The sequence below is a fragment of the Enhydra lutris genome, unplaced genomic scaffold (assembly GCF_002288905.1).
Source record: "Enhydra lutris kenyoni isolate GAN:26980312 unplaced genomic scaffold, ASM228890v2 scaffoldscaffold17, whole genome shotgun sequence".
NCBI lineage: Eukaryota > Metazoa > Chordata > Mammalia > Carnivora > Mustelidae > Enhydra > Enhydra lutris.
This window is the reverse complement of record NW_019154101.1, coordinates 22,476,992-22,621,170: the sequence shown is the minus strand read 5'-3', so window position 1 is coordinate 22,621,170 and position 144,179 is coordinate 22,476,992. Positions and strand designations below refer to the sequence as shown.

At 36.4% G+C, this 144,179-nt stretch overlaps 2 protein-coding genes across 7 annotated transcripts in view; both read left to right on the top strand.

Annotated features, from left to right (window-relative positions):
- The window catches only part of LOC111147617 (protein tyrosine phosphatase, receptor type K), a 556,451-nt gene extending 538,612 nt beyond the window's left edge, over positions 1 to 17,839 (top strand). For all 6 annotated transcript variants that reach the window (XM_022503780.1, XM_022503779.1, XM_022503782.1 and 3 more), the window contains 9 exons: positions 3,300 to 3,454; positions 5,994 to 6,129; positions 6,353 to 6,502; positions 7,360 to 7,533; positions 10,572 to 10,703; positions 10,844 to 10,969; positions 13,479 to 13,642; positions 14,386 to 14,521; positions 17,297 to 17,839. In XM_022503780.1, coding sequence (XP_022359488.1) covers positions 3,300 to 3,454; positions 5,994 to 6,129; positions 6,353 to 6,502; positions 7,360 to 7,533; positions 10,572 to 10,703; positions 10,844 to 10,969; positions 13,479 to 13,642; positions 14,386 to 14,521; positions 17,297 to 17,350 — 1,227 coding nt within the window. In that variant the 3' untranslated portion in view covers positions 17,351 to 17,839. The remainder of the gene's footprint in view (positions 1 to 3,299; positions 3,455 to 5,993; positions 6,130 to 6,352; positions 6,503 to 7,359; positions 7,534 to 10,571; positions 10,704 to 10,843; positions 10,970 to 13,478; positions 13,643 to 14,385; positions 14,522 to 17,296) is intronic.
- Positions 17,840 to 79,176: 61,337 nt separating this feature from the next.
- Positions 79,177 to 143,636, top strand: LOC111147764 (protein THEMIS-like). The gene is made up of 3 exons (XM_022503992.1): positions 79,177 to 79,271; positions 122,793 to 122,956; positions 143,523 to 143,636. Exons 1-3 carry the CDS (start codon positions 79,181 to 79,183, stop codon positions 143,634 to 143,636), a joined length of 369 nt encoding a protein of 122 aa, XP_022359700.1. The 5' UTR covers positions 79,177 to 79,180.
- The last annotated feature ends 543 nt before the right edge of the window (positions 143,637 to 144,179 follow it).

The following is a 144,179-nucleotide window of genomic DNA, read 5'->3' as shown; positions in this document are numbered from 1 at the left end:
TTCTCTTTCTTTAAAATATGTTTATGGAAATTTTTTTTTTCTCATAAAGTAGCCATCAAGACTTGTTTTGCTGATGCTATAAAATTCATTCATTCATTCATTCATTCCACAAATATTTATTCAAATGCCAGTCATGTTTGTAAACCCGAGGATACTATTTAGAAAGGTGATCTAGAATCATGTGAAAAATCACAAAACTAGAACATCAGAGAAAAATCAATAGCATAAAAGAAAAAAATCAAATATAAACCAAAAACCAACAGAAAAGAATAAATAAGATAAAAGGCTAGTTTCTTGAAAAGAACAGTAACCACTGTCAATTCTAAATGAGGGACAGTCAAAACTATGCAATATTAGAAAACACAAAAAGGATATAACTATAGTTATACTTGTTGTTGGGAAATAGGTAAAAATATTACATGTAAACTTGGAGACAGATTTTAGTCTAAATACCCTTATATTCTAGCAAACACTGATTTCTAAAAATTTGACCCAAGAAGACTTAGAAACCTGAGCAGATGATAGAAGAAAATAGAATCTTAAAATATATCATTGAAATTTCACTATGACTTTATAGTTAAGGTTTCTTTAAGTTTTAAAGAACAGTTAATGCCTATGTTAATAAAACTATTTAGACCATAGACCGTTAAAACCAAATAAATATATTTTAAAACCTAACATAGCTGTGATAACAGAAACAGGTAAAGATGGCACTCTCTCAAGCTCTTCTCTCCTCTCTGTCTTTTTTTAAATCTCTTTCTCTCCCCCCACCACCCTCCTCCTCTTCTCTCTCTGAGTGCACAAGAGCTTTGTAGACCAATTTCATTCAAGAACATGCTTGAAAAAAACTTCAAAATAAAATATTGAAAATTTGGAACCCAGCTGTGAATTAAGAAAATGTCACAACATGATCTATAATGACCATTTTCTATGCAAGGATATTACACCTGTGGTAGGAAATCTAGCCAAACATTTCATCACATCTTTGTCAAAGGACCAAAAACATATGGTTTTATTAATAGATACTGTAATATACTTATTTTTGCTTAAAAGACATTTATAGAAATAATCTATAATAGGAAAATAAGGAGGCTAGTTAAGCATGATAAAGGTGATTCAACAGTAACTAATAGCATGCATATAAAGGAGTGAAAACCCAAAAGGTATCGCTATGTAATCAGGAGTGTGATGTGGGTAATCGATCTCACTAGTATTCAAAATTGGGGGAAGTTCTAGTAAATGAAATGAGACAACTAAAGGAATAAATTGCTTAACTATTAGAAAAGATAAGATTATTTTAACAAGAAGTGATTTTATACCAAGAAAACTAGAAATATTTTAAAATGGAACTACTAATCATTGAAGTGGCTAATTCAAGATAAATATTCATAAATGATAGCTTTTCTGTATATTAGCAGTAAGCAGTAGTAGACGTTAAGAAATCTCTTTCACAGTAATAAAAAAAATTCTAAAGTATCTAGGAATAGATTCAACAAAGATAGAAGTCCTAAGTGACTAAATCTTCAAAAGTATATTAAAGAATGTAAAATCTGATGTGAATCAGTAAGTAGAGACACGCACTATGGCCCAGAATGGGAATGTTTTATGTTAATACCACTTTCTGTAGTTAATGTCTTACTAATTAGAACATCACTGGATTTTTATTTTTAATCTGTCTTACTATTTAAAACTGTAACAGAGTAGTTTAGGGTTTTTTGTGTTTTTTTTAATCAAATATTTGAAAATCATGCAGGAAGATTTAAATAGAAAGAGCAGTAAAGGAACGTGCCTCACCAGATATTAAAAAGAACTTTTAACTGGAGTTTACTAAAAAGAACAAGGCCCTTATGGCAAGCACCTCCAGTAATGGATTAATATGGAGGAGGTAAGGTAATTGTCTGAAATCAGGTCTTGGAAAAATTTATGATCTTACTCACTGGAGTTGGCTTGAAAAGTAGTAAAGAAAGTGATTTTTCAGGGCATCTGGGTGGCTCAGTGGGTTAGGCCTATGCCTTCAGCTCAGGTCATGGTCTCGGGGTCCTGGGATTGAAACCCACATCGGGCTCTCCTCTCGGCAGGGAGTCTGCTTCCACCTCTCTCTCTGCCTGCCTCTCTGCCTACTTGTGATCTATCTGTCAAATAAATAAATAAAATCTTTAAAAGAAAAAAAAGTGATTTTTCTATGCATGATTCCATGAGAGTGTTTATCACTGTCATTATTATAATTATCTTGAGTGCCACTTTGAGTGCCACTCTGTATAGGGTATTGTGTAGGAACTGGAACTAGAAAGAATAATAAGACCTGATCACTGGCTTCCAAGTTTTTGGTGCTATTTGTTGTCTATCCATATAGGACAGAATCTAACCTTTCTCAATTTGGTTCATTTATTTCCTGACATGTTTCTCACTGTTCTGACTGAACAAGTGAGATGGAGATATCACAGATAGCTCACAGAGCCATTGGCATTATATAGATTATTGTGGGGTTTGAGGGGTTACAAATGTGGATTCTTAAAAATAACTCCGTAGCATTCTATCTATGCTCTCTGAGCTGCGCTAACACAATCTACAGGCTGCTTTAACCAAAGGGTAAAAGCTTTGAAGTGTTCATTTAAAAGTTCTATCAAATTAACCCAATAGGAAAGAGGCATAACAATGATGGTTCCCTTTTATTTTGTATTTTTGTTACTATAAATAATATTTGGTGCTGCATTATTTCACAGAATTAGGAAAAATCATTTGCCCAAAGAAGTTTAGCCAGCTCTTTTTACAAAAGAATCTAAAGTAGTTCTGTCCTGGAAAATCCCTGCATGCTGGGCTTCAAAACCATTTTCAACATGGATAAGCAAGGCATTAAAATCTTTTTGAGGTGAGAAACTAGAAAGTTGCTTTTATGCACCACTCGAAAACTCAGTGCCTTGGGTCCAGAGGACAGCATTTTAGCTTTCCCATTTTTTTTCTCCTTTTCTCCTAATAATCTTATGTGTTGTCATTCCAAGTAAGGAACAAACTGTCAAGGTAAATAAAAATTTACACAGAGTTACAGAACTGAGCAAGACTTCTAATTTTCTTTCTTTGGCAGGTGTCTGACAATAAGGTAAGCTCCCCAACCATGCCAGGCCAGCATCCTCTTTCAGAAAAATCCTGATCTTTGATAGATTCTTTGTTTTTTTGTTGTTTTGTTTTTGGTTTTTTTCATTTTTTTTTTTCCCATTGGGAGCCAGGTCTAGTGCCTGTGGTTGGTGTTGAATGGCTTTCTTTGGGCACTTTTGAACACACTTGTTTACATGTTTGCACAGAGGGGCTACAATGAGATCCGCGAAGTGAAACAGTTCCATTTCACTGGCTGGCCTGACCACGGAGTACCTTACCATGCCACAGGGCTCCTTTCCTTCATCCGGCGAGTGAAGTTCTCCAACCCTCCCAGTGCCGGCCCCATCGTTGTGCACTGCAGGTGAGTACTGGACCAGACACACTGGACTGTATATGGCCAGCTTCTTTAAAGTGGGAAGACAAGGCCTTCAAGCATAGAACTAGTGCATGCTTACAAGGTTCCGGTTTATCATATTACAGGTAAGGTTTAAAAAAAGAAAAGTTAGCTCAAATGAGGATATAAAATAGAAACTTAAAAAATAAATACATTCATCCTAATATGTGTAGTGTTGTTCACAAATGGGAGTGTGGAATCTCTGTCTTTTAGTGGCAACATCTGTGTCTGGGTTTTTTGTGTTTTTTTTTTATCACTTTTGCAAATCCCATATTGTATGGAATAGGAGGTTAAAATACAGATTTCTTGCCAATCTAGTAAATTCCCCATAGAAGCCCAGCTTTTAAAACTAAATTTGAGACATACAGAGTTACTAAATGGCCTAAATTGCAAGAATTTGTGCTATAAAACAGCTATTTAAGAATTTAAAAAAAAAAAAAAAGCCATCCATCAGAGGACCTTGAAAACTACATCAGTGAGAGCCAGCAAATATATGCCAGAAAAATGTGAACATTATATCCAGCCTTCCTTCTGATTAGAAACTTCTCTTAAAACAAGCATTCAGAGACACTAAAAGCAAATTACATGGCCTCATTTGGAGATGTGAACAGAAAAATATGTACTGAATCTGAAAAGCTTTTCCTAAGTGCTGCACACCATTCTCAAATACTGTCCCCTCCAAGCTACATAATAGGTTGTACTTAAGCTTTTTTTTTTTTTTTCCCCCTGAAAATCTGACCTATTCAGAATTTAAATGACCATGTATGGAAGAGGGAAAACAGCCCAGAGAATGACATAAAAATAAGGGATCCCATAAGGATCAGATACTGTGTACCCTGAAAAAAAAATCGTCAATTCAATCATCTTCAGGAAATCTGATGTACTCTTCAATTACCTTCCTGTCTCAAACCCTGGGAACAGTGATTGAGAAGATGGTAGGAAAAAAAAAAAAAAAAAAAAAAAAAAGGAAAAAGAGAGAGATACCCACAATATCTTTTAATTAAATTTCTTAAAGAACAGTGTGTTTGAGAGAAGTGACCAAATCTGGACAACAAAGTATAATGTTAATAGCCCCTCTATGCATTAGAAAATGAGATAAATAGGTTTTCAATTCAGGAGTGTCTTGACTTACCATAGAGGTTTACTCCCCTATGAATTGCCTGCTTCAGAAGTGCTCCAAGATTCTCAGATACTCTCTTGAACAGAAGTGTCATTTTTCTTTTTTTTTTTTAAAAGATTTTATTTATTTATTTGACAGACAGAGATCACAAGTAGGCAGAGAGGCAGGCAGAGAGAGAGAGGGAAGCAGGCTCCCCGCCGAGCAGGGAGCCCGACGTGGGGCTCAATCCCAGGACCCTGGGATCATGACCCGAGCCGAAGGCAGAGGCTTTAACCCACTGAGCCACCCAGGCGCCCCCAGAAGTGTCATTTTTCACTTATACTCAGGTATCCATGAATATACAAAAAAGAGGAAGCTGACTACCAAGTGAAATCCCCTGCCAAATCTCAACGGTATCTTGTTTGCACCACCGATTTTTATGCCTGGTGGCTCAGCCGGTTAAGCATCTGACTCTTGATTTCAGCTCAGGTCGTGATCTCAGGGTCCTGAGATCGAGCCCCACGTTGCGCTCCCTGCTCACCAGGGAGTCTCTGAGATTCTCTCCTCTGCCCTTCCCCATCACACTCTCTCTCTCTCTAAAGTAAATAATCAAATCTTTTTTTAAAAATTGAAGAAACATTTCCAAAGGATAAAATAATCAGTAGTATATTAAGATTCAATGACTGAATTAAATACAGTAAGATAGTGGCTGTCTTTGTGACCTGTTAAGAATTATATTCTGTACCTAACTGTTCATTTTCATTTTTCCTTCAGATCACCATTCAAATATTCTTTCTCCTGTTGGTCTCCTCCCTGCCGATAACCATTTCCCTCCCCACCCTCATAATTAACACTTCCTCTGAATTTTGACTCCTCAGATTTCCCAGTAAATGTTTTGGAATAATTTTTTTTTTTTTTTTTTTTTCTTTGCATGTACAAGAGTCTGTCAGACTGAAACAGTAAGCCAGCATTCTTGCATTTTGCCCGAGGACACACAAGTATATGAGTAAGAGTATTTCTGAGGTGAAATTTTAAAGCCCAAATGCACCCCTTTGTCACTTCTATGAGCTTGAAATCATGTGCCCTAGATTGCCAGAGAATGAAGCCTGTATGAGAGCTATGGAACTTGAACAACATACGTACATTATTTTTAAAACACAATTTGATATACAGAGTCTATCGTTTTCAATTTCAGACTCCTGCTCCCGTCTTCATTTTGCACCAAAACAAATACTCTGCCTGAAGTTATTTGTACATGAAATAAGTGTTTATATAACACATAAAAATTACACCTTGCAGTTTGTCAAATCAATTTGATTCCACCTGACAGCTGAAAAGGATCTTTATTTAATAAGACTGCAAGAACGTAAGTCTTGCACTTCTTTAGATTTGTTTAATTTATTTCAGTGCTGGTGCTGGACGAACTGGCTGTTACATTGTGATCGACATCATGCTGGACATGGCTGAAAGAGAGGGTGTTGTCGACATCTACAACTGTGTCAAAGCCTTAAGATCTCGTCGTATCAATATGGTCCAGACAGAGGCATGTTGCTTGTTATCTCTAATGACCTCTTTTTTGTTGTTGTTGGTTTCCAACATTTATCAAAAATGGTAAATGTTTTTCACATAGAATCAATATTACCTCATCAAGTCATATAGGAAAATATTGATAGCATTATTAATGTTTCTATATAGAGAAAATTCTCTGTATTCTCTACCTTTGATGACAAGGATTTTTATTAAAATAGTTTTTTTTTCTTTCTTAGGAACAGTACATTTTTATTCATGATGCCATTCTAGAAGCCTGTTTATGTGGAGAAACTGCCATACCTGTTTGCGAATTTAAAGCTGCATATTTTGATATGATTAGAATAGACTCTCAGACTAACTCTTCACATCTCAAAGATGAATTCCAGGTATTTACTTATTTCTAGAGTTTCTTTTATGAGGAACTTATTACAGTGTGTTCTGGGCATTATTAATTCCTCTAAGGAAGGTCTTTCAAGTCAAATTGATAATTTTTGACCCTATTTTAAGTATAATACCTATCGCTTTCATTTTACATATTATGGAGTCATTTTTGTTGTAATGAGCTCATATCTGCTGTATCTGAAATGAGTTCAGACTCAGGGAGGGGTATGGACAAAGGTATCATAAAGTCAAACTTGGTGATTTGTGTGTATTTATATGCAGTCATATGGATTTTAACCTGTGTCACTCCAATGTGAAATCAAGCATATTAATAGTAATAGCTGAAGTTTGTACTAAACATTGTCCCTATATAACCCCAAATGTTTCCACGGCCCTTAAGACATCCCTGAAGATATGTGAATATGAAGTCAAGAGTAGCTCTGGACACCTCATATTTTGATCCTTTGTGCAGTGCTCTTTCTAGCATGTTACAGCCTGTCTTCAAATACGGCACGGCAAAACATTACTACAAATGATAGTTTCCAACTTTGACGTTGGGTCATCGTTATGGGCCACTCTAACTCTGTTTTCTTTGGTTAGACACTGCATTTTGCAGGTAGCAATGGTTTTCAGCTTCCCTTTTCCTTTTAGGAAACAGTGAACAATGTGTGTATTGTTTCTTTGTCACTTCTCAGGCTTCATTAGCTTTAACTACAAAGTCTATTAGCCTGTCATCATGGCAAATGCCGTTGCCTTGTACAGATCCTTCACTTTGTACTTGGCCTCCCAGATCCTAGATGGATCTGCCTTATGCTATTAAATGGGTCACTTGCTTTTAACCTACGTTCCCTTTTCTTTTTAGACTTTAAATTCAGTCACCCCTCGACTACAAGCCGAAGACTGCAGTATAGCTTGCCTGCCAAGGAATCATGACAAGAATCGTTTTATGGACATGCTGCCACCTGACAGATGTCTGCCTTTTTTAATTACAATTGATGGGGAGAGTAGTAACTACATCAATGCTGCTCTTATGGACGTAAGAGACTGCTGTCTTTGTTAGTCTAAAGTGTCGTGAAAAGCTACGTAATGTGACGAACACTGGCTTGTTTTCTTTTCAAGAAAATTAAAAGGGCCTAGGAAGGAAAATTGGAAATTTTTATTGAAATACAAGTTTTTCTCGGAGAATGATTTTGAATTTTCCCTTCAGGGATTCTTAGGAACTATAAATTTTAGGCCCCATTGTAAATTTGGAGCTTGATTGTCAATTATGATATTCTGTACAGGAAATACCTACAGGTCATATTTTTCATCTCAATTATTTTCAGAAAAGAAGATCATGCTTGTGTATTTTGAATGTTAAGTGAGGAATGAATTTTTTAAAACCACATAATGCCTTATCTTATAGAAGTTGTGTTAATTTGGGAAATCTTTATCTCTGACATTTAAAGTTCCAGTAATTTATGGCTAACTTGTTTTTATCAGCCAGTAATTAATAGAGATCCTTTATAAACAGCTAGGAGAAAGCATCAAAGATACCTATTAATACATCCATCATTAGTGAAAGAACTGTCTTGCCCCATTCCAGCTATCAAAAATTATAAAAGGTAGAGTACTTCCTTAGGAGATTAGCTTCCCATAGACAGAACAACACAGAGAGAGACTTTTAAGTCAGTCCTTGGCTACCTTGCTGGGTTACCTTGGAAAGAAGCAAAAGGCTCTCCTGGTTCAGAATCCTTTTAAACAGCTCATCATCTTCATTTATAAACTTTTCTAGGTTTTGCCTTTTCATTTGTGGAACCATAGCCAGGGGAAATTAGAAGTCAGGGTCCATTCCTGTGTGACTAGTAATGAAACTTTCTGCAATATTGCTCCTATTGCGTTTTCCAAAATTAGCTTCTGATGCTAAAGACTTAGAAAGCCTACTTTCTACTTCTGATACCAGTCTTTTAGTCAGTTACTTTGCTCCTTTTATGCTGCAGAGCAGAATAGTCTAAAGACAAGCTCAAGTGAAAAGTTCCCTTTCTTGCCTGACCATTAATCATATCCACTGAAATCACACTGGATCCTCACTGTATCTTTTCTTCCCATTTTAATTGTCTGGAAAGACAAATATACTAAATACAGAGAAAACACACAAGACCTTTTTGTTTCTGAGTCTAGATTTGGAATTTTAAAAGACTGTGTGGAAAAGGGAAGGAGAAAATACCATTAGGAAAGAGATTGATGAGGTGTATGTCTGAGGCATTTTTTGTCTTTGGCATCGATCGCTGTTAAATATTTCTTCATTTCCAGGTTGTTTTCTATTCAATATGAAGACTGAAACTTGTTCTCTACCTCTTTCTACTCTCTGCTTAATTCCTTATGATTTAACATAGATATATTTCATAATTGAGACCATCCACTAGATTCAATAGTATAGTTGGGGGCCTCAGAAAAGTTAAGTTTGGCTTGTCTTATAAGAACAAGGTTCACTGGTCAGCACTCCCTGCTCCCCTTATCCTCTAGCAACATCCTCAGTGTTATACACCCTTGTGCCATGATTGTGAAGAGTTCAGAAGTAAGGCTGAGGATTCTGTGATTTCAAAGCCTCTGATGTGCTCCTGTCCTTATAGAGGAAGGATCTAGGAAAACAGCTCTGTCCTCTCATATCATCTTATCCATCTCCCCTCCCCTGTGACTCAAAACCTGAGTAAAGAGCTCACCTTCCCATGGAACAGACACGTGATTAGAAGGAAATTTTACTTATTTCTTCTGAACCTTTTTGATGAGCCTTCATACCTTTCTTAGGAGACACTCACCTCAGATGCAGGTGTAACTCTGTGAGGCCTGAGGTCACTCAGAAGCAGCCATTTGAACTGTCAGCACTCAGATTTATCCCACGGTCTTCCATGGAGTTAAATGCCATGGTTAGCGGTATTTCCCAAATGGCGATAAGATCAATGTTCTGGAATCTGGTTCTACACTAACATTTAAGACACTTGAAAGATTTTAAGGAGTTGTGTGATAAAAATGAGTTAGGGGATCACTGACAGTTTTTATCCACATGAAGGAAATCTATCTCAGGCAGCTGTCTTCTTTTCGTTGTTGTTTTTTTATAAACTATTTAATACATAGAAATACAGATCATTCGTCTGCAGAATGACAGATTGCCCAGGTCAGATGAGCATACCCTCTACTTCTGGGTAGAGATAATGTGTCATGTCCCAGTCAAGGGGCACTTGGTAAAAAAGGAGCCATTCCCTTATTGGTGGAGGGAATACACTTCACCAAGAAGTGCATTTTAGTTTAAGAAAAATCTTAAGTGATTGAAACTGTGATTCTGACCATTAATATGCATTAGAAATGTCCAGGAAACTGGGATGGGCCTGCAAGATGAGCAGAATGTGCTGATAATATCCATATAATATAAAAGCACACAAGTTTGAGGCATATGTGGTTTTTCTTATTTGAAATGGAAGAGAATCCAGCAGTTTTATATATATATATATATATATATATATATATATATATACACACACACACACACATATATGAAATATATAAGTATATAGTACATATAAAATATACAATATATGAAATATATAAAAATATATAGATAAATATATATAATATATGTATATGTTGATAGATTTTGATGGGTGGATAGATAGATACATACAGATGGATGTACACATACACTGGGGAATTTTGTGCCTTCAGCCTCTCTGATTAGCTTTGAAAATCTGAAAGAGCCCATGGGCACCTCATGGAGGATCTTACCCTTGAGAAGTTCTTGAGTTTCTTCTTTTGTTTTTGTCCTAAGTTTATTTTTCTCAACAAAATGAAACTTAAAGCCTTGACTTGAACTGCTGCTGAGACTTTGAAGTCCTGCCATCGGATCGACACATTACTAGCTCCAGTACATTCCAGCAGCCCACATCTGTTATTCCGTGGCTTACGGAGCATCTGCCTCCCTCTCCACGTAGAGCTGCTTCACCTCACCTGGCCCTACACGGAAATGTTTTGAATTGGCTTGTACAACTGATCATTCGGTTTAAGTTCTCATGTTTTCCCACTTCCCTTGTTTCTTCACAGAGTTACAGGCAGCCGGCTGCTTTCATCGTCACACAATACCCTCTGCCGAACACTGTGAAGGACTTCTGGAGATTAGTGTATGATTATGGCTGTACCTCCATCGTGATGTTGAATGAAGTCGACTTATCCCAGGTCAGTGGCTATGAGTTGCTTTTGTGTACTCATGGACAACTTAATAAAGTAGTAATAAAAGTTAAAGTCCACTTCATACTACCCTCAATAGAGAAAAATAATGCTCTTTTTTTTTCCCCTCCCAAACATTCATCATCTAGGGCTGCCCTCAGTACTGGCCAGAGGAAGGGATGTTAAGATATGGCCCTATCCAAGTGGAATGTATGTCTTGTTCAATGGATTGTGATGTGATAAACCGGATTTTTAGGATATGCAATCTAACAAGAGTAAGTCATTGATATTTTACCTGAGCTGATCAAGAGCAACTGATCATAACCATGCTGGGGCACAATTCCAATCAGACAACAGGAAGAGTGGAACTAAGGTGTTGCATAATCAGTTCCAAAGCTAGTAATCATCTTATATCTTAGTATTAGAAGAAAAATACATTCTAAAAATAGGAAAGCAGAAATGCAGGAAGCTGGGTGTCCTGGTCAGTTACTAAATTCAGATGCACTGACTCAACTGAGTTCAATGGTCTGAGCCTGGTCTCTGCGTATATGTAGACTTTGGTCGAGGTCAACTACATGTGATATTAGTATTGATACCCAGCCCAGAAAAGGCATATAATTGAAAAATAAAGATATAATAATAATGATGATGATGAATAAAAAGCTTTACCTCAGGAGGAAGGGATATGTCAGATCAGCCATTATAGATAGGTTCCATGTCACTGTTAGATATAAGGGAGAACCTCACACATGAGGAGAAAAGGTAAATCACAGCCATCTTTGATTCCCCTTCTACCTATAATTTCATCTCCCTACACATTTCAGTATCTGGCTCTGCCCAGATTTGTAGAACCAGCACTGATACCACTTTTCCCAGGAGCAAAGCAGCAGCTGTGTTTCTCAGAAATCTTTCTTTCCTTGAGTCTTCATATATTTTACACTAAATGACAAATTAAGTCTGGGGTCTCTCCTCCAAAAAAGCAAAAAAAAAAAAAAATGCTAATAAAAACTGTTTAGATTGCATAACCAAATAGCAAGCAGAATTTGAAAAGAAATCGTTAGTAACTTCCATGAGATTACTCTCTTTTTAAAGAGAGTTACTCTGTTTTTAGCTCAGCAGCTTTACGTATGTGTATTATTTTAAGTGTGTAATTCAGATTGTCATGTTTCGGTGTTTTCATATCAAAATAGCTATATGTGTTTCTGGTTAATAAGTCTATATGTATAACTATAAGCAGAGGATGTAGTCATCGCCAATTCTGTCGCTCATTTCAGTGGGAAAAAAAGATAACTTCAAATCATGTCATAATATTCATGCATATCTTAGATGTTAATTTAAATGGAATCTCATTATGTCTGCACATCTGTTCCATTATGGTTCTAGTAATATTTTAGCTGAGAAACCATAGCTGCTAAACTAAGAAAGTAAGACTTGTCTTTTTATTGAGCTGTTTGTATGAAGAATATTCTAAGGATGGAAACTGAAATCTGTTTTTTTGTCAGCATATTTGTTTATTTATCTTCCTCTATATTTGGTGTTCTGGTTCTTATTAGTGCTTGATTTTTTTTTTTCTATTCCCAATCTTACTTAATATCTTGTACTTCATGAGATATTTAAAATGCACCAATGAGAAGTTGGGGTATTGTACCAGTAGGTCCTTGTGATGTGTGAGCCCTTGCCATATGGAAATTCAGATCTGATGCCTTATGATACAGTTTGCTCATGTATTGCAAATTCTTTCTTACATTTTCATATGGGGCTTAATGTTTTGCTTCATTCACTCAACAGTACTATTCTTTGGACACAGTATTTTGCTAGGTTCTAGCAATATAGAGTTTAGGGGAGAAAGAAAGAGATTTCCTCATCCTTAAAGAATTTATATTTTACCAGGGAAGACAAACACTGAACAACTCATTCTATAATCATTTATTTACAAATATAAGAAATTTAGACAAAAGACAAAATCCAGAATGTTTGGGTTATCTGACATAGCTAAGTGACTAGAGAATTCATTGGGGTAGTGATCTTTCAGGCAAAATTTGAAAACCATAGGAGCTTTTGGGCAGTGGGAGAACCAACTATCTTGGTATTCACAGAACAGAGAGGTTTCCTTGGACACACAAATTTCAGTTCAAAGACCAGAAGAGCCCCAGGCAAACCCAAGACAAATTGGTCACTGTATTTGAGATTAAGAGGCACAAACAAGAAGGAGATCTTCGAGGCCAAATGGAGAGTTTGTGCAAAGTTCCCAGGCAAGAAATGACTTGATAAATGGGAAGGAAGCGGAGCCATATCATGTAGGAATTTTTAAGCCACTGCAGCAATTTGGATTTTATGTAAGATCATTTGGAAGCCATTAAAGCAGGGGAAGATCATATTTGCATTTCAAAATAATCATGATGCTGCAGTAAGAAAGATTTGGAAGGAGATCAAAGTTTATTCAAGGAGATCAACTAGGAAGCAATTATCATAACTGGTGATTGGGCCAACGCAATGATGTCAGCAGTGATAAAGAGTAGAAAGGATTTGAAAGTTATTTAAGAAGTGTGATTGATTATTGGATATGGGGTGCAAGGGAAGCTTATGTAAAGGTAATTCTCATGTTTCTTGGTTCTGTAACTTAGAATGTTTCTGTACTAGCATGTATGTATTTTGGACTTACCACGTAGACTCAATCCGGTATAAATGGCATTTATGTCATGGTATAAATTTTTATGCACCTTTACTTTTTAGTAAAAATTCTAGTCCCGACTTATTTACAGAAAAATGCTTTTCCCTCTACAGCCACAAGAAGGTTATCTGATGGTACAGCAGTTTCAGTATCTAGGGTGGGCCTCTCACCGAGAAGTGCCAGGCTCCAAACGGTCATTTTTGAAACTGATACTGCAGGTGGAAAAATGGCAGGAGGAGTGCGAGGAAGGGGAGGGACGAACCATCATCCACTGCCTGTGAGTATGGTGCCTCAGCTTGGCCGTGCTGGGGCTTTGGTGCTCATTTCCTCACTAGACTTCATGTTTTCCACTTTAAAGATCTTATGGATCTCCATCGATAGCATTTTAAATAATCTTCCTGTCTCGTGATTCTATAATTAACTACCAATTTTCATTTTCATATTTTTTCAAAATTGATTATTATATAGTTGTCACATGATTTAAACTCTTTCAAACACTACTCAGAACCACTTTCCTAACGTACACAGTGTACAAATATACCACAATTTCAGGGGATCAAAGTTGCAGCAGCTGGTGGCTCCAGAATGTTCCTAAGCATAAGCTACAGAGCTGACATCATCCTCATGTGTCCTTGCACTCTGCCCTCTACACATACATGCACACAAATGAAGCAAAATTAATACAAAATGGAAAAAAAATAAAGATCATGTTTTCCTTTCCTCAGTTTATAAGATTGTGTGACCTCTGGTGACCAAAAGCTGCCATTCTAAATGCCCTGGCTAGGACACCTGGGTAGCTCAGTCAGTTAAGCCACTGCCTTCAGCTCAGGTCATGATCCCAGGTGCTGGCATCGAGTCCCGCATCGGGATCCTTGCTCAGCGGGGAGCCTGCTTCTCTCTCTGCTTCTGCCTGCTACTTTGCCTGCTTGTGCTCTCTCTCTCTCTCTGACTAAATAAATAAATAAAATCTTTTAAAAAAATTCTCTAAAAAAAAAATGCCCTGGCTTTCTTTGCTTCCAGAAATGGCGGTGGGCGAAGTGGTATGTTCTGTGCTATAGGCATTGTTGTTGAAATGGTGAAGCGGCAAAATGTGGTGGACGTGTTCCATGCAGTCAAGACTCTGAGGAACAGCAAGCCCAACATGGTGGAAGCCCCGGTGAGTCAGAGTCTCAGGCATGAAGGGAGCAGAGACATTAGACAATCCTAACCTACTCACTGGGTTGACTTCATACACCCAAGGGAATAAAATGTGTGAGTCTTTGTGGGGACTTTCCTGCCGAACTGATGAATTCCTCAGTATCTGTCTCTACCCACAGAATCCTAATCACATATCACAAATGTTCGTGATGAAAACTATTTTCACTTGATTTGGGAAATGTATAGAATTGTGGGTTTTTTCCTGTGATAGACCATAAATATCTGCTGTAATAAGCTTCACTAAATAGATCTATAATAAGAATAAATTCTACTCTCTAGTCTTTATTCTTGTCTATTTTTAATTTCTTAAAGCATCTAGGTTAACTGGTAAAGCAGTCATCCAACGGATATATTCCTAAGTTATATCAGCACTTAGGCACCTAATATCTGTCCTTAACTGGCAAATGAAATTTATTTTAGTCATTTCCTATAATTCTTCACTTCTGGTCAAATCATAAATTTTAAGCTGTCATCATTGACAGTTTTCAGCTTTTACAAATTAGAGTGAGTGGTTCAGATGGTGCCACCTGAATTTTCAGGGCTCATAAAATCAGACCACAGCTCGCAAAATAAGAGCTGATAGGAATGGGTATGTGGGAGCTCATCTGGGTGGAGATGTGTGAACAGTAAGAAAGAAAAGTTAAACTCCTCGAGCACATTTTACTTCTAAAGAGAGATGTCTGTGGGTTACACATATGTACATGGTGGGATAAGGTCAGGAGCAGCTGTGTAGTTAATGTTCACACAAAAGTAAACCAGAAAAACCAAGGCAAAATTGTTGCTTGCCCTACATTATCAAGATGATCAGATAACTAGAATGAGCAATTCAATAAACCTTTAAAGTATTCTTACCACTTCCTGCTCATGGATTGTTCACACAAAAAGTGCATTGCTTCCTGAGACAAAAATCTGAAGTTACATTTATACCGTTTCACTTTTACAAGTGGTAACAGGCGTTTTCCCCTTCTACAGACCCCCTCAAATCGTCCCTTCTTCAGCTTATCCCTTAGGTTTTATTGCTGTTGTCTGGACAAGGTGATGTTGGTTTTGACTGGAGTACTGGCAGTGGAGATAGAGAAAGGGGGGTGGATCTGAAGGATTTTTTATGTAGAACTCTCAAGTCTTCCTACAGAATGTAGTGTTTATGTCTTTTGATTCTTGGCTGTCTGAAGGTTTCTTAACGTAAACTCTGCCTCGGTGTCTAAGATCGTGTCTTCTTAAATTCTTCAATGGGCTCACTTCTCCATCAGAATTCAAATTTTACCTCCAAATTTAACTCTGATTTCCTACAATAACTTCGGGGGGAAAAAAAATCTCTGGTCTAATTCAGCCATTCTAGAACCTTCCAAAAAGTTTCTGTGTACGTTTACATTCATGTCCCATTAATCCTGACTGAACTCCTACCCTCTGATTTGTGTTTAATCAGTGTTAATGATGAGTTTAGTGTGCTGTTGAATTGAACTGACAAGTTTGGTAAGAAAATTTAGAGTGTAAACAAAATTGCTAATGACAGATTAAAGAGACATAACTGTTTTCAAGCACTTTTTGGCTCTTCAGATGTACTTGCCACAGTGGTAGGCTAATTTAAATCACACCTACTTGATAATTAAATGTAGGATTGATAAAGATCTCTTGGGGAAGTTTTTTATTACCCTGGTTTATTGCTGGAGACACCTGGAAGTTCTCTTTAGAAATAATATGCATTTTAGACTGTTCTTTATTCCAGCCTGAATTTTACCCACTTGGACTGAGTTGAGAAGTTTTTAATGATGTATTATAAGTCACAACTTGTAATACAGTCTGATTTTCTCTAAATTCTTAATAATGGAGACGCATAGATAGACTTAGAGGAAAGGAAGTTTTAGCTGAACTTGTCAACCAAGTTGTCTTAAATATATAAAGACAGCAGAAATAAATTTTCAGATATAAATAAGCTCAAAAAATCTTAAGAACCACTAACCATTTTTTAAAAATTTACTTAAGTACTCTGACAAATGAAAAGCTGTATCAAAAATTAAGGACTTGAAATTGTGAATGGCAGCTTAAAATAACTTTTTTCCTCCTAAGAAAAATTATCTGAAGTTTAGAGAACATTTGCACATGTTCACTATAGCATTTATTTCTATCAAAGAAAAAATAAAAACAATCTAATAGTCAAATCTGTATGTTAGACTTCTATGTAGTGTGAAAAGAAATGTTAAATAACATAAGAAAAAGATAACAGTGTTAAAGGAAAATAAAATATAAGCTTGTATTCTCAAATCTGGGAGGGTAATTATATTTGGTCTAAAATAATTATTTCAACCATGCCTTAAAAAGGACTAGAACAAAACTCGGGCAGTATTTTACCAATAATTATTTCTAGTAATAGAATTATGGAACTCTTTTTCTGATAGCTTTTATTTTCCTATGCTGGGCAATTTTTCTGTAGCGATCAGGTTTTTACTATTATAACTGGATAAAAAAAAATACTGGAGATTTTCAAAAAACTAATAGAAAATATGAGGCAAAGATAATATATCTTTTTAGATCGAGTTCCTTTTCCTTAAACAGAAACATTAGATTCAAACATAAAACATGGATGCCCAGAAATTAAGCTTCTGTATATAGGAAAACTAATAGGTAATTCTTGAATAATTTTAAGCGGTGGCTGGGTGTTCATTTGGTGGCGATGGTTCGCGTTAGTCTCCTTTCTCTTAACTTTTCTCAACTCTTACGTTTTCGCCTCTTCCAGGAGCAGTACCGTTTCTGCTATGATGTCGCTTTGGAGTACCTGGAATCTTCTTAGTTGGGTGAGACCTCAGAGTGCATCCACCCAGAAGCCTGTTCGTCTGTTGAGCCAGCAGCCATTGTACCTGTTACAGTTGTGCAGAAAGATTTTAATGTGGGGGGTGGGAGGCTTTTACATTCGAGAAGTGAAAGTATTTTTCTTATGAAGTTGTGTATCTTAATAAAAAGGACTCAATTAGTTTCTATTACTGTATGAAAGCATCAACATTTCGTGCCACATGAATTATATTTAATAAGAACAGATTCCAATGAGAGCTTATCAGTGTTTGTACAGTGAATCCGCAGCTTTTTCTCGCCTGGTTCTCGCCTGGCAACACCACATGTTGCATGAATTAATACTTTCTATGTGGCATTTTTCTCCCTTTTTTTAGATAAAAGATGTTAAACCTTTAAGCAGAAGTATGAAAAGCTGTGCAAATTCATAGTAAAGTTCATTTTTTATATGTTTCCAGTGTAGCAGATCTCTATATAAATATATAAATATATATAAACTGGCTTATTTTCTTTTGATGTGCAATGATGGCTGGATCATTTAAAGTTCTTTTTAGGAAAAGAAAAAAAAACAAAAACATAAGCCAAAGACTCAAGTGTAAATATGTCTATATGGAGAAAGCACATTATATTTATTGGTTACTTACATTCCTTTTTGATGGCTAAAATACTACCACCACACGATCATTTTTTTTCTGAAGAAAGCTTTTTCTTTCACTAAAATCAATTGTAAACGATTTTTGTAGATTATTTTTTGTATGTTTTAGTGTAAGTAGAGGATAAACTTTTTATTCATAAATGAGGAAGCAATGTTCTTTATAGTGATTCTCTTGTGTACATGCTCGTGAATTAAATTTATGTAAAACACCTTGGCAATTGGGTCTTTTAATATAGGACCAAATTCAAACGTTTTGCTGAAAATGTGTAATTTTTCACAATTTCATTAGGTAAATCATGGTTTGGTGATCATACTTGAGAACTGCACACAGTCCAAGGCCTTGCTGATGACTTACGCAATGCTGAACACACCTTTAAGCGTCATTTAAATTTTAAAGGAATTGATTTTGTCAGCCTATGAGCAAGCACTGGTCAAGAAAACGAGATGGCAACATTCACGCTTTCAGAGTCAAGTTTCAGCAAACTGTAAACTGTCAGGATGATAGAGTGTTTCTTTGGATGTTTACATGCACAAGCTCTGGGTTCTGGCCATGGGAAGTGTGAACAGATCGATGCCAGGTTCCTGTTTGTGCATTGTCATGGGATTGGCAAGGGATCTTTCTAAATGTGGTCTTGTTCAGATGCTCCCTGTAGCTGTAACTTCACATCATCAGCTGGCAGTTTGTTACTGACTAAAGCATTCCAGTCCTCTCCTCCTAGATTGCCAGTACATGACATGGTGCTTATAAAGATTTAACTAAAGGAAGCGTGAAATAAAGTTTTTATAATTACAAAAATTGTTTGTACCTATTTTCTCTTAATTTTCATGCCTTCATTCCCAAATAAATAGCCTCTTCTCCTTGATAGTAGTATACCCCAAAAATTCTATTAAAAGTAAAATGAATCTCCAAGCGCTAGTATCTTTTTTTTTTTAATTGAATATCAGCGAGTCCAGATGAATGGAGGGGGAAGAGGCCAGAGGATTGATGTAATTTTTTTTAATTGCTATATATGTACATCGCTATCTTTTTATGTAATATACATTTTCATACTTCTTATAGCAAACGAAAAGTAAGTAGCATTCCTGTTTTATGGATGTTGCAATTGAAGTTAATGAGAAAGTAAATGATTTGTCAACAGATTCATATCTGAGTCTGATTTAGCAGTTCATTCTCTTCCACTAAACACACTGCTTCCCCAATGGCATGACAAAGAAAATTTGGCACTTCATTCTTATTGTTCCTCATTAATTGATTTTCTCATAAAGTCTCATTATGGGTATCTTCAAACTTCTATTTGCTGTGTACATTATTAGAACATTTGTGACTTTCATTAGTAAGAATTTAGACAAAGAAACTTTATCTTTTCCTGGAAAGACTAATTTACATTTAAACATGGATGCATTTAACAAAAAATCCACAAGCTCCTCCCAGACTTCTTTACCCAATAACTTTTAGGATGTTAATTCTACAGAGTATTCTGCTTTGCTGCGTGACCCTGATTTCATTTCCTCTCACCTGATTGTGTCCGCACTTCACCGAAATCACCGTAAATACTGTTTGCAAAGCTCTAGGGTACGTGTGGCCTCCAAAATTTAAGCAAAGAACAAAAACAGTCCACTTTCTCTCTGACAAGAAACAATTCTGTTTGCTTCCTTGGGAGCACCACAGAAGCCATTCCGTCAGGAGACAATGTGGGGAGGTATAAATCTGTTTTCCTCAAAACTCCTATTCAGAAAGTCCTACTTAGTACCCTGTGGCACTCCCTGAGCAGTCTTGTGCTTGATGGCCATGTCCCACTCAGCCGTGTCCCTCTGGGCAGGCGATGTCCTGGCACAACTTTTTAAAGTTGTCATGCTTTTCACAGTGAAAGGCCTCTTATCTCCCTATCAGTTATCCCTTGAATGGCAGTTATGAAGTTAAATTTTATACATCCTCTTCTTAGATACTATCACTAAGGAAATGCTGGAAGAGACACAGAAACACTTGGGAATTTAAAAGTTTTAACAAAATCTTCTTGAAAATAACTGTGAGGCTTCTGATTTGAGCTGTGTAGACTTTTTCTAATATTTGGTCTTTGGAGAAAGGTTTTCATGTGAATGTGTTGCTGTATCACAACTAAATGATCTCATTTTGAGAGAAAGAAAGATCTTTTTGCCTGGACAAAGAGGGAGAAGAAACATATTTATCCCCAGAGTGATGTGCCGATGTGCTCGTTCAATCCTCCCCTTATCGAGATTCTCCTGGGTTCCAGGTACTCGTGTAATAAGCTTGGAAGGCAGACTTCAACAGCTGCTCCCTCTCAAATCCACTCTGTTGCTAGAAAATGGTGGGAAGAGGCTCCTGGCATCTAAAAAACATCGTAGACAACAAGAAATAATAGGATGCAGGAGAGAAGTCACTGTAGCTCAACTAGAAATATGAGATAATCTTTTAGCTTTGGAAGAATGCCTTTGAGATTTGCCTAACTTACATAGGAGAGTGACCATTCTACATTTTTAATTTAATTTCTGTGCACTTCAGCAAGCAGTCCTTTTTCATAACAAAATAGCTAAAGGTCAATATTCTGCCCCCTACCCCAGTGCAATATGTAGAATACTTACAAAATATTTCCACAGGCAGAAACTCCACAGCCTACCTAGACGCATTTCAGTGTTTTAGTAAACACCCCCCTACAACATGCTATTCTACTCAATACTTTCCTTTGTGAAGACAGAAGATAGCCAGCTGTGCCTCCTATAATAATTTCTACTTACATGTTATTTCATAAAGTTTCCCCACAGCTTAGGGAATGGGAATGCTCAGAATGGGAGCAATATTATCTGAATTTGTTCATAACTCTGGTCTATTCAAGTGGTCTGCAGAGTAAGAATATTATCTCTCTGAAACTAAAAGGAAAAGCTCTGTCTTGGGATCTACTTTAAGTAAGCTATAAGTGGCTTCTGGAATATAAATTGTCCAAAAATCAATGATGGTAGATCTATAACACTTCTGAACTTCAGCTTCCTCCAAAGTGAATTGAAATGCTAACCTGAAAGAAAACAAACACCAGAGAGATACTGTTGTTACCAAATCCTGTTAAGAAACCAGTAGAAGGGGTTTCTAAACCATTGAAGCAAACATGAAGTCGCTACTGGGGATCAGAGAGTCCCTTTTTTTTTAATGTCAAAGTCTGCTCTGGGAGGGAGATTTTGTGACAGATACCATCTCTCATGAGGCACGAGGCATTTGTAGAAAAGCTACAATACCTGAAATCTAACACAGAATATTGTGTGCTGATTCTGATGTGTAATTGTCTTATGAGTCTTACAGTCTTATTAGTCTTATAAGCTTTAGTCTTGATGCCCTTAGGAGATACATAGCATGGAAGCCAAAAAACATTTTTTTTTAATGTTTCAGTACTTAAATGCAATCTAAGTAGAAACAGAATATAAAGAACAAGAATATTTAAATTGAGTCACCAAAGAGTTCTTTTCTTAAATAGATGTTAGATGTGCAGACAAGCAAAGGCCATACATTCCCACTATTTGCCTGATCTCAGAAAAAAAAACAAAACGGAAGAGCAGACAAAAATAGGACCAGTATGACATCCACTTGTTATTTGTTGAGAAATAGAAGAGGCAAACTCGAATGCCAACAGGGCCAATAGACGCTATGAGTGGGGAAAACAGGACAGGGATTTTAGAATGGTCATTCTTGTATTATTATAACAGACATCCTTAGCTTGTGTGTTTTCTAATAGAAATCGTTCTCATTTCTACAAAAATAGATCTCCCATTTTTATCAAAACAACATCCCGTGGCACATGGCTGGCTCAGTGGCTGGAGCATACAACTCTTGATCTCGGGGTTGTAAGTTTGAGCCCCACATTGGGTGTAAAGATTACTCACAAAATATTTTTTAAAATATTTCCCCGGGGTGCCTGGATGGCTCAGTGGGTTAAGCCTCTGCCTTCGGCTCAGGTCATGATCTCAGCGTCCTGGGATTGAGCCCCACATCGGGCTCTCTGCTCAGTGGGGAGCCTGCTTCCTTCTCTCTCTGCCTGTCTCTCTGCCTACTTGTGATCTATCTGTCAAATAAATAAATAAAATCTTTAAAAAAAAAATATTTCCCCAAGTTTTCCTATTCCCAATTTTGATTGAAAAATGGATACTAGAGCTACTCTGCCATCTTCAGTTCTTACTATTAAAAAACAAAATAATAAGATTAATGATAAGTGACAACTGCTGTTTGGTATGGGAACCAGAGGAAACAATGTGGTGAGGCCAACCCCAACTTGGACTCGAAAACAGGTGTGATGCCTAAAGAAAATGGCACTTACCTCCCAGCAGTGTTTGCTGCATGAGAATATGGACCCAACAGTGTCTCATCTCTCAAGAATGCAGAACACTGCATTTTTACATAGACTGTTAAAGACCGTTGAATGTTAACAACCAATTAAATTCAAAAGCAAACAAACAAAAAACCTCCAGCCCAACCCTGTGCAAAAAAAAAACAAAAAAACCAAAAAAAAACAAAACAAAAAAAAAAACAAAAAAAAACCCTGTCAGAAAGCTATATCTGATGTGGTCTATAAGAAACACAGTCTCCCAGTTTTGACTTCCATTGTAGAATACCTGTTGTTTTACCATTCAACCTTCTAAAAATACTCTTAAAGAAATAAAAGCTTTAATGCTCTTAAAACAGCTATCATGACTATTTTTTCATATTTATTCTTATCCAATTTACCTTCTCACATACTTTTCTGTTTTAAAAATATGTGTAGAGGGGCGCCCTGGGTGGCTCAGTGGATTAAAGCCTCTGCCTTCGGCTCAGATCATGATCCCAGGGTCCTGGGATCGAGCCCCGCATCGGGCTCTCTGCTCAGCAGGGAGCCTGCTTCCCCCCCCCCTTCTCTCTGCCTGCCTCTCTGCCTACTTGTGATCTCTGTCTGTCAAATAAACAAATAAAATCTTAAAAATAAATAAAAATAAAAATATGTGTAGATGAGTCTTGACTCCTAAGATGAAAAGAAACAAAAAACAAAAAAACAAAAAAACAAAACAAGGTCAATATCTCTTTCTGCTCCCTCCTACCTGGACTAAATGCAAAAGTGTGTATTTCAGAAGGTAAATCACACATTTCACACCTAATAAGCAGCCCCAAAATGATGACTAGAAAATAATTCTTATAGTACTGAGGACGTCAAAAGAAAGTGCTTGTTCTGTGAGCCATGGGATGGCCTGACCCGTTTTAGTCACAAGTGCAGACAAGCATCTGTGGAAACACCACACTTCCAGATTGTAATGGTACAGGCTGATTTCCATGGCAGGTGCAAAACAGTATGGGCTCTTGCCAGCCCACTGTAGGAACTTGAACTCCAGTTCCATAAATCAAGTTACCTGAAGCACAGTCAGCAGACCGAATTTGATTTCTTTACACCTTCGGTTAGTTCTTAGCATGATAAAGTGAGTAAGTGTTCTTACTTTCCAATGTCAACTTCTGTATTCTCTGAGCTCAAATGTGGTCACTGAGGGAAAAAATACTCCCTCACATGGGAAATCATGATTGATTTCTTCATGAAATGAAAGACAGTAGAGGGATATTTAAGATTATCAAATCCAATGCTCTTATTGTTAAGTTTAAGAAATTAGGGGCACCTGGGTGGCTCAGTGGGTTAAGCCGCTGCCTTCGGCTCAGGTCAGGATCTCGGGGTCCTGGGATTGAGTCCTGTGTCGGGCTCTCTGCTCAGCAGGGAGCCTGCTTTCTTCTCTCTCTGCCTGATTCTCTGCTTACTTGTAATCTCTGTCTGCCAAATAAATAAAAATAAAATCTTAAAAAAAAAAGAAAAGAAAAGGAATTAAAGCCAAGTCATCATGTGTCTAACAGAAAAAGTTTTGATAGTAAATATTGTGAGATTTCCAGGCCATTGGCTTCTGTTAACTTCATTGCTAGACCTACTTTTAAAGAATGTTTAAAGCAAGTTCTTCAAACAATCAAAAAGGATGGAAGGAACTTTCAAGCATCAGAAAGGAAGAAAGAACCATAGAAAGAACAGAATTATGGGTACATGCAATAGAAAATCATTTTCCTCATATAACTGTTTTATAAATCATATTTGATGATTGAAACAAAAATTATAACACCATATGATATTTAAGAAAATTCTACTTCAAAATGGGGAAGAAAAGGGGAACTAAATAGAAATAAGGTTTTCATGCTTTACTCAAAGTGATAAAATAATGATACCACTAAATTATAACAATTCCCATGTGTTTATTAAACTGCCTAGAGAAACCACTGAGAATATTATGTCAAGATATATGCTCAAAAACACTATAAATGAATCAAAATGGAATCTTAAAACATGCTAACATAACACAGAAAATTAAGGGAAGAGAAATGGGAGTGAGAACTAGATAAAATAAACAGGAAACAAATAATTGAATGACTTAAATGCTAATGTATTAATAATTATCTTAAATGGTCTAAGTATGCCAATATAAAAGTAGATTGTCATATTGGATTAAGAAAAAGGAAGTTAACTACATACAAGAAACTCACTATATATTCAATGAAATAGGTGGGCTAATAGTAACAGAATTTAAAAAGATATGCTATGCAAGCTTTCAATTTTGAAATTAATTAAGTAACTACTATTGATATCTGATAGACTTCTGACCAAATAAAATCACTACATAAAGAGATGTTACATAATGATAAAAAGATCAATCCACAAAGAAGACATAATGATGTTAAATGCATACACACCAAGCCACAGAGCCTCAAAATGCATGAAACAAAGAGAAATGGACAAATCCATAATTATATGTAGAAACTCCATACCCCACACTCCCTCCTACCAGCAACTTATAGAACTAGTATATAGAAAATCACCAAAGACACAAGATCAGAACAATACGATCAACTGACAGAGTCTAATCGAAACATTTAAAATACGCTACTCAAGAACAGCCGAACACATTTTCTTCAAACAGCCATGGAACACGACCAAGAGAGATTATATCCTGAGCCATAAAACAAACCTCAATGAGGGCACGTGGGTGGCTCAGTTGGTTAAGCAACTGTCTTCTGCTTAGATCAGGATCCCAGTGTCCTAGATAGCCATGCATCTGGCTTCCTGCTCAGCAGAGAGCCTGCTTCTCCCTCTCCCTCTGCTGCTTCCCTGCTTGTGAGCTCCCTCTCTCTGTCAAATAAATAAATAAAATCTTTTTTAAAAAATTCAACAAACTAAAAAGAATTCTATAAACTCTGTTCTTTGACCGGAAAAGTATCAAACTAAAATTCAGTAACAGAAAAACAACAGGAAAATCTCTAAACATATGTAAATTAAGCTACACATTACTAAATATTTCATAGGACAAGGAGAAGTTTACAAAGGAAATTTTTTTTAAGATTTTATTTATTTATTTGACAGAGAGAGATCACAAGTAGGCAGAGAGGCAGACAGAGAGAGAGAGAGAAAGAGAGGGAAGCAGGCTCCCTGCTGAGCAGAGAGTCCGATGTGGGACTCAATCCCAGGACCCTGAGATCATGACCTGAGCCGAAGGCAGCAGCTTAACCCACTGAGCTACCCAGGTGCCCCTTCAAAGGAAATTTTAAGAAACAGATCAGAAAAACAAACAAACAAAAAGGAAGTACAGAGGGAAAAGCAAGATGGCAGAGGAGTATAAGACCTAAATATCATCAGATCCCAGGAGTTCAGCCAGATATCAAACCATTCTGAACATCTACAAACTTGAGATTGAAGAGAAGAAGAGCAACAATTCTATGAACAGAAAAGCGACCACTTTCTGGAAGGTAGGCTGTGCAGAGAAGTGAATCCGAGGCAATATATAGGAAGATAGACCACAGAAGGAGGGGTCGGCTCCTGGCAAGCAGTAGAGCACAAAATCAGAACTTTTAGAAGTCTGCTCCACTAAGGGAGGTCGCTCCAGAGGCTAAGCAGGGGGCTGGGGGTGGGGGGTGGTAGTGAAGCCCGTGTGGGAACAGTGTGGTCTCAGGACCCACAAGGTCACAAAAAGACCAGGGGTGTCTGAGGGTGGCAGAGCTCTCAGGTGTCAGATCTGGGAAGCTGGCTGCAGAAACGGAGCTGAGGAGTGGGCTCTTAGCTCAGTGTTACCTTAATCCGTGATCCAAGGCACAGTCAGACCACTGCTCTTCAAGCAGGGACCCCACAAGTCGCAGACCCAGGGAGATTCCCCTCCTTCCTCCTCTGGGAGGATCGGTGTGGGAGCACGCATCTGCTGGGTTTGGAGACTCCAAATGGGGCCATGCACCTGAGATAGAAATGCTTGGTCACAGGCCAGGTGAACTTGGAGTGTGGCCGGAGACCAGGGAGATGGGAGGGATTGACTGCTTTTCTCTGAGGCCACATTGAGGAGTGGGGCCCTAAGCTTCCAGCTCCTACAGGGCCGGAGATTGGAAGGCCACCATTTTCATTCCTGTCCTCCAAACTGCACGGAAAGCATTCAGGGAGCAAAAGCTACAGAGAGCGAACCCAAGCAGATTATTTAGCCTGGACCCTGGCAAGGGTGGTGCAATTCTGCCTCTGGCAAAGACATTTGAGAATCACTGCAACAGGCCCCTCCCCCAGAAGATCAGCAAGAACATCCAGCCAAGACCAAATTCACCAATCTGCGGAACTCCAGAGCTAGGAGAAGGCAACACATAGAATTTATAGTTTTTTCCCCATGATTCTTTAGTCTTTCAAAGGTAATTTTTTTTATTTTATTTTTTTCTTATTCTATTTTAAAATTTTTTTCCTCTTTCTTATTTCCATGTTTTTAACTATTTTATCTTAACAATACTTTTTAAAAAATCTTTTAAAATTTTCATTGTTATAGTCATATTCTATCCCTTAATCGTATTTAACCTTATTTTTTGTATACATATAGGTTTTTCTTTCTTTAAAATTTTGGGATACAGTTTCTTCTAGTAGATCAAAATAAACCCTAAATCTAGTGCATGGCTTTGTTCTAGTCTCCACCCTGATCACATTCTTTTCACCCCCCCCTTTTTTTTTTCAACCAACTTCTTACCTATCAATTCCTTTTTTAGAATCTTTTTTAACTTTCATCTTTACAGTCATATTTCATCCCTTCATTGTGTTTACCCTTATTTTTGTATATATATAAGGTTTTCTTTCTTTAAAATTTTGGGAGGTAGTTTCTTCTAACAGGCCAAAATACACCCAAAATCAGGTCTGTGGCTCTGTTCTATTCACCAGTCTAATATATATAGATATATAATAAATAGATATAGATATGATAGATATATCTTATATATAGATAGATATATCGATCTATCTATCTATATATTAGATATATAATAATCTATTTATATATTAGATATATAGATAATAGATAGATCGATAAATCTATCTATATATATATATAGGTTTTATTCTTTTTTTCTTTTTCTCCTCCTTTCCTCTCCCCACAGTTTTGGGACTCTTCCGATTTGGTTAGTGTATATTTTTCTGGGGTCGTTGCTCCCTTTTAGTATTTTGTTCTCTCATTAATCTATTCTTATCTGGATAAAATGACAATGCAGAAAAACTCACCATAAAAAAAAAAAAAAGAACAAGAGGCAGTACTGACAGCTAGGGACCAAATCAATACAGACATTAGTAATGTCTCAGAACTAGAGTTAAGAATGACGATTAGCAAGGTATTAGCTGGGCTCGAAAAAAGCATGGAAGATACTAGAGAATGCCTTTCTGGAGAAAGAAAATCCCTTTCTGAATAAATAAAAGAATTAAAACCTAACCAAGTTAAAATAAACAAAGCTACTAATGAGATGTAATTAAAAATGGAGACTCTTACTGCTAGGATAAATGAGGCAGAAGAGAGAATTAGTGATATAGAAGACCAAATGATGGAGAATAAAGAAGCTGAGAAAAAGAAAGACAAACAACTACTGGACAAAAAGGGGAGAATTCAAGACATAAGTGATACCATAAGTCAAAACAATATTAGAATAATTGGGATCCCAGAAGAAGAAGAATGGGGGGGGCAGAAGGTATATTGGAGCAAATTATAGCAGAGAATTTCCCTAATTTGGCAAAGGGAACAAACATCAAAATCCAGGAGGCTCAGAGAATCCCATTCAAAATGAATAAAAATAGGTCCACCCACTATCATCTAATAGTAAAACTTACAAGTCTTGGTAACAAAGAGAAAACCCTGAAAACAGCTAAGGACAAGAGGTCTGTAACATAAAATGATAGAAATATTAGATTGGCAGCAGACCTAGCCACAGAGACCTGGCATGCCAAAAAGGGTCGGTATGATATATTTGGAGCACTAAAAGAGAAAAATATGCAGTCAGGAATATATCCAGCTAAGCTGTCATTGAAAATAGGAGAGATAAAAACCTTCCAGGACAAACAAAAATTGAAAGAATTTGCAAACACCAAACCAACCCTACAGGAAATATTGAAAGGGGTCCTCTAAGCAAAGAGAGAGCCTAAAAGTAACAAACCAGAGAGTAACAGAGACAATATACAGTAACAGTCTCCCTACAGACAATACAATGGCACTAAATTCATCTTTCAAGAGTTACCCTGAATGTAAATGAGCTAAATGCCCAATCAAAAGACACAGGGTATCAGAATGGATGAAAAAAACAACAGAACCCATTGATATGCTCTCTGCAAGACACTCATTTTAGATCCAAAGACATTTCCATATTTAAAATGGAGGGGGTGGAAAACCATTTACCATGCTAATGGACATCAAAGGAAAGCTGAGGGGGCAATCCTTATATCAGATAATTTAGACTTTAAGCCAAAGACTATCATAAGAGATGAGGAAAGACACTCTATCATACTTAAAGGGTCTGTCCAATAAGAAGATCTAACAATTTTAAATATCTATGCCACTAACATGGGAACAGCCAACTATATAAACAAATTAATAACAAAATCAAAGAAACACATCAACAATAATACAATAATACTAGGGGACATTAACACCCTCCTCACTGAAGTGGACAAATCATCCAAGCAAAAGATCAACAAGGAAGTAAAGGCCTTAAATGACACACTGGACCGTATGGACATCACTGATATATTCAGAACATTCCATCCCAAAGCAACAGAATATACATTCTTCTCTAGTGCAGATGGAACTTTCTCCAAAATAGTTCACATCCTGGGCCACAAATCAGGTCTCAACCAGTACCAAAGATTGGGATCATTCCCTGCATATTTTCAGACCACAATGCTCTGAAGCTAAAACTCAATCACAAGAGGAAAGTTGGAAAGAACTCAAATACATGGAAGCTAAAGAGCATCCAACTCAAGAATGAATGGGTCAACCAGGAAATTAAAGAAAAATTGAAAAAAAAATTCATGGAGACAATGAAAATGAAAGCACAAATGTTCAAAATCTTTGGGACACAACAAAGGTGGTCCTAAGAGGAAAGTATATAATGATACAAGCCTTTCTCAAGAAATAAGAAAGTCGTCTAGTACACAATCTAACCCTACACCTAAAGGAGCTGGAGAAAGAACAGCAAAGAAAGCCTAAACCCAGCAGGAGAAGGGAAATAATAAAAATCAGAGCAGAAATCAATGAAATAAAACCCAAAAGGACAGTAGAACAAATCAACAAAACTAGGAGCTGGTTCTTTGAAAGAATTAATAAGATTGATAAACCCCAGCCAGACTTATCAAAAAGAAAAGAGAAAGGACCCAAATAAATAAAATCATGAATGAAAGAGAAGAGATTACAACCAACACCAAAAAAATACAAACAATTATAAGAACATATTATGAGCAACTATACACCAGCAAATCTGACAATCTGGAAAAAAATGGATGTATTTCTAGAGACATATAAACAACCAAAACTGAACCAGGAAGAAATAGAAAACCTGAACAGACCCATGACCAGTAAGGAGATTGAAGCAGTCATCAAAAATCTCCCAATAAACAAAGGCCCAGGGCCAGACTGCTTCCTAGGGGAATTCTACCAAATATTTAAAGAAGAATTAAATCCTATTCTCCTGAAACTTTGGAAAACTTCCAAACTCATTTTGTGAGGCCAGCATTACCTTGATTCCAAAACCAGACAAAGACTCCATCGAAAAAGAGAATTACAGACCAATATCTTTGATGAACACATATGTAAAAATTCTCACCAAAATACTAGCCAACAGTACATTACAGTACAAAATAGGATCCAACAGTACATTAAAAGGATTATTCACCAGGACCAAGTGGGATTTATTCCTGGGCTGCAAGTTTGGTTCAACATCTGCAAATCAATCAATGTGATATAATACATTAATAAAAGAAAGAACAAGAACCATATGATACTCTCAATAGAGGATGAAAAAACATTTGACAAGTACAGCATACTTCTTGATCATACCTCTTCACAGTGTTGGGATAGAGGGTACATACCTCAATATCATCAAAGCCAGCTATGAAAAACCCACAGTGAGTATCATTCTCAATGGGGAAAAAAATGAGAGCTTTTCCCCTAAGGTCAGGAACACAGCAGGGATGTTCACTGTCACCACTGCTATTCAACATAGTACTAGAAGTCCTAGCCTTGGCAATCAGACAACAAAAAGAAATAAAAGGCATCTGAATCAGCCAAGAAGAAGTCAAACTCTCACTTTTTGCAGATGATATGATACTTTGTATGGAAAACCCAAAAGGCTCCACTCCAAAACTGCTAGAACTCATACAGGAATTCATTTAGGTGCCAGGATACAAAATCAATGCACAGAAATCAGTTGCATTTCTATACGCCAACTGCAAGACAGAAAGAAAGAGAAATTAAGGAATCAATCCCATTTACAATTGCACCCAAAACCATAAGATACCAAGGAATAAACCTAACCAAAGGGGCAAAGAAACTGTACTCAGAAAACTATAAAGTACTCATGAAAGAGATTGAGGAAGACACAAAGAAATGGAAAAACATTCCATGCTCATGGATTAGTAGAACAAATATTGTGAAAATATCTATGCTACCTAAAGCAATCTACACATTTAATGCAATTCTTATCAAAATCCCCTCCATTTTTTCAAAGAAATGGAACAAATAATCCTAAAATTTATATGGAACCAGAAAAGACTTCGAATAGCCAAAGGAATATTGAAAAAGAAAGGCAAAGTTGGTGGCATCACAATTCCGGACTTCAAGCTCTATTACAAAGCTGTCATCATCAAGACAGCATGGTATGGCACAAAAATAAACACATAGATCAATGAAACAGAATAGAGAGCCCAGAAATAGACCCTCAGCTCTATGGTCAACTGATCTTCGATAAAGCAGGAAAGAATGTCCAATGGAAAAAAGACAGCCCAACAAATAGTGGACAGCCACAGGCAGAAGAATGAAACTGAACTATTTCTTTACACCACACCCAAAAGTTGACTCAAAATGGATGAAAGACCTCAATGTGAGAAAGGAATCCATCAAAATCCTTGAGGAGAACACAGGCAGCAACCTCTTCAACCTCAGACACAGCAAATTTTTCCTAGAAACATCACCAAAGATAAGGGTAGCAAGGGCAAAAATGAACATTGAGACTTCATCAAGATCAAAAGCTTTTGCACAGCAAAGGAAAGAGTCAACAAAACCAAAAGACAACTGACAGAATGAGAGAAGATATTTGCAAATGATATATCAAATAAAGGGCTAGTATCCAAAATCTATAAAGAACTTATCGAACTCAACACCCAAAGAGCAAATAATCCAATCAAGAAATAGGCAGAGGACATGAACAGACATTTCTGCAAAGAAAACATCCAGATGGCCAACAGACACATGAAAAAGTGCTCCACATCACTCGGCATCAGGGAAATACAAATCAAAACCACAGTGAGATACCACCTCACACCAGTCAGAATGGCTAAAATTAACAAGTCAGGAAACGACAGATGTTGGCAAGGTTGTGGAGAAAGGGGACCCTCCTACACTGTTGGTGGGAATGCAAGCTGGTTCAGCCACTCTGGAAAACAGTATGGAGGTTCCTCAAAAAGTTGAAAATAGAGCTATCCAACGACCCAGCAATTGCACTATTGGGTATTTACCCTAAAGATACAAATGTAGTGATCTGAAGGAGCATGTGCTCCCAAATGTTTATAGCAGCAATTTCCAAAATAGCCAACTATGGAAAGAACCTAGATGTCCATCAACAGATGAATGGATAAAGAAGAAGTAGTATACACACACACACACACACACACACACACACACACAATGGCATACTATGCAACCATCAAAAAAAGTGAAATACTGCCATTTGCAAAAACATGGATAGAACTAGGGGATATTATGCTATGCAAATAAGTCAATCAGAGAAAGACAATTATCATATGATCTCTCTAATATGAGGAATTTGAGAGGTAGGGCAGGGGTTCGTGAGGGGTAGGGGGGTAGAGGGTAGAGGGAAAAAATGAAATAAGATGGGACCAGAGAGGAAGATAAACCATAAGAGACTCTTAATCTCAGGAAACAAACTGAGGGTTGATGGGGGGTGGAGGGGAGGGATAGCGTGGCTGCATTATGGACACTGGGGAGGGTATGTGCTATGGTGAGTGCTGTGAATTGTGTAAGCTTGATGATTAACAGACTTGTACCCCTGAAAGAAATAATACATAATATGTTGATAATAATTTTAAAAAGTACAACACACCAAAATCTGTGAGATGCAGCTAAAGCACTGCTGAGAGGGAAATTTACAGAATTAATTGCTTATATTAATTAAATGAGATAAAGTCTCAAATATACAAACAAAAATAGCACAAAAATAATAATAAACAAAAGCACAGATGAATATATCTCATGAATTTTATATAAAATTCTTCAGCGTGTGGCATCTGGTGGCTCAGGCAGTTAAGTGTCTGCCTTCAGCTTAGGTTGTCATCCTGGGGTCCTGGGATCAAGCCCCAGATCGGGTTCCCTGCTCAGCAAGGAATCTGCTTCTCTCTCTCCCTCTGCTACTCTCTCCCTCTCTTTCTCTCTCTTTTTCTCTCTCTCATCAAATAAATAAAATCTTAAAATAATAAAATAAAATAAAATAAAATAAAATTCTTCAATGAAAAATAAGCAAACTGAATCCAACAGAGTTAAAAGGAATTATGCACATAACAAAATGAAATTATTTCCACATATGCAAACTGGTTTTACATCCAGAAATCAATCAGTGTTATATGACATGTATCAACAAGCTAAAGAAAATAAAGGTACATGATTATAACTAATTGACTGAGAAACAGCATTCAATGAAAGCATTCATTCATGAGAAAAACTCTCTACAGGGAACCTTCCTCAAGTTGATAACATCTAAAAAACTTACAGCTAACTTTGTAATAAATGGTGAAAGACTGGATGCTTTCTCCATACTACTGGGAACAAGGCAAGTATGTTCTTTTTCACTACTTTATTCAGCATAGTACTGGAATTTCTAGTAATGCAATAAGACAAGAAAAACAAACAAAGGTCATACAGATCTGAAGGTTAAAATAACCCCTATTTGCAGATGACATGATTGTCTATGTAGAAAGTCCCAGAGAATCTAGAAAAAAAAGCCCTAGAACTAATAAATGAGTTAAATAATTTCACAGGATACAAAACCAATATAAAAATATCAATTGCATTTCTATGTATTAACAATAAATCTTGTTGAAAATGAAATGCTTAGATATATACTTATTAAAATATCTATAGGATTTACATGTTGAAAATTATAAAATGCTGATAAAAGAAATCAAGTATACCTAAATAAATTGAGAGATATACTCATTTGTTCATTGAAAGTTTCAAACACTAAAAACCATTCTCTTCTCAAACTGATCTATAGGTTTAATGTAATTCCTATAAAAATCCCAACAAGAATTTTTATAGATACAGACAAGCTTATTCTAAAATTCATACAGAAGGGCAATCTTGACAAGGAATTAAAAAGTAAGAAAAATTGCTCTACCCAATGTTAAAGCTTACTATTTTGGCATGTTATTCAGAAAAGTGCAATATTGGTTTTAGACAGAAAAAAACAATAGAAAAAAATTTTCCAGATTTAGGACAAGCGGAATTCTTAGACTTGTACCCAAAATATAATCCCTAAAACTAAAAAGTGATCATTTAGGCCTCATCACAATTAAGATCTTTTGCTCTGGGAAAATCCATAAGAAGAGAATGAAAGGCAAATTAGATGAAATTATTTGCAAACTACATTCTGGTAAAAGGGCCAGCATCTAGAGTATATAAAGAACTCTCAGAACTCGGCAGTAAAAAAACAACATAATTAAAAACTATGTAAAAGATGTGAACAGGTATCTCACTGAAGATGATATACAGATGACAAATGAGCTTATGGAAAGTTTTTCAACAGGGACGTCTGGGTGGCTCATGATTTCTGCTCAGGTCATGATCTCATGGGATATAAGATTGAGCCCCCACATCTGTCTCCAGCTCAGCAGGGAGTTTGCTTAAAGATTCTTTCCCTTTGCCCCTCCCCTCTAAAATAAATACATAAATCTTTTTTTTTAATATTTTAATTTAATTTTAATTTTTTAAATCTATTTTTTAATATGTTATTTATTTATTTGACACAGAGAGAGAGAGAGAGAGAGCACAAGCAAAGGGAGCAGCAGGCAGAGGGAAAGGGAGAAGCATGCTCTCCGCTGAGCAAGGAAGCCTGAAGCAGGGTTTGATCCCAGGACCCCAGGATCATGTCCTGAGCCAAAGGCCGATCCTCAATCGACTGAGCTACCCAGGTGCTCCTAAATAAATCTTTAAAAAGAAAAAGTGTTCAACATTGTTAGCCATTAGGAAAATGTAAATTAAGAGATCACTACACAACAGAATAACTAAGATAAAAAATAATGACAACACCAAACACTGCCAAAGATACAGAGAAACTGGATTGTGTGTACATTGCTAGTAGAAATGTAAAATGGAAAAACGGAACAGCCACTCTAGAAAAGAGTATGGCAGATTATTACAAAATTAAACATGGAATCACATACAACTCAGCAATTCCACTCCCAGGCATTTACCCCAGAAAAATGAAAACTTATGTTCACACAAAAACCTGTATAAAAATATTCATTTATTTGTAATAGCCCCAAACTACAGTCCAGAGATGTTGAAATAGGTGATTGGCTAATCAAATTACAGAATAAGACAGAATACTATTCAGCAATAAAAAGGAACAAACTACTGATAGAGGTAACAACTTGAAAGGATCTCCAGGGAACTGACAGGTTCATCCCAGTAGTGGTGGACCTCCCAACCCTGTCCTGTCTCTGTCTTGGAGGACCCACCTTGGCACAGCTGGGCTCTGTCCAACCTTGTAATGAGTAAAAATGACAGCAATCAAGCATGCATTACAAAGAGACATTTTACACCAAATGATGAACACCTGCTGAGTATTGCCAATGTCTGCAAAGCAGGAAAAAAGAAAAAGAACTGTTTCTTGTGTGCTACAGTGACATCTGAATGCCCTGTGCATGTGAAGGTGGTCAAAGTCAAGAAATCTGATCAAGGAGATTTCTGCAAAAAACAGATTGCTTGGGCTCTTTGAGACCTTGCTGTGGTAGACACCAAAAAAAAAAAAAAAAAAAAAAGAAAAAAAAAAAAGAAAGAAAAAAGAAAAGAAGAAGAAGAAGAAAGAAAAAAATAATGTTTTTCTTAGTTCTTTGAAAAGAGAGAAAGAAAAAGAGTAAAAAGGAGAGAGACAGGGATGGGGAGGAGAGGGAGGGAGAGAGGAAGAAGGGAGAAAAGAGAAAAGACAGAAGGAAGGGAGGGAGGGAAGGAAAGAAGGAAGATAGGAAGGGAGGAAAATCCAGGGAATTATACTGAGTGAAAAAACCAATCCCAAGAGTATATGTTGTACGATTTTATTTACGCTGTATTTTGAAATGACAGAATCTTAAAAATGAAGAACAGAGTAGTTATTGCCAAGGATTAGGAAAATGGGTGGGGTAGGTAAATGGGAGGTGACGTAGTTATAAAGGGCAGCACAGGGATCCTTATGATGATGGGACATTCTATATCTTGCCTATGGTGGTGATGCATGAACTCACACATGTGACAAAACTGCATAGAACCAAATACACACACACACACAAAGGAGTAAAAGTAAAACTGGGTAAATCTGAGTAAGTTTGGTGAATTGTATTAATGTCTATGTCTTGGTTGTCATATTGTATATCAGTTTGAAAACCTTCCCTGAAGGGAAGCCTGCATGGCTCAGTCAGTTAAGCATGTGACTCTTGATTTCAGCTCAAGACATGATCTTGGGGTTGTGAGATCAAGCCCCACATTTAGCTTCGCCTTGGGTTCCACACTCAGTGGGTAGTCTGCTTAAGATTCTCTCTCTTCCTCTGCCCCTCCCCCTGCTTACATGCACACTCTCTCAAAAATAAATAAGTCTTAAAAAAAAAAAAAGAACAAGAAAAGAAAAGCTTCCTTGGAGATGAAACTTGAAGGGAGAAATTCTTCAATTGACCAAAGGATATGCCATAGCACGTATATCCCTCCCATGTGGTTCAATTTATCCAACATGGGACTAAAATTTTTTCAACCTCTCCCCAGAGGCAAATTATCCAAAGCCATCTTCCTACTTACACAATCTAGAGGAAAATATTAGTCATTAACCCCTGGGTCCATAATCTCTTTTTCAAGCAGAGAAAGTACGTTTTCTGGCTTATTTCTTTTCTGTTAGAATAGCAATTGTATTCAAAAGGAAGGAAATATGAGATAGGATTTTAATCAAAATCTTGATTTTCCAAAACCATGTCCAAAAGAGTAAAACCAGGTAGAAAGGACAGAAAGAAAAAAAATACATAGAGCAGATGATCAAGACAAATCGATAGTAATAAGCGTGATGCAGAGGATTACAACGGATGGCATTACGAGTGACATCGGTCACTGTGGAGAATAAAGGAGAGGACCTTTTCAATCCAAGGCCCCCAAGTGGGAAGAAGCTGGGTGTTTGCAATGGTGAGAAAGTGGCCAGTGAGGCTGAAGCACATTGAGGAGAGGGGTACAGAGTGAGGTCATCCAGAGTGGTCCAGCATATGGGCATGGTAAGCCAGAGCCAAGAGTTTGGATATTATTCATTTAAATTTCCCATTTTTTTTTACCTTCATACTATATAATCCAGAGCTTACTGCATTGCATTGCACATGGCAGATATCAATAAATGCTTATTAGATATAATTTAAGCCAGAGCTAGGATCCAGTTTTCTTCTTTCTTCTCTGATGTTTTCCCCACAACATCATACAGTGTCTCTTCTTCTAAAAAAGCAGAATAAATAAATGAAACTCACAGGCATCTGGTCCTGGGCACTTTCCAGGATTATCCTTTGAGTACACTGGGTAGCTCATTCTCCTAAGTACTTTGGCACTTCATTTATAGTATTCATGAATTCAATGAGCTCTGTAGTAAGTAATATGACTCAGGACCATCAGAAACAAAAAATAAATCTGGGTCTAAGTAGACTATGGCAGTTCATCCAGTTCAATACCACTGATTGAACATAAACAAAATCTTTCTCTATTCCAGTCTAAACAGATAAATGATAGCAGCATATAAACATATTTTATAAACACCAAGCCTACTATGAAAACTAGAAATGAAAATCTCATCAATCAGAAACAGAGAGGCTTTTCTGAAAGGCATATAGAGAACCATAGCCGAGCTGGGTTTCTGGATCACACTGTGTCTGCACATCTGGGACCTGAGTCATTCCAGGGGAGGAGAAAAGCACACTGCCCTGGACTGAAAGATTGAAATGCCCACCTCTACCTAAGGGGGCCTCATGGCCCAGAAGCACATCAGTTACTCTGGGGAAGAGTCCTGAGATTAGTTTATAGTATTAGATTCTCAGGACTGCCACAACAAAGTACCACAAACGGGGTGGTTTAAAACAACAGAAATTTATTGTCTCAGGTCTAGAGGCTAGATGTCCAAAATCAAGGTGTCAGCACTGCCATACTTTCTCTGACACCTGTAAGGGAGACTCCTTCCTTGTTTCTTGTAGCTTCTGGAGATTTGCTAGCAATATTTGGCATTCCTTGTCTTGCAGCTGCATCACTCCCAATCTCTGTCTACACCTTCACACGGTGTCCCCGTGTCTCTTCTCCTCTTATGATACTAGTCATATTGGCCTAAGGGCTCACTCTACTGCATAATGACCTCATTTTAACTGAATTAATTGCAACTACAATGATTCTGTTTTCCAGTAAGTTCTCATTCTGAGGTACTGGGAGTTAGGACTTCAACATACCTTCTTGGAGGATGCAAATGAACCCTCAACACATAGCAAGATAACTAATACACCTCACCAAATTGTTCAAGTGTGAAGATGGTAGAAAGAGGATATTTTCAAGCATATTCAACCCATAACAGTGATGTATAGAGAACTGCATCCCCAGTGGTTACTGCCAGAACATCTTTTTCTACATATTTATGATTCCATAAAATATGGTTTTATTGGATTTCAAAGGTTATATAAATGTTATAGTGTGGATATCCTGCAGGTGCTTTCTGCTTTTCACTTATTATGTTTTTGAATTGTATTTATGTTGGAAAGCTAGTTCATTTTTTTAATTGCTTTATGGTACTGGATTATAGAGATATAACCTATTTTATCATCAAAACTTTCTCTTGTGAATGAATGCATGTTATTCTCTGTTTCCTTTCATGAGTGTGTGTGTTTTTCTCTACTGGTTTCTCCAGAGGCTTTCTCTACCTGGTTATGTGTCATGGGAGGCTAACCTCTTGCAATTGCATCACCAGGATTCCCTTGCTTTCTGACTCAGAATTGGGTTTTGCAAGGCACCAATAGCAAGAAGATCAGCTGGCAGAAAGAGAAATGGTGCTTTCCCTTTGCTGGTCCACTTTTATATAGGGGCTACATTCCTCTACCAGCCTCCTGGAGGGTAGCCTTTCACCCCATGGTTTTAGCTCTCCTGATTCCAGCAACACTGCTTCATGCTCTTACAATCTGGTCTATGGATGATAGTGACTTTCAGCTCTTGCTACTTTCTGGGTGCTTTAGAAATCTTTGTTGCAGTCTCCTAAACTTACTAGCACCACTGTAAACAATCTTTTTTTTTTTTTTAAATCCCTCAACTTACTGCTCAAGTATACCTTCCATTTCTTGTCAAAATCTTGACTGATAAAGTAATTGGTTCCAGAAGTGGCTCTAAGACACAGTCCATCAAATTGGGTTATGGAGTTGGGTCATGCATACATTTAATGAGTGTATCCTTCCCCAGAGGGAAATGGGACCCTGGTAACCTGGGGTTATAGTTGGTATTTTTACTAAAACAATTTGTCCCTGGCATGTGATATGAACCTATTGCTCTAGCAAAATACTTTCCTTTTAGTTTCCATCAGTAAGTATAACCTGCAACATCTCACCTTTGTCCAGTGGCCCAGCAGTACACTTTGCTGTCCTTTATCAAAGCTCTGTCTGATCTTTGTCATGTTGTAGATCCTCAAGGTGTCATCTGTGAACTGGTTTCTGGTCCCTGTTTCTTGCTTGTCCCCAACGAATTAAAGAGTTTGCACCAGAATATGAAACTATGTATGTTTAGTTCAAGTCACAGATTTTTTCCTTAGCAAATCTTTCTGATGAGGGAGAAATACATTGATTTACATTCGGATGCAAACTCTTTACCTCATTGTTGCAGGCAGGTACTTTGAATAGCTGTTATTCTGGTCTGGAGGGAACTTGATCATCTTGATATGCAACAGAATATCATGTTGGGGCATATCAATTTGGCCATGTCTTTAGGAAGAAACTAGCAACTAGATGTCTTAGGAAGAAAATGTATGGTTGAGGAAGGGAGGAAAAAAAAAAGTGAACGTTCACAGACCTGTGATATTTATGCAGTGTCTAATAGGACAATTGTCTGAAAAATATCAAGATATTCCCTCTTCAGTGAGAGATACGCTATCTCACATTGCATAACCCACAGCAAAAGGGCCCTAGCACTTAGGATATCTAAGAGATTGTATATGAGTGTACTGCTCTAGTCCATCTACCAGATAACCTGTAAGGCTTTTCTAAGCTCTATGTGCAGCAAGGAGTCTGCATCAGGGCCATGCTTCTGCACAGACTGCCCTGCCACTTAGGCCTTTGACTCAGCAAACTGAGTGGTGCTTAGAGAATTTGTGGCAGAAAGAGATAAAACATGTAGCCAGTAGTGGGAACGTCATAATGCAGATCCCTGAGATTTTGGAGAAAGGCTACTTGCTCGTTTGCCAACTACTATTTTCCTTTAGTAGAGCTGCTTTGAATTTGCCACTACAGGAAAAGAACAGCACACTGTGGAATGGAACACCAGTGGCTATGACAATGGACTATAAGAATAGCTACCATCAACATCTGAGTGTCCTCTGGTCCAAGGAATTATGAACTTGGATGTATGTGGCAGCATTCCAGTATGAAATGAGATTGGTACATAGAAGACTGAGCCTGAGCAGGTCAAGAAGCCATGAGTACATCTCAGAAGTGATGTCTCCTGACATCTGCTTCTACTCCTCACTTCTGGCAAACTCATGCCTATGGCCTCATTGAGATTCTAAAGTCATCATGGTTTTATTAGTCAGTGATTAGGTTGTCTGTTGGCTTGTCATCATATCCACCCTACTTGTTTTGCCGGCTCTTGAAGAATGGTTGGCAAAAAAAGTGCCTGTGGACCAAATTCAGGCTGCCACCTGTTTTGTACTGCTTCCAAATTGAGAATGGTTTTTACATTCCTAAATGGTTCAGGGGAAATCTAAATAAAAATAAGAGTTCATGACATGTAAAAATTCAAATTTTAGCACCTCTGTGTGCTTTCTGAGCTACAATGACAAAGCCTAAAATATTTGACTCTCTGGTCCTTCGCAAAAAAAAAAAAAAAAAAAAAAAAGTGTCAAACCTGATCTAGAAACCTGGGAACTGGATTGCCCCAAATTCCTGTAGATTCAATTTCATTAATATGGTGAACTCATAAGAGACTTAGAAGAAAGGAAAGAAGCACAAGATAGTTTTTTCTAAAGAGTATGAGAAACTTCAGAGCTTTGGCAGACAGCTGAGAGCAGGTTTTGTCAACAGCTTCTAGGTATCCCCTTGTGAATTAGCCATGAAGCCCAGTGGAAATCATAAGTAACTATTGCATGTTATAATTTCCTGAATTCTGATGGTAGCTTCCCCCCAGGCTTCATTCTTCCCAATTTTCCAAAGACTTGTGTAAGCCTTGCTTTCCTATATTCCATCGCTTCCTCCTGGGAACACCTCAAGAAGGTATTTCTGATCTACCCGGACCTCGACTGTGTCAATCAGAAAAGCCCTGAAATCAATAAGGAAAACAAAGTTAACTCATGCCTCTCTAGAGCCATGACTGAAATGATGTGTTCTGTGAGAGTATATAATAAAGGAATTCTTATCTGTTTGGGTGAATCAGGGAAAGTTTCCCTGAGGAAGGGAAAACTGATCTTAGATCTAAAAGTGTAAGAATTAACCAGGCAAGGACTGAAGCTTTCAGGCCAGAGGAAGTATTATAGGAATGAGGGCTGGTATGCAAATAATACTTTAAGAGGAAGAACATGGTGGTATGAAGAGAGAAAATTCCAGTATAGCTAAAAATTAGAGAGCAAGGTACAACAGAAAGCTGGGTTTGTGGGGAGGCCAGACGTACAGGACCTTCTGAGCTGGGTTGAGGATTAGGGTTTTCTCCCATGAGAAATGGGAGACACTTTCACAACTGCTGTTGGTCATGAAAACTGGTAGAAGAGATGACTCGAGAGATGGGCTTGTCTAATGGGTGGGAGAGTTGTAAGAGAGAAGAGCACCCTCAAGGGTGTCCCTTTCTTGTACAAGACATATCAGTGAACTATCAATCAAGTTTAGCTGGAGATTAATTTAAAATATGGAGGACCTAACATGGCAGGAGTTTGGACTTTATTTTGCTGTCAATGAAAAGTTATCCTTAACAACACTCTTCTGAAGATGTTTTTTGTAGTAAACTTAAACTGAAATATCAAATTTGAATTTAGGTTGAGAAATGCTGTTGGCTTTTGTTAATGATAGTGTTTTGCGGTTCTTGAAATGAGACAAAGAGGCTTAAAGGTACAGGAAATTGGTGGCTTTGGTAAAGATTATGCATTGTTTCATATTAAAAGGAGCTGTTGCAAGGGTTTTCTTTATGTCAGGGCTAGAGAAATAGAGAAAATAGATTATGACACTTTTGAATATTAGATGAGTAAATGTCAGATCTCCTAGGCTGTGTTCAACAGAGTTGAGACGGCCCTTCAGAGTTGCAGAATTGCTCCAACTGAGGCAAAGAGGCCCAGCCTCTACAGGCCTGCCTTGACAAATCACTGGCTGCAGACTACCCAGAAGGAGGGGATGTAACCTTCGGTGAGGAAGCTTAGTGGTTCTGAGGACTCTGGAGATTCAGGATCCTTAGTACATTTCCCCAGATGTACCCATTCCAACTTTCAGGGCCACACTCTCTCTTAATCAGTGCCCTGCTCTTGGCATATTAGACCTGCTGGGGTTAAGAATTCAACCTGCTCTGGAGCAGATCCTTTTATAAGTAAGTCCTAGGTCTGACTTTCAGCTTTTTCTTCTCTCTAGCTAAAGGAAATGAGAGTCTCTGTATGGTGTCGAGGAGACTCACTGATTTTGCCACTCTCACATGTGCTGGTGATTAATTACCATCAGCTTTTCATGATTTTTCCCACTATGTCCATTAGCCCAGCAATAACTGTCTGATTCCATCATTCTTATAATTATTATTTTCCCCCAAATGCTCAAAATCCTAAGATACTGCACCTGCCAGCACATTCCATTTGACCAATAGCTCATCCTAGTGTGCCACTGGTAAAAATTTTAAGAGTTCCAGTGCAAATACATGCCAGGGGCTATGAGCACACTACCTACCTCTGGTGATGGGCTTCTTATTGCCACATGGTCAGTGGAGGATCTAGCTCCAAAATCACATTTTTGAGTTTGCTTCCTAGGTATACTCCCAGTGCCACCTCTTTTAGGTTGGTTTCCCCAGGAAACATACTCTGGGATTTGCATCCAGATTTATTGGGGAGTGCATTTACTGAGAAACCTCACCACTTAGGGATGAGGGAGTCAAAATAGGGCAGAGGATAAAATTGAATTGTAATAAGTTGCAACAGACGCCTCACCTGATGCTACAGAGGTTTCTGAAACTGAGATAGCCTTTCAAAATTGTCTCAACTGAGCCAAGGGTATCAAGAGCTTTGTACCATAACTTTGACTACTTATTAAATTCAAACAGCCCTCAAGGACGTGTCTTAATATTGACTGAGCCTACTTCTTTCAGCCAAAGATAATTGCTAGAGATAAATTCAATTGGGAGCCATTGCCAGCAATACTCCTAGTAGCTGAGGGAGTGAATACATTACTTCCGAGCATTTCACATTTGTTTCAACTAGACGATTACTAAAATAATAATAAAAAGTATGAAACCAATATATATCTAGGTTTTTAAAGAAGGGAAAAAAGAAAATACATAATCTTGTAATATTTGTATTATAGGAAGTAAGTGTAAAGATAAAAGAACAGAAACACTAAACCTTTGGGGCCAGTCCACCTTTAATGATTAATATTTCCCCTCCAGCTAAATTTGACTTTAAAGAAATCCCTGCCCACCATACTGGGTTTGAAGATCCAAAAGAGACAAGCACTGAGAATTTTATAATAATGCTATAATCAACTTTGGACAGAGGAAATTTTTCAAAACTGACACCTCTGGCATTATGAGTTCTGGGCTGTTAAGGAAACACAGGAGAGCAACTCTTATAATTTTATAACTATTTTTAAAGAATTTTGACTAGTTCTGTTTTGCCACTAGAGGCATCCTTTTTACATAAATATTAAAGGAAGCATACATTGACTCCAGATTGCTTGGACTCAGATCCTATCTGCTACCTACTAACTGGGTGACAAATAAGTTTCTAAGTCTTTGTATGCCTCAGTTTCCTCATATGTGAAATATGTGGGAATGATAATATACCCACCTCATGGGTTGACTGTGAAGATTAAATGAGTCAAGTATTTTGTACAGGGACTGGCATCATTCAATCAATGATTGTGGCCATACATTTATACATACACACACACACACACACACACACACATACATATATAAAATCTGTTTTATATATGTATGTGTATGTGTATAAATACATATATAAAATTCTTAGAAGAAAGCATAAGCAGTAATTTATTTGATATCCATGATATAAACATTTTTCTAGATATGTCTCCTTAGGCAAGGGAAACAAAAGCAAAATTAAACTGTTGGGACCACACCAAAACAAAAAGCTTTTGCACAATGAAAGAAACCATCAACAAAACAAAAAGACAACCTACTGAATAGGAGAAATTATTTGCATATCTGATAAAAGGGTTAATATCTAAAATATTTTTAAAATTATATAATGCAACATGAAAAAAACAAATAATCCAATTAAAAATGGGTGGTGGGGGGTGACTGGGTGGTTCAGTCATTTAAGTGTCAGACTCTTGACTCTTAATTTTGGCTAAGGTCATGATAATAGGGTCGTGAGGTCAAGCCCTGGGTGGGGGGATCCATGTTCAGAGGGGAGTCTGCTTGAGATTTCCATTCTCCTTTCCCTCTGCCTCTTCCCATAATGCTCTCTCAAATAAATACATAAATCTTTTTTTAAAAAATGGGTGGAGGATTTGAATAGACATTTTTCCAAAGAAGATATACAGATGGCCAACCAGCACATGGAAAAGACACTCCATATCACCAATATCAGGGAAATGCAAATTAAAATCACAAGGAGACATCACCTCACACCTGTCAGAATGGCTAAAATCAAAACAAATGAAATAACAAGTGTTGGTGAGGTTGTGGATACAAAGGAAACTTCATGCACTGTTGGTGGGAATGTAAATCAGGACAGTCATTATGGAAGACAGTATGGAAGTCCTTCAAAAACTTAAAAATAGAATTACTATATGATCAAGTAATTCCACTACCGCAAGAAAACAAAAAACACTAATCAGAAAAAATATATGCACCCCTATGTTTATTGCAGCATAGATTATAATAGTCATGATATGGAAACAACTAAGTGAAGTGTCCATTGACAGATGAATGGATAAAAAAGATGTAGTGTGCATATATATATATATATATATTTATACATATATATAAAATATATATATTATATTTATATTACTCAGCCATTAAAAAGAAGGAAATTGGGGCGCCTGGGTGGCTCAGTGGGTTAAAGCCTCTGCCTTCGGCTCAGGTCATGATCCCCGGGTCCTGGGATCGAGCCCCGAGTTAGGTTCTCTGCTCCGCGGGGAGCCTGCTTCCTCCCCTCTCTCTCTCTGCCTGCCTCTCTGCCTACTTGTGATTTCTCTCTCTCTGTCAAATAAATAAAATCTTTAAAAAAAAAAAAGGAAGGAAATCTTGGGGGCCTAGGTGGCTCAGTGGGTTAAGCCTCTGCCTTCAGCTCAGGTCATGGTCTCAGGGTCTTGGGATCTAGTCCCGCATTGTGCTCTCTGCTCAGCGGGGAGCCTGCTTCCCCCTCTCTCTGACTGCCTCTCTGCCTACTTGTGATCTCTCTCTCTGTTAAATAAGTAAAACCTTTAAAAAAAAAAAAAAAAGAAGGAACTCTTGTCATTTGCAACATGCATGGGTGGACCTAGAAGTATAATGTTAAGTAAAATAATTCAGTCAGAGAAAGACAAATACCATATGATTTCACTCATATGTGGAATTTAAGAAACAAAACATATAAACAAACAGAGAAAAAAAAGATAAATAAAAAAACCAGACTCTTAATTATAGAGAACAAACTCATAGTTGCCAGAAGTATATAGGAGGCAAGATGAGGGAAATAGATAAAGGGGAGTAAAAGTACATTTACTCATCATGAGCACTGAGAAATGCATAGAACTGTTGAATCATCATATTGTACACTAACATAACACTGGATGTTAATCCCTTCACATGTAATTTTGATAATCTTACAATCTCAGCAGATTGGATATGCCATCATGTTCTCTCTACTGTGTTAATCTTTACTATGTATTTTAATTTCACATATGGCTATTGGAGCAGATGCAAAATTGAGTTGAGTTGAGTGAGATTAAGCATGGATTCTGTGTCAAAAATAACCTGTTTATGGCAGGACTGACACTATAAGCCTAAACCCTTTATACTAAATAGGAAGTTGATTTCAGCCCAGATAGTGCCATACTTTAGAGTTTGTGGAGATCATGAGAATTATTTTATATTCCTTTTTAATTATTTATTTTGATAGGATATATAGTATGAACACTGTCTTTGTAACTTATATATAGAATCATCTAATCTTGGTAGAGTACAACAGGAAAGTTTAATTTTTCTTCACTATCACTTTCAACATGTCCGATTTGATCTTGCCTTCTTCATTTCTTAAAGATATCCAAGGCAGACAGATCCCATAGCTTCCTGAGAACTTTCAATTAAAATAAGGTTAGGAGTTATAAATTCCAGAACAGACCACAACTGACTTAAATCTTAATCTAGTTAAAAGCAACTCCCTTTACTATCCCAACTCATGCTGACCTGGGCTTGTGGTCTTACATTAGTGTAGAGTCTGTTCACTTACTCTTCTTCCCTCTTGCCTGACGTAAAAGAAATTCAAACCAACACTGTGAAGGAGAAAAAAAAAATTAGAACTGGGTATAAATTTCTTAGGCATTTATCTTTTGCTTCTTTGGTCCTGTAATTTTGTTTTCTCTTGGCTACGCCTGATAAACTGGCTACAGTTACTCTGGAGCTGACATCCAACAGTCAGTATGTGGAGCATTTCATTCTTTATAGAATGTTGGGACTTTGGCCTGGTTTTGTGATATCTGTATGCCTTCTCTGACTGACATATGGCTGTGCTCAACTCAGGCCCTTCATCTGGTGGGTTTACTCCATGGTCTCTGACTGCTGAGCTTCTGCTGCCCCAGAAGTCCCCCTTCAGAAATGGGGAACTTCAACAAGGATTAATCCCTGCTCTGTCATAGCAAATGGTTGGGAGTGATGGCTATGTGTGGCTCCCTGTCCTTGGGCCCTGACATCAGAAGCTTCTTCTGCTATCAGTTTAACTTCAGGATTATCCAGGTGAGAGTTAGAGACATGCTGCTATGTCCATATATGCTTCCAAATGCTAGAGACACAGGTAGAGCTATCACAGTCTCTTCACTGCACTGTGTAGGCTTCATGCTCAGTGGGGAGTCTGTTTGAGATTCTCTCTCTCTCCCTCTGCCCCTTCACCCACTCACACTCTCTAAAATAAATAAATCTTTAAAAAAAGATCTTACAGAGATGTGTATGTTGGTTTTTCTTTAGAGTGAGTGGGTTCCTATCATTTATGGCTTATAATATTGGTAATTTAACCAAAGTTCTAAGAGATAAAAAAAAAATGTCCAATTTATCTATGGAAGATGTTGGATAATTTACCTTATCTCTTTGTTTTCAGTTTTCTAGTTTGCAAAATGGAGAAGTTAATAGCACTGATGTACAGCATTGTTGTGAAGCTTAAAAAAGGTAACCCATGTAAAATCCATGGCTGTTTAGCACAGTTCTTAGTACACAGTAAGAATTCAATCAATGTTAGCCAGCATCATATAATCTGGTGTATTTATCTAAGTATAGATAAATACTGATGGACTGTATATTTATTCATTATTCAACACATATTTACCAAACACTTAACCATTATAGGTTAAGTGGGAAGGGTAATAAATAAAACAGAGAACACTCATGAAGCTTATATTCTAGTAGGGGAAGGCCAAATAATAAGCAATTGAGTGAGATATACAATGTGTTGGACAAAGATGAAAACTATGAAGAAAAAAAAAAAACTATGAAGCAGAGTAAAGCAGGGATAACAGATCAGGAATGTAGAGAAGTGCCACTACTTTAAGTGATGGAAAAACTCACTGAGAACATGACATTTGATCAGAGAGCTGAGGTAGAGAATATTATTCAGCATGTTAACAGACAATGTGTTAATTAAATTTAGTATTATAATCTTTAAAAGTTTAGTATTATTTATAACTCAAACAGGTAACTGAGCCCTATATTCAATGAAGAAAAATTACCTCAATGCACATAGATTAATTCAGTTGTTCAGAGACAATTTATACTGTACGTAAAAACTATGTCTTGGGTGCCTGGGTGGCTCAGTTGTTAAGCGTCTGTGTTCAGGTCATGATCCTTCTCCCACTCTGCCTGCTTGTGTTTCCTCTCTCACTGTGTGTCTCAGTCAAATAAATAAATAACATCTTTAAAAAACAAAAAAACAAACAAACGAACAAAACCATGTCTTGGTCCAGCCTAGAGACCCTCCTTTTTCTTGCTTTGTAGCATGTCTTGTGATTTTGTTGTTGTTGAAGGCTAGACATGAGATAATAGAACCTGAGGTAAACAGGCCTTAATCTGGGGTTTTATGTTAGTCTGTTTAGGAATTGGGCTGTGTTTTATGTTAGCAATAGCTAGCTATAGGTGACATTGGCTTCTGATTTTTCTAGTGTCCTCATTCCTTGTTGTCTTGGGTTTCCTAAGAAGTCTCCAAATAGAGTCTGCCCAGTGCAGCTCTTAACTGTGATCTAATGTTATTGTGACAGCCCTGTTGGTGTGGTAGTAAGGTGTAGGGGAGGGAAAATGATCTATAATCTTATATTTAAATCTCAACCATTTACTGAGCCTGTGTTCCTGGGTTTTGACTTTCACAAGTGTTTTTTTTTTTTCCCCCTTCCCCTGCCCTCATCCCAATCCCTACACCCACTCCAGGCTAGAAGGAGCAGGAGTTAGGTAAACGCTCTTAACTTTACCTTGGAGAAGGTTCTGGTAAAGTCTTTGCCCCTGGAGAGTAGGCATTTGTTACGTAGAATATGTTAGTTGTATTTTCTTTTTCAAAATGATTACTCTTCCTCCCCCTGCCAGAGCCATGATGGAATATATCTTGGCTCTTCACTGTGAAAACCTGGAAAACTCTCAGAAGTAAAACTCATAAAAAGGTAGAGGTGAGATCTTATGTTTTAAAAATAATTACTTATTCAAGTATGGCCTTCATACTGGTAGACACAAGTCATAGTGTAAAGCTCAATAAATTTTCAGCAAGAGAAAATACCCATGGAACTAGCAACTGGTCGAGAACTAGAATGTTGCTACCCAGAACTCTGCTAATGACCACTGCCAGTCACTATCCTTTCTGAGGTCATTATCCCAACCTCTAACAGCATAGATTAGTTTTTTTGTTTTTGGGGTTTTTTTGTTTTTTAATTTTTTAATTTATTTCTTTTCAGTGTTCCAGAATTCTTTGTTTATGCACCACACCCAGTGATCCATGCAATATGTGCCCTCCAAAATACCCACCATCAGGCTCATCCATCTCCTCACCCCCTCCCCTCCAAAACCCTCAGTTTGTTTCTCAGAGTCCACAGTCTCTCATGGCTTGTCTCCCTCTCTATTTCCCCCAACTCACTTCTCCTCTCCATCTCCCCATGTGCTCCGTGTTATTATTCCTTATGCTCCACAAATAAGCAAAACCATATGATAATTGACTCTCTCTGTTTGACTTATTTAACTCAGCATAATCTGTTCCAGTCCTGTCCATGTTGATACAAAAGTTGGGTATTCATCCTTTCTGATAGAGGCATAATACTCCATCATATATATGGACCACATCTTCCTTATCCATTCGTCCATTGAAGGGCATCTTGGCTCTTTCCACAGTTTGGTAACTGTGGCCATTGCTGCTATGAACACTGGGGTACAGAAGGCCCTTCTTTTCACTACATCTGTATCTTTGGTGTAAATACCCAATAAGCACAGATTAATTTTGTGTGTTTTTGAGCTTTATATAAATAAAATCAAATAGAAGGAATTATTTTGTGTCTGGCTTTATTCTAATCAACATAATGTTTGTTAGGTTAAGCTGTTTCCATATAGAAGTAGCTCATTCACCTTCAGCGCTGCACAGTATTTCATTGTACAAACATAACATCATTTATTTGTCCATTCTAATGGGATGACCATTTGGATTGCTTCCTGGTTTTCTCTATTACAGATAGTGCTGCTATGCCCTACTGTACCTTTCTTTTCATGAGTAGATGTAGTCATTTCTGCTAAGTGTATATTCAAGAGCATATCTAGGACTGGAATATACCTGGTTACCATTAGCAGATACTGAGTGCCAAATGGATTTGCAAAGTGCCTGCTACACTGTCAACTCTCACAAGCAGTGTATGTGAATTCCAGCCACTCCATATGCTCACCAATACTTATCATCAGTCTTTTTCAATGTAGCCATTTTTGCGGGTGTGAGGTAGAAAGAGCAGTCAATAAGGTGTAAAACCCATCTTTTAATTATAAATATTGGCTACTTGACAGTCTCCAAGTTTTGTCTCTTCAGCACCCTGATTTTTCAAAAGTTCTCAGGGTTCTTTGCCTCTTTGCAATTGCCCTTGGTTAAACTCTGCATCCAGATTCTTGGTCTCTCACTATGCTCCAAAAATTGGCAAGTGCCCTGAGGGAAATGTCAGTTTTCTATCTTGTGTGTGCACGTGCACACGTGTGTGTGTGTGTGTGTGTGTGTGCACGCACATGCACGTGTATGTGGCTGTAAATAACCTGAATCATTTTATTATCTCTCAGTTTCTGTGGGTAAAAACTTGGAAAGTTCCTAGCTCAGGGGCTTCCAGGAGGTTTCAGTCAGATGGTGATGTGGAGCTGGAAGAGTGGAAGCTGGAACGGCTGGGTACTGGCTTGTCATGTAATTTTAAGTCTCCCTCCTTATGTAGTCTTCAGGCTTTCCATATGGACTCTCTCTGGGGTCTAGTTTGGGCTTTCTCACAGCATGGTGGCCTAGGGGTATTTGGACTACTTAAGTGGTGGCTGAAGAACTTGGATCCTCAAGTTCTGTATACCTCAGCAGTTTCCCAAACCTTCAAAATTACACACACACACACACACACACACACACACACACACACACGTACACACACACATTATACACAGAAGTAGAAATAGAAGTCTCATGTGATGAGCTCTTACCCATTTGTTCCTAGGAAAACTTTCAAGGGCTTCTCTATAAGAAAAAGGACTTTCACTATTTTGTTTGTTTGCTTTGTTTCTTTAGAGAGAAAATTCTAGCCAACATAATCTCCAAAGATTATATCTCTTCCACAAAAGGATCAATATAGAATAAGCTATTCTGATATTTGTAGTTTTCCAATTCTAAATAAAGTATCATGAGTTCATGTTTATAGCTTTTTGTGTAACCCATTTTCAGAAGTGTTGAGGACAACACTTATAATCCATGGTATACATCAAATACCCTGTGTTGATCTCCAATTTAGTAGAAAGGCAGATGGATAAATGTGTTGACATCATTTTGCCAACCACAAACATATCACTAAATGTATTTCTGAAAGTGTTGAAAAGAGCAGTGTATGCTGTCATTTTATGAATTGTAAGTACTGTATTTGTGATAAGTACTGATGGGGAAAGAAAAAAATAAATCTCTGTAAATGTGCTGTAGCCAGGAAACTGTGGTTTGTTTATTTTTTGGATTTTTGTTTTGTTTTGAGCAAAAAAAACCATTAAAGTAGTTAGTTACTTTAGGGTCCCAACCCTCAGAGAAAAAGTGAGTCAGCAAAACAAAAATAAGATGAATCAACAGGAGAAAAAAAAATGTTGACAAACAGAAAATTATTTTTTGTTCTTTTGGTTTTTCATTTTTCTGAATAAATTCTTAGGAATTTAAACAAAGTCTACTCAAAGGGTAAAGAATGTTCTGAAATTTCTTTAAAAAAATCAAATGTCACACACTGCTATCATCAAACTTCTCACCGTAGCCATATCCAGGATTTGGTAACAATTAAAAATATGCTATACTGCATGAATGAAGAAATAAAAATAATCTAAGTCAAGCTTCCAAACCCTAGTAAAAAAATGGATCAGGTCCTGAAAAAGGAGATGTAGAGGTTGTGTCCCTTTTTTCCTTAATTAAAATGCAAAATACAGTAAGATTTCATATCAGTGATCTATAGAATATATTTTACTCTCCTCTCTTTACCTCAGCAATGTGTATCTTTTCACCCTTTGTCCACAGGTCCCTCTTTTCCTTGTAGAAAAAAAAAATCAGTAGTACTATTTTCTTTTCTTTTTAAAGATTTTATTTATTTATTTGAGAGAGAGCATGAGAGGGGAGAAAGAGAGAGAAGCAGACTCTCCATGGAGCTGGGACCCTGATGTGGGACTTGATCCCAGGACTCTGGGATCATGACCTGAGCCAAAGGCAGTTGCTTAACAACTAAGCCCCCCAGGCACCTGGTAGTACTATTTTCTTTTCTGTGTCCATGTAGTTGGGTGGGGCGGTACCATACTTTGAGACGGCAGACGAAAGGGTAAAGCTTAAACAGCTACCTGCCCTCATCAGGGACTCTTCTGACCCCTCCATGGTCAGGAATTCCTGTGTGTCTAGCATTGGCCAGGGGTGCCAGTCCTCTTCACTCCAGATCCCAGAGCTGGTGTTGGCCCCAAAGGGCATGCTCTGAGACTGGAGAATGCTCTACACCCATTGTACTCTGGGCGTTTTTGAGGGGTTCTGGCATTCTGCTAGACCCTAGGCCTAAGAATTGGTGTCAGAATTGGAGGGGTAGACTGGAAGAATTAGGTGTTTCTTCCTACTGCCCAGAATAGGTGGACTTTCAAAAGAGAAGCTCCCTCTTGTTCCCTTGAATTCAAGACCCAGACTGTTTTGGGCTCCCAAGACTACTGCTTATGTTAGTATAAGAAAGTAATGTCTGAATACTAGAGTGCCTACAGAAAAATAGTAATATTAACAGTAAGCATTTATAATATTGTTCCTTAACTGTAGCTTGTATGACAGATGTGACACAGGTATTATTTTTAACCCCCCTTTACAGATGAGAGCATAGAGACAGAGATCTTAAGTAAGTTATACAAGATCATATAAGGCAGAGAATTGTCCACAGTAAATACATATATTGGACCCTTGAAAAGCACAGGTTTGAACAATGCAGGTTCATTTCCAAGTGGATTTTTCTTTTCAATAAATATAGGGCAGTGATGTAAATGTATTTTCTGTTCTTTATGATTTTCTTAGTAACGTTTTTTTTTCCTGTGGCTTACTTTATTGTAAGACTATGGCATATAATACATACAACATACCAAATGTGTTAAATGACTGCTTATTTTATTGGCTAGGCTTCTGGTTGAGTCATTATGTTTTTAGGAAGTCAGAAGTTGTAGGTGGATTTTTGAGTGCACTGGCGGTTGGCATCCCTAACACCCTTGTTGTCCAAGGGTCAAGTATACCGTCACTGATGGTCAAGTTCATGGCAATGAGGTTGGATTACTCTGTATCTCTTGCCACTCTGATGGGTGCTACTTCAGATCCCTTGCCTGGGCAAAGCAGATAACCCCACCCCTCCAGAGATACTGTGTCCAGAAATCCAGAGGCAAAAGCTGGTCAAGGCTGTCAGGGTTATAGTTTTTTAGATGCATGTACTTCTCCAGCTTGTTCTGAGTCAGATCTCCCATTTTTTCCAGTTCACAGATCAATTTTTTTTTTCTTTTCCTCCTTTCCAAGCACACTGCTTTTGTCTCTGGTGGTAATTCTATTCCTGGGGCCCCACCCACTGTCTTATGCCTATGCTTGAGCTTTAATCGGCACTTCTCTTGCTTGCTCCAAAGGGTTTCCTTAGTTTATGATGTTCGCACGGAATGGAATCTTAGAGATGATGCTGTGAGCAGTTAGGAGTGACGACGACAATGACAGCGACGATGACGCTTTCCTGCTATGATACAGTTTTGAATCAGACTATGGTCCAAAGTATTTAGCATTTTAAGTATGTTAGTATTAGTCTATTTTGACAGTTTAGAGCTTCAACGTGAATAAGCAAGCAGTCAAAGCATTTACCTAAGGCTTGGATAAATGGATTTGGAGTTGCTTTTGGTCATGGAAGGGAAAGAGAATGTCGGTTTCTAAGTTGCCAAACAGCTACACAAAGTTCTTGCTGCTTCATATTTGCCATGCACACCATTTGGTAGTAAACATTTTCTAACATCTCAAATCTTTCTTCTGAAGGACCCTTAGGAAACTTGACGGCTGTTTTCATTCCACAAGCATTGTTTGAGTGCCCAGATATGTTATAGATAGTGTTGGGAGACACAAACATGAGTGAGGAAAAGCCTTTTTGTCCAAGGGGCACTTTCAATCTGCTTGGGTAATAATCTGTGACTCTAAGGGTAGGAGATATTTATTACAAAAATGTGCTTCTTCCCTCAACCAAATTTCATCTAACAAAATGAAAATGTAAGTCTCAAAAGCAAGATCTCTGGTTTTCAATGGCTAGGCAAAAAGCAAAAAAGCTTTTAAGTTTAACAGCTAAAAAGACAGAAAAACATTGGGTTACCAGATACAGTTAAATTTGAATTTCAGATAAAAAAACAAATATTTCTTTAAAATTTGTGCTTGATAAATCTGGCAACCCAAATAAAGTAAGAATGTGTATTAATTCCTGTTTCTGGTAAATATTACTGTTTTTTCAAGAAGGAAGGAATGACATAGCAGCAAAGGAATGAGGCTTGAAATCAGACAGATGTGGATTGAAGTCCGACTTTCTAGTTCATAGCTAGCGGGCAGTGGGAAAGTAATTTGTCTCTGAACCTCAGTTTTCTTATAGCAATGGTAATAGTTATGATCAAAGGCTATAGAATGGCTCATTAATAATATAGAAAAATGACTTGCATGTAGTAGAGACTGTATTATTTGTACTTGCCAGTGGTAATAATAATAATAATCGGGATAACAACATTTATTCCACATTACATGCTAAGGACTCTACACATATTATCCCACTGGATCCTCTCTACAACTTCTTGAGGTAGATAAAGAATTTTGTTTTGTTTTGAAGATGAGAGAGCTGAAGCACAGAAAGTCCCACAGCCAATGTATGTTCAAAATAGGATTTGAGCCCACTCTTAAATATTATGCCATAATGTTTTTCCTTATGTACTTTTGAGAAACAATGATTTTAGACAGACTAGCATGATGTAAGGCAATACAACACTTTGGAGGCTATTGAAGGTCAAAGATGCTCAAAAGAACATTAGAATGGGTTGCAGAAGTGTAACTATGGATCTGTTTCCCACCAAGGGCCAGCAGAACTAACATGAGAGAGTTATTGGCCTTTGTTAATCTTGGGATGGAGGTGTCTTTGCCACTGCTACTGCTGATAATAACAGGAATAGTAATAATAATAGCAGCTAACACATACTGATCATTTACTATGGGGTCAGACCATAGTCCAAGTATTGTGCATGATTAATCTATTTAATCTTTACAAGATTTACAGATAGGGAAACCAAGACTCAGATATAAATCACACAGTGAAATTCACCTCTCTCTTTTACTTCAACAGTGAGCCTGTTTTCACACCTCATTCTAGCTCTAGTTAACCATGAAAAGAAGTGAGGCACCTGGTGGCACAGTTGGTTAAGCATTTGACTCTTGGTTTCAGCCCAGGTCATGATCTCAGGGTGCTGAGACTGTCCTTGAGCTCCACACTGGGTGTGGAACCTGCTTAAGATTCTCTCTCTCTCTCTCTCTCTCTCTCTCTGTCTCCCTTTGCCCCTCCCCTGTCCAGTATGTGTGTGCTCTCTCTTGAGGAAAAAAAAAAAAAAGTAGAACGCTTCTTATTATGTGAATTAAAAATCTTTTCTAAAGTGTTCTTACTTTCCTTCTCTTTGTATGCTCCCAACATTCCATGTGAAGAATAGTTGTTCTGGTTATTGATGTATAATAATCCTTTCCAAAACTTAGTTCCTTCAAATAGCAATATATTATTTTTATCTCTCCTGAGTGTTGACAGACACAGTGGTAGGTTATTTATTAAGGTCACTCATGTTTGCAGTCAGATGACCTGTGACTGGGGTCAGGAAGCTTCCTCACTCATGTCTATCTCAAGGGCTAGTTGGTCATCTCTCTCCATGTGGCCTCTGCATGTAGCCAACCTGGGCTTCCTCATACCATGGTAGACTCAGGGGCATTGAACTTCTCACAAGGTGACTGACTCATCCCAGGACAAGTAGGAAGTAAGAGCCCCAATCTTTTAAGTCCTGGCTCAAAAAAGATGAAGCAACCTTAATTTAGTTTGACCAATCATTCTAATAGGTCAAAGTAGTAGCAAAACCAATCTGGATTCAAACGGAGGGGATATAGATCCTAGCTCTCAATTGGAAAGTGTCAAAAAATGTGTAACCATCTTGAATCTACCACACTGGCATTCCTCAGTAAGTGTTGGATGGGTGGGTGGATTGATGGATAGATAAATGAAAAAGATGTAAGCAAAAGAAAGCAGATGAATGAGAGGAAATGATGGGTTAAGATTAACAATGAAAATATTTATAAAGAATATTACTATATAAAGTATAAAATTTCCTAGGATTATGCATCATAGTCTAGACATTAAGTTATCAAATATGTAAGTAAAATATGCAATACATAGATACAGTAATCATTTGATATGAGACAGGTTCTTCTTTTCTGTAATACATTGGAATAGAGGTATTTGAAAATTTATGATAGATATAATGGTTCTTGACATTGCCTTTTGATCAGATGAGCTTATTCTTCTCTCTTGTGTTCATTCAAGTTTTTCTTCTCTCCTCAACAGAGTTTACTTTTGAAAGGTGAGAGACCTGGTATACCCTATTAGTTTTACCCCATGCCAGTCTTATATTTTTTGCCTAAGAAATTGCAAATAGTACAGCAGTTTTACAAATTCGTTTTGTTTCCCTAAATGCTGAAAGTGACTCTAATATTCAGTTTCCATCTTTTTTTGAGGACTTCTACATGGTAGGTAGAAGAATTCAATTATTGTATCCTCATGGCCATCATAACCAGAGCAAACCTCCTTTACTTCTTCTATCTTCATCAGTGCTCCTGTCTCAAACCCTCATCTCTCCCCATCTCAGAGAAATTGCTTTTTAAACTCACACAAATTATTTCAACTCTCTCACTGCTCTCTAGGGAGGAGTAGAGGGAAATATGGGACATGAACAGGGACATAATGAGAGAGTAAAAACCACCAGGACTTTAAATGTTAAAATCAACAAAATATGCAAAATGCCTTGAGGCAATGTAATATCACTGTCTCACAGAAGGCAGAAAATTACTAGGAGAAATTTAAATGATGTGCTGGAGAATGTCAACTGCATTCAGAATGGAGCTTTGGATTTTTATAGGAATTGAATACACATTTCAATCATTAAAATGAAACACTCTGAAATTGTTTCAGATTGAACTTTACCTAGGCCGAGAAAGAAATTACAATTAAATGCATCATGCTAAGTTTTGAATTTATGAAATGAGACATGGGGTTTTCTGTGAAAAAAAGAAAAATGTGATGTTTGTGTCTAAAACCCTTTCCATTCCTAGGACCTCAAGGTTAGGGATCAAAATTATACCTCCATATCCACTTCATTAAAACCCTATGGGGAAAGAAGTGGATTTGACCTTCAGGGGCTTCTAGAGGGTGAGTTAGAACCAGATACATAGGCATATTAAATCTTTTTACAGTGATCTGTTTTAAGGTATTTCTTCTTTATATCCTAGGACCACTCTGCTTTACTGTACCTTTACTGTTGGGGTTATGAGCTTGGCTTGGTCCTCACATTCTGCTTTTCTATTTCCAATCTCAGTACAATTCTATTTTGTTGTTTTTGCTTCCCCTCAGATACAGGTATCTGGGCTTCCAAACTAAATCCAATTCCACATTGTCCCTTTAATTGATGATGTGAGTGAGACATCCTTGACCTTGGACAATAATTAGTTGAATGACCCAGTTAACAAAAGGGACCCAGACCCTTTCTGGGGTATCTCCTGAGACATTCACTCATGAACTGGGCCTCTCTGTGGCTCCTGCTCAGAGATACACAAAATCTCAAAGACAAACAAGAAGCTACCAGGTGGATCACTTTCAAAAACCTCTTTTAATTTTCAGTTTTCTCAAATACTATTTTTTTTTAACTGTTGCTGAGGTTTCCTAATTCATTTCTAATTTGCCTCAGTAGACAAAGCCACATCCACAGATTTCTTCAGAATAAGCCCCTTTTTGCCTTGGGTTTACTTGGGAGGCTGATGAGGGACAATGCTCTAAGACTCTCAAGAATCTCTTTGTCTAATTGAAAGCCATGACCTTAAGGTCCTCTGAGGCACTTTTGTCTGTCTGAAAGGTGCCAGGAGGCCCTGCCTTAGGTCTTTCTGAAATCCTATAGTCACATTTTGGATTTGATCTTTGACCTGAGACCCTTTCTAATTTTGAGAAGCTTTTGTTAGCCAAAAAGCCCATTTTGGGGATCTTTTCTAAATCCAACTCAAAATTTGCAGAATTTGTTTTTTAGTTCATCTCTTCTCTCATTTTTTGATAGGCAGCTTGAAGAAACCAAGCATCACTCTCATCATTCTGCCTGGAAATTTCCTTAGCCAGATCATCAAGTTCATTAAGTACATCTGTTATTTTCCACATTACCTCAGATGACAGCTTTGCTCAACTTTCTGTTGCTACATAGAAGGATCTTCTTTCCTTATCCTTTTAATAATACGTTCCTTACGCTTCTTCATGATTCCACAGACAGGCTTCTTGAGATCTTTTAAGGTTCCGCTGAACTTCTCTCCAGGCGCTTGAAGCTTAACAGTCTCATCAAGGGTCTTCCGATGTCTGCTTAGTTTTAAACAGTGTCACATATTTTTGGGTTTTATTATGGCACCCACTTTCGAGCACCAAATTCTGTTCCAATTCTCTATTTGCTCCATAACAACTTATGGATCCAAATTGACAACAGTAATTTTATTATCTCTTGTAGTTTGGTGAATCTGGGATTTGGGAAGGGCTTGATGGTGTAGTGTTGGCTCAGAGCCTCATGCAGTTGTGGTCAGAGAGTGACGGAAGCTGGAACAGCTGAGGGCTACATCTCTCTGACTTCCTGCAGTATTTGAGCTTTTCCATTGGTCTCTCGGTGTTCATTAGTTTGGGCTTCCTTATAGCATAGTGGCCCCAGGATACTTCGACTGCCTATGTGGTAGTTGAGGAAGCCAACCTGAGAGTTTGAGCAAGTAAGAAGGATGAATTGCTTTTAATCATTTATCCCCAAAATTTACACAGTATGGTATCTACGTATGTAGAATGAACCTACGACATTCAGTTGGTTTCAAGAGAGTCATAAGCCCACATAGATACCAGGGGGGAAATGTATTTATCTTGTGAAGGAGAAGGGAAAGGGTATAAAGACTTAGTTGTATTTTGTATGCCTATGATTAGCACAAAAAGCTTTTGCTTTTGGCATGCAAAGATAGAGATGTTGGACCAGTTGGAAACAAATAGGTGTACCCTACTGGCCAGGGTCCTCTGAGATAAAAGCCCCTCTGCTACCTAGGAATAAAGTTAGAGACAGTTACTTTTTTTGTGTATGGTAAAATATGCACAACGTAATATTTACCGTTTTTAAACCATGGTTAAGTGAACAAATCACAATGTTGTACATTAGCTATATTCAAAATGTTGTGTAACCAACACTACTTTTCAACAGAGATCATGGCCTTTGGGGGAGGACCAGGTTCAGGAAGATCTGAACCAAATTCAATGATAAGAAAGAAACCATGTCTTCGAAAGAAGAACTATGCTAAGATAGGAAGGAGATTTGAGGTTGCTGACCTAGGTTAAGCAAAAGATCTAGGGAGGGCTTAATGTGTTACTTCTGTATTACTAAGAAACCTGCTATCAACAACCACCAAGGCAGGGGCTGGGTTTTAGAGAAGCTTTAAAGTAGTCACAAAAGTAAAGTAAGTATGACCACCTTTTACTCTAATTTTGTATAACTTACCCTACTGGTTACTTACAGTTAAAGATGAGCATCCTAAGCTTTAAAAACTAGAGAAAGTTGACTTTGAATTTATTTTTCAGTTTAATATATTCTTAGCAATTGTGTTCACTAGAGAGGGGTGGGTTATTTCATTTCTGACTCCCAGAACTCAGACATTAGAACAGATAAGGAAAGTGACAAACCTGTTTTCATTCTAGTATTATTATAACTCTTTGCTGTCAGGAAAGCCAGGCTGTTTTGCTTCCCTTCTGTAGGAAATTGTCAGTTGATAGGCAAAACTTCAAGAATAATTAAAGAAATAGAATATGTACACTCTCTTGGGAAAATCAATCTTTTGCAAATGTATTTAAATGAATTCAGTATCCTTTCCTTTTAATAGTGCTTATCTGGGTGAAAACATTTATTTTAGATTTTATTATGGCACCCAGAAAACTATGATGCCTCTTTAAAAATAAATTATAGTGTAAAAGTCACAGAGGAAGCTGATTGAAAAGAAAAAAAATCTCAGGAACATTCCCTGCATATCTCCTGCTGTCTTATGTGCACTTAAAGTATGCCAAATAAATCTCAAAACACTTCCTGTTACCTGAGACCATCTTGAAGTGTCTCAGTAAATGTTTAATGCATTCCTATCTCTTATTCAACATGCCAGGAGGAAAGAAATTTGTTTCTGGCAGAGGTTGGCTTTGGCAAATGCCACAGGTTAATTCAGCAGGTGCTGTTGCATCTGTGTAAACTGGGGAGGTGGGACAGCCGCCCAGAAATACCGGTCATTGTCTTTCGGAAACCAGACTTTGACTCCTACATTTGGTTGCAAATGAATGTCAGTTCATCTCTTCCCCTCACTTCCTCCTCCACCAAGACACTAAAAGATTGTTTTTATCAATGTAAATATCTTGCTCGGAGAATGCTCAAGGCCGTGGTATTCCTGTTTAGAACTGGAGATGGGATGGCAAAGCTGTCTGTAGGACTGATGTGGGAATGGCGATACTAACAGCTCTAGTACCATCAAAAGGTTCACCACGGGCTGGTGCACTACTGGATGTCACGTGTGTGCAATATTTCACTTTAGTTTCACAGCAATACTCCATGGGTGATACAATTACTACCTTGCTTTAAAGACAAGAAAGCCAGACTTGGGAGAGTTTAAATGACTTGCTTACAGTCTGCTTAATGAGGGACCTGGAGGGACCAGGTGACTTCTTGGTCAATGACTCCACCTACTATACTATTTTGGAAAAGCAGCAGACAGGTGAAAGGAGGGGCATATATGGGCCTTCATGCAACTACTCCTTGAAACTCAGTTAATACCTGTTCATTTGGTGCAATTTACCAGTCAGTAAAACATGAAAGGAGTTAGATTTGCATGGCTGATTTTAGTTGCTCTCAAGGCAGAGAGTTCAGTGAAGTAAAATTGCTCAAAACCTGAAGTCGGAAGCTTGGAATTGCAGTTCTACCTCTGTAACAAACTAGCTGAGTGAACGTGGGAGGGTTACTTACATTTTTTCATGACAGTCAGAGAAAATAAAAACTAAAGATGGGGAAAGGACACTTTAAGTTCCAGATGGCTTTTTGATTTGTGGTTCTAGTTTTCATCTGCTCCCCAACTGCAAGCCTGCCTTTAAACAATTCTGAATCCTTGTAATAATTTTACTCTTCAGATTACTCTAACTGGAATTGGGGGCTGTTATTTTTCAGCTAACACAGCAGGAAATACCAAGTCTGGTCCAATCTGGGTTTAACCACATCAAGATTTAAGAGCTCCATGCCCTTTGTAGACAGACCAGGTTTACAAATGGTGCATTCTGAAGACTCAAAGTTTATATTTACATTGACAAGGTTTATATTTGCATTGGTCTCCTTTGTTGCTGTTGGGGGTGAAGGGTCCTTCATGGCTCCCTTCTTTCCTACAGGACACTGGAAGACTTACACTACTCCAATGCCCTTACGCAGATAATGATCCTTAACAGCAGTATCTGATCAAGCATACAGCTTTTTGTGGAATAATCCCTTTCTTATAAGACATCTGAGGGCCACAGTTATCACTGGTCATGTTTATACTCTCAGGGATTTCTTCTTCGAGATAACTAATTAAGGAGATTAGTCTAGAAAAAAAATTCTCTACAAAAATTACTGTTACCAGCTGACTCAGATTGATAATTCTCTTCTTCCTTTAGGATTAAAATGCTGATCTCAGGGAATGTGTTATACATGGGTTTGTTTGTTTATTCATTTGTTTTTAATGGTGGGAGACTCTCCTTTGGAGTCTCAAGCATCAGTTTGGAATTAATGAAGAGGCACTATCTATACTGGGGTTAGGGCCTATCCAAGAAGCTGGCTTCTAAAGTTACTGCAGCTATGCCTGCTCCTTAAACATCAACACCAAATCTTACAACAAGAAACTTAACTTAACTAGTCAGTGTAGGGGTTAGGTTTCTCCAGATATCAATGCCATAAACTGACTCATGCTAACTTATAGAAAGAGAAAATTTTTTTGAAGTAATTATGACATCTCATGAAATCCAAGGAAATGTTGAACAATTAGGTCTTTTGAATGTGGCAACCAGGAAAAACAAATCCCGGAGACAGGGATTAATGGCTAGTTCTTTAAAAATTCTCACTTTAATGACAATTCCCAATTTCTAACATTTCTTTTAGATCAAATTCTAAATTCTAGTGAAGAGAATCTCATTGACCCAGCTTGTCTAGGTGTTGGTCCCTCTTCAATCAACTGTGGTCCACAAAGTGATCATAACAATATCACTGAGAGGGGGTCCCCTGCTGTTCATTCCAAGAGGAAGGGAATTATGAGCAGGGGCTGGGCAGATAGATTAAAAAAAAAAAATCTGAAACAATGTTCTTCCTGAGGAACTGACTCAGGAAAACATTTAAAAGTAATGATTTTAGGATTAATGTGAAAGACTAGGTATAGTGCTTATACATTTCCGATTATGCTGCTTGGTTCCTGTGCTGTTTTAGTATTTGATCAATTCTATATATGTTATCCTCCTAATAAATTTCACCTTTTTATTTTAATTATCCTTCTTACATGTTGCTCACAACTAAAGGACTAAATAATACAGAGGTTGCTACCAGAAGAAGCTGTTCCATGTTACAGTCCCAAAATGTAACTGGAAGACTGACTCCACTCTGCTCTCTTGATGTTGACTTCCAGACCATTTCTGAGATAGTTCTGGGGAAGGCTTGGAAACTAACCCCCTTTTGTAACCCTTCTTCTACAGTGTGAGATTTGGGATTATAAATACTTTGTCATTTGCCAGGCTTTGTTTTTGCTAGAAATACAACCCTTTAAGATTTTTTCATTTTTTTGTGTCTATTTCCATTTCTTGGACCACAGGTGGACTAGATTTCAAAACAAATGATATTGCAGAATCAAATCCTTCGGTTCTAGTCCTAGCCTGGGAGTCTCTGTTTCTTATCAGCGGCTTTGAGACTAGGTGTTTTGACCTGTCCATCAATTTAATGGCCTCCATCTTGTCCTGTGCCATGTGGCAATCTGAAACAATTGTCTGGTAGTATGTTACTTAAGATCCTTGGCTACAAGCAACAGAAATTGACTAGTTTAAGCAAAGAGATTTATTTTTTATTGTTTTTTAAATATTTTTTAATTTTTTTATAAACATGCAATGTATTGTTAGCCCCAGGGGTACAGGTCTGTGAATCACCAGGTTTACGCACTTCACAGCACTCACCATAGCACATACCTTCCCCAATGTCCAGAACCCCACCCCCCTCTCCCTAACCCCCTCTCCCCAGCAACCCTCAGTTTGTTTTGTGAGATTAAGAGTCTCTTATGGTTTGTCTCCCTCTGGACCCCATCTTGTTTCATTTATGCAAAGAGATTTATTTTAAGCAGATTGAAGAGTTCACTGATTCTATCAGAAGGTGATGGTATAAGATTTAGAAGCTAACATTGCTATATTTAGGAATTAACTATTTTGTCCAAACCACTGAAATGAATGAAGGCCATTCATTTTATTTTTCTTACTCCCTTTGTCTTATTGCTCTCAACATTTAAGTTTCCCACAGAGAGGATATGGTTCTAGCTTTGGTTATCCTTCTGACTCTTTAAGTTTATTTGTTTCAATAAAGGAATTTAATTGCAATGTAAAAAAATATAGATTTTCCTTCTAACACTTTCTCTCAGTTTCAAATATAAAATAATTTTTAAATTAAACAAATATAGGGCTGATTTTCTGACTCTTTCTAGATGTCCATTTCACATAAAATAGGAACTTCTGCACTCTATTTTAAATGCTGGGGAAAAAGTCTACCCATTTTTCTTTCCTACTTGCTCCTCCCATAACAGAAGTTTCATTTTGGTAAGAGTGGGATAAAGGTTCATGTGTGGTTTTGCCTGTCTCTCTCCCCGTCTGTCTGTCTCTTGCTCCTGCCCCCAGTCAGATCACTCTATCTTTCCCTGCCTTGACTTTAATTGGTAAGCCTAACCAAGTCAGGGCCTGAGGCCTGTTTTTTAGAGATAGGCCTGAAAGTCTGACTTGCGAAGGAGGCTGTGAATTTTCCTGAATTTAGAATCTGAAACTTCAACTCTCTTAACTGTCAATTCCAAACTCTAGACTTGCTGGAAGGTGATGCGAAGCTCTACTTTTAGCCTTTTAGCTAATAGTCACAGTTATGTTCTCTAGTCCAGCCATACCAAAAGAAACAAACAACGACAACCAAATACTAACATCATCATGTTGCTTCTAATGTCTGTTTTCAGTTTTGTTTCCAAAAGGGAAGTAAAATAAACCCCATTCAGCACTCCAACAAAAGCTTTAAAACATTTTTCTGTGGTTCTTCTAAAAATAGATTTCCCACAAAAAGGACAAAAATGGATCCATCAGTAAGGTACTATTATAGTGGTACTTTAATATATGTAAAATTAAAGTAACATGGAGTTGAAAATAAAGTGCTGAGGAATAAATGTAACCAAGGAAGTCAAAGATTTATACAATGAAAACTATAGCAAGTTGACCAAATGAATAAGTTACTAAGAAAGTAGATTTCCAGTGTTCTATCACACACACAAGAAGTTAATTATTTGAGGTGATGGATATGTTTGTGATTGTATTAATGACTGCATTAATCATTTCACAATGTATTCATTTATCAAAACATCACATTGTACAACTTTAAATTTTATTTCTCAACCATACCTCAGTAAAGCTGGAAAAAAATAAAATGTAGCTGATTCTAAAAAGAATCCAATACCAAAAACTAGCGATTATTAGGTTCACTGGTAATATATAAAGTCAAAGTCAGTTGCTCTTCTGATAACCAAACAGTGTGCATTTATAAAATATTGTAATTGGAATTTTATTTATAATACTACTTTACTTCTAACAAAATAAGACTTTGTGGAGGACATACAGTTATGTTTTAAGGTTCCTTTTATTCCTTAAACTCTATCATTATGTGAAATAATATACAGCACAAGGGATTCATGCTGTAGAGATTTACAAAGTGACAAGAAAAGGGAATATACATTTTTCATAGTATCTTCACAGATAGGCCTTTATAGGAATAGCAGTGTAAGACTTAGCATCTACCATTTCTCTGTACTGTTCATGAAGGAGTTCGAGAGCAATATTTCCTCTAGATTAAGTCCAAGGAAATAACACAGTCCTTGATTGTCATAACCAATTCAATAGCAGTAGTCTAGGAATATAGCACATGTGACTGAATTCTAAGGTATGGGCTATAAAATCTTACTCAGGAGGAAAATATTTAGCGTCTTTATGTGGTCAATATTTACTTCAAATGCAGAGTAAATAGTGCTTTGGGGATTAAAAACTTAAATTTATAGTCCTACTTCAACAGAGAAGTCTCTCGGTGAGACAAATGCCTTAGCATTGGCCCTTGTTGAGGTCTGGTCAGGACTTTACTCTGTTATCTTGAGGAAAAGAAGAGGAGGGTGGAGGCAGAGCTTGACCTGGATCAGCTTCACATTATTCCATTAAATACAACAAATATGGAAAAGCCATTCATTCGTTCTTTTGGGAAATATTCTTAGCACAGTGCTTGGAGCTATGAGGTGCATGCAGCTGAATTAGACACAGAGTTTTCTTTCCCTTTAGAATTTTAAATCCAGAAACAGAGAAAAGCATACAAAAGGCCAGGTAGTAAGAGATGGTTGGTTATTGAAACTTCTATGAAAGAACAGAGATTTTTGAAAATCCTTTAAAGATCAAAAAAGCCTTCAGGGAGGTAAAAGAATTCTAGTGGGAACTTAAATGATGAATGGAGGAGACACTATTTCCCACACCCAGGAACTGTTTGCCTTACTCTGAGGAATCAGTTCTTACTTCACTGTCTATCCAGCTGTTCGATATCGAGTGTCAGGATGGGGCTGTGATCTGACCTGGCCAGAAAGAGCCCTGCAGTTCTGTGGCCACTGAGGTTGTGCAAAAATCAGGGCTGCAGGCGTCCCCCAATCAGACTGCTAAGAAACACAACCCTAAAGAATGAGGTTCATGTTGTTTAAACAATGGGTTTCATAGCAGAAGCACTGGAAAGGAGGTAACCTCAGGACAGGTGCTGGAGACCTCCTTAACTTCCATACTAACTGGATTGGACTTAGTGAGATGAAGAAATTATTTTTTTGTGAAAGGTTCTGCTCTAGAGTACCAGAAGATATATGACATATTTCAGAATTTCAGGAAGATCATAGCTTTTCTTTTTTGCATTTGCTTAGAGCTTTTAAATATTTTTCAGTTATATATTGTGTCTATTAATAATTCAACTTGGACCATGCAAGCAAGTCATAGTCTAGAGGTCGAAGTTTTCTCAAAGAAGGGTTCCAGTTTCTAGTGAGAACTTCTCAAACTAGTCCTGGACATAAAGGATTCCGAGTCTAAGATGATATGGAAAATTGGAATACTAAGGTGACTTCCATAGCTTTTCAACCCCGTTAAGCTAAGTACATGCTTTAGGATTTGAGAAAGGCATCCAAAGGAAAGTGAGATAGTATGGATAAGCTTTGTCCATGATATTAAACTCATGATATTTTTTGAGAAAATATCAGATTGTCTATTGCTTGCAAACAATCAAACATTAGTCTATCAGCTCCTTGAGTAAAGAGATCATGACCTGTTTGGGATTAGCAGAATCTCTAACAACAAGTTCAGTGCCTGGCATATGGCACAAGTACAATAGATCTCTATCGGGTAAATGAATAAATGAGTACATTGGTTTGGCTATTTCAGCTTTATAATTTTAAGTACGTAACAAAGTGCATAAACATATGTACTCATTTGATGTTTAATAAATTAAGATAAAAATAATATTAATAATAACAAACACCTGGTCAGCTTAAGGAGTAGACCATTACCACTACCTCTGAGTTCCTTGAACACATCTCTTTCTTTCTTCTCTACAATATTTGTAGTATCCTGATTTTTGTGTCTCTTATTTCTTTGCTTCTCATAGTATGTATTAATTGAAATACACATTTGTATTAAATGTAATTATATATGTATTATTTCGTGACTTCTTTTATTCTTGTGTTTGAAATGCACTCATGTTTGTGTGTACATTTGTATATAATTTGTTTTTCACTCTGAAGAGTATTCCAATGCAGGAGTAGGCCCTGAAGTACTTACTCATTCTAGTATTGTTTAGGATTATTTTAGTGTTTTTCATTTCCCATCCATATTCATATGTTAACATGTATTTAAATACTTCCAACAGCAAAACATAACTACTAACTTGGAATTTAATACTCATATGTATTCTTCGGTCTCTCTTCTGTATCTTAGAAAAGATAATTAGGCATCTCACTGCTAGGTGATAAAGAACTTATAAAAGTGATAATTGCCCAGGAATTCTGGGACAGAATCCAGACTTTGACAAAAGACTCTAACTGTATTATTATGCATGATATGCATATTATATACACAGTGATTACATAACTGTATCATGTATTTGTGTATAAATGTATAACATAACCACCTGAAGGAGGTGGAGATAAGATAAGCCTTTTACTTCATTTATTCTTAGCTATTTCATGTGTAGAAAAAGAAAGAAACAGAGAAAGAAAGAAAGAAAGAAAGAAAGAAAGAAAGAAAGAAAGAAAGAAAAAGAAAGGAAAGAAAGGAAGAAAGGAAAGAAAGGAAGGAAGGAAGGGAAATAAATTGGATGTACTGGAAAGTAATGAAATCTAAAGTCATTCTTTTTATATAAAGTGAATGTGTAAATCCCTCACATTGCTATTCTTTAATCTCTTTCTTTGAGATTTTTACTTGGGGTTGAGGGAGGTATAGTTTCCTCAACAAATTGTTTTTTTTTTCCATAAGTAGTTCCTGACTCAGGTTATCATGTCACTAGATATATGACTTTTCCAACTTTGAAAATTATCTCAGTTAAATTGTGTAATACTACTTAGTTTGTAAAATAGGGGAACTTTGAGAAACATAATGATCTCAGCCATATATTGCTTATCTGCCATGTGAGCAAAATACTTAATTCAGTTATTAAAATACTTTAGGAAGTAGAAATCCTACCAAGCCGCAACATGCACCACTCTGTCTTCAGTGTATATAGAGTCATTGGTCATTATTTTATATTTGTATGTTTGTTTATTTTTGTTACCGCCTCTTATCACTCTCCCTATAATCTGTTACTGATACTCCAGAGTTTTAGTCACCAGGTACCTTATTCAGTCTGGTGGTACCAAGTGAAAAAAAGTTTACAAAGAACAATTTCATATATATATATATGTATATATATTTGTGTGTGTGTGTGTGTATGTGTATATACATATATATATATATATATATATATATATATATATATATATGACAGTTTAAACAGAAAGTCTATTGCTCATGAAACTGACTTGGGTTAAAGAAATACATAACCCAACAATGAATACTGTTACATTGAAAAGAAATAAAAAAAAAAAAAAACAGAAAAAGAAATACATAACCTTACTTAAATTTGCCAAACCAAATACCTTATATTTAACATACATTTTAGTATTTTATTTTTTCTCTAGATTTTATTTTATAATATCATTTATATTTAATATATTTAAAAATTTTTAGGTCTGAAAAGAAAGCCCTGATCTTTTAAAGAGGTCAGAACTTAACATTTAATTTGTAATGAGAAATTATTGTGAATCTTTTAAAATTTATTTTTTCGAATGCTTAAGACTGAATTGTTCCTCAGAGACTCTAGTATGTTATCACACTTATATGTAAATGACATCCCTGGTTATCTTTCAGATATAACAAATATATGAAAAGGAGAAAAGACCTGGTGAAGTGGGAATATCTTTTCTACAGGCATATTGGAGTTGTTAAATAATGCCATATAAATGTCAGGAGAAAATGGTAGAGTTACATCATCACAGAAACTTCACCATTTGGAGAGAGAAAATGGAATATATTTCATGAATGAAGGGGTTTTATTTTTGATCAGTCATTATGGTTTTGAAGAAAGGGGTTGAGTTCTACAGCAAGGGCAATGTCCGTGCAGGAGTCACATGATGCCAATATCCAGGTCATTCTTCTTTGCAACATTCCTGTTTCAACCTGTGCTCTTGCTCTGTACTGTATGGTAATAGGCAAAATCCCATGGAAAAATGTGCATCCATTTGAGTAAAGCTTCTACAAGGTGAGCAGGTTTGGTTAGCTCACCACCACTTATATTTTAAAATTAGCTCAGGAACACTGTCCCTAGGGGAAACCATTCTTAACTCTCAAGTCCCAGAGTTGAGTGTGTGTTCCCATAGAGTAGCCTGTTCATCTCTATGGAGAACTTTGTACATTAGATTATGATTCTTAAGCTGTGTGCATGGTCTGCTAAAATGTAATCTTATTTAAGGGCTATTTATTTTCTCAGTGCCTTTTATAATGACAGATGCAGAAGAAGGTTCAACAAATATTTGCGGAAAAAAACAATTAAGCATTAGGGTTGAAAAAAGGGTAACCACCATGATGAACCTTCCTGGGAAGAAATGTGAACCCTGCATTGAGCTTCATTCAAAAGGTGAATTAGAATGCTAGAAGCTGGCGCTTAGAAAATGAGGTCCTGAGGAAGGCACACACTCACAGGTTGTGAGATATTTACACAGAGTAACTGGAGAAGGGAGAGGTTTTGATTTAGCAATCCTTTTAAAGATATGCCTATGTGGATTTTGACAAGATAATTAAATAGTTTTATAGCAGGTTTTAATTTTCTTTCTGGACTATTAAAATACTTTCTGGATTATTAAAATAATTCATATTTATAAATTAAGTATGTACATAATTATACTAAATTAGAAATTACACTAAATTATAAATTAAGAATGTATGTAATTCTATCTCCAGTTGGAGATGGAAGAACGAGGTGATCAAAGTACTGCAAATAGGCAGCCATATATAGCACCGGAAACGCTTACGGTAAGTATACTATGAATTTGCCCACCAAACACCAATTTCTCCTTTTGTTGGTAATAGCATGCTGACCTTCTTTTGAGACCTGTCCTCTCCTAACTCTATTATTGTGACTTAGCAGGAACAACAGCCTAATAAAAAATATATGAATTTGACTTGGGCAATTAGCATATTTCATTTCCTCAGTCACAAAGACTGGATGAAAGATGAACATGTAACCCAATGTGAATCAATCCCAGCTTATCCTGGGATTTTTCCTGGTGTAAGTAGGAGAAAGGAGTACTCTTTCAATTGCACTTGGATCAATGCCGATATAGGTCTTGAGTTGCCAGGTGTTGCCAAGACAGCATGACCTCCCTGAAATGCAACCTATGCATAAGGAAATCTGAACCTGATGCTCTGATGATGTTGTCTGATCGCCCAGAATCAGTTTATCCTGGAGTTAGAGTCGGTTCTTAACAAATCTGAACCTGATGCTCTGATGATGTTGTCTGATCGCCCAGAATCAGTTTATCCTGGAGTTAGAATCGGTTCTTAACACATCAGTGACTTGAAACAATAATTTCCACATTAGGGAGCAATTCCTATTTTCTAGGAAAGGCTTACTTTTTTATTATTTCAGAAATAAACTATGAGGAGAATGTTTTAGAAAATTAAGAGACTTAGATACCAGTCAAAATGATCCATCTCTAAGTTTAGTCTCCTCTCAAAAAGTATTATTTCATAATATTCAAATATTGGTTTTTAACTTTTTTTTAAAGGTTTTTTTTTGTTTTTGTTTTTGTTTTTTTGACAGACAGAGATCACAAGTAGGCAGAGAGTCAGGAAGAGAGAGAGAGAGAGAGAGAGGGAAGCAGGTTCCCAGGAGGGCTCAATCCCAGGACCCCGAGGTCGTGACCTGAGCTGAAGGCAGAGGCCTAACCCACTGAGCCACCCAGGCGCCCCCAAATATTGGTTTTAAACCCCTGTTTTGTAGTTTATGTAGTGAGGTTTTGTTTTCTTATTTGTTTTTTTGTGTTCAGCTAGTTGTACTCACTTTTTAGGAAAATAGGTACTGAGTGTTTAACAAAGGAATGAACATCTTGAGCAAAGCTTGTTTTTAGCTTTTCTTTGTTTTTCTTTGTTTTTCTCCAACATTACTTCTCTTAGGGCAGGTATGATTGGCAATGATGGGATGATGACTAATTATAACTCTATCATTTCCTTTTAGGTTGGCTAATGGGCAAGGCCATCTCTGTTCTTTGGTAAAATCGTTAAGGGGCAAGCTCAGTGTTTGAACAGAGATTTTTCTCTACAGGAAAATTCCAAGCATGTTTGAGTTACTGGAATAATGTGAAGGCATCTTTCTGAGAGAGATGCCCTCAAACACTGTTGATGCTTACCTGAGAACAAAAGCTTTCAGCCACAAGTATTTATTCCAACTTTTCCTAAACAAAAGGACCAAATGTCTCATACAGTTTGTGGCCACAAGTTTTGTGGAGCACAGTGTTTGAGTTGAGCTCTTGTCACTTGCATTCTATTCATTGCAACAGAGTCTCCAGAAAATCACCGCTGAAGAATAAACTGTGAAAGTTTTGTTGTTTGAGGTATAGTTGACAAAAAAAATGTTATGTTCATTTCAAAGAAGTGTTTTAATGAAGGGAGGAATTTGGTCAGATTAATACTTTAGAAAGGTCAAATGGACTTCACAGTGAGGAAGGAAGTTTTAAGAACTAAGAACTTTTACATTCGTGTAGGCAAGAGATGGTGGTGGCCTTCATTACATAGGTGCCAGTGGCCTTAGGGAGAGATAGGAGAGTTGAAAAACATCCTAGCAATAGACCTGGATTTCCCCACTGATTGTTTGATAGAGGGTATGACAGAGAGGAAAATGTCATTAAAAGACCCAGGGTTCTGACTTCAAAATTGGATGGAGGTTGTTGCTATTTTCTGAGACAGAGAGTATAGGGGACTGGAGGGGGAGTGGAGAAAGCAGAAAAAATGAACCATTCAATTTTGTGCATGTTGAATATAAAATTTGAAAAATATCCAGAAGGTCTTATACAGGTCTGGATCTCAATAAAGAATTAGGGCCAGAGACAAAGACTTAGAAGCCATCATTCTTCTGGTACAGGTCGGAGGTCATAATGGACAGCCCTTTAATTGATTGATTTTTGGTTATCATTTCCTTTTTCTGAGAGTAAGTCGCTAATTTTTAGTAAAAGGATCAAGCAGTTTCCAGAAAAATATTAACTTGGCCATCACTTTTAGAAATGAGAATTAGTTGCTAACACATAAAAGGTGAATTCACAAGGAAAACATCAGTTTTGATTTTTTTACCTTATTTTTATATTTTAAAGATTTTATTTATTTATTCAACAGAGGTCACAAATAGGCAGACAGGCGGGCAGAGAGAGAGGGAGAAGCAGGCTACCCGCTAAGCAAAGAGCCTGATGTGGGGCTTGATCCCACGCCACGACCCTGGGATCATGACCTGAGCCGAAGGCAGAGGCTTTAACCCACTGAGCCACCCAGGTACCCCCATTTTTTATTTTTTTGAAAATTTTGTAAAACCAGGGCCATTGGCCTTATATTTTTTCCTGACAACAACAACAAGAGATGGGACAGCCTGTTCTCCATAAGGCCCTTTGTCCAAGAAAATTTGTTTTTTAAACTTGGCCCTTTTGGTGCTTCATATTACCTTATACATTGCATTTAAGATAGAAATTGCAGTTAAATACCCCAAGTAAATGTGAGCAAGAACACAATATTTAAAAAGCAGAGAAAAGGGAAACTGCAAATTTGACCTAGATGAGGCAAGTAGAAAAATAGAATGAAAACTGAGGGAAGCCAAGTAAAGAGAGCATTTCAAAGTAAAGAGCACGGTCATGAGTATAAAGGTAAGATAAAGAATAAAAATGTCCACCAAATGTAATAAAGAGGGATAGAGTAATAGGTAGCTTAGGTGAAAACAGTGAAATGAAGGTGTTAGAAATTACAAAATTAAAAAGGTAATCTTTATTTATTCAAAAGAAAACAATTTCATTGACTCTTAATCTTTTAATTTTTTTAAAATAAAACCACACAAGCATATTACAAATATAAAATTTAGTACCTATTCTAGACTTTCTTTTCTATGCTGCTTATCCTTTATCCTCAATTTTTCACATCATGTTGCTGGCAAATTTCTCACGTCAACAATTTTCTTTGATGCTTTTTAGTGGCAGCGTAGTATATAACCATGTGAATAACTTGTGTAAATAACCTCTATTCTTGTACTTTAGTTTTCTTTCCCTTTTTTTGCTATTAAAAGTAATAAATGCTTCAATGAATGGCATAATAAATCATTGTGTGTATAATCTTTATCTGATTACATTTAAATGTAAAATTACTAGATCAAATTGATTTTTCAAAATAGATCACATCAGTTTGTAGTACAAGTGAATATACTGCATCCTCAGCAATATACGGGTTTTAAGAATTAAATACACCGTTGTTCTCTCAGCATTTGAGTGCAATTGATCTTTGAACACACAGGTTTGAATTGCACTGGTCCACTTGTACACTTTTTTTTTAAATTTTATTTATTTATTCGACAGACAGAGATCACAAGTAGGCAGAAATGCAGGCAGAGAGAGAGGAAGGGAAGCAGGTTCCCCGCTGAGCAGAGACCCCCCCCCCCGATGCGGGGCTCGATCCCAGGACCCTGAGATCATGACCTGAGCGGAAGGCAGAGGCTTAATCACTGAGCCACCCAGGTGCCCCCACTTGTATGCTTTTTTTATCCCCCCCTGAAAAAAAGCTGCCTTGTTTCCATATGGTCCCTGGCTAGGGAGACTCCTGGCTAGGGAAAGGGCTCCAGGGTCACTAAAAAGCTGCACAGGGGCGGAAGGGAGAGGCTCAGGCAGAAGCCCTAACACCAGGGGAACGCCAGAGGCACCCCTCAAGGCCCGCTGGGTCCTGGGGGCTCCTAATTCCTGCTTGATTTTGAGCCTTTCCAGAAACTGGCCCAGGCCAGCCTGCAGAGGAGAGTGAGGTGGCCGCCTACTTCCCGATGCTATTCGCCTCTTATCCGGGAAGTGGCTGGTCAGGGAGTCAGCGGTGGGGTATGGCTGACTGGGCGGAACCCAGGGCCTGCAGATCACCCGCGCCTGGGCAGGTTCTCGTCCAGGACCGTGGCGACCGCGGGGCGTCCTGGGTTTTACCACTTGTCTTGGGGCGGCGTGCAGAGGCCCGGGAAGAGGGCGCGGTTTCCGAGCTGGTTTTGCGTTTGGGAGAGCTAGGAGGCCTCCTGCTTCTCCTCAGTCGACGCCAGAGGACGTGGCCGGGGACCTCCAGAGCCACATCGTCACAAGGCAAACAGGCCCAGAGAGAGGCAGGTGTGGAAGCCCTGCAGATGCGTGTTGTCACTGGAATAATTCCCGTGAATCTGGGGCTCATGGTTGATGGCAATGAGGAGCTAAGTGCACAAAAACAAAACAAAGAAAACAAAACACCAGTGTTGGCTGGTCCTGGAGGCAGGGGATGCTGCGACGATGGCTTTGAAGGTTGCGACTGGAAAAGAGGTTGGAGGGTGGTCCAAGGCTGCCGAAAGGGGTGGCCTTGGGTTTGTTCCCCGATCCCCCCACACTGTTGTAGCAAGAAATGGATCCCCGGGAACCCCCACCGCAGGGCTATACCTGGAACCATGTTGGAGAATCTTTAGCCATTACTTCGTGAAATACTGCTTCTCCCTCTTTGCCGTCTCTCCTTTCATGTGAGGATGCAAGGTCACATAAGACCTTTTCACTGTGGCTAAAATGTCTCTTCTATTCTTATATGTTGAATTCTTTTTATCTCTCTTTAATAGAGAATATTTTCTTCTTTCCTTGGTCCATTTACCAACCTTCTCTTACCCTATGTCCAGAAGTCTTAATCTGAGTTGTTATTTTTCAACTCTAGAATTTAATTTGATACTTTTAATAGATGGCACTTCTCTACTGAAATTCTCCTTGTCTTCTAGTTTCCAACATGTTAATCAAAATTATTTTAAATTGCATGCTTCATAACTCCATATCTGAGCTTTTCAAATTATTAAATCCTAGACATTGTGTTTAAAATACTGTAGAAGTTCTGGCTGCTTTTCCCCAGTGACAGGGTGTTTGCTTTTGTACCGCATCTCAAATGGCTCAGATCACTTTAATCCAATCAGGGGTTGAGGTAACTTTGATCTGGGCTTCAATATTGTAAGGCCTATTTATAGTCAACCCGTTTGTTCTTTTAGGGACTAGGCTTCAGGGACCCCAGCCAAAAACACGGGGTATTTACCAGAGCTCCTTCCTCCCCCTTAGCAGGGTGTGTTTTCCCGCCAATGAGACCCCAGAAAGTGCTGCTTGGTTTTGTCAGCTTTTTACAGATCACTTTCTAACCGGTGTCATACAATCAACTCTATGCTGGTTTTGAACGCGCCAAAACCTGGAGGGAGAAAATGGTGCTAAACAACTCATTTCTGTTTCCCTAGATGCCTTGCTAGCCCCAAATTCCAATTTTTATCTCCTTAGCTATCTGAAACTGCTAGAAATTCAACTCGGCTTCCTTCCCCCTTAACCACCACATACGCTCTGCTTCTCAGCTTCTCTTTTGATGCCAAATATTAATCCACACATGCCTTGAGGGGAGAAAAGGGGTGGAAGTTTGGGTTCCTCTCATTGTGTTTCCCTGTTTTTCTGGTTTTGGCATCTCAAGTCCCAACTGCTCTGATAGCTCTCCTATTCCTTAAAACAAGAGTGTCAAAACACCATTCACTATTCTCGTTGTCATTGGTTGGAGAGTTGGTCAGATAGCTCATAGCCAGAAGCAGAAGTCCTTGAATATTTTTTATTTGCGTATCACTTAATATGTGCTCTTTATGTATCCCAGACATCAATTCTTAATTTGAAGTGTGTATGTGTGTGTTTATTTTCTATTTTGTTAAAGCTTCTTTTTGATTTATAGACATATTTCCTATGTCTGTCATCAAATCTATTAGTCTTTTCCTTGCATTAAATGCTTTAAAAAATTCTTCCCTTACTTTCTTCAGACATTTTTCTATTTTCTCCTTTGTTTTATTTTTGTTTAAGCTTCACTTTTAAATTTATCTAAATTTAATTTTGGTGCATAGAATGTTAGGGAACTAACTTACTTAAAAAATATTTAACAACTATTTGTTGAATAAAACATTTTTCTCTACTGCGTTGGAATTTCACCTTTTTCGTATAGGAAATCATTGTACTCTGATTTGTTTCTGAGCTCTCATTAATATCATTATTATTGCACTTGTAATTTACTGTTTCAGTTGTTCAACTGTAGTCATCCACTTAAGATTCAAGTACTTTCCCAAAAGTTTTATTTGTCAGTTTTGTCTTGGCTGTTCATGTCACGAATTCCTTGCCTACGGTGTCAGAAGTGATTTCTATCTAGACTAAAGTAGTAACCGTGGGGATACAGAACAAGAATAGAATGAGTGACAGTGAGGGATTGAGGGATTCAGAGACCAGAAATGGCTTCTCCCATGATGCAGCCTTCTGGCTTGGGAAACTGGTAGAAGGGTAGTGTCATTAACTAAGATTGGTAATATAAGAGAATCAGATTATAGTGGAAACCAAGGGTTATCTGTTGAAAGAACAGAAGCAGGGATAGCATAGATAACTAAGATACAGGTGATGTTTCAAAAAGGCTTTATTGGCTAGTAGGATAGAAAGTTGATTTGGGAAAGTTAAAAAACAAAAATAAAAACAAACAAAAAAAGCAAGTAAAATCTAGCTTGGAGTAAGTATGAAATGAAATTGGTTGTGGCACCAGTTCTAAAAGATGTAGGATTTTTAAGGAGCCATCCACAGCAGCCTTTTTTTATATGATCTGCAATGTGAGATATGCTTTTAGGCTGTAAACAGTATTTGCAGCCAACTGAAGAGCCTGAGCTTGCAGGAGGCAGACTGATCAAGTTTGGGAGATTTTTGGGACAAAATAGTTCCAAGTGAGGAATTAGAAGCTACTAGTTAAAAACTATGAATAGGACCCCATAAATTCTAGTTTTGTAAAGAAAGAAATGAAGCCAAGCAGATTATTGCAAATGTCAAATATGATTTGAGCTGAAAGAGTTTTGTAACCTCTATATCACAATAAGGTTGTGTTTTTATTGCTTGGTCATTTATGTGAAGGGAATGGTGGAGCTGGGGTGAGCCCTGACCCCCCCCTGTCTAGCTATACTTTGCAGCCTGAAGCTATAACAGTTTCCCAACAAAGAGCCAAGAGTCCCCAGTTTATAAGGAGAACGTGCAGCTTCTTAGTATCTTTCACCTGTATCTATACTAACTAGTCTTCCTTTATTTGTCCTTAAAGAGACTTAGAAAACATCAACTTGAGGGACGCCTGAATGGCTCAGTTGGTTAAGCGGCTGCCTTTAGCTCAGGTCATGAGGATCTAGTCCTGCACGGGGGCTCCTTGCTCAGCAGGAAGCCTGCTTCTTCCTCTGCCTGCAGTTCCCCTGCTTGTGCTCTCTCTCTTTCTCTGACAAATAAATAAATAAAATCTAAAAAAAAAAAAAAAGAAAGAAAATATCAATGTGAGTTATATAAACTAGGTATAAAACATTGTGCTAAATACAAAGAATAGAGGGGGGGGAATTTTTTTTAAAGATTTTGTTTATTTATTTGACAGACAGAGATCACAAGTAGGCCGAGAGGCAGGCAGAGAGAGAGGGGGAAGCAGGCTCCCCGCTGAGCAGAGAGCCCCATGTGTGCTCTATCCCAGAGATCACAACCTGAGCTGAAGGCAGAGGCTTTAACCCACTGAGCCACCCAGGCGACCCTGAGAGGGGGAATTTTTAAGGGATCTGTTTCAACAAGGGTTCTCTCGCTTCTTTGACTTTGGACATGTCCCTCTCCCCACTATTTGGACCACAGAATCCGAAATGCAGAATTTTAGTCTGGGGAGAAATTGCTTGATTCATTGACTCCGTCTGCTTTTTTTTTTTTTTTTTCATTTAATAATTGAGCCAAATGAGGAACAGAGACAATAAGGCTCAAGTCATCTATACATCTAAAGAGAGTTAAACCCAGGAAACCCAGTTTCCTTACAACAGATTTAGATACTTTCACTATTCTGTAGTGATTAGAAAATATGTATTAACCTACTGGATTAACTTACTGTATCATTTTGCATATTGTGCCCCTCCCCCACCCTCCTTTAAGATTCAGCAAAATTTTTAATGTGGAACAATAAAAAGTGGTTTCGATCCTCTCTCTTCAGAGTATCAGATTTCTCAAAAAAGCTGACACAGAGCACTTTTGTAACCAAATTTAATGTGAAAGCACTGAGAGTATGCAAACAAGGCACAAAGCCAAACTTTAGAAATGAGCTAAAGACATAAAGAATTAACATGGTGCCATTTTAAGATTTGACTCTAGTCCTGTATTCCTATTCTTTTCTGGTTCAAAAAGCCACATGCAGCCCTAACTCCCAACAGTCTTGCCAGTGTTGTAGAGGCGCACCTGGGCTGGCAACAGACAGAGTGAGCTACTTACCAACTCTTGTTTTTTTTTGGCATTGTCTGTTCAGACATGCTCACTGCTCCCCCCATCCTGTTCTGCTTCAGTGTCAGAAGGAAATGAAGCCACAATGAGAACAAAAAGAGCTGTCACACCTTTTGTCCCCTGCCTCCTCCTCTTCTCCTCACAGTCCTCCCCACACAGAGTTACTCCACCCTAGTGGGACTCTAGTGCGACATCCTTGCCTGCCCGAAGGAGGAATGATCAGCAAGGACAACAGCTGCAAACAAGTGACACCCAGAAGGCAGGAGCTTCTGTAAGTGCTTGGACTGTGCAAGACCCAAGCCATGGCATTGTCGCTGGAAGAGTTCGTTCACTCCCTTGACCTCAGGACGCTTCCTAGGGTCCTAGAAGTCCAGTCAGGCATCTATTTTGAAGGTAAGCACCCTCTTCTCCCTTGGCTGCTAGAAACTGCTAATAAGGTATGCACTTTTGGGAACTGGAAGGAGAAATTTTAATAGACAATATGTGAGTTCTGTTGAAAGAAAGGTAATCACAAAAGAGAGAAAGTAATTAACGGACAGGTGGTTACAATCCCAGAGTGCTAGAGAGAAGAAACTAGATAGGACTCTGGGGTAGGTAAGGGAAAAGGAATTAAGTGAAGCTTTTTGAGCTTTTTTGTAGGCCTCTTAACAGTCCAACATGTCTCTTCTTTGAAGTGGGTTATACTCCAGGAATGAAGAGTTACTATGCATGTTTATATCTCTAGAATATGCAAAATAAAATTTAGTGTTTTTTTTTTTTTAATAAAACAGCTATTAAAAACACAGTGTTTAGAAAGAAAAACTAACCAAACTCTTAACCTCTTTGCAGTGTTGCTTATGCCAACATTTCTCTCACTTTTTCTGTAGTGGTCTAACTCCTCTAATTCCTTAAATAATGACATTCTGATTTGAAGGCATAGAAATTAATATCTGCTAATCGAAGATGATTTGTAAGAATCTATGTTGAAAAGTTAGAGTTCAGCTAAGATTCTTGAATAATAAGTTAGTGTGTTTTGAGGTGACTTACTGTGTTAATTCAGTAAAAGAATGTTAAATCCTACGGAACATACCCTAGAATCTTTAAGGAGTGAGTTTGAAAACATGTAAGACAAAGAGTTATTTTCTAGGAAAATACATGTTTCTAGTCACAAGAGTGGTAGAATTAGATTCAAAAAAACTACTGGGAAATTAAGTTAAATAACTGTTGGTAGGCAAATCTGTCCTACTCATAGACAAAATCGTGTTTTGGATATTATATTATGAAATAAAGATTGACAAATGTCAGATCTAGCTTATACACACATACACACACTCACCTGCTGTCATCATCAGTTTGACATAGGGTTTTGTTGAATTCATTTGTAAATCGATTATGTGGAATCAGACCATATTATGAAATATATCTTTGTTCCTAAGCCGACCCCAAATCATTTTTTTTTTGGTCTCATGGTTTGTGCTTTTGAAGCTTTGCATGAGAAGTTACAAAGATATTTTTCTTTATTATTGTATATCAACTTTACAGTTTTATATTTCTCATTTAGTTTTTAATCCACTTGGAAGACACTTTGTGATACATTGTAGAGCGATCCAATTTTAGATTTTTCCATATAATAAACCTGATTTCCCAGTACCATTTACTAAGCTAGTCATCTTTCCCAATTGATTTGTGTTGCTACTTTAAATCATATTATGGGCTCACATCTGGATCAGTCTGTCTCTGAAATATTTCTTCTACTCCACTCGTCTTTTTTTCAGTTGTTCTCAAATCACCCTATGTGTGTAACAATGGTTCCAGGCTAAGCGTGTAATATATTTCATGTATAGACCAGACCCTTGTTTTTATGCCTTTTTGCTAAGTTGACTTAGCTATTCATAGATGTGTAATTGTGTTTTCAAAGAAATTAATTTTGTTACTGAAGAAATGCTACTAGAATTTTAATCAGGTTGTATTGAGTTTATAGATTAACTTGAGAAAATTTGACATTTTTATATTAACTCTTATAAAAGAAGATAGCTTATTTCTCCATGTGTTCTGACTATCATCATTCTTAAATGTTTTACTACTGTATTATACTTCAATTAAGAGAAAAGAATGTACAGGGGCACCTGGGTGGCTCAGTTGGTTAAGCAACTGCCTTCAGCTCAGCTCATGATTCCAGGGTCCTGGGATGAGCCCTCTGTCAGGCTCCTTGCTCAGCAGAGAGCCTCCTTCTCCCTCTCCCCCTGTCTGCTGCTCTGTCTGCTGCTATGCCTGCTGCTCTGCCTGCTTGTGCTCTCTCCCTCTCTCTCTGTCAAATAAATAAATAAATAAGAAAGAGAAAAGAATATACAGTTTGATGAGTTTTCACAAAGTAAACACATTTATACAGCCAACACTCAAGTCAAGAAATAGAAAATTGCAAATATTCTAAAAGCCCCAGTTTGTGCCCTTTCTCAATCATTATCTACCATCCTCCCCAAAGGTAACCATTATCCTGACTTTTGTCCATTTATTAACTTTACATAAATGAAAAAATTATAGTATGTGTTCTTCATTGGTTGGCATATATATTCAACATTATCTTTGTAAAATCCATCCATGATGTTCTATATAACTTATTCATTTCAATGTGTATAATATTCTCTTAGTTAACTATACCACAATTTATATATCCATTCTATTGCTCATGGGCATTTGGATTATTTCCAGTTTGGAGCTGTTACCAGTAATGTTGTCATGAACATTCTTGTACAAGTGTGTTCACATGTCTATACATGTGTGTTCACAAGTCTGTGCATTTACCTAGGTATATACATAAGTGGAATTGCCATGTCATATGGTATGTGTATGTTCAGCCTGGATAGATAACGTAAAACAGGTTTTCAAAGTAATTATACTAATTTGCATTCCCACTAGCAGCGTGTGTTTGGGAGTCCCAAGTGATCTGCGTCTTTGGCAATACACTCGATGTTATCAGTCTTCATGATTGCAGTTATTCTGATTAGAGTATAACGGTAGCTCATGGTTTGAGTTTGAATCTCTCCAGTGACTAATGAGATTGGTCACATTTTCATATGTTTATTGGCCTTTTGGAAATACTATTTTATTTTTTTTAAGGATTTTATTTTTATGTGATCTCCACACCCAACTTGGGGCTCAAACTCACAAATCTGAGATCAAGTGTTGCATGCTTCTCTGACTGAGCCAGGGGCCCCCAGAAATGCTATTTTATGAAAACATTTTTCATGTCTCTTGCTCATCTATTTATTGGATTTTGTAACTTCTTTTTATTGATTATACACACACACTTACATATGTATCTATGTATATATATAGAGTGGGTCCTGACCTTTTGTCATCAACTTGTGTTGCAAATAGCCTCTCTTAGTCTATAGATTGACATTTTATTTTTTAAATGGCAGCTTTTGATGAATGTAAGTTTTTAATTTTAGTGTAAGTGTAGTCAGTTAATAATTATTTTCCTTTTTGTGTGTTGTCAAAGAAGATTTTCTTTAAGCTCATGAAGATGTTCTCTTAGCATCTATCCCATTTGTTTACTCCCTCCTTTAGATCTGCAGTCTACTAGAATTGATATTTTTTGTATATGATTTGAGATTGAAATCACTGTTTATTTTTTTCTTCTATAGAGGCAATTGGTGCAGTGACTTTGATTGAAAAACTGCCTTTTTCCTACTGCCTTACTGTGCTATATTACTCATAAACAGTGTCCATACATGTGTGGGTGGGTCTCTTTCCATAGCTTCTATTCTGTCCCATTCGACTAATTGTTATCCTTACATTAGTTTCACCCTATCTTAATTAATGCACGTTTGGAATAATACATAATTTATATTGTATATGATAATATGCTGCAAGGGCTGTGGCTCTCAAATTTGGATGCACATGAAACACCTGGAAAATATAAAAAAATAACAATGCTGGATCTCTCCTTAAAGATAAGGATTTAATTATGTAAAAGATACAGTATCACCATCAGGTTTTGGAAAATAGCCCTGATGACTATAATATGCAGCCAAATTTGAGAATTATACTATGGAATAAGTTCTTCTAATTTATTATTCTCCTTCAAGTTGGGCAGTTTGAATTTTCGTATACACTTTAGAATTAACTCATCAACTTTCACAAAAGTCTTCTTGGCATTTTCTTAGCAATGCCTTGCTTTAGAGAGAATTGGCATCATTTTAAATTAAGTCTTCTGACCCATAAACCTGGTATAGCTATCTAGTTATATAGATCTCCTTTCATTTTATAGCTTTTTTTTGTGGAGTTCTTATACTTCCTTTTATTCTTAATTTGACTTTTTCATTCCATTATAAATAATATATTTTGGAGACTTTCATTTTCTCTTTGTTATGTTTTTTGAATTCTAAAAATAATACCTTTATGTTATTTTGGATTTGTTATGTACATATTTATTATTATATGAATATTGATGGATCTTATTTCTTCCTTCCAATTATTGTATTTTTTTTTCCTTCAGTTAAGGAACTGACTAGTGCTTCTACTATAATACTGAATAGGAATAATGATAAAAAAATCACAACCACAGAGAGATTTCAGTAATTCATCCTGAAGTATGTTTTAAGTTAAATAAGTTTCCATTTTCTGATAATTTTTTAAATCATGAATATCTGTTTAATTTATCACATAATCTTTCTGTGACTTTTGTGATGATTATATGTTTTTTGTATGTATTGATTTTTAAAATGTCGAATAAGCCTTTTCCCTGTGGAATAAAACTAACTTGGTCATATAGCACTAAATTTGGTTTACTAATTTTTTTTCTTTTAGGATTTTTGTATCTCTTTTGGAGAATGAAATTAGCTTATAATTTTTATTTCTTATAGTGTCCTAACCATGTTTTTGTACTGAGTTATGTTGACATTAACAGAATTTCTTGGATGGAGTCTTCTAAAATATGCAAATTTAGTGCTACTTCTCATTTAAATATTTAGTAGACTTCCACATGAAGCCATTCTGACCTGGGATTTCTAATATAGAGATCTTTTAATTATGATTCAGATTTTTAAATAGTAAGGTCTTCCTATGTGCGAGCATAGTTTCTCTTTCATTAAAATAAAAACAAAACCCATCTAGATAAAGTATTAGAGTTCAATAAAATGTCTCCTAGATTAGTTCCTAGAATCCACACATGTAAACATATATATATGTATTGCTATATTGACTGCTAATCATATTTCTTCTGTTTTCTTATGGACTATCACTGATATAGAGGAATCAAGTAAATATCAGTGGTACTGATGAACTCTTATTAATTCTAATAGTTTATCTTTTTTATTGTGTTGGTTTCCCTAAAACCAATAGATACTGATACCAGTAGAAAGTATCAAGAGTTGCATCTCTTTCCTACTGTTTTGCAACCTTTTCTTCCCCTTATCTTTATATTGTAGGCCAGGGCCTCCAATACTATTTAAGCAATAATGGGAATCCTTGTCTAATTCCTATCATAAAGAAAATACATAAAAAATTCTTTCTTTAAGTCTAATGTTCTAAGATTGGTATTTAACCTTCACTGAATTAAGGAAGTTTTCATCTATTCCTTGCTTTCTAGGTGTTTTCATAGTAGATAGATACTGAACTTCATGAATATTTTTTCTGCATTGATTAAGATAATAATGTACTTTGGTTTTCTTTAGTCTGTTAATGTACATTACCTTTAAAGAATTTTTGAGTTGAGGGGCACTTGTGTGATTCAGTCAGTTGCGTGTCTGACTCTTGGTTTCCACTCAGGTCATGAGCTCAGGGTTCTGGGATCAAGCCCTGAATGGGGCTCTGTGCTCAGTAAGGAGTCTGCTGGAAGGGTCTCTCTCTCTCTGCCCCAACTCCTACTTGCATGCCTACTCACATGCACATGCTCTCTCTCTCTCTCAAAAAAAAAAAATCTGGGGTGCCTGGATGGCTCAGTGAATTAAGCTTCTGCCTTTTGCTCAGGTCATGATTTCAGGGTCCTAGGATTGAGTCCTCCATCAGGCTCCCAGCTCATCGGGGAGCCTGCTTCTTCCTCCCCTCTGCCTGCTGCTCTGCCTGCTTCATCACAGGCTCTCTCTCTCTCTCTTTGTCAAATAAATAAATATAACCTAAAAAAATAAATAAAATAATTTTTTTTTTTTTTTTTTAAGAATTTTTAGGATGGCTTAGTTGATTAAGCATCTTCCTTCAGCTCAAGTCATGATCCCAGGGTCCTGGGATGGAGTCCTGCATGGGGCTCCCTGCTCAGCGGAGAGCCTGCTTCTCCTTCTGCCCCTCCCCCCACTCTTGCTCTTCCTCTCTCTCTCTCTCACAAATAAATGAATAAAATCTTTAAAAAAAAAGAATTTTCAAGTTGAAGATCCTTTCATATTAAATATACATTTTTAAAATACAATTGTAGAATTTATATTTAAGATTTTTACATTTAATCACATTTGAAATGAGCCAATAAATTCATCTGTTTTCAATTCAAGGCAACACTAACTTCCTAAAATTAGCTATAGAGATTTTTGTTGTTTTCTATTTTCTTGGTAATTAAAAAAAACTTTGGAATTTTTCCTTAAAATTTGGTAGAAATCTCCTATAAGAACTATTGACCGACCACAGAATTTTTGGAGGAAGATCAGAATTTGGTTTTGATAATATGCCCTCTTCTTTTGCTTTTTTCATTGATTTCTGACTTGATTTTCATTATTTTCTTTCATTTCTCTTTTTGCTCCTTTGCTTATATTCTAATATCCTAGGTTGAATCAGTAGTCATTTTAAAGACATTTCATGATTCTCTTGATTATAGTTTAAAACTGTAATTTTTCCTCTAAGTATTTCTTTAACTGTGTCTTGTGAATTTTGTCAAGTAGGATTGATTATGCAGCTCACAGTTTATTCCTTTTAATCCAATGACTGTTTTATTTATTTACTGATAATATGGGATTTCTTTAGCTGTTTAACTATTCTTAGCTTTTCTTTTGCTTTTAATTAATATTTTGTTGTATGTTAGAAAATAATAGTCTGTATTACATTGTTTCTTTGAAATTAAGACTTCTATCACTTTATGGTATGACATAACCTACTTTGGAAGTACTTCATATGTGCTCAAAGAAAGCATATGTTTTATTGTTTGGTATAACATTTCTCCATATATACCAAGTAGCTTGAGTTTTTCATTGTTTTGTTTGAATCTTGCTCTCATTGTGTATTTTTCATCTGCTTTATCATTTTCTGAAAGAGTTATATAAAAGAAATCCTTTTGTTGTTCATTTATCTAGATCACTCCTCATTTCTGTCTTTTATTTTTGAGGTTGAGTTGTTGCATGTGCTTATAATAATGAGGGTTATAGCTTCTTACTCTATTTTTGTCATCCTTTTTCCAAATGATTTTTTTATTAAAGTCTATTTTGTTAGATAATAATATGACTTTTCCAGGTTTCTTTTGGAATATTTTTTCTAAGTATCTACTCTCAGTATTTTGGTGTCTTGTTTTTAGTGCAGGGAAACATATTCTTTATATTATTTTTGCTTCTTCTAATAGTATAGAAAGTCAAACCAGGTTTTGCCCATCTTGTGGTTATGATTCCATGACAGGAGATTTTGGGAGAAGAGAGGTCTGAGGGAACTTGAGAAAAAGTGGCACTGGTTTGAATGCTCCCAACTTAACCACAGTAATAATAGGCAGAATGATACTCTAATAAGATGTTGCTCATATTACATAGCACTATTGATATGAAGCATAAAACTAGGTTAAAAATGCAAGACTCTGCCTCCTGTCTGTTACAAATGAGAGATGATTTCACAGTCAAGTTACAATGTTTGACATTTTTCTGTCCCTCTTTCAAGAGAAATAGGCTTCATCATAACCCTGAAGATTGATATGAAGATTAATTGAGCTATTGTATGTAAAATATTTAGCAAAATGACTGGCCCATAGATATCTTACAGGAAATCTTAACTATTATTATGAGTACCATATGTTGATATATAATGAGGAAAACTGATCAATAATTTCTAAAATCGGGGCACCTGGGTGGCTCAGTAGGTTAAAGCCTCTGCCTTCGGCTCAGGTCATGATCCCAGGGTCCTGGGATTGAGTCCCGCATCGGGCTCTCTGCTGGGCGGGGAGCCTGCTTCCTCCTCTTTCTCTGCCTGCTTCTCTGCCTACTTGTAATCTCTGTCAAATAAATAAATAAAATCTTAAAAAATAATAATAATAATTCCTAAAATGTAAAATAAAACTAATTTGAATTCCACTGCTGTTACATGTACCAACATAAATTAAATATGGAGAAAAAAACATTAAAAGTTAAAACATTAACAATAAGAACACTCAGAGAAACCATAGAAGAATATATTAAACTAGGGATTTTAAAAAATGAAAAACTGAACTTGTGAAATAGAAAATTTCTTTATTAAAAAATGCATAAATGTTTATAAAAATCATTAAAAAACAATAAACAAAAATGAATAAAAATTTTAAAATGGAAAAATATATAAAGGGCAATTCATATACCAGAAATCATATAAAAATTTCTCAAATGTATTTTATTTATTTAAAAAAATTTTTTAAAAAGATTTATTTATTTATTTGACAGAGAGAGAGAGAGAGACAGCGAGAGAGAGAACACAAGCACGGGGAGGTGGGAGAGGGAGAAGCAGGCTTCCCGCTGGGCAGGGAGCCCGATGCCGGGCTTGATCCCAGGACCCAAGGATCATGACCTGAGCCAAAGACAGATGCTTAACGACTGATCCACCCAGGCACCCCCAAATTTTTCAAATTTATTAACCATAAAATGCTAATAAGTAATAAATCATTCTTAATCACCTCTGAGATCACAGATATTAAAAGATTCACAAAACTTATAGGCATAAATGTATAGAAATGAGAGGAGGCATTATAAACCATATAATGGTTTATAATGTAAACCATTATAGACTTTCTAGGAATCAATTGAGCAATATGTGTCAATATATAATATGTATAAACATCTGACTCCTAGAAATTAACTTAAAATATAATTATAAAAGGCAAGGATAATGATTCTACTACAGTGATCCTAACAGCCTGTTTTACAGAGAAACATCAAGTGAAGCTCAGCAGGGAATAGTGTATATAAATTATGATAATATTGATCAGGCATTGTTCAACAGGATAGAATTACAGTGGGGAAAAACACAAAGCCCCTATCCTACTGGATCCTATATTCCAGTGCATTGGACAAATGACAAACAAATGATTGATTTAAAATATTTACAAGTGCCATGAAAACTATCTAGGAAGTGAACAGGCAGACAGAAGGGATGCATTTTTGTTTTTAAAGATTTTTTATTTATTTATTTGACAGAGAGAGATCACAAGTAGGCAGAGTTGCGGGGGGCAGGCTCCCCGCTGAGCAGAGAGCCTGATGCAGGGCTCGATCCCAGCACCCGGAGGTCATGACCTGAGCCAAAGGCAGAGGCTTAACCCTTTGAGCCACCAGGCACCCCAGGGATGAGTTTTTGATAGGATGATTAAGGCAAGTATCTCTGATGAGATGAAATTTGAGCAGGAGCCAGAATAAACTGAAGAAATAAGCCTTTCACAGACCTGGAAGAACATTCCCACAGAGGACAGAGCAAGTGCAAACCACCTAACAGCTTTCTTCACCTAATCGGGCAACTCGGAGGAAGCTGGTAAGAAAGAAGCAGAGCAACTGAAGGGAGGATGATGGGGATGAGGCTGAGGATGTGGGTACACACAGATTGTGTAAGCCTTGAAGGCTCTAGGTGTGCGTAATCTACTGGTGGGTGGGGAAGTCAGTGGGGGCCTATAACATAAAGTGATCAGGAAAGGCCACTCTGAAGAACTGATTTAGGAGCAGAAGCCTGAGGGATGAGGAGCAATTAGCCAAGAAAAGATCTAGGAGATGAATGTTCCGGACAAAGTGAAAAGCTAGTGTAAACATCTGGAGACCAAAAAGAGCTTAGTCTGGGGGATAGAAAAATATTCCTGTCACCTCGAACATAGAGAAGAAAGCAGAAAGGAAAGTCATAAGAGAAGATAGATGTTTGTGCATTCGGTAGAGTGGTTGTGGAGACCAGGGGAAGAGGGCTTCAGTGTGGAGTGCAAAAGCTCTGTAGTGGTCATGTGACATATAAATATATCTGTTATTTATCCATGTAGAAATTTCAGGTAGACAATTGAAAAGCCAGTTTTGGCCACAGAGTGAGATCACGGCTGGAATGCCCCATCTGTGACTTAATTGATCAGGACTTTATTTGATCATAGAGTTCATCAGTTTAAAAAAAATGAACAAGTACCCTTTATATATGCATTTCTTTATTGACATTTATGGTCATTCTAAAACATATACTGTAATAAAAATTGTAAGAGAAGTCAAGAGAAAATCAGCAATATGCACTATATATAACATATACTTAGAACAGATTTTCATTACTGTTGGTGGCTGTCAATCTATATGTGAAATACTCTTCATAAATCCGATTTTGGCAGCTTCTTTAGGTAGTAGTTGTATGCAGCTGATGACAAGTTAGTACTAGGAATAGATGTGTCACTCTGCCATTTTCTTCTTGACGGGCTCTGTAGTCTTCAATTCTCAAGTGTCTTTGTGAGCCTCTTGCAAAGTTATTGTCTATTTTGTGAGTTAGTATAGTTAAAATTAGATTATAATAATTCTTAAATCAATGTAACTTGATGCATATAAAATACATTATATGGAAGTATTGCAAGTCAATGAATGATTAGGACAATTTAAAAAAAAATTAGTTCCTGTGTAGTTAACATATACTGTTACATTAGTTTCAGGTGTACAATAGAGTGATTCAGCAGTTTCATATATCACTTGGTGCCCATCAAGATCACCTCCACCCACTTCCCATCTGATAACCATCAGTTTGTTTTCTGGAGTTAAGAGTCTGTTTTGGGGTTTGTCTCTCTCTCTCTCTCTTTTTTCTTCCCTTCGTTCATTTTTTTTTCTTAAATTCCACAGATGAGTGAAATCATACAGCATTTCCTTTCTCTGACTACTTATTTTACTCTCTAGATCCATCCATGTTGTTGCAAATGGCAAGATTTCACCTTTGAAATCTGAATAGTATTCCATTGTACATACACCACATCTTTATACCACAGTCATCACTTGGGCTGCTTCCATATCTTGGTCATTGTAAATAATGCTGCCATAAACACAGGGGTGTATATATAACCCTTTGAATTCATGTTTTTATGTTCTTGTGTGTTAACCCCCAGTAGTGCAATTACTGTATCATAGGGTAATTCTATTTTTAACATTTTGAGGAACTTCCATACTGTTTTCCACAGTGGCTGCCCCAGTTTGCATTCCCACCAACAGTGCACAAAGATTCCTTTTTCTTGATTAGGACAATTCTTTTAACTCTCATTTTCTGGAATTCCCAGTCTTAGTATAATGTAGCCTATTTTTGTCATGAGACCATTTGATGTAGGAATAAACTAGGATTTTTTAATAGTAAATATCAGTAAAGTTTAAAATGAAATATTAGAAGGATGTCTGACTGGCTCAGTCAGAAAAGCATGCAGCTCTTGATCTTGGGTTTGTGAGTTTGAGCCCCACATTGGGTGTGGAGATTGTTTAAATAAATAAAACTTAAAAAAATAAAGTTAAATATTAGAAAACACTTATATTAACTACTAGTATAACTTAATTTTCTTATTTTTTTAATATAGAAATGAACATGAATTGAAGCCCATATTTTATTCTCTTACCTCACATCTTTAATACTCTATGGAGTGTTGTAGCCTACTTTAGAGATCTGTGTTTGGAGATAAAGTGTCATCATAAATCCCAGATTAAAGCCTGGGTAAGCTAGTTCATGAATAATTATAATTGTAGATTACTTGACTTGTGTCACCTTATCATGTTAAGTTCTTTGAAAGAATAGTTTATCACCAAGGAACAAATTTGAAGAATAAAGAAAAAATGGTATTCATTTATTCCAATTTTCCCTTTGGAATACATTATAAGATTATAATTCCTGACTTTTGTAGCCATAGGCCTTATATTGGCCAATGGAATGAGAGCAGAAATAATGTGTATCATTTGGAGGGAGACGTTTTATGAACCTGTTCATAATCTAACATATTTCATTGTGGTAGACCATGTCGAAATGGAATCTTTGACACTTTAGGTCCCTAAATGACTATAATAATTAGATAGGTTTCCCACACCTGTAGTGGACATGTAGTGGAATGAAAAATACACCTTTATTGTTTAAATCTCTAAGACTTTGAGATTATTTGCTATATGAGCATAACCTTAACTTCCCTGATTGATACAGGTTATATTTATTATGATTAGAACTGTACGTATTAAAAAAAATTAAACATCAGGCATAGAAAGGAGACAGTCCTGTAATGCCAGGAAAGTTGGTAATAATGCTTGGTAATAATGCTACTGCATGTTCATGGGAAAGTGAGTTCACCACTCTGGGTCAGGAAACATTATCTGTTGCTTCTTTAGCTACGCTCCATATTGCTAACATTACTGTTTAATCACTGTTTGCCTCACTTATGTAACCATTTTGACTTAAAAATTTGGCAAAAAAGAAAGTTTGCTTGCATTACGATCACATTCAATGAACTGGATTTTGAGACAGTTGGTTTTTCTGTTTTATAGAAATAGTGTATGCACATGACTGGCAAATTGGTAAATGCAGAAACATGAAATTATCAATGACTTCATCAGAGAAATACTATTAATATTTTATGTATTCTAATTTTTATGAAATTTGGAATTAACTTCAAAAAAGAGAAAAGTTGATGCCAAAATTCCTTTTCCCATGTTTTGTTTTTTCCCCCATAAGCTCCTTGGTTTAAGCCACCATAATTTATTGCCAGGATTATCAAAATATATGCTGAATTTCAGGTCCCCCTGCTTCTACTCATTCATATCTAAAATTTATTCTCAACATAGTATCCAGAGTCACACTTTGAAGTTGTACATCTGATTATGCCACTCCTGTCAGAAAGCCTCCAATGGCTCTCCATTTTTTTTTAAGTAAAAACTTTACAATGGATAATAAGGCCCTATATTTTTCCCTCCTTACTCCCATTAATTATATGAATTCCTGTTTACCAGTCTCCTTCCAGCCACACCAGCCTCTTCACTTTTCCTCAGACTTGAGGATGTGTTCTTGACTTAAAACTTTGCTCATGCTCTTCCCTTCTCCTGGCAAGCTCTTCTACCAGATGTCACCTTGGCTAGCTCTTTTTTTTTTTTTTTTAAGATTTTATTTATTTATTTGACAGACAGAGATCACAAGTAGTCAGGGAGGCAGGCAGAGAGAAAGGAGGAAGCAGGCTTTTCTTGGAACAGAGAGCCCAATGCTGGGCTCGATCCCAGGACCCTGGGATCATGACCTGAGCCGAAGGCAGAGGCTTTAACCCTCTGAGCCACCGTTGGCTGAGCCCCTTGGCTAGCTCTTTTATCTCTGAGGCTTACCCTGACCACCCTATTTGATACTGCAAATTTACCATCTTCCTTCTCTATATTTTCTATCCTTATCATGTTCCTCATTTTGTTTGTAGCAGAACACCTATCTCTTTCTTACATACCATGTAAGTCGCTTGTTTATTTTTCTGTCTCTTCCTACAAGATTTTTCTTGCAGTTTAATTGAGGTATAATTTTCTAGCCTATAAAATTAATCCATTATAAGTGTACAATTAAGTGATTTTTAGTAAAATTTATAGAGTTGTGCAAGCACCACTGATTGTAGACCATTTCCATCTCCTCAAAGAAGTCTCTTGGACTCTTTCTTAATGATGGTCACTTGCATTTCCAGCCCTAGGCCACCACTGATCTGCTTTCTGTCTATAAATTTGCCTTTCCTTCACATTTCACACACAGTATTTAGTCTTTTGCATCTAGCTGTTTTTACTTAGCATAATTTTTAAGGTTCATCCGTGTTGTAGCATATAGAGGTATTTTGTTCCTTCTTATTAGTATTTTATTGTATGGATAGACCAATTTTGTTTTCCAACACCCAGTAAAAGGACTCTTGTATTATTCCCTTTTGGAGATACTATAAATACTGTATCATTTTTACATTTCCATTTACAATGTATTAAGATTTTTCAGTTTCTCCAAATCTTTACCGAAACTTTGTATTGTCTGTTTTTTATATTTTGCTCAATCGTATCTCATTGTAGTTTAAATTTAATTTTCTTATGACAAATGGTGTTGAATTTTTTTTTCCTGTGCTTAATAGCAATTTGTCCTTTTTTAAATGAAATATCTCTTCAGATTTTTTGCCTGTCTTTGTCTTCTTGTTATTGAGTTATTCTATATACAAAATTACTATTTTTAGGTGGGGTGCCTGGGTGGCTCAGTCAGTTAAGCGGCTGCCTTCGGCCCAGGTCATGATCTCAGGGTGGTGAGATGGAGCCCTGCATCAGGCTGTCTGCTCTGTGGGAAGCCTGTTCTCCCTCTTGCGTTCCCTCTCTCGCTGTGTCTCTCTCTTTGTTAAAAAAATAAAATCTTTTAAAAAATTATTATTTTTTATATAAAATTTTATATAAAAATCATTTCTGTATTCTGGGTATACAATTGCAAATATTTTCTTCCCTTCTGTGATTTTTCTTCTCATTTTCTTAATGTCACCTTTTGAAACAAAAAGATTTTAAATTTTGATGAAGTCAAATTTATCAATTTTTTTTGTCCTTTGGGCTCATGTTTTTATTCTCATGTTACTAACCTGAGATCACAAAAGCTTCTCCCTATGCTTTATGTTGGAGGAGTTCCCCAGATGACCCCCAGTTTTGATGATTTTTTTAGGAATACAGAGCTCAGTAAAACTGTTATACTCAGAGTTATAGTATATTATAGGGAAGGGATACAGATTAAAATCAGGAAAGGAAAATGGCATAATATAGGGCAGAGTTCATGAGAAAACAGGCACAATCTGCCAGTTGTCCTTTCCTGCTGGAGATATATGGAAAGTACTAAATCTCTTAGCACTAATGTGTCACAACACAGAGTATCTCCAGTTTAGGGAAGTTCGTCTGTGCCTTCATGTCCAGGGTTTTTATTGCAGCGGTCACACAGGCATGGAATATTTGTGTAACAGACCCTAGCTACTGAGTCTCCAGCCTCTCTAAAGGTCAAGTGAAACAGTGTGATCCAGGACCCATGTGAATAAAAACAGGCATTCATCATAAATCACATCGTTATCATATACTATCTGGTGTAGTCCAAGAATCCAGATGTACAGAAATACTATTTTCAGGCAGGATATTCCAAGGATTTAGATTTTATCTCTTAGAAGCCTGTCAAAGGGCTAGTCCTTTCTTTGGAATGTCCAGGGTTTGAGCATTTCAACCCGTTACTGCATAGTTTTCTTTTAGAAGAGTTTTATCTCTTATCTTTACATCTAGGATCTAGTTGAGTTAGCTCAAATTTTCTAAAGCCTTAAATTCCAGGTAATGGAAGAACTAACCAAATTTTTACACAGGAACAACTCAGGTTAGAAAATGTTCACTCTAATTGAGAGAATGAGAGGGTTATTCAAACAGGTATCTGGGTGAATGGCTTTCCAAGCTGAAGGAACATCTTCAGCAAAATGTTATGGCAAGGATGTATTCGCATATTTCAGAAAAAAAAAAGTGAGAAACCAGTGAGATTGGAAAGAAGAGGAGAGTGATCAGAAATTATATCAGAGAGGAAATCATGCAGAGCCCCGCATAAGAGCCTTTTGTACATTCCAATTTACTCTTGAAAGAATTGGGAATGTGGAGATACCGATCTAAATTAGGAAAACAACTGAAACAATGCTAGAATTCTCTTCACAACGAATTTAGACACCATCACCCATTTTTTTCACTCTTTATCAAGAAGGACAATGCTGATGAAACCGCACATTTGCAGAAGTCAGAGCGTAGTTTTGCTTCAATGAGTCCATAAATACAATGTTCAAATATGTTTCTTATAGGAAAATTTAAATACTGTGAAGATGTTTTGCCCCTTTGGGGAGATAAAACTTTTAAGCACCATATTTTGAATATAAAAATGTTATTTTTTTCCTTCCAAAATCATGGAAATTATTTCTTAATATTACATATCTATCTCCCTTCATTTCTTCCTTCTGTTTTTTCTTCCTTCTATAAATGAATGAAATATGGCTTTTGTCCTTAAGAACTCCATAGTCAGTAAAAGGAGATTGGTTTTTAAAATCAGTATTTATGAAACAATGCAAAATGTGCTCTACTAGACAAGAACTGTTTTGAGAACACTGGGGAGAGCACAGCTTATGACCCAAGAAGTCCGATAGGGCTTGACAGGAGGTGGTGGCATTTTTTGCTTGGTGCTACAGCCTATATGAAGATGAGCAGGTAAGTAAGAAGTTCTCAGAATGAGAGAAAAGTGCTTAGAATGTTTTACAAGTTTCAACATTCAAAATATCGTCCAGGAACAGCTCAGGGAATAGTAGGTAATCAGGTAGTTACGGACGTATTTTGAATGGCTTCTGAACTGTAATAAGGATATTGAATTTATTCTGTAATCAATAGGACTTTTAAAAGATGTTACTTTGTAGTGTGTTTTTCTGATTACAAAAAGTCAGAAAGGCAAAAACAAACAAACAAACAAACAAAAACCCCAAACCTCACATCCATGCTAGTTTGTGTAGATGTAAGACAAACACCAGAAATTAAAAGCCGCTAAAAATATGGGGACTAGACAGAATCCGTTGGTCTTTTTGGGTAGAGTCTTCTGAACTTGAAAGTATATGAGAAGCAATGAGCAGCAAGTGGGAGGAGCTGATGACAGACCTGAGGTTCCTGGATTAAGTAAATGTGGTAGATGATTTAAAAATATTACTTTGAAGAGTTATTACAAGAGCAGATTTAAAAATATTACTTTGAAGAGTTATTACAAGAGCAGCAGTGGTTTTGAAGTTGGAGGCATGATTCAGTTAGAGTCCAATGAGTTTAAAGCTGCCACAGAAGATTCAGATGCAAATGAATATTGGACCATCAAAAACGTATGTCTGGGGGCGCCTGGGTGGCTCAGTGGGTTAAAGCCTCTGCCTTCAACTCAGGTCATGATCCCAGGGTCCTGGGATCGAGCCCCACATCGGGCTCTCTGGGCGGTGGGGAGCCTGCTTCCCCTTCTCTCTCTCTCTCTCTGCCTGCCTCTCTGCCTACTTGTGATCTCTGTCTGTAAAATAAATAAATAAAATCTTAAAAAAAAAAAAAACAAAAAACGTATGTCTGACTTAACAGGAGTAGTAGACTTGCCAGGTTTATCATTACAAATTCATAAGTGGATGAAAGAAGACTTGTTTCTTCAGGGATTGTCCTATAGTCCCTATGTCAGGTCCAAAGAAATATGTGGGTCTCAGTGAAGACCAACATTGGAGGTGTGGACAGAGGGGGAGCTTGTCAAGCCAAACAGCAACAACAAAACCCCCAAACCCTCAAATCCTCCTGTGTGTTGGTGGAGAAGCAGGAAAAAGTAAGGTAGTTCAATGATGAAAAGAAATGGCGTAAAGCACTAAATTAAGAGAGTGTCAGGGATAAACGTTTGCTTTCAGCACATGGTTTATGGTAGGTAATTAATTTTAATGGTAGCTCTATATCCTGAAGCCTTATTATGGGCCAGGCACTGTGCTCTGCCCTTTGTATATAGATTTGGGTGTGTAAGCATATGTAATTCATATATAAATATATTTTATATGTGTGTTTGTCTATCCATAAATATATCTAAATATATCTAACACAACATATGCAAATAAATGAAACTTTATTTATGCTTACCTGTACACAAATTTAGTGTTCATATGTGTAAATATAATTCATGATGTTTATAAAGACATTTAATCCTTGGAGGTATCTTGTGAGATGATTATTATTATTTCCATTTTCAAGGCCACCATCTATTTGCCATTATCACCTGCCTCTGGCCCAAGGATAAAACTTAGGGCTTTTTTCTTGCTCTGCCCACCTAAAGAGTTTATGAAATTCTGTAGTGAATCCTATCATTATAGACCATCCGTGTTTTTAATAACTTATTACTGATTAATGACTGTGATTGTAATTTGATAAGTATGACATTAAATAATTAACTCTAAAAATGGTTGAATAAGTACAGTGAATAATGATACTTAGTGAATTGTGCATTATATGAACATGACTTTTATGGATTTGATGCATATATGAGAGTTCATATGGCAAAAAATTACACCTGTTTTAATGCCAACATAATTATTTATGGCTAATTGAACTTAATTTTCTTCAGGCTTACTCAGCTAAGGACATGCTAGTAAAAGCAGGGCAAATCTGAAAATTATGGCATTGCTTTCAACAAGCATTTATTCATATTTCATAGGGTTAAAGTATTCAGGCACGAAAAACCTTTTTTTCTCTTTTTGAGAAACCACTATCACAACACTGATAGTGGTTCATGTGGTCTTATGAGGAATGAGATTATACAAAAATCTAAGGAAATATGGCCTGCCACATTTTTAAAAAAGAATTTTAGCAAATCAAAACAGAATGCCAGTATTTATCTACATGAATTTATACTTTATTTTTTTATGTATTTTTAAGAGATTTATTTACTTATTTTAGAGAGAGCGTGTGCACGCGAGAGCATGGGAGGGTCTGGGGGAAGGGGAGAGTGAAAGATTCTCAAGCAAACTTCCTATTGACCAGGAACCCCATGTGGGACTGGATCTCATGATCTCATGACCACAAGCCCGTGACCTGAGCCGAAACGAAGAGTCAGACACTTAACCAACTGAGCCACCTGGCCGCCCAGTATATGTATAAATATTTACTAAAGACAAGAAAACAATATTCCTAAAGTGGGGTTTTTCTGCATTTTGTAACATGTTCTGTTGAGCTTCACAGTCATGAATCTGCTGTTGAGAGTTAGGACAGCCTAAGTTCACAGATGTTGAAAATTGAAAACTTTTATATCTAAGCTTTTTTTTTTTTTTTTAAAGATTTTATTTATTTATTTATTTGAGAGAGAGAGAGAGACAGAGATAACGAGAGAGAGCTTGAGCGGGGAGGAGAAGGAGAAGCAGGCTCCCCACTGAGCAGAGAACATGGGGCTTGATCCCGGGAGCTTGGGATCATGACCCAAGCTGAAGACAGATGCTTAACTAACTGAGCCACCCAGGCACCCTTATATCAGAGCTTTAAAATAAAGTAAAGCTCATTATATCTCCAAATTTAAAATTGATAATGATTTATTAAATAAATGGAAATCTGCTCTGTTTCTGCCACTGGCATACAGCTGGACACTAAAATGAGTATCAGAATAGAATTCAGAAAACTTAAATATTCAGTTTCATTAAAAAATATGAATTGAAATTATATTTGGTAATATGCAAAATCACATTTGTAGCTACATTCTTTTACAGCATAATATTGTTTGAAATTATGTTGAATTTTTTTTCTATGAAAACTGTGGAGCCTTGTTTTGTTATCTCAGACTTGACACTTCAGTTAACTGTATAATTTGGCTCCTAGAATGCCTTCAGGCCGTACACTATGGGTCAATGAGAAGGTACCCTTTCAGTGTAAATTAAACATTACATTTTAAAAAATAAGAATCAAAATGTTTGAAGTTTCAAAATGTAAAAGAATTTTAAAAGTTCAATGCTTTTTGGTTTGTGGGCTTGAATGGAATACTTTTTTCCTTAAAATTTAGCTCAAACAGGGCTTATTTTAGGAGAAAGTCCTAAAATAGGTACATTAACAACAAACAAAAGCAGCTCAGAGAAGAGTAATTGCAGTTGTATTACAAACAAAAGGTGTAGAGCAAAGTAACTGCCAGAAAAATTTTTGTGTTGTTTACTTAAGTGGAGATGTTCCAAAATGTGGACATTTTTGTATAATGGAGTACATTATTCACATCTGTAGTGGTGTGTTCACACTTAAACATTTCTAACCTATTTATTGTTAAGTACCGAACTTGACTATGCAATACAAAGTTAAAAAACGGAATGCTGGCATATGTTTTGCATATAATCATGTAAGTATAGATTATTCACGTGCTTGCTTCATTTTGTAAGTATAAAGAAATGACTGAGCAAGAGGTTAAGTAAAAATTGTATTGTCTGCTAGATTTTCAGATGCCATGAAAATGGGCATTTTGGTTTGGGATATTAGTTTCCTAAATTCATTTTATTTTTTTTTAAGATTTTTTTTTTTATTTGACAGAGAAATCACAAGTAGGCAGAGGGGAGGCAGGCAGAGAGAGAGGAGGAAGCAGGCTCCATGCTGAGAGCAGAGAGCCAGATGCAGGGCTCAGTCCAAGGACCCTGAGATCATGACCTGAGCGGAAGGAAGAGGCTTAACCCACTGAGCCACTCAGGCGCCCCCCTAAATTCATTTTAATTGGTAAAAATTATTGGTCTCAATTATTTCACATTGAGCAAGATTTACAAAAGGAAGAGAATATAGAAATTTTGCCTTAAGTGTGTTAGTTCATGTTTTTGTATATTATGTATACAAATATTTTTGGATATTATGATACTGATTAATTTTTTTTAGGCACTGCTAAAAGAGAAAGTAACTTCAAGTAATGTGTAAAAAAATCTGAAAAATTATTTTTAGAAATGTTTTTGGTGCAACGTCCAAATTCTTGAATTTAAAAACTTTACATTTTAATTAGCACATCTGCTTTACTACTAGTAAACATTTGGAATCACTGCCCTTTTTAAAAACTAAGACTTAACAAAAGCAATAAGATGACATTTACTTAAATAAGAAACATATCTTTTTTTTACATGAAATAATGCTTTTTAAATGGTAATGAATGGTCCTCATTTAAAATTTTGTTAGAAAAAATAACTTACTGGAAAATGGAGCAAGTTTTCTACAAATCTGTGTAATGAAATTGGCTATCCAATTTTCTGATTCTTATGAACAGTAATTAGATTTAAAAAGTTTTATTCTAGGTTAGAAGTGTTGGTTTTAGTGATTCAGCACTTGTGTCAGTTAGGGAAAGAACACCTGACCGGTAAACAATGTGCCAATTCTAACCACAAACTCAAGTACTTTTTTTTTTTTTTTCTGACTTCTCAATTAACATCAGAAAAAGCTTAAAACATACTTAAACAATTTTTTTCCAGAACTCCTGAAATCAAATCATGTTAGTTTTGAATTAACCATTCATTGTCAGAAACCACTCTGCTTTTGAACATTAATAACATAGTAATTTAAAATTCTATTTAAATATAGTGTATATAATTTATTACAGAAGTTAAAGTCTGCAGCGATTTAGCATGTTAAAAGAATTTATAGAATCTTGAAAATAATGGAAATTTGAACTTGTCTTAGGTCAGAAACAGGCTGACACTTACTCTTCCCATTCTCTCCTCCTTCCATTCCCCTTTGTACCTTAGTCAAATGAGATCGGAGAGATTTACAGATGGTCTTTGACAGTAATGTCTTGCATAATATATTTATACAGCAGGTGTCATCTCCATTATTGTTGTCTTAATTATTTGTCCTTTCTTTGAATGAAAACTTGATGACACTGGGTTTTATTTTATCCCCCCCTCCCCGCATGTTTTAACTACAGTACATAACGGGTACTCAGGGTACTTTACTGTTAAGGAGCATTGGTAAATGTATCCAATATATATATTCCAGATCAACTATACAGTCATTGTGTTCTTTAAAAAATCAGGAGAACCCAGTGGCTATGACCCTAGTGATTAAATTAGACCGGGCCAGGAGTTGGGGCAGAAGTGGGCTCAGGGGTCATAGATGAAGACCTCCGGAGGAAGGTTACTGCAGGTGTACCACCGTGGCCCCCGGGGGAAAATCTGAAACAGAGGACCGGCCCCCGGGGAGGGCAGATTGTAAATCCTGGAAGACCAGCTCAGCTAGACACGTCAGGTCGGAAACCGAGCACTGCGCGGACAGCTCCAGCTCCTGAAATACCAGCCGCAGGCTGGGCGGACGTGATGCGGCTGCCCCGCCTCTGCCGCACCCCTCCCGCCTCCAGCGCCTCTTCTGGTGCCGCAGGCACAGCCGCCTCAGCAGACTGAAGCAACTCACTCACCCTCCTTCCCTAACAGTCCTAAGGATCCGTTTTCTTTTTTTTCCCCTACACCCTGCCCCCGAATAAAGTGCCGGTTTTTTAAAACGTAATTTTCTACATTTCTAGGAAATCTACTCCTTTTAGAATGAGACACCATTCCAGAGCAACGAAAAGAACCTTGTTTTATAGAGGCAGACAACTAACGTTATGTTTTTGTGCATTTATTCTATGTCAGGACACGCTTTTTTTTGTAGCATATGCTCGACAGGTTTTGTGATCACTCCTGGATTGCTACAGTTTTTGTGCACTATTAGACCATCTGAACTTTCAGATAATGTGCCTAAGGGAGGTTTCTTTTTTTCAGTATAAAAGTATTATCTTGAAGTAGATTTTTTAAAGTGGACATTTAATAAGCTACTTATTATTGTAACACATGCTTTAAAACTTATATGAGTGATAGAAGTAACCACTAAAGAGAGAAGTAAGAATGGAAATGTTAATTTCTGCTACTAAGAACATTTTCTTCTTACTTGGAATACTGAGCCATTCATTTGCAAATTCTCATTAAAAATTTGACAGTGAAATTAACTAGTGATTGATGCCATTCATCTAACAATTGACCTATGGCATTGTGTTTTTACTGTTGGGCTTCATGCTAGTTGCTTTTCTAATTTATATTCCTTTGAATAAAGAAAAGGAGAATTATTAAGAAAATATCATGCTTTAAAGAAAAACACAGGCTCACTGCTCAGTTAAAATTCAGCAGCTCTTGGGGTACCTGGGTGGCTCAGCCAGTTAAGTGTCTGCCTTTGGCTCCGGTCACGATCCCAGGGTCCTGGGATGGAGCCCTGCATCAGGCTCCCTGCTGGGTGGGAAGACTGCTTCTCCCTCTCCCGCTCCCCTTGCTTGAGTTCCCTCTCTCCCTGTGTCTCTCTCTGTCAAATAAATAAAATCTTCAAAAAAAAAATTTAGCAGCTCTTATTTATTAAAGTAACCCATTGATGAATATTAATTTCATGCTATGTAATAGAATTTAAAAAATCATCCCAAACCTGCTGGAGAATATGACTGTTGTTGCAAACTGACCAGAATTGATCTGGTCACTCACCATTATTAGGTTATTTTTGATAGACGTGTATTGCCCTCAGTCCTTGGAAACACATGGTCGCATGCAGTAAAATAAAACCTTAGATCAAATTTTGTGAAATGTGAAACACTTATTTGCAGCCAGGCATAAAAACAGTTATATGACCTGGGTGTCAGCTCGATGTAGGCCTGGTTGTTTGTCTTTTTATAAGCTCTGATAGCACCTTGCAGGAATGGTTCATTAGAGATGTCAGCAATATTCCAGAAGTGGAATCCAGCTACCTTTCTAATTAACATCAGAACTGCTTTGAATCAGCCACTGAGTCAGGGCTGTGAAACATAGAGCCCATGTTGAACTTACTAGATTCTTTTACCCCTTTGCAAGGCAGGCATGTCCATGTTACCTTTAGAATTAATCAACATAGTTCAAACATCACTCATTTCACCAATGAAGTAGTCTTACTAATATTCATATTTCTAGTTAAGAAACTTCTGTGTTAATAGGAGATAAGTGTAGGTGAGACCTGTGGTAGTTGTTTAAAGAATATGGACTTCGGATTAATCTTTTGTGTATTAATTAGTCACCTTGGGTTTATATTTCTGATTATTGTGCTTCAAATGTTAACATGTTCCTCATTTCTTCCCTAGGGGGGCTATAGGTTAAAACTAATGAGCATACACATATGTACCTCACTGTCTATGCTGAAGTATTTGAAATAAATTACATGCACATGATGGTAATATTAAACATTTATCTTCACACATGTCCCAGATACTCTATTCTTCTAGCTCTCGGTGGAGATTTGTCCTTAGAGTTGCTTTTTTGGTTTTGCTCTTAGAGTTTTATCTAAGTCCTAAATTTGTAGGATTTCTCAGGCTGACATATGTAGTCTGGATTCCTCTTTACCTAGTTACTGATTTGTAACAGTATTTCACAAACCTAAGTAAACTTTGGAATCTACTGGGGAACTTAAAAATTAAAAAAAAAAAATTAAAAAAATTCTCCTGGGTTCCACCCCGGAGAATCAGATTTAGAATTCCTAAAGTATAGTGCAAGAATCTGGATTTTTAAATTTTTCCCAATTAGTTTTTGTGCAGCCCGTTGGCAAATAGCTGTTTAAGAGGAGCTAGATGGGGCCATCTTTGCTTGAGGATGAGCATTTGACAATAGAAACAATATATCAAGAACTGAGCAACTTGGTCCCCTGCCAGTTTTTTTCTTCTTGTTAGTCATCATTCACTCAGTGCCCCAGCTTCACAGTCTGGAAGTCATTTTGGCTCGTTTCTCTACTTTTCTTTTACCAGTTTATGGAGGGCCATTTCAGGTTTGCAGCTGCCATTCTATTCAGGCTCTGGTCCAGCGGTACCTATAACGCGTCTCATTGCCCCTGGTCTTTTGTGACTCTGCAAGCTGCTCCTGGGAGAGCTATGGTAGAGTCATAGCACTGCATTGCCTGCAGTTCAAATCTACTGTAAAGTTTTCTCCAACTCCTGACTTTTTATTTTGTAATCAGATCATCTTGGAAAGATATTTGATGTCGGATAATCCTTTAACACCTGTTAATTTAAATCTGAAGAGTGATATATTTTCTTTCCGGAATGCCCTTTCCATCATTTTTGATAACCAGCCATCCAGATTGACTCCTTTTGGCCATAATCACATTTTAACTACTTACATGTATAAGAGATTGTACTCTAAGTTGTTTGTTGCTGACTTCATTAACATGAGAGGACAATCAAGGTGCTAAAAGATGCACAAACTGACGGAGCTCTGAATCACTTTATCCACAACAAAATCTAGGCTCTCATCTAAGCACCACCCCCCTTTCTTTAGTAGGAAAAGGAAATTCTATTTAGTATAGAAGCCACTAGCCATATGGTGCAATTTACATTTAAAATTAAGTAAATTTAAAATTTGAGTCCCTTAGTCAGTAGTTTCATTTCAGGTGCTCATGAATGTCATGTGACTATTAGCTGCAGCACGGATAGCTTACATTATACTACGCCTGTCACCGTAGAAAGTTCTATTGGATGGTGCTGCTCTGGAGTTTCTCAGGGAGCCCCAAAGGTGAAAGAGGCTCACATGTCTTCTGATATTAATATAACCCACTGCCTCTACCTCTGCTACCACTCTCCTAAGGACTTACTGCAGTTTTGTGGTTATAAATTTTCTTGGCTGCTTCTACCACTTTACCTTGTCTGAATGTGTTTGTGTTCGACTTAGGCTTTCTCAGTCTGTCACTGATGTGGAAAGTTGCAGTGCAGCATGTGCATAGCACACACACACACACACACACACACACACACACATTCTCTCTCAGTTAAATTGTACTATTTTGAGATGATTGCAGATATGCACACACTTTCTAAGTTAAACAATTTTGAGATCATTGTGGATTCATATGTGACTATAAGCAATGATCCAGAGATCCCACGTATCCTTCACAGTTTCCCTCAATTGTAACATCTTACAAAGTAATTGAACACTATCACAGTGAGGATGTTGATATTGATCTATTCAATATACAGAACATTTCTGTCTCATCACTCATGTTGCCCTTTTATAGCCTCACCCATTTCCTTCCCACTTCCCCCATCCCCTCCTTAACCCCTTTCAAACGTTAATCTGTTAAGCATTTTTATGGTTTTGTCATTTCAAAAATTTTTTTCACGTTTTTATTTAAAATGTAGCTAGTTAACATGGAGTGCAGTATTGGTTTCAGGAGTACCATTCAGTGGTTCATCAGAATAAGTGCCCTCCTTAATACCCACCACCCATCATCACCCCCCCACCTACCACCCCTCCATCAACCCTCAGTTTGCTTTCTATCATTAAGAGTCTCCTTTGATTTGTTTCCCTCTCTTTTTATCCCCCTCCCATATATACATGTTTTGTTTCTAAAATTCCACATATGAGTGAAATGGAATTTGTCTTTCTCTGATTGACTTGACTTATTTTGCTTATCATAGTACACTCTAGCTCCATCCACATTGTTGCAAATGGCAGGATTTCATTTTTTTGATGGCTGAGTAATATTCCTCTGTGTTTGTGTGTGTGTGTGTGTGTGTGTGTGTGTGTGTGTGTGTACCAAATCTTCTTTACCTGTTCATCAGTCAGTAAATATCTGTGGTCTTTCCATAGTTTGGCTCTTGTTGATAATGCTGCTATAAACACTGGGGTGCACATACCCCTTCAAATCTGTATATTTGTATTCTTTGGGTAAATACCTAGTAACACAACTGCTAGATTGTAGGGTAATTTCCTTTTTAACTCTTTAAGGAACTTCCATACTGTTTATCAGAGTGGCTGCATCACTTTGCATTCCCACCAACAGTGCAAGAGGGTTCCCCTTCTCCACATCCTTGCCAACATCTATTGTTTCTTGACTTGTTAATTTTAGCCATTCTGATTGGTGTGAGGTGGTATCTTATTGTGGTTTTGATTTGTATTTCCCTGATGCCGAGTGATGTTGAACATCTTTTCATGTGTCTGTTGGTCATTTATATGTCTTCTTTGGAAAAATGTCTATTCAAGTCTTCTGCCCATTTCTCAACTGGGTTATTTGTTTCTTGGGTGATGAGTTTGATAAGTTCTTTATACGTTTTGGATACTAAGCCTTTATCAGCTATGTCATTTGCAAATAACTTTTCCCATTCCATAGGTTGCCTTTTAGTTTTGTTTAGTGTTTCCTTTGCTGTGCAGAAGCTTTTTATCTTGATGCCTCAGTAGTTCATTTTTGCTTTTGTTTTCCTTGCCTGTGTTGATGTGTCTGGTAAGAAGTTGTTATGACCAAGGTCAAAGAGGTTGTTGCCTGTGTTCTCTTCTAGGACTTCCATGGTTTCTTGTCTCACATTTAGGTCTTTCATCCATTCTGAATTTATTTTTGTGTATGGTGTAAGAAAATGGTCCATTTCATTCTTCTGCATGTTGCTGCCCTGCTTTCCAACACCATTTGTTGAGGAGAATTTTTTCCCCCCCATTGGGTATTCTTTCCTGCTTTGTCAAAGATTAGTTGACCATGTAGTTGTGGGTCCATTTCTCGGTTCTTTATTCTGTTCTGTTGATCTGTTTGTCTTTGTGCCAATAACATACTGTCTTGATGATTAAAGCTTTGTAATATAGCTTGAAATACAGAATCTTGATGCCTCCAGTTTTGTTTTTCTATTACAGAATTTCTTTTACTATTTGGGGTCTTTTGTGGTTCCATTCATATTTTAGGATTGTTTGTTCTAGCTCTGTGAAAAATGCTGATGATATTTTGATAGGGGTTGCATTAAATGTGTAGATTGTTTTTGGTAGTATAAACATTTTAACAATTTTTGTTCTTCAAATCCATGAACATGGAATGCTTTTCATTTCTTTATGTCCTCTGCAGTTTATTTCATAGCTGTTCTATAGTGTTCAGAGTACAGATGTTTTACCTCTTTAGTTAGGTTTATTCCTAGGTATCTTATTGTTTTTGATGCAGTTGCAAATGGGATCAATTCTGTGATTTCTTTTTCTGCTGCTTTGTTACTGTGCAACAAATTTCTGCACATTGTCAGAGGGTATGTAGCTATCTCCTCTGTTTTAGTGTTCTTATTGGTAATTTGTATTTTGTCTCTTTCTTTTTCAGAATTGCTAATGATTTGTTAATTTTATTGACCTTTTCAAAGAATCTTCTTTTTGGTTCATTGATTTTCTCTCTTTTTTTTAATTGTTTTTCTTTCCAAGTTCCTGAAGAGCTTATATTATTGATTTGAGACTTTTTGCCCTTTTTAATTTTTATTTATTTATCATATTTATTCATTCATTTATTTAAAGTTTATTTACTTTTTAGTATCTCTACACTCAACATTGGTCTTGAACTCACAACCCTAAGATCAAGAGTCGCTTGTGTTCTGACTCAGCCAACCAGGTGCCCCTGCCCTTTTTAATATATAAGCATTTGGTACTATACATTTCCTGCTTAGTACTTCCTTATCTGTGTTCCACAAACTTTGATATGTTGTATTTTCATTTTCATTTCAGATCAGCTTATGTATATGCATATTTATATACCTATACACATATATACAGTTTATGTGTATACATATATACACATCACTGTATACATATATAATATATAAAGTGTGTGTACATATATATACACATAAACTGAACTGAATGAAAATCCGTTTTCTTTCAACCTATCATTATACTTGAAGTGAGTCTCTTGGAATTAACATATAATCAATTCATGTTTCTAAATCTACTCTGTCAAGCTATGTCTTTTTATTGATACATTTAGACCATTTACATTTAATGTAACTATTGATATATCAAGGCTCAAATCACCATTATATCTCTAGTTTTTTGTTTGTTTTCTGGTTTTTGTTTTGCCAGCCAGGGATGGAGTGCACTGCTTCATTATTGTCAGGTGGGCTTATAAGTTCAGTCTCCCCCTTTATCCTCTACTGACACATGAAGGGGAAGCTATCCTCCTTCCTGCTGGCCAGAGTGGAAGTACTGGCTCTTCATTTGGCCTTCACTGGCACCACTCGATGAGAGGGTTGGCAGTGCCTCATTACTATAACTCACATGGCCTTATGCTGGTGAGGTGCCTCATTACACTGGACAGTAGTGAAAGTCCTGATTTTTCACTAGGCATCTTTTGACATCACTCCAGTGGTGAGGGGATAGGGCACCTCAATACTCATGGGTGAGGGTGAAAGTCCAGACTGTTTTCATGGTTTCCCCGACAGGGATCAGGGGCTTATTACTGGCCCACAATAATGTAACTCCTATCTCAACTCTATCTTTCTTGATACCATCCCAGCAATGGGTGGGTGAATGTCTAATTACACTAATCAAGGGTGGAATTCTAAGATCTCCTTACATCCTTTCCCGTGTGAACCAAATTCTTTTCTGTGGTATAAGGTAATTGTCAAAAGATTTTCTTTCTTACTATGCTGTTCCTTTCCTGATTGTTTAGCTAGAGAGAACAGGATTTGTGGAGGGTTTGTTTTGTTTTGTTTTGTTTTTGTCTGTACCCATTGGCATTTCTAGGTTGCCAGTTTCTTCACCTTCAAGACCGTGATATATGAGGCTAGGAAAATTTATGTCCACTTCATCTTCCCAGAAACAGAAGTCCCAGCTGCAATCTTTTAATAAACTTTTACTGTAACCTTGAGATTAGTATGCTTGACACTCAATAAATATTTGTTGAATGGTTTAACAAATAAATATACTACAAATATTACACTCAAGGAGCCCAGAAGCCCAGGGTCTTTCTCCTGGTATTATGCAATTTTCTTTCATAGTAATTATCATTTTGTAATCATGTATTTGTATGATTTTTTAATTAATATCTTTCATTCTAATATATTAAAAATTTCATGAAGGTTGAGTCCACATGTCATTTGCTCACCATTGAGCAAATAACATTATATCATTAGAATTTATCATAATTCTTCTGTCACATAGCATGTATTCAATTAATTTGTTGAATAGATTAAAAATGAAAAATGAATAATTTGATAAAGACACAAATAAACTGTCTTTCAGGGTGCCTTTCTTAATGGCTGTAGAACTGTAACTTTTCCTGGCATAACAACTTCCATATGAGAGAGAGCACTTATCTTTTCCATTAGGAGTGTTCTTTGACCGTTCGTCCCAACTCCTTAAATTATGTCAGACACATATACATAATAGCAATATTTATTTGACACATGAAGAAAATAGATAAGGCAACTTACAACCAGAGGTTACCAGCCAAAGCCACTAGTCATCTCAGACCCACCTCAACTGGTCACTTCAGGGAATGAGGAAATCAGTTCTTTGGGACCCTTGTAAATTTGTAGCATACCAAGTTTCATTTATACAAGTTGGGAATAAGGTTCATTGCCATTCTCAAGTTTTTATTTTCTCTTTCACAATCTTCTCTTTCTTAGGATGATAAAGGAAATAGTGACTTTTTAATTCTGGGAAAGCACTACCTTCATCCATAAGAGCACACTTATCTTTCATCTTGGCCAGGAAAAATCACACCAGCTTATAATAATAAAACATTATATGGATTTGTTTGGTTTTAACATCATAGGGAATAATAATGATGATGTCAGTGATGGCTAATATTTGTTAAGCCCTATATAGATGCCAGGTGCTGATCCACAGGCATCGAAAAATTATCTTCTTTGATCCTCAAAGTAACTATTTAAAGTAATGTTACTATTCTTATTTTAAAGATAAGGAAATTGAGGTACTATCTCCATTTTACAGATGAAGATACTGCCTGAGGTCATACATCTCTTAAAGACAGATCCTCGATTTTATCCTGACTCTAGAGGAATTCTTATCTGTGAATTTTACATAGTTAAATGCCTATGAATGAATGAAGAGAGGAGTTTTATGCATGTCCTGGTGTGTGTGTGTGTGTGTGTGTGTGTGTTTGATAGTTATATCTTTTCAGAGGAGATAAAGATCAGCCCTGAAATTCCAATCTGCACTCTCACTTCAGCAACAGACCTCCTGGATTTGGTGTTTCAAAGAAAAATACATGTCTGTCCACCCCGGCAATATAAGATTTACAGGCACAATGCCGCTTAACTTAAATCATGAAATATACATACCTTTCCCTCACCTTTTGGATGAGAGTCTGTTAACTGTCCCCCTAACAATATCCATTCTCTCCTTCTTTTGTAGTAAGAAAGGTTTCAGCTGTGAACACAACTGCCCAGTTAAAGATGACATTGCACAGCTCTCCTGAAGCTTGTTTGGGACATTTGATTAAGTTTTGGCCAAGGGTTGTTAAAGTATTTATGTGTGACATTTCTGTTGCAAGCCAGTAAAACAATGGAAATGTTTCCTCCTTTTCTCCATCTCTCTTTCATATTTTGTTTCTTACTAACTGAAAATTTAGACATGTTATTAGGAGTGGGAGCAGCCATCTTAGAACCTAACAGGAAAGCCTCATGTTGAAGAGGTGAGAATTGCAGTATAGAAGAAGCTGGAACCAATAATGACTTCATGTAAATCCTGACAAGTTACCACTGAATTGTATTTTGAGAGAGAAATAGACATTTTTTGTTTGTTTGTTTAAGCAACTGTTTTGCAGTTTGCTTCAGCAGCTCAACTGAGCTTCTTGGGGTGAATTCACAACCATTTATTATTTTGTTTCTCAGTGTAGAGAAAGACTTTTGCCTCAAACATATCAATTAATATTACAGAGAAATCATTTGGCTAAGCACAGCTGCATGGAAGTCAGTGGTTGCCTCAGAGTTTTTCCAACAATAATGACTTTTATAAGTAAAGGAGCTCTTCATGTTTGTTTGTTTGTTTTCCCCACCCAAAAAAAGGAACAGTCTTCAGAAAGAGAGTAGTCACATTTCCTTTTCTACAGCACAGACCCCCCCCCTTTTTTTTCTTGGCTACTATCAGTTCTATTAAATATCAAAAAACTTTAGTAAGCTTAGCCACAATTCTCTGTGCCTAGCCCTAGTTTTCATTCTTTACCATTACTATCTTACTTGTTTTCACTCTTTACCATTACTAGTTTACTTGTTTTCACTCTTTACCATTTGTATGTGCCTTTCACTTCTAGTTATCTAGAACATAAACTAAAGGGATCTTTGTTTTTCTTTATTTGGTTGGTCGGTTGGCTTTTTGTATTTTTAGTTTCTGGTATTGTGCTCTGAATTGTATAGGTTCTCAGTGGATGATAGTTACTGATTAATAAGATTGAATACTGGAAATTCTCTAAATATTATACCTGTCACTCAATTAAGTGTGATTGTTTTCAAAACTTTACAGAATTATGAGGACAGTGAGCTCTTTAACATAGGGTGATTTAATATTTAGAATGTACTTTAGAATTTTATTGTTTTAAAATTTCTCAGTCTCTTTTGAACATAAAGTTAAAAAACACTATTCTTAAAAATTATATTGAAATTTAATCTGTTGCAGACCTTTTTTAATGATAAAACACTTATAAGAAAAATAATTTGATCTGTAAAAATGTATTTTTAAGTCACATAACTATATAATGATGTTAATCAGTGTTTATTTTAAAATTTTTACAAATAAGCACAGGGAAAAAAATAACAGAGAGAGAAACAAATCAAGAAATAGACTCTTAATTATACAGAACAAACCTTTTATTACCAGAGGGGAGGAGGGTGGAAGATGGGTCAAATAGGTGATGGAGATTAAGAAGTCCACTTGTCCAGATAAGACCAGAGTGATGTATGGAAGTGTTGAACTACTATACTGTACATGTGAACTTAATATAATACTGCATGCTAACTAACTTGAATTAAAATTAAAAAAATAAAATTTTTATTCACTGAATAAAACTATAGACATTTTGGATAGTTACCTTATAATGAATATTGTACTTTATAAAAGGATTAGAGTAGTTTAATATATTTTGGAGACAATATAGATCTTTAGTCGCACTTCACCTATCAATTATTTTTTTAAATTCTTCAGTAAATCAGAAAACAGGGGACGGGAAAGCAGGGCAAACGAAAAAAAAAAGGAAAGGAAATTTGCAGTATAAGTCATATATAACACTTTATATATGTAAGGGGAGTGAGTTTCAACACTGCATTTCCACCCTAATATAGGCATTGAATACTTTCCTTATCAGATTATCAGTGTACTTCTGGGAAACAAGGATCCTACTCTCTGTTATAAATGAGTAAACATACTGAAAAGAGAATGCAAACACTGTGCAACTAATGTGAGGTTGAAAAAAATAAATTTTTTCACAAAGATAAAAACATCACTCATTTAAACATAAAACGGACACATGAAAGATTTTATTAAACTCACTAAATGAGGGGACAAGTGAGATATTAAAACCAGTTTGAAAACACAAATACACACATGCAAAAATACAATCAGAAATGCTGAAATGAATTTTCCAGTATTCAAACCTGATTATCCTTGAATATGTAATGTTTAGGGTTATCTTTTCTACAAGGCATAGGTCAATTGTATGCATAGTGGGAAAATTTATTTTTATTTAAGTGGAAAATAATCACTTGCATTGCTATAGCTAAATAACATTTACATTTCTATCAATTTTCTGTAAGTCAATTTAGTGCCATTCGAAGATGCATATCTCTATAGAATCCGACGATTTCTAAAAGGTCTGCTAGATGATACTCAGCTTTCCACTAGAAGGAGAGCTCTTACTCTTTTTTGCTCTATACAAGTCTTGGACAACTTTTTTCTGACAAGCTTTAACAAGATCTTTATCCATGCTGTATAGTAAAGGGTTAACTCAACAGTCTTTGGATGTTCAAATTCTGTGTAATCTAAAGAAAGGGTTAGCTTTTGACTGGCTCCTTTGGAATATCCTGCCTGATAAGAGTGTATACTTTGGAACTTGGGCTAGTCTAGATAGCTTTATTAATGATGTGGCTTATGGTCAATGCCAGTTCTTGTTTGGCTGGGGTCCTGGGACATGCTGTATTACTTTGACCTCTGAGGGGGTTCCTGAGCATTGAGTAGTTAAGGTCAGTCTTATGGATACTCCGTACCTATTTGACTGACCTCTAAATAAAATCCCTGGACACCAAGCCTCAGGTGAACTTCCTTGGTTGGCAATAATTTGTATATGCTGTCATCCACCATTGCTGGTAGAATTAAATTTCGTTCATGTGACTCCACAGAGAGAGGACAACTAGAAACTTGTCTCCTGGACTTTGCCTCTGTGTCTTTTTCCTTTGCTGATTTTAATCTCTAACATTTATCTATAATAAACTATAAGTGTAAGTATAACAGCTTTCCTGAATTCCACGAGTCTAGTAAGTCGTCAAACCTGAAGGTGGACATAAGGACCTCCATAAGTATGGATAGACTTCATTTTTACTGGGCATTCAGGCCTCATTGAAGGAGGCCCTTAAAAGATAGATGTGAGAAGCTGAGAAACTGGGTTTGCTTTTTCATGTATATGTAGTATTTATTATAATGGCTATTTGTCTGGGACTGCAATCACAGATTCCTGGAGTTGATCATAAAGGACATTGGGTAGGGTGTTTATGGAGGTCTCTGTACCTCTCCCCAACTAATTTCTAAGATGATTCTCCATTGAACTCAACTCTCTTCTTCCCAGTTGGCCTCTCAAAAGGCAGCCTTGGATTCCTCTATTCTCTTTATAAATTACCTTCAAAGCACAAATTCTGTGACTTTCTCTTTAAAAGCTGGCTTTTACTTCTCTCAGTAAGAAACAGCTTTCATAAATCAAAAGCTTTGATTTACAAAACTAATTTGTTTCCTCGTATGGCACAAAGAGCAAATTTTGGAAATAAAAAAATAGGGTATTGGATTTTTTTCATCTTCGCAATTAAAAAAAAATCCTAATTCTTTTGTAGCCAGACAGAAAATTCCTTTATGTCATGCACTGAGTCTCCCTCGTCTACAATCTACAATATGATAATCTTCCATTATTTGATTCTTATAGTCACATAAAAAAAATTTGGCAGTTGTGGGAAAAAAGTTAAAAAAAAAAACATTGTCCTCTTCCAGTAAAATCTCTTTCCAGGATTATAATCTCCCCAAGTATTGAAAAATTCTTTGTGTCTCAGACCTAAATAATGACCAAATCTCTCTCCTTGATGGGAGAAATAAACTTCATGTCCTGGCTTTAATAGTAGAAGAAATGCAGAGAGGAATCCAGTTACTGGTGAGGAATTATTTGCTTCAATTTACCACTCAGCTGTAGGACATTTTTACTTTTTCTTTTATAAAAATTAGTTTGACTCACTGGTTGGTAAAGCCAAACGTTGCTAGTGTGAAATAGCTGCCTTATTGCTCACACAAAGATTTTTAGTTTTGTGGCCAGTTTCATCCTCAATAGGCATGATGGACCATTCCCTGGCACACACAAGGGCACGCCTTTTGAGAGGCAGCATACACGTTATGCATCTCTGAGAATGCCATGCACATCCATGTAAGTGGTGCTATAAGTAGTTATATAATGGGGCAGCCTATGCTCTGAGGAGTGGCCCTGAACATATTTCAGTTGTTTGACAGCTTTGTTAGAAAGGACAACCGTGACAGCTATGTTCAAACATTTTAAGGCTGCTTTGTAGAATTAAATGGGCGATGTCTGGCTGGCTCAATCCAAAGAGTGTGTGACTTGTTCTCAGAATCATGAGTTCGAGACCCCTTCCAGTATAGAGATTAATTAAATAAATAACACTTAAAAAAAAAAAAAAGAATAAAGGGGCACCTAGGTAGCTCAGTTGGTTAAGCATCTATCTTTGGTTCAGGTTGTGATCCCAAGTCCTGGATGGAGCCCCACATCGGGCTCCCTGCTCAGAGGGGAGTCTGCTTCTCCCTCTGCCCTTCCCCCTGCTCATACTCTCTCATCTCTCAAATAAATAAATAAAATCTTTTAAAAAAAGAAATGTTTTCTGTATGATATCAGTGGTTAAGAATAGTTCTAATGGATATATCCTATAAGAGCACATATTGCTCTTAATAAAATGCAGAGCTTTTTTACAGTCAGAATGGCTCAAAAGTAGAGTAGTTTACCTTGAAATAGCTGGAATTCAATCAGTGAAAGTGTTCATATATAGTTTGGATAACTCCTTGGTAGATATACTGTACAGGGACTCAGTTTTTATAATAACATTGATAGGATAAGATGGTATTTAAGCTCCTGTCTGACACTGAAACTCAGTGGATTCAAGAGATCTTTAGAATTAGCAGCACTGTGCTTGGAGATATAAATGAAATTGAAACACATCCTGTGGCTGCCATCCGGCTATATGAAGTTGTGATTGTTATCAAGTTAAGTGTTTTATGCCTCCATACAGACAGCTGCCCTGGAAAAAAAGATGGATTCAGGGAGTCTGTATTCTTCTGCCAGATTTCTTGTAACTAAGCCTGTGGTAGTAAATTAGCTCAATCTGGGATGTCTGGGTGGCTCAGTCGGTTCAGCGTCTGCCTTCGGCTCGAAGAATCATCCCAGGGTTCTGGAATCGAATACCACATCAGACTTCTTGCTCAGTAGGAAGCCTGCTTCTCACTCTGCCTGCTGCTTCCCCTACTTGTGCTCTCTCTCTCTCTAACAAAGAAATAAATACAATCCTTTTAAAATTTAGCTTAATCCAAGGATTAAAAATCTTTAAAATAAAAAAATAAAATTAACTATAATAAATAATATAATAAAATAAATAGTGATAAAATAAAATAAAAATAATTAAAAATCTATCTACCTATCTATCTATCTAATCAGCCAGTGTGGCTTAAAGCAAGATGTCATAGTGCAGGACTGGGCTGGAAGTAATTCATACCTGGTATGCTGTCTTCACTTGATGGTTAGTCACCTGGAACTTCACATTGAGGAAGATTATTAGGCCTTATTTTGATTCAGCTGGAAATGTGCCATGGGTGACTAGTGCTGGGAAGAGAAAATGGTATAATATAGTCTAGATATTTGCCATCTCTCTCATGCGGAAAACTTGGCACTCTAGTTAGATAGAACTCATGGAATTCATTGCCTAGAGACTTCACCTGCTCAGGGTTTTGAACCTTAGCTGTGTAGGTCCAAAAACTCAAAGCATCCAGGGTCAATTAGGTTCAAGCACTGCCTCATACAATCAGAAGATTATAATGTACAAATTAGAATGCCAATGTAATAATTTTCAATTAGAACTATCACTGTCAAGTTGATTAAAATTCCTGTGTTTTTAGTCAGGGCACTCGGGCAGCTGGTGACACTGAGATAGATTAGTTAATAATACTGCTTAGGACTTAGTCTATTCATTTATAACTTTCTTTTTCCAGTGTGTTCAAATTTCACTCTAACTTTTGAACTTTCTAAGACTACTTCCTGATTCCTGCACTGACTATGGTCATACATTTATACTTAATGGCTTAGGGCCAACTTACTGTGTTGAAGGTCCAATTTCTTTGTTTTCCCAATCCATTATGGACTGGTACTTTAATAAGATGCAATATGAATGAGTTATTATTAAAAAATTAAAAAATGAAAAACATGCATAATACAAACATTTTTATTATTTAGTACAGTGGGCATAAAATAACTTCAAAATTCTTATAAAAGTTTCTAAACCTTTACTCTCAATGTCTAAACCATATTCCATAAGCAGAATACTTAATGAGTGTTCATTGCTAATGAACTTAAGGAAAATTTATAATACAGTGAAGCTTAATTTTTATGCATTGGATGAACACATTACAGTGCATTGGAGCCCATGTATAATCAATTCAATCAGTATATTTATATTCATTAAATGAGATGAAGAGAACAGATTTATTATTTTAAATGGCTATAGAAGTCTGTAGTAGCTATATTTAATATTTAGGATATAAAGCATAAGCAATTATATTAAAGTACATAAAATGTACTTGAAACCAAGTTCTTCCTAAAATAATAAGTCAGCTCCCAATGAAACATTGTTCATATAAAAAATTGTAATAGTATTTATGGTATCATTTTGAGGGTTAAAACTTGGGTAAAACACGGGGAATTTTGGTCAATGGTGGTGTCAGGAGATGTAGAATCACTGATTTGTTTCATCACCATAGGGAAATGTTACACTGATGTGTAGGATGGATATTGATTTCATAGATACACATCCCAAATCCCTTTGCTCTGATAATTGTTAACACAAAGAGACACAATGATGACTTCTGTCCTAATACCCAACATGCAAAATTTCATCACAGTTTATTGAATCTATTACATTGATTCTGCCATTAGACAAATATCAAGTTTTTAGCTAGCATCTGAAACTATGCATTTTTGTTCCTCAGCCACTAAAACTTAGTCATTTAAGTGCCACACACATCACACAAACTGATTGAAAAGTGGACATTTTCTAATTTCTAGCCTCACTACTATTTTAATTTGCTATATTGACTCTCAGGCCTCAGCCTTTCCAGCCTGTTTGTGGTTTTCATTGCTCTTCCATGTTTATACTTGAAAAATTATTTTTTTAATTTTAGAGAGAAAGAGCATGGGGGCGGTGACAGGAGCAGAGGGAGAGTGGGAGAATCTCAAGCAGACTCCCCACTGAATGTGGAGCCCAAAGTGGGGCTTGATCTCACAGCCCTGAACTCACAACCTTAACTGAAATCAAGAGTTGGATGCTTCACCGACTACCCCACTCAGGCATCCTTCATGTTTATACTTTTTAAGACTCAACAACATTCACTACAGTTTCTAGCATATTTCTGTGTTTAGGCTTGGCTTCCTGCATAACACTTCAATTTCCACCTCACAAGAAGAACCCCATATTCTTAGAGGTGAGAGAGATTATTATACCTTAATTTTTCTTAGTATAGCCATCACTTTTCTTACTACCTGATGCCCACGTTTTGCTGGGCATCTGATGATGCCCACAAGTATACTTTAAATTGGTATTTTGGCAATGGGTTAAGAGAGTCTGTATGACCTTATAAGATCATTTCCTGTCAACATTCAGATTTATACACCTCACTATGGATATCCAGGGTCAACTGGTAGAATCCAGGCCTAGTAAAACTGCTAGATTGTTGTTTCATGCTTACTCATTTCCACAGTGCATTCCAATATCATGCTTATCTACTTTTAGGCATATTCTTCATACAGTGAGAATAACTTTGCTCTCCTCTACAGGGGATGGAGACAGTCTTTTTATGGAAGACTGGCTGGCTATGTAAATGTCTGTCACAATCATAGGCCACTTCAAGCTTTATGCCTATGGTAAACTATCTAGAGATTCATTTGGAAAATTGAACTTATTACTTTAATGGTCTCTGAATGCCTTATCAACCACCAAGTCTAGGGACAGCATTGCTAATAAAATTATTTCACACTTTTATGTGTCCTTTGTGGGAATGCTTCTTCTTGGTAATTTGCACAACCCTTAAGCAAAGAAAGAATAATCACACCTGTTTATGAGGAGCAAAGACACATCTTCACCAGCAATCCCAATCTGACATGGCTCTATATACACTATTATACGATATCAATCAAACTTTGCACATGTAATTTCTTAACTCTTCTAAACCTATCTCAGATTATTTCATGAGCACCAGCCTCAAGTTCAGCAACATAAAAATGGTAAACCTAATGGTAAAGTGGGAAACTTAGTAAGTAAGAGATTCATATTAGAATAGTCCATTCTAATATGCCTTTGCTAGCTAATCTCATATATGCTTGTACATTTGCTATTAAACATACCAAATGAAAACATAACTCATGCCAAAGCTTTGGTTGACTATGCTTTCTACTACATTCACAATAATTTATTGTCATTTTACAGTAAAGCTAAGGTATGTATAATTCAACATTCACTAAGGATCCACTAAGTGTCAAAAACTGTATTACTAGTTGTGTGGATTGTGAGGATGGGTATAAATATAGTTAAGACATATCTCTAGGAACTCATGATAAATTCTAAAATATTCATAATTTCAGTGGATAGAAATTATATCCCAATAGCTGGCTGTGATAATAATAACATAGGGGCTATAATGGAGATATATGCAAACTGCTTTAGAGGACAGAGGAGAGAACTAATTCTCACCTAGATGTAGGGATCAAGAAAGACTTTGAAGAAGATGATGGATATGAGCTGAATCTTCAGGATTGATTGAACTTTGAAAGGTGGGGAGGTAAGAGGGTGAGTAAGTGGCCTGGTAGGACAGGGGAAAGCAGTGGAGAATGGAAGGAATGGGTACATCTTGAAAAAAGGGGAAAAAGAGCCTCTAAACAAGGTAAGTTTTAAACTTTCTATCGCAGATGGAGGAAAATCTATTGAACCAACTGTCTTGGCTCTTCCAGTGTGATCATAGCATTGCTTGTATGGATTGTCAAATAAGGGATGAGCTCATAAAAGGATATTAATGTGTCATTTTTATTGAGCAAAGTAGCATTACAGGAAAGGTGATTTCAAAGGCACGTGGGTCTTTCATTACAGCCTTCAGGGGCGATGTTTGATCACTGAAAACAGCCTGCTTTGTTCCAGCTTTCTCTGATGTTTGGCATTATCCTGAATACATATGCTCTGACTTGGGAAGAATCAGTCTATAAAGATTTAATAGATTTTAGATTTGCATATTCAAAATACATGTCATGGTTAAAATGAAATGAAAACTATTTTAATATCTACATCTGTATTATACATAAACATGTAGTTCAGATATATCTTAGCAAATTTTTAAGAAGCAATTACATATGTTATATTTGCTTGTCCTAAGATTATGAGAGTTGGCTATTTTAAAAATTAACCATTTTATATTTTCACTGAGGAAAAAATATATTTTAGGAGACATTATATTGGTGATAACAAAAGACAGGAACCCTTCAAGTTTCAGGGATTTGAAGTTGCTGTATGTTCTTGTCTCCTTTCATGGACATAACTTCCAAATGTTGTGTATCAGCAACCACTTTCTTTATTAAAAATGAATTAACACCATACTTGGGTAGAGAAAATTGAAAGTCACAAATAACTGTAAAATGTAAAATGTAAAATATAAAAAAAAGATAAATGTAAAAGATTAGTATTTGCATGAGGTACTTTTCCTTATGACTAAAAGAGGTGACTTTTTTTTTTTTAACCAAAAGGAGAGATTCTTGGAAAGAGACCTGGAGAGTCAAAAGCTTGTGTGGTGACTAAAATAGAATTTTCTCTTCTTAGAATTCTCTGGCCTCTATTCCTGTAAATTGATAAGTAATCTCACATAAATTCATCTTTTAATTTTTTGAATTCCAGTGGAACCTTTGAGAGAAAGATGGCATTCCAAGTCAGTCAGTTTGATATACTTTACATTTACAATTAGACGCTCACTGCGTTGAAATTGAGCCCAACAGACTTCAGCTAATATTTTATTTCATATGACAAATAAAAATCTTATCATGTCAATTCCCTACTTAAAATCTTTCATTTTACTTGTCCTCACAACATCTTTCACCTCAATGACACTGAATGCTTTTGTGTGGCATGTCCTTTCTTTTCTGGTTAGTTTTGCAACAGTCTCAAGACAGAGACTTTCAGTTATGCATTTGTAACCCAGATCACTGCTTTCATCTGGAGATCTTGTTAAAAATGCAGGTTCTGATTCAGCACGTCTGGGATCTGGCCAAGATTCTAACAAGCTTCCAGGTACTGCAGTTGACCACACTTTGGATAGCAAGCACCTAGATACATATGACCTCTTATTAAATTGGTATTAGTTCCTGGATCATGATAACTGAAAACTTAGGTTTTCTGACTTTGCATCAGACTTTGACCTTTTTGTTTATTGGTAATCTCATAAAGATGTTGTATGATCTGGACTTCTTTTTCTTCTCTAGTCTCCTTTCTTATCCTATTCTTACTTACATTTGAGACATACCGAAATACTTAAAATTTCCAGAATGTGTCAAGCTCTTTTATATCTCAGTACCTTTTCAAATACTATTTCCTCTGCCTGCCCCAACATCTTGTGTTGCTTCCTTTAAAACTCAGTTCAACTTGGCACATCTGGGTGGCATAGTCAGTTAAGTGTCTGACTCTTGGTTTCAGCTCAGGTTGTGATATCAAGGTCCTGGAATCAAGCCCTATGGCAGGCTCCATGTTCAGCATGTGGTCTACTTGAGATTCTCTCTCCCTCTCCCTCTCCCTCTGTCCCTTCCACCCCTCCCCCTCCCTGGCCATGTTCTCTCTCTTTCTCAAACAAATAAATAAATCTGAAAAAAAGAAAAAAAGAAAAGAAAAAAAAAAACCTCAGTTCAGCTGTAGTTTCCAGGAATCCTTCCCTAATCTCTCTACATTGTAATTGTTTAATTAAATGCTTCCAGGATTCTCCCACAATGCTCTGTATTTCCTATGTTATAACTTTCTTGTAATCTATTGTACAGTCTGTTTACTTGTCTCCTTGCTTCAAGATAGCACTTCTTGGGAGGAAAAGATTATACATTTTAACTCCAGTACCTACTGCTAATCACAATGCTTGACACATGGTAGGTTTCCATTAAAGTTACTGAATGAATAAGGAAGGGCAGTTGGTGTGTTGTAATATGATGCAATATTGTCTTTCATGAAGTTTAACTTGAATTGGGAGTAATAAAAACTAAAGTCATAAAAAGTTAAGTACAGGATGAGATAATACTGAAGATATAAATGTTAGTGTGTGATTAATTGCCAAATGAGGATCATAGAAAATAACTGTTCTAAGGTCATTGGAGGAAAATGTCACTATAGATTTTTGCTATGTCTTTAATACCCCAGTTGTTCCACAAAAGATTGGAGATAGCTGAAAATACCATATTTGGGAATTAATGAGAGGTATGAACACATATATAGTTAAGGGAATAGTATTAGAAAAGCAGAGAGTTATGGAAGTACATACTCAGAAATTGGGGAGCAGATATACTAGCATATTTGCAAAAATGGCCCTCATTCAATAATGGGCAGTAAGGATGGTGTGCTGGACTTCCATTTCCACTCTCTACCTTGGAGGCTGACTTTCTGTGGTGGCTTCAGTAGCTCCCTTGTCCTCTGGCTTCTGGCTTAATTTGGCCAAAGGAGGGTACCCTGGCAAAGGATCAGATAGAGGGAGAAGAGTGAGGTCAGAATATTTATTTTCTTGTGTTACCTAGAACTGGCTGTGCCTCTGTGTAAATTGCCCCTTTGTTAAAATCTCCTTAAATTATTCTAATCTGAGTGTGCCCCCTGTTCCCTGCTGACACTCTAATATAAACACGGAGTTGTTTAATGCTAGATTGGATGATAGGCTTAATAACTTTTATGATAATCATTAATGCTACAAAAATGTTTTAGGTGCTATGTATCAGGTAAGATTCTGTGAGAGGGGGGTTCAATAGAAAAGAATTCGAAAAGCAAACCAACCTGAAATCTCATACTTCTATTGTTCACATTTTTGTGTGGTAAAGAGGATATAAATTATATTAGGGGTAAGAAAAAATTGATATGTTTAAATCCCCACAGTTCTGTAATGTTTCTTTACATCAACCTTTCATTTAATGCTCAGTTGAAAAGTAATAATATATTAAAGATGTAATTTTGGAGTTGTTCTCTTTTTACTTTGGATAGATTATCCAGATTTTTGCCTTTCCTCTTTTCTGTTGCTCATTTTCTGGTTATTTCACTGCTCACTCTTCTTCCATCAGGAGATCTAAAAGGAAAATAAACGGGTGAAATCTTAGCTTTAGTATCTATGATAAGAGGTTTGTTAGGAAAGAGAGTGAAATTCTGAACTGAAATGAAGCTTTTCAGTTTATCTGGGCTGTTCTGCCCCCTAATTGCCATAAAGATACCAAGAGATATTTCCAACTTGTCAAAAATCGAGAGAGAGAATAAACAAAAAGTCTTATATTCATGACGACAAAGAGAAACAGGTTTAATAAATAGGTACAATGCTCTTAATATAAGGAAGGCCCTGGTGTATAGACTCTGTCTTTGAATCTTGGATTGTATTACAACCTTGTTTGCAATACATACTTAGATCACTGTTGACTCACATGAACCTAATTCAGTGACCCAGCAAAAATAGAGCATAAATCCCAGCAAGGGAAGATATGTTTGTAGTTTGACCTTGGAATGATGAGCTAAAGGTGCTGAGGAAACCATAAATCAAATTTACAATAACAACAAAAATAAGGTTGTTTATACTTTGCCCAGTGGATGGAGTGAAAATCTAATATTTTCTTGGTACATGCTGTACATTTTGCCAAGCTTGATTAAATGCCTGTTTAGTAGGTAGCTAGGAGAGGAACTGAATAAAAACACTTTATATGAAGCTTTAGACTACTACTTCATTATCTCTGATTTAATTCTTTTTTTAAAAGCCGTTTTAACTCTTCCTTTTTTTTTTTTTTTAAGGTTCCATTTACGAAATGTTTGGAAATGAATGCTGTTTGTCAACAGGAGAAGTGATTAAAGTTACTGGTCTCAAAATTAAGAAGATCATAGCTGAAATTTCTGAGCACATTGAGGGTTGTGAGTCTCTACAACCATTTGAGCTGCCTATGAATTTTCCAGGTGCAGTATATTGCAACCATTTCACATTTATAAAACTATGGTTATTATGCATCTATACAGTTGAAAACAAGTGGTAGCTTTCTTTTCACTCTAGGGTAGTGGATTAAAAAACTAGAATTCTTTTTTATTTTTTTAAATGCAGTGTTATATGAGTTTCAGGTGTACGGTATAGTGATTCAACTGTTAATACATTTCTCAGTGCTCATCCTGATAGGTATACTCTTAATCCCTTTCACCTGTTTCACGCAGTCACCCACCTCTACCTCCTGTCTGGTAACTATCAGTTTATTCTCTATAGTTAAGAGTCTGTTTTTGGCTTGTCTCTTTTTTCTTTGTTTCATTTGTTTTGTTTTTTTAATTCCACATATGAGTGAAATCATATGGTATTTGTCTTTCTCTGACTTTTTTCATTTAGCATTATACTTTCTAGATCCATCCATGTTATTGCAAATGGTAAGATTTCATCCTTTTTATGGCTGAATAATATTCCAATATATATACACCATATGTATACACACACACACACACACATATACACCACATCTTTTTCATCCATTCATCTATCAGTGGACACTTGAACTGATTCCATAGTTCCATAGTTTGGCTCTTGTAAATAATGCTTCAGTAAACATAGGGGTGCATGCATCTTTTTGAATTAGTATTTTTGTATTCTTTGGATAAATATCCAGTAGTGGAATTACTGGATCATATGGAAGCTCTATTTTCAATTTTTTTGAGGAAACCCAATACTGTTTTCCTCAGTGGCTACACCCATTTGCATTCTCACCAATAGTGCATGAGGGTTCATTTTTTCTCCACATCAGTGCTTTGTAAGGACTACTAGAAGGTAAATTATTTCTCCCCTTTTTAATATTCTTCATTTAGGACTTAATATTATCTGTTAACAAATACTTAATGAGTTCTAACTGTATGCATTACTTATTATGCTAGTGAGAATGAAGAAATCAAAGATATTTCATAAAGTTATATAGGACTAATATCTCTTAAATATATTTATTCTCTTTATTCCTATTGTAAGTAGAATCTGGCTCCCTGGATCACTGCTAAACTTCTGAGTATGATCTTACTGACACATCTGGTTGCTCCTCTTTGTCTAGTTAACTCTACTCACCCTTCCAAAATGAGCTCAAATACCATATCCTCTGTAATGCTTTTGCTGCTGCCCTAACCTACTCTAGGTATCTCTCTTTTATGTTCCCAATATCTTTTTCACCAATAGCATTGGGTAGTCATTAATAATTTTCTCATTTGTCTTATTCTCCAGACCAGAGGTTGGCAAATGTTTTTTATAAAGAACCAGATAGTAAATATTTTAGACTTTGCCACCAGATGATCTCTGTCACAACCATTCCACTCTGATTCTGTAACATGAAGAGAGATAAAGATGATACATAAACCAATGGATGTGGCTGTGGTCCAATAAAAATGTACCTACAATGATAGCTGGCCAGTAGAATTTGGCCTGTGGACTGTAGTTTGTTGACTTCTCCTCTAGACTAAAACTTTTTGGCAAATAAAGTATGACATATATGACTTTATACCTAGTACCAAGCATTTTTTCAGTAGTCATTTATTGAATGGATGAATGAGTGAAATGAGTGAATAAATGATTAGTGGAGGAGAAAAATCTAGGAAACACTTAAAATATTATGTGATTCATGGTGTGATTGAAATATCCTTGGTTTCCAGAGGAAAAGGGGGAGGGGGAGGAAAAGAGGAGGAGAGGAGAGGAGCAGGATGGGGGAGGAGGGGGAGGAGAGATATGCATGGGTTCCATGAGAGTCTTGATAAGGAATATCTAACTCCTGTTGGTCATGTTTCAGAACATGGATTTTGGAGTCATTACATATATTTGAATTTCAACTTTGCCATTTGTTAGTTGTATAACCTTGCCAAATTACTTACTCTCCTCTCATGTAAAATGGGAATAATAATACTATCTATCTTCTAGTATTTTGGAGAGAATTGAACATTGAAATATATTTGAAGTGTTCAGAATGGTACTTGTCACATATCAAGTGTCAGGTTTTATACTGTTATCAAGTGGAGTCAAGTTTTTCAAAGCTTTTGAAAAATGTTATACTTGAGTTCAGATTTGGAGAATGAAAATAAATTAGCTATGTGAGGAGAGGATTATTCCAAGTGTTCCAGTATTTTCTTCCTTTCTACTGGAATTTTACCTAGTTTTAAATTCTATTGACTCCTTCCTTACGTAACCCCATCCTTTATAGCAATGGTTCTCAAACATGGCTGCACACTGGAAATCACCTAGGGAGGTTTAAAATATCCTGATGCTCAGTCCACTTGCCTGTGATATTTTGATTTATTTGGTCTGGAATGAAGTCTGGTTACCAAAATATCTTGAAGTGACCAGGATGATTCTAATAAGCAGTCAAGGTTGCAGGCCATTGCTTTATGAGAAGCTTTTCCTGAGTATTCTAGTTGAATGTAACAATTCCCTTTTTGAATAACTATAGCCTTTCATGCCCTAATGATTGCATTTATTACATTTTGAATGTAATTGAAGTTATTTGTGGACTACTGCTTAACAGATTACAACATTGCTAACAACAGAATCTGAATCTCATTTACTGCTATGATCCCCACAGTGTTTAGGAGAAGATGTATATAAATATTTAGTAAGTTAAAATGACTAGAATCTTCTAGTAGAAGGAGTGTTTCTTATGAGAGTAGTGAAAACACTTAGTTTTTAATTTTTATTATTTTTTTAATTTTTATTGTGTTATGTTGGTCACCATACAGTACACCATTAGTTTTTGGTGTAGTGTTCCAAGATTTGTTGTTTACATATAACACCCAGTGCTCCATGCAATACATGTCTTCCTTAATACCTATTAGTGGGACAACCCATACCCTCACCTCCCCCTCTTTTATTTTAGAATATATATTATATATTTATTTTGGGGAATTAGCTCACATGATTATGGAAATTGGCAAATCTAAAATCTGTAAAGCCAATTTCCCACTTAGCTTTTGACTAGCACCTTAGTTTGGGGACTTACTATTTAGAATTTTTTGAGTCTTCAGTTGACATGATAAGCTTGCATCAATTGAGCAACAATTAGAAAAATTTATTTACAAAACTAATTTTAATGTATGGATCAGGACAAATGTGGAGGGGAAAAGTGATTAGTGATGATTACAGAATACTTTCTTTCAAAGAGGTCTCTGAGGTGATGATGAAAGATCGAGTATAGAAGTAATTCTTCTATGTTAGCACTAGGGAGAGAGAGAAATTAAGGCCATTAACATTTTTAAATTAATTTCAACAGAAATATCTCTTTATTTATACTGTATTTAAAACTGTCAATTTAAACTCCTAGTTAGATATTAAACTCAAAAAGTACTTTAATATATATTTTAAACATCCTTTGTTATTTGGGAATTTCCCAAATTTTCTTTTGTTATTTATTTCAACTGCATTCTAGTGTGGTCAGAAGACATACTTTATCAATTCTTTTAAATTTTTTCAGACTTGTTTTATGCTTAACACATGGCCTATCCTGGAGAATGTTCCATGTGCTCTTGAGAAGAATGAGTATTCTGCTGTTATTTGGTGGATTGTTCTACAGACGTCTGTTGGTTTATAGTGTTGTTCAAGTCTTCCTGTTCCCTGAGAATCTTCTGTCTAGATCTATCCATTATTGAAAGTTCCAACTATTATTGAAGTTTCCAGCTATTACTGTCAACTTTTGCTTCGTGTATTCTGGGACTCTGATGTTAAGTGTATATGTGCTTATAATTGTTATCTCTTCTTGATAAGGTGGCCCTTTTATTGTTCTATAGTATTCTTTGTCTCTAGTAAAATTTTTGTTTTAAGGTTTATTTTGTCTGATACTAATGTAGTTACTATAGTTCTCTTTTGGTTACTACTTGCATGGTCTATCTTTTTTTTTTTTTATTTAAATTCAGGTAGCCAACATATAGTACATCATTTAGTTTTTTACATAGTGTTCAATGATTCGTTAGTTGCGTATAACTCCCAGTGCTCATCACATCACGTGCCCTCCTTACTGCCCATCACCCAATTACCCCATCACCCCACCCACCTCCTTTTCTGCAACCTTGGTTTGTTTGCCAGAGTCAAGAGTCTCTTGTGGTTTGTCTCCCTCTCTGATTTCTTCCCATTCAGTTTTCCTTCCTACCCCCTATGATCATCTGCATGGTTTCTTACATTCCACATATGAGTGAAACCATATAATTGTCTTTTTCTGATTGACTTATTTCACTTAGCCTAAGAACCTCCAGTTCCATCCATATAGATATAAATGGTAGGTATTGATCCTTTCTGATGAGTGAGTAATATTTTATTGTATATATGAACCCATTCATTCTTCTTTACCCATTCATTTGTTGATGTTCATTCCACAGTTTGGCTACCATTGACATTGCTGCTGTGAATATTGGGGTACATGTGCTCCTACTTTTCACTATATCTGTATCTTTGGGGTAAATGCCCAGTAATGCAATTTCTGGGTACTAGGGTAGTTCTATTTTTACTTTCTTAAGGAACTTCCGTACTGTTTTCCAGAGTGGCTGTACTAGCTTGCATTCCCACCAATAGTGTAAGAAAGTCCCCCTTTCTCTGCATCCTCACCAGCATTTGTTTTTCCCTGTCTTGTTAATTTTAGCCATTCTAACTTGTGTAAGGTAGTATGTCATTGTAGTTTTGGTTTGTATTTCCCTGATGGTAAGTGATTTGGAGGATTTTTTCATGTGTCTGCTGGCCATTTGGATGTCTTCTTTGGAAAAGTGTCTGTTCATGTCTTCTGCCCATTTCTTGACTAGGTTATTTGTTTTTCGGGTGTTTGATAAGTTTTTTACAGATCTTGGGTACCAGGCCTTTATCTGATATGTCATTTACAAATATCTTCTCCCATTCTGTAGGTTGCCTTTTAGTTTTGTTGACTGTTTCCTTTGCCGTGCAGAAGCTTTTTATCTTGATGAACTCCCAATAGTTCATTTTTGCTTTTGTTTCCCTTGTCTTTAGAGATATGTCTTGCATAGAATTGCTGCGGCCAAGATCAAAAAGGTTACTGCCTATATTCCCTAGGATTTTGATAGATTCTTGTCTCACATTTACATCTTTCGTCCATTTTGAGTTTATCTTTGTGTATGGTGTAAGAAAATGGTCCACTTTCATTCTTCTGCATGTGACTACCCAATTTTCCCAGCACCCTTTATTGAGGAGACTGTCTTTTTTCCATTGGATATTCTTTCCTGCTTTGTTGAAGATTAGTTGAGCAAAAAGTTGAGGGTCAATTTTTGGGCTCTCTATTCTGTTCCATTGATCTATGTGTTTGTTTTTGCGCCAGTACTGTGCTGTCTTGATGATCACAGCTTTGTAATGTAGTTTCAAGCCTGGAATTATGATGCCTCCAGCTTTGGATTTCTTTTCCAACATTCCTTTGGTTACATGGGGTTTTTTCTGGATCCATACAAATTTTAGGATTGTTTGCTCCAGCTCTATATTTTGATAGGGATTGCACTGAACGTCTAGATTGCTCTGGGCAGCATTAACATTTTATCAACGTTTATTCTTCCAATCCATGAGAATGGAATGTTTTTCCATCTCTTTGTGTTTTCCTCAATTTCTTTCATAAGTGTTCTGTAGTTTCTAGAGTATAGCTCTTTACCTAGGTATATTCCTAGATATATTCTGGTTTTTGTTGCAAATGTAAATGGGATTGATTCCTTAATTTCTCTTAATTTCTCTGTCTCACTGTTGGTGTATAGAAATGCAACTGATTTCTGTGCATTGACTTTGTATCCTGCCACTTTACTGAATTCCTATATGAGTTCTAGCCATTTTGGGGTGGAGTCTTTTGGGTTTTCCACATAAAGTATCATTTCATCTGCTAAGAGAGTTTAGCTTCTTCTTTGCCAATTTGAATGCCTTTTATTTCTTTTTGTTGTCTGATTGCTGAGGCTAAGACTTCTAGTACTATGTTGAACAGTAGTGATGAGAGTGGGCATCACTGTCATATTCCTGACCTTAAGGGAAAAGCTTTCAGTTTTTCCCCATTGATAATGATACTTGCTGTGGGCTCTTTGTTGATGGGCTTTTATGATATTGTGGTATGTTCCCTCTGTCCCTATAGTTTGAAGAGTTTTATTCAAGAAAAGTTGCTGTATTTTGTCAAATGCTTTTTCTGCATGAATTGAGAGGATCATATAGTTCTTGTCTTTTCTTTTATTAATGTGATTTATCACATTGATTGATTTGTGAATGTTGAACCACCCTTGCATCCCAGGAATAAATCCCACCTGGTCATGGTGAATAATCCTTTTAAGGTACTGTTGGATCCTATTGGCTAGTATTTTGGTGAGTATTTTAGCATCTATGTTCATCAGGGATATTGGTCTTTCATTCTCCTTTTTGATGGGGTCTTTGTCTGGTTTTGGGATCAAGGTAAGGTTGGCCTCATAGAATCAGTTTTTAAGTTTTCCTTCCATTTCTATTTTTTGCAACAGCTTCAGTAGAATAGGTATTAATTCTTCTTTAAATATTTGATAGAATTCCTCTGGGAAGATATCTGGCCTTATTTTTGGGGAGGTTTTTGATTACTGCTTCAATTTCTTTGCTGGTTATTGGTCTGTTCAGATTTTCTGTTTTAGCCTTGTTAGTTTATAAGTTTCTGGGAATGCATCCATTTCTTTCATTTGTTGGCATATAGTTGTTCATTAACTTGTTGGCATATAGTTGTACATAGTATGTTCTTACATTTGTCAGTATTTCCTTGGTATTGGTCATCATCTCTCCCCTTTCATTCATAATTTTGTTAATTTGGGTCATTTCCCCTTTCTTTTGGATAAGTCTGGACAGAGGTTTATCGATCTTATTAATTCTTTCAAAGGACCATCTTCTAGCTTTGCTGATCTCTTATACTGTTCTTCGGGTTTTTATTTTGTTGATTTCTGCTCTAATCTTTATTATTTCTCTTCCCCTCTTTGGTTTAAGTTTTATTTGCTGTTCTTTCTCTAGGTCCTTTATATGTAAGTTTAGCTTGTGTATGTGGGATTTTTCTCGTTTTTTGAGAGAGGCTTGTATTCCTATGTACTTCCCTTTTAGGACTGCCTTTGCTATATCCCAGAGGTTTTGAACAAATGTGTTCCCCTTCTCATTAGTTTCCATGAATATTTTAAGTTCTTCTTTAATTTCCATGTTGACCCATTCACTCTTTAGCAGGATGCTCTTTAACCTACTAGTGTTTGAGTTCCTTCCAAATTTCTTCTTGTGATTGAGTTCAAATTTCAAACCATCGTGGTTTGAAAATATGCAGGGAATAATCTCAATCTTTTGGTATCATTTGACACCTGATTTATGACCCAATATGTGATCTATTCTGGAGAATATTTCATGTGCACTCAAAAAGAATGTGTATTCTGTTGCTTTAGGATGGTATACTCTGAATATATCCGTGAAGTCCATCTGGTCCAGTGTATCATTCAAACCCCTTGTTTCTTTGTTTATCTTCCACTTAGATGATCTGACTATTGCTGTGAATAGGGTGTTGAACTCCCCTACTATTACTATATTATTATCAATATGTTTATTTTGGTTATTAACTGGTTTATATAATTGGGTGCTCTCATGTTGGGGGCATAAATATTTACAATTATTAGATCTTGCTGGATAACCCTTTAAGCTTTATATAGTATCCCTCTACATCTCTTAGTACAGTCTTTGGTTTAAAATATAATTTATCTTATATGAGTATTGCTACTCCAGCTTTGTTTTGAGGTCCATTAGCATGGTAAATGGTTCTCTACCCCCTCACTTTCAGGATGGAGGTGTCTTTACGTCTAAAATGGGTCTCCTGTAGGCAGCATATGGATGTTTCTTTTTTAAATCCAATCTGATATACTGTGTCTTTTGGTTGGAGCATTTAGCCCATTTACATTTAGAGCAACTATTGGAAGATAGGAATTTAGTGTCATTATATTGCCTATAAAGTCCCCGTTTCTGTAGATTTTTCTCTGTTTCTTTCTGGTCTATGTTATTCTTAGGGTTTCTTTTTGCTTATAGTAGCTCCCTTAATATTTCTTGCAGGGCTGGCTTGGTAGTCACAAATTATTTCAGTTTCTGTCTGTCCTGGAAGTTATTTATCTCTCCTTCCATTCTGAATGACAGCCTTTCTAGATAAAGTATTCTTGGCTGCATGCTCTTCTCATTTAGTACCCTGAATACATGTTGCTAGCCCTTTCTGGCCTGCCAGATTTCTGTGGATAGGTTGGATTTATTCTGATGTTCCTCCCTCCATATGTAAGGAACCCCTCTCCCTAGCTGCTCTCAGGATAGCTTCTTTTTCTCTAAGATTTGCAAGCTTCACTCTTATATGTCAGGGTATTGATCTGTTTTTACTGATTTGGGGAGGGGTCCTCTATGCCTCTTGGACATGAATGGTTGTTTCCTTCCCCGGTGGAGGGATGTTCTCAGCTAGATTTGCTCAAATATACCTTCTGGCTCTCTCTCTCTCTCTCTCTCTCTCTCTCTCCCCCCACCCTGTCAGGCACCCTAGTAATTCCAACATCAGTTTACTTCGGGGTATCATTAATTTCTCAAAGTCTTTTGTTATGGGCTATTAATTATCTTTCTCTCTTTTCCCCAACTTCCTTCCTTTCCTTCAGCCTGTCCTCTAGATCATTTACTCTCTTTTCTGCCTCATTTACCCTAGCTGTTAGAGCATCCACTTTAGACTGCATCTCATTCATAGTATTTTAAAGTTTGGCCTAATTAGATCTCATTTCCACCCTTAGAGGTTCTGTCCTGTCATTTATGCTTTTTTCAAGCCTAGCTATGAATTTTATAATTGCTTTCCTGAATTCCATCTCTGACATCTTATTTATATCCATATTGATTAGCTCTATGTCAGAGAACATTGCCTCTGGTTCTTTCTTTCTTGTGAATTCCTCCTTCTAGTCATTTTGCCCAGAGAAAGATGAGTAATTGAATGATCAGAGTCCAAAATATCAACCACACCCAAGCAAAGTGCTCCCTTGACAAATCCGAAGCAGTTGGAAGCCACCACAGAAAAGCAAACAAAACCAAACCAAAATAAAACAGAAAAGGGAGTGAGAGGAAGGAAGACTATTCTCACAGGGTGGACAAACAGGGTACCCACCACTTGTTTCTGATTGAATTTTGGTCTCTGTGTTAGAAGACACTACATCCCAAAATTTCAAAGAAAACAAAACACACACTCTCTCTCTCTCTCTCTCTCTATATATATATATATATATATATATATATATGTAATTGAGTAGAGTGAAAAAAGGACAAAAAAAAGAAGTAGCATATATATATATATATATATATATATATATATATATATATACATATATAAAGACTAAAATAAAGCCTATCTATAAAATGTAGATGTAAAAAATAAAAGTTAAAAAGTGACTTAAAAACACAAGTTGGTAAAATAAAAATCTAGCTGACATGGGTAAAGGTAATAAAAAGAAATGGAAAATTTTCATGAGAGATAAATGAGTCATGAGAAAATACCTGGAGCTCAATATACTATTCTCCCCTGGTGCTGGAGTTTTACAGTCTTGTGGGATCCATAAAGTTGTATTCCACCTGTTCTTCCAGTCTGTCTTCTGGGGGAGGAGCTGGCTGTGCTGCTTCTCAGGTGTCTTTGCCTGAGCAGAGTTCCCCCACCCCTTGTCAGGAGGCTTCCCTCATCATAAGCTAGTCTTCTGTGTGGCTTTTGTTCCAGAGGCTTTCTGCTCTTCTTCAGAGGATCAGAGCAAAAATGGCCATTCTAGATCTCCCACTGAGAGCCAGAAGATTGCAGTCTCCCCTCTTCAATAAATCCTCTGATTTATTTAAAGTTTAAATAACTGCCAAACTGTCTTCCAAAATGGTTGCACCATTTTGCTTACCTACCAGCAATGAATGGGAGATTCTGGTGTTCCACATCCTCATCAGTATTTCGTGTGGTCAGTGTTTTGGACTTTGTCTATTCTAATACATATATACCTATGGTATCTCATTATTGTTTTCATTTTCAATTCCTAATGATATCTGATGTTGAGCATCTTTCATATGCTTATTTTCAAACTGTATACATTCTTGGGTTAAATGTCTGTTCAGGGTTTTGCCCACTTTTTAATCAGGTCATTTGTTTCCTTATTGTTGAGTTTTAAGAGTTCTTTGTATATTTTGGATATAAGTGCTTTTTCAAATATGTCTTTTGCAAATATTTTCTCCCATTCTGTATTTCATTCAGTAATAATTGCATTTTTCATTCAGTATTAATTACAGAACACAACTTTTTTTTTTTTAAATGGATCCCAGCTAATAAATTATTTCTTTCATAGATTGTGCCTTTGGTGTCAGAACTAAAAATTCATCATCAAACCCAAGGTCACCTAGACTTTCTCCTGTTATTTTCTCAAAGTTTTATAGATTTGCATTTTACATTTAGGTCTATGATCCATGTTGAATTAATTTTTGTGAAGGGTGTAAGATCTGTGTCCATATTTGTTTCTTTTCATTTGGATGTTCGGTTATTTCAGCATCATTTAAAGAAAGCCTTTCTTTTCTCCATTTTACTGCCTTTACTCCTTTGTCAAGGATCATTTGACTGATTTATGTGGGTCTGTTTCTGGGTTCTGTGTTCTGTTCTGTTGATCTGTTTATTCCTTCACCAATACCACACTATCTTGATTACTGTAGCTTTTATATTAAGTTTTGATGTTGAGTAGTGTCAGTTCTCTGATTTTATTCTTTTTCAGTATTGTATTGGCTATTCTGGGTCTTTCGTCTCTTCATATAAATTACAACATCAGTGTCAATGTCCACAAAATTACTTGCTGTGATTTTGATTGGCATTGCATTGAATCTGTAGATGCAGTTGGGAAAAACTGACATCTTAATAATATTAAGTTCTCCTATTTATGAACATGTAATATCTATTTATTTCTTTGATTTCTTTCATCATAATTTTGTAAGCTTCCTCACATAGACCTTGTACATATTTGGTTACATCTACACCTAAGTATTTCGTTTTGGGGGTGCTAATGTAGATGGTATTATGTTTTTAGTTTTAAAATCCACTTGTCCATTGCTAGTATATAAGAAAGTGATTGCTTTTGCATGTTAACGTTTTATCTTATAATCTTGCTACATTCAGTTATTAATTTGAGGAGTTTTTTGGTCAATTCTTTCAGATTTTATACATAGACAATCATATTACCTGTGAACATAGTTTTATTTTGTTATTCCCACTCAGTATACATTTTATTTCCTTGTCTTACTGCATTAGCTAGGATTTCTGGTACAATGTTGAAAAGAAGTGGAAAAAGGGGACAGCCTTGTTCCTGATCTTAGTGAGAAAACTACTTACTTAGCATGATGTATGTTATCCATAGGTTTTTGATTTTTTTTTTTTAAGATTTTCTTTATTGAGCTGAGGTACTTTGGTTTTATTCCTAATTTACTGAGAAGTTTGTTGTTATTGTTGTTTGTTTTATTCTGAGTGGATGTTGGGTTTTGTCACTTTTTCCCCTGTGTCTATTGATATGATTATATATTTTTCAGAGACCTGTTAATGTGAATGGATTACATTAGTTGTCTCTCAGATGGGATAAATCTAAGTAGCCAGCTTATGGAGAATCCCTCCCCCGCTCTGTTTATCTTTGATATCTCATAGATATCCTTGCATAATGGGATAAATCCCACTTGGTTGTGGTGTCTAACTCTTTTTATACATTTTTGGGTTTGATTTATTAATATTTTATTGAAGATTTTGCATCTACATTTATGAGAAATATGGTGTGTAGTTTTTCTTGTAATATCTTTTTCTTGTTTTGGTATTAGAGTAATGCTGGTCCATAGAATGAGAGGGAGAAGGAGAGAGAATCTCAAGCAGATGCCATGCTGAGCCTGGAGCCAATGCGGGACTCAATCTTATGACCCTGAGGTCATGACCTAAGCTGAAACCAAGAGTCTGATGCCTAACAAACTGCCACCCACACGCCCCTGTGTCTTTATATTTAAAATGGATTTCCTATAGAAAATGGATTTCCTATAGAAAATATATAACTGGGTCTTGCTATTTGATTGACTCTGATAATCTGTCTCTTGGTTGTTGTACTTAGACCATTAACATTTAAAGTGATTATTGCTTATATAGTCAACCCTTGAACAATGCAGAGTTTCCCCCACCCAGTTGAAAATCTACATATCACTTTTGACTCCCTAAAAACTTAACTATTAATAGCCTACAGTTGACTGGAAGCCTTACCAACAATATAGTTAATTAACACATTCTGTAGGTTATATGTATTATATACTGTATTCTTACAATAAAGTAAGCTACAGAAAATAAATTGTTATTAAAAATCTGTGTATAAATGGACCTGCATAGTTCAAACCCATGATGTTCACGGGTCAACTATAGTTCCGTTAATGTCCACAGTATTTGTTACTATTTGTTGCCTTTGTTCTTTGTTCTTATTTTTGTCTTCCATAATTTTCCTGCCTTTTGTGGGTTTAACTGAGCATTTTGTATGATTCCATTTTCTCTCTGTTCTTAGCATAACCATTATACTTATTACACTTAAATTAGCTTTTATTAGTGGTTGCCATAGGGTTTGCGATATACATTTACAATTAAGCCAAGTTTAGTTTCAAATAAGACCATACTCCTTCTCAGGTGTCTAAGTACTTTATCATAACAAACTATTTCTAATTCATTCCTCCTATCTCTTGTACCAATCCTGTCATTTTATTTCACTTAAACATAAACACACACAAGGGTATATTTATACCTAAGCATACATAATTAAATACATTGTTGATATTATTATTACAAACAAGCCTTTATCTGTTAGATCAATTAATAATGAACTGGGTTTTTTGAGATTTTAAATTTATTTATTTGAGAGACAGAGAGCAAGAGCACAGAGGGAGAGTGAGAGGGAGAAGTGGACTCCCCTGCCATTTGTTCCCCTGGCAACAAATTCCTAGTTGTTGTTTGTCTGAGAAAGTCTTAAATTCTCCTTTATGTTTGAAGAATTATTTCTCAGGATACAGAATTCTAAGTTGTTTTTTCTTTTTTTTCCTCTTAACACTAAATATTTCAGCCAGTCTCTTGCTTGCATGGTTTCTGAATAGTTGGATGTTAATTCTTTGTTCCTTTGTAGGTAAGGGGTTTTATTCTTCTGGCTTCTTTCATGATTTTTTCTTTATCTTTGATTTTTGCAGTTTAAATATGATATTCCTATATAGTTGGTGTTTTATGTTTGTTTTCATTTATCCAGTTTAGTGTTTCCCAAGATTCCTGGAACTGTTTTTTGTCACCTGTCATTAATTTGGGGGAAATTCTCAGGTGTTGCTTCAAGTATTTCCTCCATTCTTATTTCTCTTTCTTTTCCTTCTGGTATTCCCATTATGCTTATGTTAGACCTTTTTTTTTTTGTTGTTCCACAGTATTTGGATATTCTGTTCTGTATTTTTGGTTTTGTTTTTTCTTTTCTGTTTTGGACATTTCTATTGATATATTCTCAAGCTCAGGGATTCTTTCTTCAGCTATTTCCAGTCTATTAATGAGCCCATCAAATAAAGACATTATTTATGTCTGTTAATAATGTTTTTGAACTTCAGCATTTCATTTTGGTTCTTTTTTAGGTTTCTCTCTCTATGTTTACATTGCCCACCTTTTATGCTTTATCCACTTGGGTCCTTGCATCTTAATCATAATTGTTTTAAGTTCCTAGTTTGATTATCCCAACATCCTTGCCATAACTGAGTCTGCTTCCGATGCTTGCTCTGTCTCTTCAATTGTCTTTTTTGCCTTTGCCTTGTGATTTTTTTCTGGATAGCCAGACATGATGTATTGGATAGAAAGACACTGTTGTTAATAGGACTTTAGTAATCTAACAGTAAGTTGTAGTAGGGGGGTAAACATTCTATAGCCTTATGATTAGATATCAGTATTTTTACAGTCCTGTGCCTCTGAACCATGAACTTCTTAAGTGCTTCTCAGTCTTGTTCCCCACCCCTTGGGTGGGAAAGGGTGGTTACAGTGGGTTGAGCATTTCTCTTCTCACACGTGGAAGACTAGAGCAGGCCAGATCTGGGTATTTCCATTTCCTTAAATGGAAAGACTAGAGTGGGCTTTAGATGTACATTTTCTCTGAATGGAAGGCTAGAGTGGGTGTTAGTTATATATTTTCCTTCTTCCAGGTCAGTTAGTCCTAATAAAACATCAATAGTGCCTTTTAAGGGAAAGCCTTATTAAGAAGAATAGATTGTTCTGACTTATTCTGAAAAAAAAAATTTTTTTTTAACCTTTTCCCTAACAGAAGTATGAGGAGATTTTTCTCTCATATTTACTGTGAGAGTCTGGTCAAGACCTAGGGGTAAAACTTACAAAATTATGGGAGCTTCTTTATCACTAGGACCCTGGATTTTTTACTCTCAGACTTGTCCATTCTGAGTGTCTAGCAATTCAGCAATTATAGTTTAGATTTTCCTAGCCTGGTAATTGTTCTTATATAGGTTTGTTTGGCAAGTTATGGTTCTCTGTACTTGCCTATCTATCTTTTCAATTTTAGAGGCCCTGGTTTATCCTCTGATCTCACTTCTCTAAGAGATTTAAGAATAGTTGTTGATTTTTTAGTTTGTTTGGCTGTTTACTTTGTGTAGGACAGAGTGCCAACTTCCAAACTTTTTATATACTAGGCCAGAGCCTAGAAGCCCAATGCTCTTTTTTTTAAAAGCGTATACATTTTTAGTTATTTTTTAGTGGTTGCTTGGGGATTACAATTAACGTCTTAATTTATAACAATCTAGTCTGGATTAACTAGTTTTATTTCAATAGTGTATAAAACTTGCCTTCTTTGTAGTTCTATCCCCTATCCTATCTTTCTAAGTGTTATTATCATAAAAATTACATGTTTAAAGATTATGTGTCCATCAACATAGTTTTATGATTATTCTTTATGCAATTATCTTTTAAATTAGATAGGACAAAATATTTAAAAATAAAAAGTACATGTAAATTTTCTTTTATATTTACTTCTATAGTTCCTTTTGCAGTTACTTTTATTTCTTGACACAGAATAAAGTTATTGTCTTATGTCCTTCAGACTGAAGGATTCCCTTTAAGATTTCTTTTTTAAAAATTTTTTTTAAAGATTTTATTTATTTGACATACGGAGAGGCAGGCAGAGGGGCGGTGGTGGGGAACAGGCTCCCTGCTGAGCAGAAAGCCAGATGCAGAGCTTGATCCCAGGACTCTGAGCGGAAGGCAGAGGCTTAACCTGCTGAGCCACCCAGGTGCTCCTCCCTGTAAGATTTCTTATGTGGTATGTTTGATAGTAATAAAGCCTCTCAGTTTTTGTTACCTGTAAGTATCTGAATTTCTCCATCATTTTATTATTTATTTATTTATTTATTTGAGTGTATTTAACTCACAATGTTATATTTGTTTCAGGTGTACAACATAGTGACTCCACAATTTCATACATTGTGTTGTACTTAGTATAGCTACCTGTATCACTGGCTATATTTTTTATGCTGTGCCTTTTATTTCTGTGACTTATTCATTCTGAAACTGCAAGCCTGTATTTCCCACTCCACTTCACCCATTTTACATCCCCACCCCCCCAACACAGACACTTCCCTCTGGCAACCATCAGTTTGTTCTCTATTTACAGGTCTGAATCTGCTTTTTGCTTGTTTGTTTTTTAGATCTCACATATGAGCAATATCATATGGTTTCTGTCTTTCTTAATCTGATTTATTTCACTTAGTGTAATACCCTCTAGGTCCATACATGTTGCAAATGGCACAATCTCATATGGCTGCTGTATCTATCTATCTATCTATCTTTATACACACATACATATCACTTCTTCCTTATCCATTCATCTGTCTATGAACTCTTAGGTTGCTTCCATGTCTTGGCTATTGTAAATAATGCTGCAATGAATGTAGGGGTGCATATATCTTTTTATATTATTGTTTTCATTTTCCTTGGGTAAATAGTAGTGGAATTATTGGATCATATGGTATTCCTGTTTTTAATTTTTTGAGAAACTTTCATTTTTAAAGGATAAATTTTTGGAATAGAGAATTAGTTCACAATTCTTTTATTTCAATACATTAACTATGTCATCCCAGTGATTTCTGGCTTTCATGGTTTCAGAGTAGAGATAGGCTTTTAATCTTATTGAAAAATCCTTGTACTTGATGAATCTCTTTTCTCTTTTCTTTTGCTGTTTCCAAAATTCCCTGTTTGTCTGGTTTTCAGTAGCTTGATCAGGATGATATTAGTCTCCAAGTTTATCCTACTTGGAATGTGTTGAGCTTTTTGAATGTGTAGATTACTGTTTTTCATCAAATTTTGGAAACTTTGATCCTTATTTCTTTAAATATTTTTCCTATGCTTTTCTCTTTCTTCTCCTTCTGGAGCACACATTATTCCCATATAAATATGCTTGATGGTGTCACATACATCTTTGAGACTCTTCATTTCTCTTTATACTTTTTTATTTTTGCTTCTCAAGTTGAATAATCCCACCTGACTTATTTTAAAGATAAGTTATTTGATTTATATTCTCTATTTGGTAAACTTCATTTTCATACTTACTTTTAGTTCTTTATATGTAGTTTTCCTTATTTCTTTGAACATATTTAAAATAGTTTATTTAAATTCTTTTCTCTGGGAAATCTAATGTCTGGGCTTCCCCTTAGGAACAGTTTTTATTGACTGTTCCCTGCCACCCCCCATCCCCCTGGTGGGTGGTTCACACTTTCTTGTTCCTTTGCCTGTTTCATAATTTGTTGTTGAAAGCTGGATATTTTAAACAATATAATGCAAAAACTCTAAAAATTTAATTTTCTCCCCATCTCAGGGCTTGTTGTTATTGCAAGTTGTTGAGTAGTTTTTCTAAACTGTATCTGTAAAATCTGTATTCTTTGTCATATGGGGCCATTGAAGTCTCTGCTCAGTTTGCATAGTGGGTATGCCTTGGCACAGATTTTCTTAAACAACTGGAGCCAGGAGGTCTCCCAGTCTTTGTTGAGGGGTCAGTGTTCATTTGAAGGCATGCCTTCAACACTCAATTTGGCAGGTAAAAATTCTTACTTGCTTGCTCATGTGGAGCCTCAAAGTCAGCCGGAGTTGAGAGTTTAGGACTTTTTCAGGTCTTTCCTGAACATATAGTCTGAGGCAGGTGCATAGTCCTGCACGAGTATATGGTCTTCTAGATTACCAGGAATATATCAAAACTTTTCAATGTTCTTATGGATATCTCATTTCTCAGCTTTTCCTTTTAAACTGTTTTGGTCAGCTTATCCCCCCCCCCCAACTGTTATACATGACTGCAGGGAGCCACAACAATTAAATAATTACCTCTTATTGTTTTTGACAAATACTATCAAATACTATCAAATATCAATACTATTTTGACAAATACTGTCTTTTCCTATTGCATGAGCTCAAAATGAGATCAAATAAAGCTAATGTTGCAAGTAGAATCTTTCAGGGAGTTACCAGACATGTCAAAAAATAACGTTTCTCTGAGAATGAACTTTGAAAGAATTCCAGCTCCTTTCTGCTCCCTCTTGTGACTGCAGCAGTGTTGGTTTTGCCATGACTGCAAGCTATTAGTTTTCAGTATGAAGTTGAAGGAGTGGGAGGAATGGAATACTGCAAGTTCAAATGTCAAAAAATTTGCTGATCTTACCAAGATTTAACTATTTTTTTCTTTAATAAGTATTCCCTAGGTTACAGCAATCCTTTGGCTAATTTCCAGAGTTCTAAAAAAATTAATTCTGGCCATTTATTTTTAACCAGTTTCTCCACTGCTTTCATAAAGGAAGAGATAATTTTCAGAGGTCCTTATTCTACCATATTTGCTGACATCATCTACCCTACTATGTTAAAGTATATTAACAGAGATCCTTAATTTCTCATTGTAATTTGAAAGTTTTGAGGAAGGTGGTCATAAACTTGGCAAAGTTGCTTATAATGATTTCTTTGCAAATAAAGATGCTCTACTGAAAAAAGATACCCAGTCTTTCATCAGTAAATATAGCTTTAGAGATGCAGCTCCAGTAAGTGGAAGCTCAAGAAACAGTCAAGAAAAGAAAGCTTTGTAGAGATTTTGTAAGGATAATTTTAGGATGCAAATGGAAGTTGATTTTTATTAAAATGTAATGGGGAACTAAACTTGCAATATATATCCCTGGTTGCATTCTTTGTTAATGTTATATTTCCATATGTCTCTATTTTGTTACTTCAAAAACTCTTCAGTATATTAAAAAATAAAAAAATAATTAAGTTCTTTATGGACATAAACATACTACTTTAGAAGTATGATTTCTTCTTTTAGAAGACAGCACTCTTGACTGAATCTTTTTCTGAGCTAGAAAATGTGCCATTTTTGCCAAGTAAAACAAAAATACATTCTGATATTTGGTTGTAAAGTACATTATCCCCATAGATTAGTAACTGATGTAATGTTTGGGTTGTAGTGAAGTTCCAAATTTCTGGATTATTTCCTGGCAGGATCCTTATGAAGCATGAATACTAACTGCCATCTCTAGATGTAATGAATTTCCTGGGAGGAAGTGTTACAAAGAAGAAATACATTTTTCTGATAATCACAGTCCGCAAGTTTACATACATGTCTCTAAACCATGTCCAAGAAAGGTTGTGGTTGCATCTGTAAAACCACCTGCTAAAATTACATAGCCACATTGAAGTTTTCTGTTTGAGTTTTAAAATTTTATGAACTTTATTACTGTATAGGAATAATATTGCTGGAGAAAGGAAGCATGTGATAGTAAAACTTAGAGATGGAACATTCTCTACTACCCTACACACACTCAAATTAGAATCCTGATAATTGCTGAACAGTGTTCTAAAAACTTTTACATATAAAACTGTTCTAAATACTTTTATGTGTATGTATATATTATTCATAATATATATGTGTGTTTATATATAATGAATATATGTTTTATATTTTTATATATACAATATGTATTATATATAAATAGATATATACATTATACATTTATATATATATATACATATGTGTGTATATATATATATAAAATGAATTCACATTTACATATAAGAAAATAAGGAACTTGCCTAAGACCAAATAGTGGGTAAATGGTTGCAATGAATGTATGCTAGTACTGTCTAATATAATATAATATAATATAATATAATATAAAATATAATGTGAGACTATACATTCATGTCATTTAAATTCATTTATGTGGCTATTCTAGGAGTCTTCAGTTCTTCCACACATCCTGACTCCATAAAATTCCTCCTGAGTAAATGACCTGAAAGTGAGAGAAAGCCCAAGATAGAAATCTTAGTCTTCTATAACTTAATCTCAGAAATGATATACTATCACATCTGCTATATTCTTTTGATTGCCCAGAGAAATGCTGGTACACTCTAGGAGGGGACTGTACAAGGGTGTGACTACCAGCAGACAGGAATTCCTGAGGGCTATCATGGAAGCTACCTGACACAGATATTTAAATAAGTTAAAAAACAACAAAACAAAACAAAAAACAGAGAGAGCCAGAGACATATGAAATTAATTTTAATTAAATATTTTATTAAAATCTATAACTATATTATCTTTTTAACATATAATCATTATAAAAATTATTGAGATATTTTGCATTTTCCTCATGCCAAGTCTTTAAAATCCAGACATATTTCCCCCCCATAGTACATCTCAGTTCAGGCTATGCTAATTTCAAGTAGCCATGTTTCAAACGCTCAGTATAATGCCTCTAACAGTGGTGTTGTATTGGACAGTACCAATACAGATATAAACAGTATGGCTCCCGAGTCTGTGCTCTGAAGCACTTCTTGCTTAATCATAGAAGAAGAGTGAAATGGTCTTTTTGTCAACCAGCATCAGTGTTAGGATGAAGATCCACAGATCCCTTGGATATGTGGCATCCTTTCTAATTTTTCTGTTCTGTGCAGTAAACATTATAATACTAAAAGGATCTAAACTGATTGCTCTCCTAAAATAACATAAAATAGGAATTTTTAGATGACTGTTAGAAAATTCATTAAATATAAAATTTCCTTCATAGGTTTAATGTATTTAAACCATGTTTTAAAGACAGGCTTCAGGCAGTGCTTCTTACTGAAAAGAATTTCTATCAGATAAAGGGATAAAAGAATTTTATGTCAAGTGGACAGTCCATTCCTAAGTAACCTTGTAGCTGCCATGCTGATTTGCCACTCTTCCATAAATACGGTCAGTAATGAAACAGCCCAAATGAATGTAGCAGGTTAGATCTCATGGCATAACAGACAGCATTATCTTCATGTCTTAGTGTCCCATGAGCTCCATGTCTCATGGGGGTGACAATAGAGGAGGACCAGGTGGGTACTAAATGCATAGCATAGAAACACCAAGTTTAGGAAATCTCAAAAATGTGAGGGGCTGCTGGAAACCTGCCAATCTTTGCTCACAAATCTGAACCTGATGCTCTGATGATGTTGTCTGATCGCCCAGAATCAGTTTATCCTGGAGTTAGAGTCGGTTCTTAACAAATCTGAACCTGATGCTCTGATGATGTTGTCTGATCGCCCAGAATCAGTTTATCCTGGAGTTAGAATCGGTTCTTAACACATCAGTGACTTGAAACAATAATTTCCACATTAGGGAGCAATTCCTATTTTCTAGGAAAGGCTTACTTTTTTATTATTTCAGAAATAAACTATGAGGAGAATGTTTTAGAAAATTAAGAGACTTAGATACCAGTCAAAATGATCCATCTCTAAGTTTAGTCTCCTCTCAAAAAGTATTATTTCATAATATTCAAATATTGGTTTTTAACTTTTTTTTAAAGGTTTTTTTTTGTTTTTGTTTTTGTTTTTTTGACAGACAGAGATCACAAGTAGGCAGAGAGTCAGGAAGAGAGAGAGAGAGAGAGAGAGGGAAGCAGGTTCCCAGGAGGGCTCAATCCCAGGACCCCGAGGTCGTGACCTGAGCTGAAGGCAGAGGCCTAACCCACTGAGCCACCCAGGCGCCCCCAAATATTGGTTTTAAACCCCTGTTTTGTAGTTTATGTAGTGAGGTTTTGTTTTCTTATTTGTTTTTTTGTGTTCAGCTAGTTGTACTCACTTTTTAGGAAAATAGGTACTGAGTGTTTAACAAAGGAATGAACAT

Excerpts from the sequence above, each read along its gene's own strand:
- LOC111147764 (XM_022503992.1), top strand. The coding sequence starts at position 79,181 with ATGGCATTGTCGCTGGAAGAGTTCGTTCACTCCCTTGACCTCAGGACG. Across the intron at positions 79,272-122,792 it reads GTCAGGCATCTATTTTGAAG|GTTCCATTTACGAAATGTTT; the intron begins GTAAGCACCCTC and ends TTTTTTTTTAAG. Across the intron at positions 122,957-143,522 it reads CTATGAATTTTCCAGGTGCA|AATCAGTTTATCCTGGAGTT; the intron begins GTATATTGCAAC and ends CTGATCGCCCAG.